The sequence below is a fragment of the Taudactylus pleione genome, unplaced genomic scaffold (assembly GCF_031769625.1).
Source record: "Taudactylus pleione unplaced genomic scaffold, aTauple2 ptg000019l, whole genome shotgun sequence".
Classification (NCBI taxonomy): domain Eukaryota; kingdom Metazoa; phylum Chordata; class Amphibia; order Anura; family Myobatrachidae; genus Taudactylus; species Taudactylus pleione.
Window position 1 is genome coordinate 40,634,879 of NW_028284421.1, and position 144,179 is coordinate 40,779,057.

General features: G+C 43.7%; 2 protein-coding genes across 3 annotated transcripts; one reads left to right on the top strand and one right to left on the bottom strand.

Moving 5' to 3' along the window:
* Positions 1–36,087: 36,087 nt before the first annotated feature.
* On the bottom strand, positions 36,088–48,748 carry GTF3C6 (general transcription factor IIIC subunit 6). 2 transcript variants are annotated; one of them, XM_088444490.1, is made up of 7 exons: positions 48,614–48,748; positions 48,379–48,479; positions 45,031–45,111; positions 43,503–43,566; positions 42,547–42,591; positions 38,665–38,772; positions 36,088–36,953 (listed from the first exon to the last, which is right to left on the bottom strand). In XM_088444490.1, the coding sequence occupies exons 2-7, from the start codon at positions 48,466–48,468 to the stop codon at positions 36,367–36,369; spliced, it is 975 nt and encodes a 324-aa protein (XP_088300616.1). In that variant the 5' UTR covers positions 48,469–48,479; positions 48,614–48,748; the 3' UTR covers positions 36,088–36,366. The 2 variants fall into 2 exon arrangements, with proteins under 2 accessions (XP_088300616.1, XP_088300621.1); XM_088444495.1 differs by having other exon boundaries at positions 38,665–38,769; positions 48,379–48,748.
* Positions 48,604–114,716, top strand: FSCN3 (fascin actin-bundling protein 3). The gene is made up of 8 exons (XM_088444817.1): positions 48,604–48,907; positions 58,889–59,148; positions 75,050–75,743; positions 78,600–78,733; positions 81,826–81,985; positions 83,593–83,760; positions 99,459–99,676; positions 114,606–114,716. The coding sequence occupies exons 2-7, from the start codon at positions 59,005–59,007 to the stop codon at positions 99,662–99,664; spliced, it is 1,506 nt and encodes a 501-aa protein (XP_088300943.1). The 5' UTR covers positions 48,604–48,907; positions 58,889–59,004; the 3' UTR covers positions 99,665–99,676; positions 114,606–114,716.
* The last annotated feature ends 29,463 nt before the right edge of the window (positions 114,717–144,179 follow it).

Sequence of the window (144,179 nt, forward strand, 5' to 3'; positions counted from 1 at the left end):
ATCCAAGAAAGGTCTGGAAGCATTGCCGTTTACCGGAGAAGTTCTCTTCGGTCCGGATCTGGATAAGATTGTGGCCACGCTGGCGGCAGCCAAATCTGCTTGTCTCCCGTCGGCCGCTGCTCCTTCTGGTTCTGGACCATCGTCCTTTCGGTCATCTAGGGCCCAGGGCAGGCCCAAACCACAGTCGTTTCCTCGACAGGCTGGCCCTAAGAAATCGGTCAAGCCCCGGAAACAGGCATGGAGTACCAGACGTCCGGCCCCCAAGCCAGATGACAAGCCTGCGGCCTGACGGTCTGGGTCTCCCCTTGGGGGATCCCAGGGTGGGAGGCCGCCTGCTGCAGTTCTCCCGGTGTTGGTCGTTCACTACGACAGACACTTGGGTTCTGGAGGTGGTCTCTCACGGGTACGCCCTCTCCTTCCGGCACAGACCCCCGGCTCGATTCTTCACCACGGGTCTACCATCAGACCGGAACAAGGCTACGGAGCTGCGGAAGGTATTGCACACTATGCTCCAGGCTGGAGTTATAGTGCCTGTTCCATTCTCCCAGAGGTGCCAGGGTTTCTATTCAAATCTATTTTTGGTACAGAAACCCAATGGGTCATATCGTCCGATTCTCAACCTCAAAGCACTCAACAAGTCTTTGCGGGTCCCGAAGTTTCGGATGGAGACCCTACAGTCCATCATTCTGGCGCTGGAACCTGGGGACTACATGGTGTCATTGGACATACAGGACGCTATGGCGGCTTCTCTGCGGCTGCAAGGAGTCCGCATGTTGCCGTACTTGGACGACCTGTTATTGGTGGCAGGATCTCCAGAGCTCCTGTTACACCACTTGGACCTGACCATTGCACTGCTGCAACGGCACGGCTGGCTAATCAACTGGCAGAAGTCCACTCTAATCCCGTCTCGGAGGATTCTGCATCTTGGAGCCTTATTGGACTCGGGACAGCAAAGGATCTTCGTGACGGAGGACAAGATCTCTGCTTTACAGTCAAGGGTGCGCAGTTGTCTGCACAGCCGCCGGGTGTCCTTACACTCGGCGATGAGGTTACTGGGCTCCATGGTGTCTGTGTTCGACATGGTGGAATACGCCCAGTTTCACTCCAGACCTCTGCAGCACCTGATCCTGTCCAAGTGGAACGGGCTGCCTCAGTCTCTGAAGTTCCAGACGATTGTGCTCACCCCGGAGGTTCGCCTGTCCCTTGCGTGGTGGTTAAAGACGACCCACCTCAACAAGGGACGTCCGTTCTGGGTTCCAAATTGGGTCCTGTTGACAACGGACGCCAGTCTTCGGGGCTGGGGAGCAGTTTCGGGTCCACACTTGTTCCAGGGCAGGTGGACACCGACAGAAGCGGAGCTTCCAATAAATATCTTGGAACTCCGTGCGGTCTTCAATGCTCTCCTGCAGGCACAGCGGTTTCTCCAGGGTCACCCGGTGCAGGTCCAGTCGGACAATGCTACCACCGTGGCCTACATAAACAGGCAAGGAGGAACTCGCAGTCGGGCGGCTCTCGTAGAGGTCTCTCGGATCCTGGTTTGGGCGGAGCGCAATCTTCCGGCCATATCAGCAGTCTTCATCCCGGGAGTGCTAAATTGGGAGGCGGACTTTCTAAGTCGCCAGGACGTTCATCCAGGGGAATGGTCCCTGCACCCGGACGTTTTTCAACTACTGGTGGACAGGTGGGGTCTTCCAGAAATCGACCTCATGGCGTCCCGGCACAACAACAAGTTGCCGGTGTACGGGTCTCACACAAGAGACGAAGGGGCGTCTCTGGTGGATGCTCTGTCCGTCCGGTGGACGTTCAGGTTCGCATACCTGTTCCCTCCGGTCTCCCTTCTTCCACGGGTAATCCGGAAATTCAAACAGGAAGGAGGGACGCTCCTGTTGATAGCTCCCGCGTGGCCCAGACGGCACTGGTTCTCAGACCTTCAGGGTCTGTCCGTGGACAGTCCTCTGCGGTTGCCGCTACGACCGGACCTTCTGTCTCAGGGTCCTTGTCTTCACCCGGACCTGACTCGGCTGTCTTTGGCGGCGTGGCTGTTGAGATGGCCATGCTGAGGTCCTGGGGGTTTTCCAGCTCTGTGGTGCGTACCATGTTACGAGCTCGGAAACCGTCTTCCGCGAGGATATACCATCGCGTGTGGCATACGTTCTTCCAGTGGTGTCGACCGAGAGGTTATGCACCGCGGGAGTTTCGTCTGTCTCGGATTCTCGCCTTCCTGCAAGCGGGACTAGATCATGGGCTTCGCCTTGCTTCTTTGAAGGTACAGGTTTCGGCCCTATCTGTCTGGTTTCACCGTAGGATTGCTACAATCCCGGATGTGCGCACCTTTATGCAAGGTGTTCTCCGTATTCAGCCGCCCTTTGTTCCACCTGTTGCGCCTTGGGATTTGGCTGTGGTCCTGAGGGCTCTCCAAGGACCGCCGTTTGAACCACTGGGCTCAGTGGATATTAAATGGCTAACAGCTAAGACTGTTTTCCTTCTGGCCGTTGCTTCAGCCAAACGTGTTTCTGAGTTAGGGGCTCTTTCTTGTAGACCCCCTTTCTTGGTTTTTCATGGGAACAGGGCAGTGCTCCGCACTCGGCCCGAGTTTCTTCCCAAAGTTGTTTCCCAGTTTCATGTTAACGAGGAAATAGTTGTTCCGGCCTTTAACTCACCGGGTCTTTCCGTGGGTGAGGCCTCTTTGGATGTTGTGCGGGCCTTAAGGACTTATGTTGACCGCACTTCTTTGTTTAGGAAGTCGGACACTTTGTTGTCCTCTATGGCTTCTGTAAAAAGGGTTGGCCTGCTTCAAAGCAAACTTTGGCAGCCTGGATCCGTATGGCTATTTCTGAAGCTTATCTTCATGAAGGCCTACCGGTCCCTCCTTCTCTGAAGGCTCATTCCACTAGGTCTGTGGGTCCTTCGTGGGCAGCTCGACGTGGTGCCTCGGCAGTTCAGATCTGCAAGGCTGCTACGTGGTCTTCTGTCCATACCTGAGGTATTACAGGTTTGACACCTTCGCCTCTCAGGATGCTTCCTTCGGGCGGCGGATTCTCCTTTCTGCACAGGAGCGTCCCCACCCTTAAAGGATACTGCTTTGGGACATCCCCAAGGTATCCTGTGGATACCCTATGGACCCTGAAGTAGAAAATATGAGATATGGTAAGAACTTACCCTTGTTATCTCTATTTCTACGAAGTCCATAGGGTTCCACAGGACTCCCGCCCTGTCGCACCTGTGCTGCAGATGGGCTTTGCTCTGGTCACCGGTTTTCCGTCTCCCTCTGGTGAGAATGTGATTCTTGTATGTGTCCAGATCTTTGTTCTCTCTCTTCCTTCTCCTCCTCCGGCCTATGGCTTGGTAACTAACTGAGGTGCCTTGGCCCGGGGGCGGGGTATAGGAGGGGGACCTAGTGCATCCTGGGAGGCTGAAAGCTTAACTCTTTGGTGCCCTGCGACTGACGTCACACCTATACCCCAAGGTATCCTGTGGAACCCTATGGACTTCGTAGAAATAGAGATAACAAGGGTAAGTTCTTACCATATCTCATATTTTCTTCTGTGTTTGTGAATTGTGTGCACTGTACGTGCATCCTCAAAGCAGCAGCGCCAAGCGTGTGTCTGTCTGTTAAAGGGTGGTGTAACACCCAAAGTGCGCTCCAACAAAAATAAAATAATCTTCTTTTTTTCTGTGTTTGTGTGTGAAATGTATGCGCAGTAGCCGCACCTGCATCCTCAAAGCAGCAGCGACAAGCGTGCGTCTGTCTGTTAAAGGGTGGTGTAACCCCCAAAGTGCACTCCAACAAAAATGAAACGTTTTCTTCTGTGTTTGTGAATTGTGTGCACTGTACGTGCATCAACAAAGGAGCAGCGCCAAGCGTGTGCCTGTGTTCCATAAGTCTGTTAAAGGGTGGTATAAAACCCAAAGTGCGCTCCACAAAAAATAAAAAATTCTTCTTTTTTTCTTCTGTCTTTGTGAATTGTGTGGGCTGTAGCCGCACCTGCATCCTCAAAGCAGCAGCGACAAGCGCGCGTCTGTCTGTTAAAGGGTGGTGTAACCCCAAAAGTGCACTCCACAAAAGATAAACGATTCTTTTTTTTCTGTGTTTGTGTGCGAAATGTATGCGCAGTAGCCGCACGTGCATCAACACAGCAGCAGCGCCAAGCGTGCGCCTGTGTCATAAGTCAAGGGTCGGTTTGGACATCTGGTCCGAACTGAAGGACGTGCCAACAATTTCTGACATGTCTACTGTCACTGCATATGATACTGTCATCACTGACAGAATGGTGGAGGATTACATTGGTGACAGCATCCAAGTAGGGATGTCAGACAGTCCATACCTGTACTGGCAAGAAAAAGAGGTAATTTGGATGCCCATGTACAAACTGGCTCTATTTTACCTGAGTTGCCCCCCCTCCAGTGTGTACTCCGAAAGAGTGTTTAGTGCAGCCGGGAACCTTGTCAGCGAAAGGTGTAGGAGGTTGTTTCCACAAAATGTGGAGAAGATGATGTTCATAAAAATGAATTATCAACTCTTTCAGGGAGACCAGCCTCCAGGACTTACAGAGGGACCTGTGGTGGTGGATTCCAGTGGGGACGAATTAATACTCTGTGAGGATGAGGATGTACACAACACTGAAGAGGGTGAAGAATCGGTGGATGAGGAGGATGAGGAGGACATCTTGCCTCCGTAGAGCCAGTTTGTGCAGGAACAGATTAATTGCCAGCTTGTTTTGTGGGGGCCCAAACGAAAAAATCATTCCAGCCACAGTAGTGTGGCAGACCCTGGCGCTGAAATGATTGGTTTGCTAAAGTGTGCATGTCCTGTTTATACAAAATAAGGGTGGGTGGGAGGGCCCAAGGACAATTCGTTCTTGCACCTCTTTTTTTTCTTTGCATTATGTACTCTTTGGGGCCTAGTTTTTCAAACTGCCATGCTGTCTGCCTCTGCAGTGTCACTCCTAGATGGGCCACGTGTTTGTGCCACCCACTCGTATCGCTTAGCATAGTCATCCAGCTACCTCGGTGCAACCTTTTGGACATAAAAACACTATTGTGAGGTGTTCAGAATAGACTGGAAATGAGTGGAAATGAAGGTTATTGAGGTTAATAATAGCATAGGAGCAGAAAAACCCACAAATTCTGTGATTTTAGCTGTTTGTATGCTTTTTTTTCAAAAATATACAGATCCAAAACGCAAAACCCAGAACCCAAAACACGGAAGGGTGGTTTTGGCAAAACCAATCCAGATCCAAAACACGAAGAAAGATCCAGATCCAAAACCAAAACACGAAAAGTGGCAGGTGCACACCCCTAGTTTTAGTGCATTTTATGTGGATCTGTTTTTTTCAACATTTTTATATTGTTCTGGCTTTTTCTTTCCCTTTAATAGTTACCTCCACGGTGATTGTGTGCATACGCTTTTACATGCTCCTACAAACATCATTCTAGGGGCGTGGCCTAGCTGACCATGCCCCTTTTTTAACGTGTGCATGATGGTACCTAACACTTGGCTGCTTATGCTCTGTTGCTTATCTGGGTGTTATGGTCACTAATGTAGCAATATATTTAATCCATGTCCTGGTCCTGTATTGTATTGTTCTGTAAGTCGCTTGTCTACAACTTGTTTATGTGCTTTGTAAGGCGCTGCGGAACATTTGTGGCGCCATATACATAAATGATAATAATAATAATAATAATAATCTCGGCTCTTTGACATACCTACAAGCTATTTTTTGGGCTCTTTGTCTCTGACTGGTTTACCTCCCCTGCTGTAGTGAGTGATTGTAATCTAATATCTGTTAGTTATTGGAATGTGGCTCTGCCAGATTCACATTGTTTAATGCCTGCAATACCATGTCTCACCAATGTGTTATTTTACAGTATTGCTTTACAGCCACTGAAAAATGTGTGGCTTTATGTTTGTTCTCAATTCAGTAAAGGTGTTAGCTAGGGATGGCCATCAGTATGGTTACCATCGATGGCAAAATATAAAGTGGCCTTTGATGGCAACCAACTATACAATGGATGACCATCGATGGCTTCACCAACCGATTGTCATACCTGTCCTATGACTGATTGGCCCGAGGCTTGGGGCGTGGCTTCACAGGTGTCAGGGGCGGAGCTATGCTTCGTTGCCTGGCACCTTGAAAAAAACAAAACTATTCGGTTATGTTCTTCCATCGATGGAGGGAAACCATATGGTTCTCCCCCATCGATGGAAAAACATTCAACATCGGCCATAAACCATCGATGGTTATGAATCGTCGATGGCCATCCCTAGTGTTAGCATGCTGACTGCAGCTCCTGATCTCCTTGTATGTCTGTATGAATGAGCACATACACAGACACTGGAATTGGTGATGAGTGGCTTATGAACCCAGGTCACATCTTCCAGACCAAAAGGGAAGTGCAGTGGCAGCATTTGTAAGGATAGATTGACCCCTAGCAGGCAGCAGTATGTTCCCCCTCGGCTATGTGTCTCTTTCTTTGCCCAACAACTCCTCCTCTCTGATGTTTGGAGGGTTCATTATCCGTTGGATCGTGAATTTACTTGGCTATGTGCTGCACATGGTACCGTGTCATGTATATTGACTATTTACTGTTATCCGCTCAATTGCTCCCACATGTCTCTAATTCTGCTATAGAACCTATTTGGCGTTTCCCCACCCATCTAGCTATCTCATTAAAATTTTGGAGCATTGTGGAGTCTGCCTGGCAGACTTATTTTCATGATAATTCTGAACATGTGCAGCAGAATCCTTTATTGTTTTGGCAGGCTTACAAAATGGTAATACGTAGTGTGAGTATCTCCTATGTCACATAACACACTAAAAATGTCTCTGCCTCCAATGTGTCTGCACAGCAAGCATTCACTGCCGCTTACCAGATGTATAAAGTTACTCCCATGAGCTCCTGTAAGAAACAGTACCTCCTTAAAAAACTGGAACTTGATACAGTCCTGTATCATATTGGTGAATTCTTACCAATGTCATTACCGATTACATGTCCATGGCAATAAAGCTGGTGATTGCTTACTAGTTTGCTTAGAGGTGCTTGTTCTCCCATGATTATTCAGTCTCTCAAGACAGAGGATGAGAGCTGAGCACACTGAAAAACAAATTACAGATATATATTTAGGGAATTTTATGAATGTGTATATGCCACTGAATCCATATATCCTGTCAAGAACTTGATTTTTGGAAAGATGTATCCCATCCACAAATATCCCCTCCTCAACCTGTGACCTTAATTGCCACCAATGAGCGGTTGCCATCATTGACTTCAATGGTGGGAACCGCTAGGTTACTAAAGTGCATTCCCACCATTGAAGTCAATGGTGGGAACCGCTCATTGGCTGAGAGAGGCAGAGGCTCGCCTCACTCAGGCAATGAACGTTCAACCAATGCATTTCTTTGGGAATTGCTGCGGTTGTCGCATCATTTGCGGAGTACTGTCCTTAGAGGACAGTACTATGTCCAGAGGTCTCCGATTTTTGTTTTTCTATTTTAAGAAGACAGTGGATGCCTACATGGAACGAAGAGGATCGGTACCAAGGGGTAGGTGAGTAGGGTTTTTTTTTTACAGGCCCCAATCAGTATTCTACTGTACAAGGGGACAAACCAGCGTTAGGGACAAGGTAAGTATGTATTGTGAGTGCAGGTGAGTATGAGTGAGTGCATGTGTAATAAAATAATAAAACCTTTGGTGTCTGTGTCCTGTGGTTTTTTAAATATTTATTTTGCAAGTGAACTAGAGGTACCACCGGGCCCTTAATGCCCCACATGCTGGTACTTATGATCCTCCAAGTACCAGTATGCAGAGGAGGCTTGCTGGGACTTCTAGTTCTCTTGTAAAGGGCAATATTATTTCTTCTATGTTTCACACAGTCAACCCAGCACCCACCGCCCAGGGGTATCGTGATATCCCTGAGCTATCAGCCCAGGCCTGGGTTGCCCTGGAGAGGGAAATCCCTTTATTGGGAGGGTTCCCACCTCACCAGGAATCTCCAGACTGGACTGACTAGTGTGGGGTGATAATGCTTTGACCTGGGGACCCAGTGGAGCACGTCCCACAGCTGTAGCATTACATCCCTGCTCTAAAGAGTCTGGTGCTGGTTGTGGTTAAAAATGGGGGACCCCTTCTTCTTTTTCCCCCTGTATTTTCACAACCAGGACTGGCTCACTGAGCCTGGTGCTGGTTGATGAAAATATGGGGGACACCTACTTCTTTTTCCCCCTGTATTTTCATAACCAGGACTGGCTCAGAAAAGCCCGGTGTTGGTTGTGCTTTTAGGAGGAGACCCCACATCATTACACAAGTCACATTACAAGGTGCGAGTTTAACTTTAGTTTAATTCGCATGCCAGTCAAACTCGGAGCCTCAAACTCGCACCCTACAAGATTTGTGAGTTTAGGAATAAACTCGCACCTACAAAATGTGCTAGAAGGTGTGAGTTTGAACACGCAAAACAACTCGCACCCTATTACATTTGGCCCCGTATGTGAACCAGTCCTGGATAGCTTTGGCCCTGGACTATTGATGTTCAGTGAAATTTATTATCAAGGTTATATAGGATCATCCTCTATTATTAGTACAATGTGATGTGAGGAAATTCAGGAATAAGTCTATATAAAAGGCGAATCCATACAGATTGAATATTTTTACAACTCTCCGACCCAATAGTTGTCCAATAGATTCTGTAATTATTTACTACTAGTGATATCATTAGTACTGGCTCCATTGCTTAGGTTACCTCTAAGGCATATACTGTATGTGGGACATACTTATGATGAGACATATACCGGAAAATAAATTCATAGAAAGCAGATTTATTAATGATCAAAATGACAATACAATCTGCATTTGGTAGTTGTATAAAGATATAGGGGGAAATATATTAATGTGTGGTTTCGTCTACCAAGCTGCTGGATTTATTATGCAACGGCTAGCAGTGTCTGAGTGTAAATCACCAGAGATGTGCTGCAATTTTGTGTTCTTTTACCATTATCATGTGGTGACCGATATTTAATCGAATGGAAAATAATAAAAGGACACAAAAATAAACCCAGTACAGTAAGCTTAAGAATAGTGATTTAAACTGTTTGTCTGTGTAATAACCTAGTTATTTAATTTTGCTTTGTTTATCTGGCTGAAAGTGAATATAGAAATTGGCTAAATATGTTTTGCCATGTTTTATTCTGCTTTCTGTGTAATAATCAATAAAAACATAGGAATGCTGAACATCAAGGTATAGCCTAAGTATAAAGAGGGTTCCTGTTCACATTTGTTTCCATAAATCTAAGTAAAACATAGGGAAAATATATGTAAGTAATTCTGTATAGATCCTTCCTTATTGCACATTTATGTTTTAAAACAGTTGCAAGAATATTGTTTACTGTGCCTGCAAAACAACCTATTCAGAGACAGAACAGTGGCAGCTAGCGTCAGTGTTATGGTATAAAACTTCTTAAATGGTATTATTGGCTGTTGTACAGTAATATCCCTGAGATATGGAAGCACTCGGCATGGGGAGCCATACAAAACAAAGTGGCCATGTGTAGACATCACATTAGGCATAGTATAAAAAACACATTTATGGTAGAGATCAGTGCAGACTCCCGTGTTTTGGTTTTGGCTCTAAAGCATCGTCATGTTTTGGTTTTGGTTTAGCAAAACCCCCTTCAAATATTTTGGTTTTGGATTTCTTTAAAAATTTATAAGTTATTTGAGCCTGTGTTTGTTCCTGTAGTACACAGGTTCTCAAACTCGGTCCTCAGGACCCCAAACAGTGCATGTTTTGCAGGTCTCCTCACATAATTACTAGTGAAATAGTTAGCTGCACCTGTAGATCTTTTAAAATGTGTCAGTGAGTAATGCACCTGTGCACCTACTGGGTGACCTGCAAAAAGTGAACTGTGTGGGGTCCTGAGGACCGAGTTTGAGAACCACTGCTATAGTATGATTACCATCAGTAACATTAATTTCCAGTCATTTGCAGTCACCACACAGCTCACAATATTGTTTTCACCAATACTGGCCAAAGGCTGCAGCGAGCTGGCTGACTAAACTAAGCAACAGAGCAGTGGTACAAACACATAACAGTTTAATAGAATATAGCACATCTATGAAACATAGTGACACTGCAGTAGCAGACAGGATGGTAATTTCATAAACTATATGACCCTATACAATGTTTTAATTAAATCAAGAACTAATAGCCTAAAAGTAGAAGCCTAGTAGAAAAGTGTTGACCTCTTCCATCTGTGAGGATGATTATCATCTTCATCATCACCCTTATCACGGTCATTAATATCACTATCACACAATATTAGCTTATCCCCACAGGACTCCACTGTTACTGTCTCTATTTGTTGTAATTGGCGGCAAAGGTTGTCCTAATAGAATTTGTAGTTAATTTTGACGAACATCAGTTTTTCGACATTTTTGGAAGTAGCCTCCTACGCTGATCTCCTCACAAGGTTCCTGGTTGTGCTAAACACTATTTCTGAGTACACACTGGAGGGTGGGCAGCTTAAGTACACCATATCTAGTTTGTACAAGAGGGTTCAAATTGCCTATTTTTCCAACTAGTATTTAAAGGGACTGTCTGACATGTTAATTTGTACATTACCATTAAAGTAATCCTTCACCATTCTATTGATGCTTATTGTATCATATTGAGTCATGGTAGAGGTGTCTATATATGTGGGCAAATCTTTTAAATCTGACCAGATGTCATAATGTTTCACTTTGGTGAGTTGACTTATCATCATTACCAATGGGTCTCTTGGAAAAGGTCAATTTTTTTCCTGGCAGAAGCATTTCTAAGAGAAACTGAAAACAGGAGACATTGGCCCTCATTCAGAGCCGCTCGCTATTTGCGGTCGTTCGTTCTAAAACAAGGGGTGGCTATTCAAATGAACCGTTCTCTAATTGCGGTCTGTTCACGCCTCTAAGTCTGAACGAGTGAGCAAAACTTGCGGTTGTAATTTTGAAAAATACGCCCCCTTGCCGCTTGCACCATACGTCATGTCCGCTATTTATTAGATTAATCGAGTACATTGAACAGCGTATGAACTGCTCGCTATTCTTGTGGCTGGTTTTTTCAACCGCTATTTTGCGAGCAGTTCTGAGTAAAAAAAAACAAGTGACGTGGTCAATGACGCTGCTGTATTAATTATGCACTCCCTTAAAATGCCTGTTTTGACCTTTAAGCACACCTGCGTTCGAATTCCACACCCCCGTTTTCAAGCACCTTCCCCTGTTACCACCCACATACGCCTCCTTCTGTCACTCAAAATAGCAGGCATTCGCTATATAGCGAACAAACGATTTTCGGCCGCACTGACTGGTTCGCGCATGCGTATTAAAATCCGTACGCATGCGCAGATGTGCGAACATCGGTCAGAACGAACGAGCGGCCGCTTACGAGCGGCTCTGAATCAGGGCCCTTGTGTCATGTGCCACTTGAACTGACAACTTGCTTTGAATAACTTAATATCTGTGTCAGTTGGAAAGAAAGACATTACATAGCACTTAAACCTAGGATGAAGTATAGTTTCCAAAATGTAGTGATCCAATTCCAAGTTGTTGCAAACTATTTGGTCCTGGCAAAGCAAAAAAAGAACTTAGCTCAATCGCTTAGTTTCATCTCCTCCTTCAACTTCTCTAGCTGCTTTTCCAGTAGTTTAATTAAGGGTATTACCTGATTCAGACTGGTAGTTTCTGAACTCAGGCCCTGATTCAGAGCCGGACGCTATTTGTGTCATTCCTAAAAAGGGGCCGGCTATTTAAATTGAGCGCTCGCTCATTGCGGTTTGTTGACGCCTCCATGTCTGAGCGAGCGAACGAAAAACGTGCTCGCTATTTGTAAAGATGCCCCTTTGCCATTCGCATCACACGTCATCTCCGGTATTTATTTGATTAATTGGGTACATTGAAAGGCATCTGAACTGCTCGCAGTGCTTGTGGTAGGTTTATCCTACCGCAATCACTGCGAGCAGTTCAGGCTAAAAGACAACCAAGTGACATGGTCGATGATGCTCCTTTACTAATTATGCACTCCCATTAAATGCCCTTTTTACCGTTAGGCATGCCTGCGTTCGGATCTCCACTCCCCCGTTTTCAAGCACCTTCCACTGTTACCACCCACAAACGGTACATTCTGTCAATCAAATTAGCAGCCCCTCGCTGTTTGCGAGCGCTCGATTTCTGACCGCAATGACTGGTTTGCACATGCGCATTACAACCCATACACATGTGCAGTTGTGCGAACATCGCTCATAGCGAACGAGCGGCCGCTTACGAGCGGCTCTGAATCAGGCCCTCACTTCACAGGTTACAATTTCAAATGGTTTCTGTAGCTTACAACATAAGACTGAGAATATTTTCCAGTGTGCTGTAGTAAGGTGTTACTATCTCATTGCTTGATCTGTACGTACTGATGGCTTGTTGCTGTTCCTCCAGTCACTGAAGCATACAAAGGGTGGAATTCCACCTGATTACTGCCTCTTGCTTCATTTGGTGGCAAAGCAAATGGAACTGTTCTTGCAGATGCTGCAATCTTCTACAAGTGGTTGCTAAATGCCAAAAATGCTCTGAAATTCATGGGCCACAGCCAGCATGTCTGCATGGACCTGTCATTTTTTAAGACATTCCAAACCATTAACATTATTCTGTGCACAAAACATGGTATTTGTTGAGATTCACCCAGTTGTAATGCTCGTGCAATGTTACTTGCGTTATCGGAAATTACAAATCCTGAGAAACGTCTTAGCATAGTAAGCCATTTTGCTATCACATCTTGAGTTTTTCCTACAGATTGACACCGGTATGCTTCTTAGTGAAGCCAGTGATACAGAGAGTAGGCTGCATGTGAATGAGATTACATTGTGTATTAGATACTGATGTTGCTGCTGAAGGCGATACACCCACCCAGTGGGCTGCCACAGTCATGCAACCTTTATTTTGACCAGTACCTCTTGTCCAAATATCTGTAGTTAAGTGGATAGTAAGTACAATGGTATTTTCAAAGGCAAAGAATACCTTTTTGTCTAGTGTTCTGGAAGTGCTGTTCTGGTAAAATATAATTGAGATGAAATTTGTTAGCGAAGACACATGACCGGCTATAATCGGCTATAACCAGATACATTGAGGACGACTATTGAACCAGATATCACACTCGGCTAACAAAGCTGTTATGGCTTCAGTGTTCTGCTGTGTAACAGGTTCCTCTTGAAAATTATTGTTTCACAGACAAATGTTGTGTGAAACTACTAGTCTGCTACTTGGTCTCCTTCTGTGATGAAGATTCACCCTCCTGCAGCAACATCCCTAGTGCACAAGGATTCTTCTTAGGAATCATGGATTGCCTTTGCAAATTGGATGCAGAACTTAGTGTTCATTCTAACATCCTGCACCTGTCACAACCCATACAGTTCCTCTTTCCTGCTTGGAGTGTCACTCTCTGCTGGTGCTTCTAGGACACTGTGGTCTGTATCTCAGAAGTTTGTTGCATCAGCTGAGTGTGCTATAAGCACCAGAGGAGAGTGTGACACCCCAGGCAGGAAAGAAGAACTGCACAGGCTGTGACAGGTGCAGGGTGCTAGAATGAAATCTAGGACTACCTCCAATCATGAGGAGGTTGATGAAGGTGTTGGCGATGAAGATTGCATATGCTGGTAACTAGCCATGCTGATGCTGGACTGGTTGTTATTATTTACATGATTTTCCAGATTTTGATAAATAGTTTGAATTAACTCACTGCAAATGACGTAACAGGGAGGAAGTACCAAAATGGTTAACATCCCTACCTCTACTTAGTTTGTCACTACAAATGGTATAGATGCCTTGACAAATGCTGTCAGGATTTGGATAAAAATGATTCCACACGGAAGAGGTGTATTTTTTAGTCTTATGCCCAGGCATGACAATATCCTTCTTATTATCACTCCTGAATTTTATCAACATGTTCTTGTAGAACACATTTATTATCAACATCCTCATTAACAGTGCTATTTTTGTAGAAAAATAGGTTCAGGAACCCTTTGGGGGGCAGAGGTGGGCAGAGCTACAGTGGGGTTGGGGCATCAATTGGTGCGTAACCAATTTTAACAAAAAAAATTTCAAAGTTTGGGCTGTGGTAGTGGGTGTTATTATAACATGTCAATCTATCATATAAGTATATATAACTACAAATACAGAAATACAGGAATGAAAACTGCTGTAAATTCACACACACACCCACAGAAAACCAGAATCCATGCTAAATATATAGGGAAAGTCACATTAAACCACAACAATACATATAGAAGAAAAACGAGAAAAGTCAGATCCACAAAAATAACTTTGAAAAAGCCAGATTCACATAAAATACATTGAAAAAGCCAGATCCACATACTGTAAAATACATTTAAAAAAAAAAAGATCGACATGAAAACATTGAAAAAGCCAGATCCATCTAAAATACATTGATAATGCCAGATCCACATAAAATACTTTGAAAAAGCCAGTTCCACGTAAAATAGGTTTTATGGTGATATAAGTACCCCTATAACACTTGTACAATTTATATGGGCAAGCCTTCACTGGCAAAAATTGGCAAATTTTACTGCCGTCAGGGTTTTCACCAGCGATAGCAGCATTAGAGGGAAAAAAATTAAATCAGAAGATTGTGCTTACCTGGCATGCTCAGGTCAGGTTTCTCCGCGTCGCTTTTGATCGTCAACCAGCAGGACTCCATCGCTTTCAGCTGAAGAGGAGGATGGTAAGTGATGAGGAAGGGAGAAGTGAAAAATGAAAGTGGGTGACAGGAAGAGGTAAAATGGTTTGTGAAGGGCACAGGGGGAAAGTAGGTGGTGGGGATACAAGGGAAAGGTGGGTGGTTGGGCACAGGAAAGGTGGGTGTGGGGGAAATATATGGGAGACCAGTGATGTCTAGTGGATATGGGAGTGCTGCAACTGGAGGGTCACAGGACAGGGAAGACTGGACCTGGGAGATTCAGGGCAGGGACGGCTGGACCAAGTGGGTATGCAGGACAGGGTGGGCTAGACTTACAGAAAGTGCAGGATAGGGTGGTCTGGATGTACTGGGGCAAAGGGATGCCTAGACATGGTGGGGGTGGCACAGGTCAGGGAATGCTGAATCTTAATGGGGGCACAGTGCAAGCAAGGCTGGATGTGACGGGGCACAGGGCAGGGAATGTGGGACTAGGGAACATGGCAGGGAATGCTGGACTGGAGGAGACACAGGGCAGGGAATGCTGCTCTAGGGAAGCACATGGCAGGGGTAGCTGGACTTGGGGAGGGCACAGGGGAGGGAAAGCTAGATTGGGGCACAGGGCAGGAAAGGTTGGACGTGTGGGCACAGGACAGGGCATGCTGCACTAGGGGGGCACATGGTAGGAAATGCTGGACCTGGGGGAAAACAGGGCAGGGAATGCTGCACTAGGGGGGCACAGGGCAGGGAAGGTTAGATTGGGGGCACAGGGAAGGGAAGGTTGGACCTGGGGGCACAGAACAGGGCATGCTGCACTAGGGGGGCACATGGCAAGGAATGCTGGACTGGAGGGGGCACAGGACAGGGAGGCTGGGACTAGGGGACTACATTAATCCTTCCTGTGCTTTGGGTAATCCCCTCCCTAACCTTGGGACACAAAGTTGTATAAAGATAGAAGGGGAAATTTATTACTGTGTGGTTTTGTCCTCCAAACTGCCAGGATTTATTATGCATTGGCTAGGAGTGTCCGAATATAAATCACCAGGGATGTGCAGCAATTGTTAAACCCTTAATTCGCTTTAAGTAAAACCTCCATAAGTAAAGTTAAATTTACCCCGTCCCTCCAGTTCATTTGGACTCTAAACCAAAAGCTTCACAGCCCAATGCTATGAAGCCTCCTTGCTAACCCTAGACTTTTGACACAAGGGAAACTTGGTAAATAATATTTCAGGAGAATTTGGGAAATTCAGTACTGGTTTATTTACTACCAGCACTCACTATGATAAGGATCATTTCTCTTTGCATTTTATATCCCTTAAAAAAAAATCTTGCTGTTGAAAGAAAGGAATCATTACACTCTGCAATAACACTAGTTGGGTGAGGCTTGGAAAGCACCAGGGATGGATTGGCTGCCACATGATATACAAAAAACAATTCAGAGGAAATACTGCCTAGGCTTCTTAAGGTGTATAAAGGGCGTTTCAGATGGGTCAGCATAATGTACAGATCCATACTTCTTTGAGTTGTTCCAATTTCTTTGTTAACATTTGACATAGAAATAATATCTAAATCGCTTGCACCAAGACTGACATCTGTGATTATTTCTATAAATCAGAGATCAATCCAGCTTTATGTTACCCATGGCCACCAATATTAGGAGGCTGATTCTAGAAAATCCTTGTAGGACCATTCTATTTTGGCTAAAACCTAAGCATTTAATTGTGTGGAATTACCCTATTTGTGTAAAATCCTAGACGAATGTAGACAATACATACATTATTTTCTACTCAAGGGAGAATCAGGGCAAATGGCCTGGAAGTTTAAAGGGGGACTTGTCATTGCTCCCCCTGGCACCAATATGGTCTGTCACTGTCATGAAAGTCTCTGGTGCCCTTTATTCTGATAGTTATAGAGTTTTAGTTTTAATTTGGGCCATTATTTAGAAAATGTTATCTTTATGTAGATCATGTTTCATTATTGTTACGAGTATACTGTGGTTAGCCTGTAGGCGGGTGGCTCTTTTGTTGGAATGGACAAGGCAGTCAACATACATCAGCTCCTAGTGACTTTTGCCTTCAACACAGTAAAGGATTATGTTATGCTCAATCTGTCCTCTCTTTTGTCTAAATTGAATGTACAATATTGGTGTAAGATTCACTGGGGGCGATTCAAATGTTTTTTAGGTCGTGATAATTAATGAGCACCCAGTTTGCTATTCAATTGTTCTGGGCGCTCATTAATTATCACCCTCTTCGCCGCCTATGAGATGAGGTTTAGCCGTGTAAAACGGCTAAGCTCATCTAAAATTCTGGTTAGGGTGCGCTAACTGTGATTAGCACGCCCTAACCAGGGGGTTTCTCACACATTTCTGCTTGCACCCTCCTGAGTGCTGCAGAAATGCCGGCGCCGGCGGCTATTGCACCCTGACAGAGCAACAATTGAATTGCTCTGTTGGGCGTCTTAAAAAAAAAAGCCGCCGGAAAAACATTTGAATCGCCCCCAGTGGGGGGAATTCAATTGTTTTATCACTGTGTTTTTACCCGTGATAAACATGTGTTTAGGTGTGATAAAATTTAGTCGCTATTCAATTGAACATTTTTTGGTCGTGAAAATTGTGATTTATCATGCCTAAATTTCAGCCTGTCTGTAACATGGCCAGGGCTATTCAATTGTTGGAAATTAGGCATGATAAAAAATATTGGAACTATTAATCAAGGCGCTTATTTATTGTAACATGTAAGATGTGAGATGACAGAAAAATAAATTCAACAATCAAAGCTCCATTATTCACAGGTAAATTGTTTTATTTACTCGCAATTATTAAATATAACATAGAAATCTCTCATGCTATATAGACATGAATAATCAATACACAGTAAGTACCAGAATTAATATTAAAAATAAAAAAATAGATGTTAAAAAAATGTATATACAGTATATGGTATGTATATAAGTCCATACAAGAATAAATATTGAATAGCTGCATGTATATTGTAATGATGATAATTATAGAAGAATGTCTTTGTGTGCACACATCATTTATATTGCATGAATAATGTTATAGTACAAATACTTAATCCAGTTAAAAGTTCCACATTTGATATCCAATTGGGCTGTTTAGTAAGTGAACAAGCTGAGATGTGGCTAAGGAAATTTCCAAAGTACCTGCTGTATTGTAGTGTAGCGAGTGTCTCAAAGCACTAGTAAGAGCTGAGAGTGGATCTGGCTCTCATATCTCCAGAGGCAGCTGTGGGAGCCGGGTCAACGCTGCATCAGCAAGTCCTGCATCTCCCATGCTTACCAGCTGGGCATGCCGTGTTGTTCGGACCGGAGCTTACATGGAGATCCAGTAAGCTGATAGAGGTGCTCGCTTCTAATTGCACCGCTTGGTATAGGGTAGTCCGGTATCAAAGCTTGTCACATCCAAAAGTGCTGACAACCAGGGGTTAACTGACGCGTTTTGCCCCTATAAAGTGGGGGCTTTATCAAAGAGTAGCTATTGTCCAGACTGGTTGATCTTATATAGCACCACCTATTACTCCATTGGAGCGTCTGATGTTAATTATTAGTGGTCTTAGGTGTAACTCACCTGAGATTATGCAAATTGGTTTCATTACGCATTCAGGTGTCTAAAAACACATTATTTATAAAAAATAAAAGCATGCATCTTGTGCTGATTACCACTTGCTTATCGAAATTTTTGCATATATAATGAAGATTATACAATTACACACACACATATATATATATATATATATATATATAAAAAGTTTTTCTTCATATATAAAGAGAAATATAGTAAAAACTGAGAATTTGATTGCTTAATCTATTATTTCAAATTTCCAATATATTGACAGAAAATAAAATAAAACAGAGAAAATACATATATACATAATCCTTCCTTATTTGGCGTCTACCCGGGAAATTGAACTACTAACTCTCCAAACATAGACCACTAGCCCTTACCTCTACACTAAAGTTTCCATACAGATTTCCTCATAATAATAAGTCATCCATAATATACTTCACATAGGTTAGTATAAATGATTTAGATAATGCTAGATAAAAAATATTGGTCAACCTATTTTTCACTTTATCACCTGTTATTTCTCACCACCCCTAAGGGGTGTGAGTTTTTAATAAAAAGTATTTAAATATTTAAATTTTATTTCTATTTAACTGGTATGTAATTGTCAAGGGTTATTATCAATTATTCATCAAATATTTCAATAAAATATTTTTTTTTGCCTTTTTCATCCCCTTTTTTTGCAGGGGATGAAAGGTTTCTTACAAGAAGCTGCAGCTGTGAGGAGGGTTGCGGACAGACCCCAACAGCTTGGGGACACAATTTTATTTTATTTTTTTTTTGGGGGGGGGGGCGGGGGGTTGTTTGCAGATAATATTCAGACAAAGGGGATTCCTGTGGCTTAAAATACCGCCGCTGGTTACCAAAGGTAAGTATCGGGGTTCAGGGGAAGGTTAGGGGTTACACACACACACATATATATATATATATATACACACATACACATATATATATATATATACATACATATACTGCTGACAGACCTATGTGCATTAACCCTGGAAGGACAGGTCAGGATGCCCCCTCCCAGCGCACAGGTGCACCATGCATTCTATAGGGGGCCCATGTCCACCCAACACTGCTGCAGCATACACAAGCCTGCCTCCCCTCCTACCCGTGCCAAAGCCTGGAACACTCGTCTCCTCTCCTGAGCAATAGTAGGAACTTGCAGTAAAGTGGGGTCCCTTGATGGGGACTTAAATGCATTGATCAATTCATGAACCAAAACCCCCCTGTTTATTATTATTGTTAGTTAATATGGTGAGTGCAGAGCCCCTGTGATTTCTATTTAAACAATGTGGTCACATACCATGTTGCACCCCAAATCTAGGAATGGTGAATGCAGTGGATTAGTGCTTTATAAAGTTTTAAAGTTTATATATAATCTCCACATACACACACTTGTTGAGGTTCTTCTGCCCCATTCACAGACAGCTGAACATTCTACATGTGAGGTTGCTAAGTAGTTCTCTTGGGAATTGCGCAGCTGTTGGAAATAAGCCGCAGGGCAATTCATTAGTGGAGGACAGGAAAGTGCAGAGGCACTGATTAGAAATAGGAAGGATATTAATCAATTTTCCATTCCACAGTTCATTTATGTATAATAAAAAAGACATACCTTTAACTAAGGCCAACCCCCACACAATGCAATTATTACAAAGTTTAAAGGGAAACGGAATGGGAGAACATGAGTAAAAATAATAATTTTGATTGCCTGACCACTTCAGATATTTCTAGGCATTGTTTTGTGTGTGATTATGGAGGAAAATCTGCACTTGATGCTTCACACATTGAGGGATATATGGAGTTACCATACTTGCTGATATTTTACTAAAACCCTTTGGCAGATGGATGCTGCAAATCAAGACAACGTTGCCCTGCTGCTCAATGGCATGATTTGCAACATTTAACAATGGGAGGTGGGATCACAGTGGTGCTATTCATTTCAAGTCATCAAGCCATACACAACTACTCTCCCGAAACAGTCGGGAGCCTCCCGAAAAACGGGTGGCACTCCTGACCACCCGGAAGACTAGGCAAGTCTCCTGGTTCCAGCCGCAGCCGGCCCACACCCCCCGTTGCCACCCGCACTCCCCACATGATAGCCCACTTACTGTGCAAAAGTGGGCAGTCCGGGGGGGGTGAGCGATGACGTGATTTGCGCTGAATCGCGTCATCATAGTGCCGTCCCCGCTTTACAGTGCCTGTATTATCGGCTCTGTGCAGTGGGGGGTGGGCCACAATGACTAGATTGAGCCACCATGCCCCCACTCCGCCCACCTGCTGTGAGGAGAGAGCCGACCTGGTTGCAACCTAAAGCCTAAAAGTTGGTAAGTATGCATCAAGCCGCGGATCGCCCACATCCCCAGTGGGGTAGGTGAATCCAGGAGGCTGGACTATATTCCTGGAAATCAGGGACAGATAAACCAAATCTGTGAGTTTCTCAGACATTCTTGGAGAGTAGGGCAACTATGGGCATGTGGGAAATTGAAACAGTTTTTCACTAACTTCCAGATCCTGGAGTAATAATAATAATAATAATAATAATAGCAATATCAGCAATTACATTGCCTGCATCACACAGCAAATTAAGATGACATGACATGTATTAACTAAAAGTTCTTTATATATTTAGAATATTTTATATTATGATGAGACTGTATGGCAAATACTAATCCGAAAGTTTTTTCACATAGCAATATGATATGTCAAGATTATTATATTGCTATGTAAACCCTATTACATAGACTACACCAGTGATTCCCAAATACGGTCCTCAAGGCACCCTAACAGTCCTGGTTTTAAGGATATCAATGACTGAGCTCACAATGGTGTCCCTCCACTGGGTGGCACCCGGTGTGGCCAGTAAAAAGGGTGTGTGGCCTCATGGGTAGGGGTGTGGCCCCATGGGAAGGAGGTGTGGCCACACGGCCCAAACCTCTGTTTTAGTCACTCTGGGGGTGACGGAGATGCGGACTGCCCCCAGGGACCAGTGTATTTGCAGTGTCGGCTCCCTCGCTGTGTCAGGAGCCAAGTGCTGCATGTAGTTCTACAGTGCAGCACCCGGCTCCTGTCACTGAGGAGTCGGCACACCCTCAGCTGCCCCCTTGTGATGCCACTGTGAGCACAGATGGTTATATCAAAATGAATGAGGCACTAATTAAGTCACTTGTGCTCAAGCATGGATATCCTTAAATCATGGACTGTTAGGAAGCCTTGAGGACCTGTTTTGGAACCTCTGGACTGCACCCATAATAGTAGTATGGGTCAGAAAAAGGAAGAGGGGAATTAGTACATAGAATATAGACAACTGTAATTAAACCATTGTTCTATAAAATTCTAAGTTTTTACATGTATAAATTATAAATGGAGGAAGAAGTTGTTTGACCTCAAAGGACATTATGACTTGAAAACAAGTAAGTCACTAATTTAAGTAAGTCAATAATTTATAGAAGCCCAGAGGACCTTTGGTTGATGTGAAAGCCATTCAGCCTTTTGTGCAATTTCTCTCACTGAAAGCTAAAATGAGCCATTTGTATGACCTCAAAACATCAGTATTTTTTGAAAAGTGAAGTTTAATTAGGGAGACTATTATCCTTTATTTATAAAGCACTAACATATTACACAGCACTGATTTGTGTAGCTAACTACAAAAGTAACCTAGTTATTGCCCTGTACACAGCTTGGTGCTGGAAAGTATATACACATCCTTCGGATCTTCTGTTTGCTACATTAGACTAAATATATGTGTCGTCAGTAAGGCAGGGCAGGATAGTGAATCTCTTTTCTGAATTGATTCTAGCATATACTATGTTACCGCTCTAAGTCATATTTTGGTCCTTGTCATGTTGATCTATTTACATTCACTGGATAATTTATAAGCAGTGGCCTTAGCATGCTTTATTATACTTAGGGCCTTATTCAGGTTGGATCGTCAATGTTTGTGCTCTGCGCATGCATCGCAGTGCGCGAACCAGCCACTGCAAATGGGTAGCAATCGCAGCGAGCACGCAGTCCCATCTCATAGTGATTGACAGGAAGTGACCGTTTGGGGGTGGAAAGGGGGGTGGTCGGCAGAACGCATGCGTGCCTGCGTGTTTGAACGCTGTTACAGGGGCGTGCAAAATTAAGCCCCTGCGATAGCATATGCTGGCAGAGGTCTAGATGGCGACAGGAAGTTTAGCAGTTTGTGAGGTAGGGTCAGGTCAACCACAACTGTGCGAATGGTTCCGATGTTACAGATATTTTGCTGACTTGCGGATGCAGGTCATGGAAAGTGGGCAGCTTTATACAGAGATGGGTGTCTTGGTACAGTGCTGCGGTTGCCGTGCAATTGCTTTCATTAGAATATTTTCACAGCTAGCAGGTGCGTGCGAACGCAGATGTGCGATCCGTGCTGAATCAGTCCCTTAATTCATTGTAAATGTACTTTTTCTGTAATACATATTTATGTTTTGATATTTACTTGTATTATCCTATGACATAATTTAAATAATATATTGGACATTTCTCATGGAGGAGTTGGGGAATCACTTCTGTATAAACGTTTCCCTTAAGGCTTTAATTCATGGCACACAACCATTTCTACGAAGTCCTCCATCATACTTTTCTAAGAATTCTATAAAGAGACACCATGCAATTTATTAAAAAACTAAAAATATCTTATTACAATATTAAGGACGGAAGGAATGCTATTAAGTAACTTAAATCTGGCAATAATCTGGTTATACGTGCTGTTGACAAAGAATGTGGTAAAAAGGCATTGGGACTACATTCAAGTAATACAAAGAGAATTGAATGACAGCAATCGTTATATATGAAACAGAAATATGACCTTACTTTTACATACAAAAAATAAATTGAATCTATAATCCAGTTAGGGGCCCATAATCGGTATATCAGTTCAGAAACAGGAGACCTTTTGACGCAGCCATTTCCAAAAATTACAATTATATACATACTCCCCAATGTGCATAAAAGCCTCATTGATCCCCCTGGCAGACCAATCATCTCATCTAGGGGCTCTCTATATCAACCATTGTCTCAATTGGTTGACTTCTACCTCCAGCCACTTGTTCAGATGACTTGACAGCTATATTTCTGACACAACTGACTTTCTCTTGCGCATTTCGAAAATCCCAGCAGATACCTTAATGGTAGCTCTGGATGTGTCTAGTCCTGTGGTTCTCAAACTCGGTCCTCAGGATCCCACACAGTTCACGTTTTCCAGGTCACCCCCAGCAGGTGCACAGGTGTCTTCATTACTCACTGACACATTTTAAAAGACCCACAGGTGCAGTAATTATTTTACTTGTGATTCTGTGAGTAGACCTGGAAAATATGCACTGTTTGTGGTCCTGAGGACCGAGTTTGAGAACCACTGGTCTAATCGATACACTAACATACCTCATGACTTTGGTATGTCAGCTTGTCATAAAGCCATTATCTCCAATGATTTTCATTAATGTGATATTACACAATAACTGCTTCTATTTGAGAACTGCTTATATCTCCAGAAGTAAGGGACTGCAATGGGTTTGAACATGGTACCCTCATATGCATTTATGTTTGATTGTTTTCTTCTTGCTGTAATACTATATCTCTGTGCTATGCATTTGATGTTTGTAAAGTGACTGAGTCCTGCTGGAGAAAAGCGCTATATAAATAACATTTATATTATTATTATGCCAACCTCTTTATGGCCGATTACAAAACAAAATATATGTTTGACTGTCAGAACTACTCATCCAATATAAGTCTATATGTACACTATATAGATGATATTTTTTCTTTTGTGGCACGGATGTGAGAAGATACTCTTGGAATTTATTGATCACTTGAATCAACTACCCAGCTCCATTCACTTCAGTTTGTCCTAAACACTACCATTAATTTTTTGAATGTTACTATAAGCATCAAGGATACTTTATTATCCACTAAAATATACACCAAACCACCGGACAAGAATATGTTGCTAAACTCCAACTGATATCCCCACAGAATCCTCTGCCTCCAAACTCCTTCATTTGGCCTCTCCCAATGGACCTCCTCACCCTCCCATGTGAGTGGGTATTCGCTTGATGTGATCTTCACTCACCGTTGTGATATTTCTGATTACTCCAATTCCCCATTCACCTTTTCTCTTTTAAACTATCCATCTCTTCTTCCCCTCCTCTACCTCCTAAAGCCACCATCACTAAGCGTAACATTAAGGCTATCCACACCATTTCCTTTTCTTCTCTCACTTCTTTCACCTATCCTCTCTCTCCTGCCCTGAACAGGCTGCTTCCCTATACACTGCCTCCCTTACTTCTGCTCTTGACTTTGTTGCTCTGGCGATCACTACTCACCCTCGCAGATCCACACCTCAACCCAGGCATTCCAAATGCACCAAATACCTGCAAAAGTGTTCATGAACCGCCGAGCGACAGTGGAGAAGATCACGCTCTAAGGCAGATTTTCTCCATTTCAAATTTATGCTCTCATCCTACAGTGCTGCCCTTTCCCTCTCTAAACAGTCATATTTCAAGAACCTCATCTCCTCACAGTCCTCAAATCCCCAGTGTCTCTTCACCACCTTCAACTTCCCCTCCTCGCTCTCTGCCCTTGACTTTGCTACCTACTTTACATCCAAAATTGATTCCATACGTCAGGACATCATATCAAACCAGTGCCCCACCTCTCCACCTCCTCTTTTCCCGGGTCACCATTCCCCATCAAATTCACTGACTCTAACATCCTTCTGTCCTCAGTTACACCCCAAACTGTATTTAATTTAAATTCAAGGAATGTCGGTGGCATGATGGTATGTTGTCAAAACTTCAAAATAAAAATTCAAAATACTTCAGACAATCTGGAGAGAGAGAAACGGAGACCACAAACTCTTGCATCCTTAACAATGTCTTAACATCAACTGGGGTCATAACACTGTTCATAAAGAAGTCTTTAGGTCCAGGACCCAAACAAACCTATCTCGAGAAAGGTGTAGCTTACACATTGAAACAGAAGGTGGGCCATGCTGAAAATGTATGAATTGTTCTGTCCTGACCAGCTTGATTAGTATGATTGAAAGAAGATGGAATTAAGGCTTTCTTTATTGTTTAATCAAATCATACTATTTTTGCATGAAGAGGTGAGCAGATTTGTTTGGGTCCTGGACCTAAAGACGTCTTCTATATACAGTATGAACATATGCGCTCCACTCAGTCCTCTGCATTCAGGTATTAATTAGATGAATAAAGTATGTATATTGCACACCAAGGGTGGGATGTAATAGAGATCGAGTCTGCCAGCGGTGCGGTATGCAAACTAATCTTGATCGTTTTTTTAAAGTTGCAGTCATTTACAAGGCAAAGCCAGTTCGGATCTCAATCTCTATTACATCCCGCCCCAAGTTTTGTTTTAACTTTCAGGTGTCTGATCAAATTTGAGAATATAGGAATTTTTCTTTAGTAGTAAAATAATCACCAATATCCTGTGGGCTCTGTTACTCCCCTAGCCTGTGACATTGAGTAAACATCTTCTCAATCTGCAGCGGGTGAAGAAGATATGGACATCTGCAGAGAAGTGAACATGAAAATATGACATATACATAAGATGTATATTAAAAACAAAGGCAGCGCTTTAAGTCTGCTACCAAGACAAGGATATAATACACTAAAGGCATCGACAGCCGCCCCGCCTTGTAGCGAGCCCCGCAACGACTGAATGTCAGTCGCTCGGCGGGGCTCATGCATGCCGGATGCGGTGCGTGCGCAGCAGGGAACCATTGAGCCGCTTGTGAGCGGCTCTGAATTAGGCCCTAAGTCTCTGGAAGAGCATTATGTGTAGACAAGCAAAAATCACTAAATATGAAATTACATATTGACATGTATATAATAAACTTTATATGATTGTTCTACTATGAAAAACCTTCTACTGGAGAACAATGAATTAAGTAAATAAACTGTAGGTTAGATTTCTAACATCAAGATCACAGTGCATATTAGAGGAAACAGTGTAAACCAAGTGTTTCATTTAATCCCCGTGGGGCCAAAGTCCCTAGTCTGTGTATCCATATGGATTCAAGCTGGAGCTAAATTTTACCTCGGTTGCCTCCCCATGGGAGTGGTGGAACATAGTCAATGACATGATATTTGATCGATGTAACATTATGAATGGCTTGCATGAAGTGGCGTGCCACTGGTTGTTCACTTGTGCCCTTCGTGATGGCAGTTCTTATGGCCGATCTATGGAGCGTCATGCGCTCCTTAAACTGGTGCTCCATTTTGCCAATGTTATGTTGGGCACAGGGACATGTTATCATATAGATAACAAACTTGCTGGAACAAGTAAGGTAGTGCTGTATCTTAATTTTTTCACCTGTGAGTGGATGACAGAAATGAGTCCCTTGTTGCTAATATCGGCAAGTTAGGCAATTAGGGCACTTATAACATCCTGGTTTTGGTTTATCTAAAAAGGAAATGTTCTCCTGTTTGCCTCTATTAGAGATATCGGTTCTTACTACAACGTCTCTAATATTTTTGCCCCTACGATAGCATGGCACCAATTTTGTGTGTTGTAGTGATGGCAACTCCGGGTCAGTGGTGATCATTGTCCACAATTTTTTGGCACTACGGGTAATATGCGTGCTTTTGCTTTGCGTCCTTGCGGGAATTCATAGAGATCCCAGAAAATTATCTATTATGTATGTTGGATGTATGTCATTTATATACGTGTATACCCCACCAAATGGGTCTTTTGGCCACTAAGATCTTATTCACCAACAATCCATGATATACTGGCCCTGATTTATATACAGTATGTATTAGTCCGCAATTACTTTTATTTCAACGGTGGGCATTATTTACAGGTATCTGGCTGTGCGATGGGGTAAAATGTGGCCCTACCGTACGCCAATATGTTCATGGTTGAACAAGATGTCTTTTTTACAGATAGGAATATTTCTAATAATATATTGGCATTTTTTCAGGTACATAGATGACCTGTTGATCTTGTGGACAGGCACAGAGGACAAATTTAATGGCGTGATCAGGACGCACAACAATACCAACAGCCCGGTTAAATTCACCTACCAGGTACATAAAGAAAAGGTGAATTTTTTGGATGTCACCATCACCAACAGTGGTAACAAATTCGTCACTGTACTCCAAGCCGACCGATCGTAACAATCTACTCCTTGCTAGCAGTGCACACCCTGAGTCACTCAAAGCAGGTTTGCCATATTCACAATTTCTATGCATCCTGCGCATTACCTGTAATATTAAGGAAGCAGTTAACCAAATAGACAATATGATTAAAAAGTTTGAAGAACGTGGGTACACCAATACGATGCTTTTAAAACTGAAACAAAAAGCCCTATCTATCCCTACAGAGGAATTACATAGATTCAAGTCTAAAAAGTCTATAGGCATAACACTAACATGGCTTAATATATATGACCATATGAGCATGCTGTTACAATTCTCTTGCAGAGGAGAGATCGCTGGACTGCTGACCAGGGCTAGGTATGATGGAGGAGTGGCAGTCCTTTCACAACTAGGGCTAGCTGGAGTGTGACTGCGGTAAATGACACAATAATATGGATAATGTTACACTAGCAGCAACAAATAATGGTCTGGGTACGTCTTGGGACTAAGGGCAGGAATGACCAGGAATGTAGTGAATAGCAGGATACAAGGCAAGACTAGACTGAACAAGACAAGAAAAGACTATGACTAAACTGACAGACAAAACAGACAACAACTCGACACAACAATATAAACAGGGTACTAGATGTGGCCTAGAGGCCGTGGTGTTGTTTAGACAGCTGGAACGTGTCTTGGAGAGTCGGGTGATACTGAGTAAGCAGCCTGCAGACTGAGGTGCAGCTAAGATAGTCGAGGTGCGGCTTTGAGAGCCGGGTAGTTCTTGGCAAAGAAGCAGCCTGCAAGCTGAGGTGCGGCTTTGAGAGCCAGGTATTTCTTGGCAAAGAAACAGCCCGCGGGCTGAAGTGTGGCTGAGACAGCCGAGGTGCGGTTTTGAGAGCTGGGAAGTTCTTGGCAAAGAATTAGCCTGTGGGCTGAGCTGTGGCTGAGACAGCCGAGGTGCGGCTTTGAGAGCTGGGTGGTACTTGGCTAGGGGCGGCAGCAGCTGAGTAAAGTTGTAACAGTCTCTGGTGTTGGTGCGCAGGATAGCGGCCTGTGTCGCCAAGTTGAAACAAGCAGCTGACGCTGTAGAGCGGCCTATGCTGCCAGGTTGACACAAGCAGCTGAGATGGTCTTGGCAGGGTCCAAACAACAGACAGATGGATTCAGATACTGCTGTAACACATACTGGAGGCAGCAAAGTGGAGACACTGCAGGTAACAAGCTGAATGCAGACAGACAGGACTGTGGTATAATACTGCAGGGCTGATTGGTGACAGGATCCAGATACAATAACAGAAGAACTCAGTAGACCGGCAAGCACTTAAGAACTGAACACAGCAAACATACACTGCTAATGACACAGTTTAACAGACATGGAGTGAAGGGCTGGTTGAAATTTAACAGAAGCAGGGTCCAATCAGAACCAATACCTGGAGAGAGCAATTCATAATCAAAGACATGTGTGCACCTGCTCTGCACACAGACAGCTAGGTAATTAGTGAGCACATGATACAAAACACACAGACAGACATGAATGACAGGCTATTATATAAACACAGACAAGACAGGATTTCTAGCTACCTGCAAAAAGCCAGAATGAGGACAGCACATGATGCAGTATCCCAGTAACAACTATGAATGGGCACTGCCACCAAGATGATCTGCGAACCGCAGATCCTAACACACGCATATTAACCGTAGTGCCAAAAAATTGTGGCCAACGATAACCACTGACCTGGAGTTGCCATCACTACAACACACAAAATTCGTGCCATGCTATCGTAGGGGCAAAAATATTAGAAACTTTGTAGTAAGAACATTTCCTTTTTAGGTAAACCAAAACCAGGATGTTATAAGTGCCCTAATTGCCTAACTTGCCGATATTAGCAACAAGGGACTCATTTCTGTCATCCACTCACAGGTGAACAAATTAAGATACAGCACTACCTTACTTGTTCCAGCAAGTTTGTTATCTATATAACATGTTCCTGTGCTAGACATTACATTGGCAAAATGTAGCGCCAGTTTAAGGAGCGTATGACGCTCCATAGATCAGCCATAAGAACTTCCATCATGAAGGGCACAAGTGAACAACCAGTGGCACGCCACTTCATGCAAGCCATACATAATGTTACATCGATCAAATATCATGTCATTGACTATGTTCCACCACTCCCATGGGGAGGCAACCGAGGTAAAAAATTGCTCCAGTTTGAATCCATATGGATACACAGACTAGGGACCTTGGCCCCACGGGGATTAAATGAAACACTGGGTTTACACTGTTTCCTCTAATATGCACTGTGATCTTGTCTTAACCATGTTAGAAATCTAACCTAGTTTATTTACTTAATTCATTGTTCTCCAATAGAAGGTTTTTCATAGTAGGACAATCATATAAAGTTTATTATATAAATGTCAATATGTTATTTCATATTTAGCGATTTTGCTTGTCTACACATAATGCTCTTTCAGAGACTGATGGCCGTATTCAATTTGGCTCCGAAAAGTCGGATTCGGTGATAAATTATCGCCGAGGACATCATTTTCGCATGTTTCATTTATCCGCGTATTCAGTTACAAAGATTTTTCGCCGGTGCAAAAAGTCTTTGAAAAAAAACGGGGATAAGTTTTCACCATGTTTTATATAGCAAAAAAAAGTGCAGAATTGGGATTTAGGGGTGCAGGCTTAAAAAAATAGCCTGCACCCCTGGGAATAGCCCCTAAAAATGAACTGTCAAAAAAAGTTTAAAAAAATGTGGACACCCCAAAAAAATAATTTTAATTTTGGGGTTTAAAAAAAAAAAATGGGGAACAAGTTATTAAATAACAAAATTAATTCAGGTGGGGTTCCCAAGTATGCGGCAGGTGTTTAAAAGAATGTGGGTGGTAGCGGCAGGTGCATTTTTGAAGAATTTTCAAATTGCACTTTAGGGACTTAAAAATATGCTTGCACCCATTTTCATGTACCTAAAATTTGATGGGCATAGTTAATTTTTGCCCCAAAAAAACCGAAGTGCTATTCTTTATCGCTTCTTCAAAGTCGGGAAAAAACACCTGCCGCCGCTATTTAAAAAACCTAATTACCTTCTGCAGGGAAAAACGGGGGTACCCACATTGATCCCCCATGTCAGGATATGATTAGGGTGGTCCTAGGATGCATTCCCGAAAATTCCCTATTTTTCCCCGATACTTAACTTTCCGCCGGGTCCCATTTTCGCCGCTTTCTAATTGAATGCGGGGATAAAGCAGGCACGCGCCCGATACTTTATCCCCGGAAAACCTCCGATGTGGAGCGAAAAGTCCAGCACAGACTTTTTGCTTCAAATTGAATATGGCCCTTAGTATAGTATTGTCTCGGTAGCAGACTTAAAACGCTGCCTTTATTTTAATATACATCTTATGTATATGTCATGTTTTTATGTTCACATTTGGGTGTTTATACTGGTTACCCAGCAACAGGAGGCGCTGACCACTGACGTCACCCCCCCCCCCCCCCCCGCGCGACCACCGCTCCCAGGTCCGGCGGCGGTGACGAGTAGGCGGTCAGACGTCTTGAGGCTTATAAAGGTAAATGTGTTTGATATTTTGTATATGGATATATTGCGCCTGACGAAGGCACTGAAATAAATAGCTCTGAAACGTTGCAAATGAAGCAAACAATGACACTTTAATTGTAATTTTTGTTGGAGGTTGAGTGCCACTATACCCTACTACTATACTACACTACTACTGACGAAGTCCTGACTGACGAAACTTGTTTGGGGCAGCACCAGCTGGACACTTGCTGTATTCATCACGCTATCACCAAGACAGGAGCTTTGGTTTATGGTGTGTCTGGATGTCCATGAGAGAGTCGGCTATAAGCAGATGATTCTTCGTCTGAGTACTTGATACTGACACACAACAGTTCCAGCAGTGACGAGATTCGGTGGTTATTCGGTGATGTTACATGCAGTTGTTTTAACTGAGATGTACGTGATTTTATGCATTTATTTATATAAAGATTTGATTCTACAATGTGCGCTCCTTTCATCTTTTTCCTAGAATAATTGGTTCCGGTTTTGGTAAAGCCGCAATTTGAGATAGCAGCGCTTCTTTGGATCCATTCACATTGGACTTTTAATAAAACACAAGTGGACTGATTCAGACCAGCTCGATAGCAAGCGGCCGCTCGTTGCAGACGATGTTCGCTAAAGTGCGCATGCGTGTAGTTCGCAGTGCGCGTGCGCAAACTAGTACGAGCGATCGGAATGTGCTCACTCGCCCTGCCAAGACAGCCCAGTGGAATGAGTGACAGGGGAGGCCATTTGTGGGTGGTAACAGGGGCAGGCCAGTAGTAACGGGGGAGTGGAGTTGAAGACGCAGGCGTGCCAGAGTGTTTCAACGCCGTTTCAGAGGCGTGCATAATTAACTGGCAGCGTCGTAGTACACATCACCTGGTTGATTTTTACACTGAACTGCTCGCAGCGCTTGCGGTAGGATACAGTCAACCGCAAGCGCTGTGGTCTGATCCGATGGTTCCCGATGTACTGATGGTTGTGTATACTTCCTGGAGATGACGTACACTAGTGGGCGGATAAAGACAGGCTGGTGGGCGTCTACATACACCAAGTGATCGCTCGCCAAGACATAGTGGGCGTGCTTATGCCTTGCCGAGCGAGCGCTTGCCTTGACATCACGTAGCTGAATTTCCATACGCTGGGAGCGAGCAGCCACATCTTGCGAGTGGGTCTGAATCAGGTTATTAATGCACAGCAAACAACTTATCATATATATATATATATATATATATATATACACACACATTAAAAGAAAGTGGTAACGGCGCTTAGTCTCAGTTCAATCAAATCAATGTCTAAATGATCATCAGTTGATGCACTCCCCAAATCTCAAGGGTGGCAGTTCCTTCTCCCAAAGACTGTTGTTCAGACAGCGTATTATCCTATAAGACAAAAAGGTGGAGAGAGAGCGCCTCCTAGTGCAGTATTTTATATTCGTGGTAACCTCCACCAAGTGTGAACACCTCTATATGAATGGGGGTGTACCTTAATAAGTGGAATACACCACTTTTGTATCAGCATAAATGACCTTATGAATCCTTGGACCCAAATCCTGTGAACAACCCGGTATCAATTCTGACCTGCGGACAGAGAAAACAGAATTGATACCGGGTTGATCACAGGATTTGGGTCCAAGAATTCATAACGTCATTTATGCTGATACAAAAGTGGTATATTCCACTGATTAAGGTACATTAAGGATGCGGACGGCAGCATCTTCTCCTCCAATCGGTGTCTGAGACCTCCGCATCCTGGTCACGTGGTGTCGCCGGGGTCTCTCTCTCTCTCTACTCAGCGAACTTCAGCTCCTGTTCCCTGTGTCACCCGGCATGCATACGACGGGCAGAACTGGCTTACATAAGACTCTGTGGCCCGGGCCTCCATGCTGAAGTGTGTGGCTAGGTGATGCCGGTTCCCCCTTCTCCCGGGACCGATCCTCTTCTGCAAGAAGCACCTGGAATGTGAGTAGCTGCTGTCCGGTGCTTCTGGGCTCTGAGACTTCCCTCAGCTGCTGTGTGGTGGGAGCTTTCTTTGCGGCGCCACTGTGTTTGTTGGGACCCATCTGTTTGGTGACAGGGTGCTGTCAGTGTTCACTGGGTAACCTCTGTGTAGTACCAGTGTGTGGTGGGGCCCTTCTATGTGGTGCCAGGGTGCTGCAAGTGTTTGCTGGGACCCTTATGTGCAATGCCAGTGTTTGCTGAAACCAGTTTGTGCAGTGCCAGGGTGCTGCCAGTGTGTGTTGGGAACCTTCTGTCCACTGCTTGTAAAAGCCCCTAGCCCCCTCCTTGCCCCCCTGTACTGCGCCAGAAGCTGTCTACCCTTGACCCCTAGCACTGCCTGCCCTTACTCCAATCTACAACCACCTCTACCCCATTTTTCCCTGTCTTTACCCCAGGCTCTACCCCAACTGCTGCTTGCCCTTAACCCCCTCTACCCCAACTGCTACCTCCCCCAGTAATGTCCCAACTGATGCCTGCCCTCACCCCCTGTAATTTGTAATGGGACCCAGAAACAGTGGAGTAGGACCCCAATTTGTCAAAGTGAGGGGTACCTGTTCAGCACGACACTGCACACATTATATATACAGATGTGTCCACATACAACTATCCTCCATGTGCTACAAATCTCGCCACACAGTGTGCGAGTGCCGTGTGACTAGGTAGCGCTGAGCGTCTTTTTGTGCAACTTTTTACCTTCAAATGCGTCTTATTTGCATAAGAATAGAACACCCAAGCAGCTTCTGCTGATTAAAATGATATGCAGCATGCTTATGTTCTGTGTGCAACTGCGGGTGTATCTGCATGCGAAACGCTACATTACAGTGTCACAGCTGCTGACACTGTAATGTAGCAATTTGCATATGCATACAGGCCCCACCTCGCAACTTAAAGGATCTGCTCCTAACATCTTTAAGCAATTCAAATGCAGTGAATAAACTGCTAGAAGTTAAAAATAGAAGTTTGGAGATGTATACGGCAGAATCTCAATTCTGTTGGCGCAATAGTGACATGATTGGAGACATCATGCATGTTTTTTGGAGTTGCCCTTATACACAACCGCTTTGGGTGGAGGTATTTCACCTGATAAACTCTTAGTTCTGATTCTCAATCTAACTCCCTCCCCAAAATTGGCACTCCTGCATTTATACCCAGAACAGGTGCCTAAAAGTGCCCAAGCATGGAAAAACCTGTTGCTAAAATACAATTAAATTTTGAAATGGAGACTATGGGTATGCCCAGGAATATTTTTCTGGAAAAATAAGTTCAGGAACTGTGGGTGACGCTATAGAAAACACACATATATGTATATATACGCATGTATTTAGAAAATAAGGCACTCAAAAGGGACTTTAAAATGAAACTTATGGAAAATACATTTTTGCCTAGGACATTACTTCATAATTAATGAGAGGTTCAGGAACTGAGGGCCTGATTCAGACACGGTCACAAGTGCATTGTGCTCGCAAGCGGGTCGATGATGTCCCAGTGCGCACGCGCGGCGTGCGCGAGCCCCGGAGCGAGCGCAAAAAGCGCTCGCTCCAGGACTCACTACAAAAGTGGCGGCTGTCGATGTTGATCGACAGCTCGCCCCGTTTTGTAGCCGTGGCCGGGGAGTGGCTTCACAAACGGTGGCGTTCCCAAGCGAACGCCTGCCGTTTGTGGGCGGCCCCACTGACATCACCAGTGAAGTCAGTGAAAAAGCTTCCGGCTCTATTTGAGCCAGAAGCTCTCTGGGGCTTGCGGCCACAAGACCCTATCACAAGGGTCTTGTCGCAAGCCCGATGGCCGCAATGGTCTTGACCATCGCAACCATCATCATGGCCGCTCGCAATAGCTGTGGGTGGTCACCCACAGCTATGCGAGTAGCCAAGAGGCTGCAACTAAAAAAACATGCGCCCGCTTTTTGCGAGCGCCTCTGAATCAGGCCCTGAGTTCCTGCTGAAAAATAACACTGAATATACCCTGTTCCTCACCCATAATGAAATAGTTCCAGTGGCATGAATAGGTCACTGAAGGCCCTGCAGCCCCAGTCAAACATCCTCCTCCCTTAACAGCGTCCCCTGACTCACCCCAATTGTTTCCACCTTAATCTACTTTACAGGGTGGTTTGTACATTCTCTATAGAAGCTTGACCTGGTTATTGTGTGCTAGCTGAGATCTATGCAATTTATTGTACCATGTCTTCTCTTTATGTACCCCTTGCTCCTGTACCCATTTCCCCCTTTTTCTTTTCTGTATCCATGTTATAGGTTTCTAATAATTGAATAAAAATTGGTTAAAAAAAAAAAATACTTTTATGATAGACGAAACAATGCACATCGGGTGTTCTAAAAGTTTTGACCGGTGGTGTCTATGTGCACGTATAGCTCTATATGTAACTTTATCCCAAATTGAATGTTTCAGAGTTGTACACTATGCTGATGATTTAGCAGTTGAGAGATTATCGCCCATCTGCGCATGCTACTGAGTCGCACTGCGCACGCGCTAAGGTACATTACTATAGTCGCTTGCAGCAACTTTTCACAGTGTCATTGACTGTCAGGGTGCATTTGGGGGAGTTGTCAGCAAGGAAAGCAGATGTGTTGTGACAGTTTCGGGGGCGTTTCTTGCCCTTCATGCCTGTACGCAAGGAATATGGAACCTGTATCTCAATTCCAACTTCCATTCTGCTGGACTATAGACTCACTCAGGACTGCAACAAATCAAATGATCTGCGACCGATGTTGCATCTTTGTATGCTAATGCTTCAAAATTTTACACAGATGATTGGATTTCCAAGGCCTCAGGTGGGCGTCGCAATATATCTCTCGGCAGCTGCAACATTTGCATATTTTCGCATAGCAGCTGTGCACACAGACGCAGCAGCGGCAGCATTAGTGTACAACTCTGAATCAGACCATAAACCCTCTCTGTGAGAGGACTGCAGTTATTATGGCGATTGTGACCAGTCATACGTCATACTTAGTGTAGCATAATTAAATGTCATAAACAACAATAGAATGACCAAATTATTTTGAAACACGATAGAACATTTTAGCATCTTTACAGGATATTATTTTATAAAAGAAATTCTGAATGATAATACATAGGGAAATGTGATAATTAGTGTGATGTAAAGTTGTCTTTATTAGAATACAAAAATATAAATAATTTGCACAACTAGTATACGATCCATTTTAAGCATGCCTTCTTAGGGCTCCTGTAACACAATAGTCCCATGGCCAGTAAAATCTTATGTACAGAGACAGAAAGTTTTGCTGACATCAGAACGAAATATTTTGGGATTTGTTTAGAAAGTGGAAAATAGTAAAAACTTCCCATTGTGATTTACTATAATCTGATGCACAGGTTAAGGAGTCTGGTCCTGGCAAATGTTATCTTCTGGTTATGCTAACTGTGCGTCTTGCTCCACTAGAGATAAAGGCTTATCTGCGTCATTGTCTATTTTATCAAAATCAAAGTGCTGCTCCCCCTCAGATGCAGAACATCCTTTCCCTTTAGAATCAGAGCACCTCTTGCCCTCTGCGTCAGAAGGTCCTCTCTCAGAATCAGAGCACCTCTTCCCCTCTGAGTCAGAAGATCCTCTCTCAGAATTAGAGCGCCTCTTCCCCTCTAAGTCAGAAGGACCTCTCTCAGAATCAGAGCACCTCTTGCCCTCTGTGTCAGAAGGTCCTCTCTCAGAATCAGAGCACCTCTTGCCCTCTGTGTCAGAAGGTCCTCTCTCAGAATCAGAGCACCTCTTGCCCTCTGTGTCAGAAGGTCCTCTCTCAGAATCAGAGCACCTCTTCCCCTCAGAATCAAAGCTCTGGTCTACCTCTCCAGTCTCCTCCGTTGATCCATCCAACTGTCCTTGGCCTTCTTCTTCACTTTGAGATTCATCTGGTTCTTCAATCTCCTGTGCAAAGCTGCATATCATTTGAGGCCAGCTAGGAGAACTGTCATCTTTAACATGGAACCATTCTATCTTTCCTCCTGCAAGCGATATGGATCATTGTTAAATCTATTCCACAAATGTACAATTAAATGTACTACAAAACATGCTATATGTTTACATGAAGCACAAGTGGATGGAAGAATTGGCACAGTGGAATATATAAGGAAATGAGAGTAGTTTGTGCTTCCAATGAAGCAATGGGGAGGTGCATCAGCATCAGTAGAGTAATCTGACAACATTCAATAAAGGCAGCTAATATATTCCTATCTTGCTATGCCGACACAGCTTATACTGAATAAAGGCACATACAGAATCAGTGTATAATTTAAAAAACAATTTCAATATAAATTTACAGTGTTTAATGTTATCAATACGTGTATGTTGTGAGTTTACTTAATCTATATAATAAGCGAGAAAGTGTGTCTGTCTGGCCAGAGTTTTTGGACCTAGCTCCAACAAATTTGGCATGGTGCTGTAGTTGGACCAGGATTAGGTTTTTGCTTATGACTGAATTTCGACAGACATGGACAGACAGCATCAGCTTAATTTGAATCTAGCGCAGGTCGTGAGCCAATCCCGGGTTGGCAGCCAACCAGGAGTCGCCACTGCTGATTAGCTGCCGGTCCCCCAGCTCAGATTGCCTCGCGACCGGCGACGCTGTCTCCCCATGACTGCCTGCCAGTGCGCCAGCTGAAATCAACATCGCTAACACCCGGCCCCCCTTGATGGCCCTGACTGGACGACCCATCTTGTGTGCGTAACTGGGTGCAGAGGGACCGTTGGGCCACAGAGGAGGCTCGGGAACCATAGTAGCCGCTCCCCTTGCACCCACGGTAGTTACATTACTGTTTGCATGCATTTTAGCAAACAGTGGGGTCCTTATCTGAATCAATGGAATGCGGTTATATCCCTTTCTGTCCGGGAACGGGACTCCATTCCTGTGCTTGCGTGGGTTTCCTCCGGGTGCTCCGGTTTCCTCCCACATTCCAAAAATATACTGGTAAGTTAATTGGTTCCCTACAAAAAATTAACCCTAGTGTGTATGTGTGTGCGCATGTGATAGGGAATATAGATTGTAAGCTCTTCTGGGGCAGGGACTGATGTGAATGGCCAAATATTCTTTGTAAAAGTGTTGCGGAATATGTGTGCGCTATATAAAAAATCAATTCCTGGCATTCCCCCTGATGGTAGACCTACAACACATGGTCTTTAATATTGGTCTACAGAGTGATTCAGCTGGAGATGCCAGAATCTCTGTCGGCTGACGGAGATTTCCTGGCCTCTTTTACTCATCTGCGGCAGCTGGCTTGTGTGACCCTATGGTCACTCGGCCGGCCAAAGGGATCGCAGCTGATCCCATGCTGCATCCTTGGATGCAGCTCGGACCAGTACTGCATGCACGAGGCGTGACGTCTCCTGTTGTATTTCCATATTACAGTTATCACAGCTGCAATAGCATATCCGTCCGCAGCTACATCACACCATCTGCTCTGCAGTGATTTCTGAAACTCAAAGCTATACTGATATATTTTCTGTAAGTCAGTCTGCTCCTGATGTACCCCATTCCAAACTGTATGAGAATACCCCTGCCTGCACTGTCATTTACTCCTAATTTGTATAGTTATCCAAGTTATAGGCGAGGACAATGTAAAAAACAATGAAAGCTGCAGGTGTTCTTCAGGGTCCAGTCTTCAACCTGGGCAACACCCAGCTAATATGAAATATTTCTTAATTTAAACATATACTGACCACCTTCATCCCCTTCTTTCTTTTCTGTCAAAAATGTTCTGGTCATATTCAATTTCTTTACAGTATGGCATTTGTACTTCAGCTGTGGTTTTGGATTGTCACCATCTGCTGAATAGAAAATAAAAATGCAGTAAAAAAAAAATTATATACCAGTAAATCCATTTTAGTTGACAAATTTTTAATACTTTTACTTTGTGTTCACTCTTGGTGCAGGGTGCTGATCAGCGAGGTGGGCATTTTTTGATTTTGAGGGAAAAATTTTAGATCTGATGAATTGCTACAGCTACAGGAGCTGTAGTGGTGCATCACATCTACAGTTTTGCCCTTCAAAATAAAAATATGCCCTCCTCGCTGATCAGCACCCTGCACCAAGAGTGAACACTACTTTTACTTATAACCACAGTATTTGTTTGTACTAGTAACACTGTTGGTACATGTTCATATGTTCAGAACAAAGAGGTCATACAATTGGTTTAAGGGAGGGCACATGCTTAAGTTACTGCGCGTTGCACCTAAGTTTCAAAACTGGCATCTTTGGATGCAAAAGTATTAAAGGGCATACTGTATTTACCAAAACATATATCATCAGAAAACACCCACTAATAAGAAGTACCACCAGGATGCATGTACGGTGACCCCAGCAAATATCAGAGATACCTGCTGCAATCCCCTGTATTGGAACGAGAAGCAGCCGCCATAGGGCTGCTAACATGCAGAATTTACCATTCAGCATTGCAGAGCTTGGCCCCAGTAGCTAATGCTATCTTCAGATGGCGCTAGCCATTGTAGCCTATGGGCTATACATCGCAAAATGAATGCTTGCACATGCGTGGTATGATGACTACATAGGTGCAGGAGCATAGCTGGGTCCTGAACTCTTATACCCACAATATAATAACAAACATTTTTTTTTTCGGGATATTATTATTAGGTGCATTTCTGACAAATCATGGACAGAATATCTATTTGCAAAAGGTCTACGCATATCAGACACTTGTAATAATCACTAGTGTATATTGGTGACAAATAATTTCTTATAATAAAATAATGTTATTTCTTTTTATAAGTATCTACCCATATTACAAAATAATCATGTTTGGAGTATTATCAGGTATGTCCTGTGATAAACAGACTCAATCGGTCTACAGCAGGGATAGCCAACCCTGGTCCTCGAGAGCTACCAACAGTGCATATTTTCCATGACTCCTCACAGAATCACAAGTGAAATAATTAGCTCCACCTGTGGATCTCTTCAAATGTGTCAGTGAGTAATGAATACACCTGTGCACTTGCTAGGTGGTCTGGAAAACGAGAACTGTTCGTAACTCTCGAGGACCGAGGTTGGCTACCCCTGGTCTACAGCACACAACAATTTACTTCAAAACATATAATGTGTGTACAAGTTTTATAATTAAGTACCTTTCTTTTACATATGTTAAAGAAATACACTGTTGCATACAACCCTTTAGCAGGCTAGAAACCACCTCATAAACTGCAGTACTTTACACAGATAAATCATAGATGCAACCTTAAATTGGCACTAAGCAGGTGCACAGAACCTTTATTTTTAATAATACCCTGTTTGTCTGTACACTCCCTCTGTACCAATATTTTTATTTTGCTGGTTTGTTTCTTTATATTTGTAATATACTGCTTAATAAAGGCTAATGCTGGGTATACAGTGCCCAACATATCGGGCGTTCATATCGGGACGATATAACGTGTGCGCGTCGGGCAGTGTGTATCAGCGATATGTCTGTAAACGACGTCATTCACAGATATATCACGTTGTCTGTGCTGCACAACCGATGCCCAATATATCTGCAGACATATCGGGTCATTGTGCTGTGTATACGGGCGGTAGGCCGACCGCCTGTACACTTGCACTTGCTGCACGGGTCAGCGGTGATTAACAGCTCAACAAAGCGGGCGTATGTAAATGCCCGCCCAGTTCTGACGTCAGTCACAATGAATCGGGCAGTCTGTATGCAGAACATATGTTCTCCACAGTCTGCAGATATATCGGTGTAGTGTGTACCCACCTTAAGTTTAATCCTTTGTGTATTACTATGAGATAATCTTTTTTTTTCGTAACTATGACTGTACCCAGATTTCTGGGCTAGTCTGGCGCTACCTGAATCACCCAAATATGTTTTTTTTACCTTTTATAGCAACTGCAGAAGCATCACGACCTGATCAAATGGAGGCCCAAAAGGAACTAAACTGGGTATAAGAGAGGCACCTGCCGCACAGACCCCGCACTGAACAAGGCTTTTACCTAGATTAATATTTGTTAATTGTCCAATGTTTCATGCTTAATCTAATATCTACTCTCATACACCGGTTTGCTGTAACATAGTTGGTTAACTATACGGAGTGCTCCTGCTGAACTCTGGGCCTGATTCAGACCCACTCGCAACCGGGTCGATGGTGGCCCAGAGCGCATGCGCACGACGGAGCCAGCTGCGTCATGCGCATGCGCGGGACCTGGATAGCGACGGGCAAACTGTCGCTCCGGGTCTCGTACCAAAGGGAAGTGCTGTCGATGTTGAGTGACAGCACGCCCCCTTTGGTGGGCGGGCTGGGGGAGTAGCTGCCAAAACGGAGGCGTTCCCATGTGAACGCCTCCGTTTGGGGGCGGCCCCACTGACATCACGAGTGATGTCAGTGGGAGAGATTTCAGCTCTGTTAGAGCCGAAATCTCTCTGGGGCTTGCGGCAACGAGACCCTACCACAAGGGTCTCGTCGCAAGCCCAATGGTCGTGATGGTCTTGACCATCGCAACCATCTTCCTGGCCGCTCGCTATAGCTGTGGGTCGTCACCCACAGCTATGCGAGCGGCCAGGAGGCCGCTCTAAAAAACAAGAAGGCCGGCCCTGATTCAGAGCGAGCGCTCTGTCAGAGCGTCCGGCTCTGAATCAGGGTCTCTGTACAATATGTATAAAGGGGTTTGGTATGAGATCCCGGCTGTCGGGATGCCGCTAGTCAGAATACCGACAGCGGCATCCCGACAGTCAGAATCCTGATACCCATAAAGAAATAAGGTAAGACTAACCCCTACCCCTGCCTCCCCGGTGCCTAACCTCCTCCTCTCTGCACCCTAAACCTAACACTCCCTCCCCGGTGCCTAAACCTAACCTCCCCCCTAGTGCCTAAACCTAACCTCCTCCTCCTCCTCTCTGCACCCTAAATCTAACACTCCCTCCCCGGTGCCTAAACCTAACCTCCCCCTAGTGCCTAAACCTAACCACCCCCTCCCGACACCCTAACCCTAACGTTCCCCCTAGTGCCTAAACCTAAGCTCCCCCTCCCTGCACCCTAAACCTAACACTCCCTCCCCGATGCCTAAACCTAACCTCCTTCCTAGTGCCTAAACCTAACCTCCCCCTCCTGACACCCTAAACCTAACCTCCCACCCTAGTGCCTAAGCCTAGCCTCCCCCTCCTGACACCCTAAACCTAACCCTCCCCCTAACCCTGCACCCTAACCCTCCCTCTAACGCCCGATACTTACCTTCAGGATGCAAGCGGTCAGGATTCTGGTGCTGGGATCCCGACGCTGTTGGTATTTTGGCCATCTGCATCCTGCACGGCAGGATGCTGACTACATCCCCTATAAAAGGTACATCTACAGAAAATGAAGTCCATATACAGTTGCAGTGCACTGTAGATGCTTTTTGTGATGATCAAATTGATACTAGACGTATGTGCAGTGTTGACCAGCATTCTTTATTCCATTCTCATGTATGATCTAGACTTGCACCTCCATAAAGCAAATGGCTGTCTAGAACATTAATAAAAAAGTTGAGCAGGGATTTGCTTGCAAAAAAAAATTAATAAAACACAGCTAACGTAACTTATGGCTAAAATTACAGGTAATTACCTAGGTCTGGTGTTTCTTCAAAGATCACACAGGTACCCAGCACATCTAGAAATACAGCAAACAGATGTTGTTTTTTAGTCACCGGGATTTCTAAATACAGATTTATGGCATGATTAGGCTATGTGATAGTGCTGAAAGAGAAGGGCTGTTATGTCCCGGTCATTGACTGCGGATACCACAAATGCTTTGTGTGTCCCAGAATGCCTACAAAGGCCCTTCTGGAGCACCAAATACAAAAGGGCACAAAGGGGAACGGAAGATCACCTCCAAGCACTATGCTACCAATCCCACTCTCCTGCACGTTAAAGAAGACTGATGTGTTATTATGAGCTGCACCGGGTGCAGAGCTCTGCTCTACTTACATTAACTATTTCCTGCCCAGGGGGAGCTGATCAGTCTCCTCTGAGCAGGAGTTCACATGCTCTGCTACACTCTGCAAATATGTGAAGGGAAAAGGGGGGTTATAATGTTACAAGCCTGGGGCGTAATGATATAGTGAGAGTCATTGGCTAGGGGTGTCTACAGGGGTAGCTATATGGTAACTGGAGTTGGGGGGGGATAATGCCAACAGGAGTGATATCAAAATACTACAGGTATAAGGGGATAATGATGCAGGAGAATCAATGGCTACAGAGAAGGAGGGAAAATGCTACAGGGGTGGGGTGATAATATTACAGCGGGATATAACTCACCATATACACACAGACCTGGCACACTTAGCTTGACTAGATTATAGCCGGCACACTGATATACAAAAGTTTGCCATCACTGGCTTAGAGAATGGAAAGGACTAAAACGTAAACCAGGGCCTGATTTGACATGATCCATCATATCACAGAGAGCTGTATACATAGTGATCAGCAGCTATGGTGAGGAACAGAACAGATGACTGGTTGGTAATAGGCTCCTGTACAGTGAGAAATGATAGACATGGATGTAACTAATCATTTTATTACCTTCATATTCTCCTGCAAACACGTATTTATCAACTTGTAAGAAAGGCTTTTCTGTGTTTATCCCCTGCATGGAAGAGAAAACTGGGTTAATGCTTTATATTTTACCTGTTTATTTTGCAACTGTACATTGGTAACTTAGGATTCGTCTGATGGCAAAACTAGTACTAAGACACAGAATATTGGAATTTACTTGAAACTGTATAGCAAATGTGTCAAAAGTAATTTATTTAAAATAGTATACATCCTCTAACACACAATCACCATTATCCAATACAGTGCTGATCACCACACATACAAACTCCATATTACAGGCAGCATCCCAGACGATGCCGTTTTCATATACATCAGATACGGCCCAAACCTGCTACAGCATCACAACTTCTAATGCTATTCAGAAATACTGATGCTGGCACGAGGAGTCCCTTCCTACAACAGTAGACACAGGGCCTGATTCATTAAGGACTGCAACTGCAACAGCGCCCACAGTTAGCAGATTGTTGCGTACTGCGCATGCACCACAGTGCGCATGCAAAGGCACCACTGCGATCGTACTGCAATCAAGCAGATCACACTGAGCAATTGACAGACAGTGAGCGTTTTGGGGTGGTCGGGAGAAACGCAGGTGTGCCAGTCCGTTTGAACGCCGTTGCATGGTCATGCATAAATTAGCCATTGCGATTGCATGCACAGCTTGAGTACTTACAGCGTGCAACGAGGTTAGCAATTTCTAAGAAAGGTCAGAGCTGCTGTAATTCTGCGTGAGGGGCCGATGGTACTCAAGGTTTGCAGGGTATTACCAATGTGAGATAGCGGTAGTGGGAGGCAGTGGGCGTCTCAATGCTGGCAGCGCAACGACATTGAGATAGAAATCATTAGCATATTTTCGTAGCAGACCTGCATGCAATTTCAGAGCTGCGATCGCAATAACGATCCAGGCCCACTGTCTTTATGTATATCAGGCATAAATTGTATAATAGTTATATTAAAATGTGCCTTTCTCCAGGATTAATAATGATAATTAAACATCAGGGTGCACACAAATAATTCTAATCATTACCACTATTTTATTTGCCATAACATGATAGTGACTTCATCATTTACAATTTTACATGCATAATGGATATATATGCCAGATTAATGGAATAATATATTTGATAGATGTGTAAGATAGATCAAAAGCTCTCTCATCTGCTCGTAAGCCTCCATAGGCTTAAAGCAGTCTACACCATCTGAAGATGGTGTAAACTACTGGTGCCAAACTAAAATAAACTTTGCTTTTTGGAGTTTGGTACATAGGGCAGAGATCGTAGCCCCCATTGATAATAATGGGGACTGCGGTTTGCAGTACTAATTAACAATTCATAAAGGAACAATTGATAAACTTATGCAGAAACGCTTGATACATAATTAATACAGTATGACAAGACAATATAACAGTGCAGTTTCATTGTTTTTAAGCAATGTAAATGTAAAGTTAACATGGTAAAACAAAAATTAACATACAAAATTTACAATAATTGCAGCTTACCAAAATCTTGCATTTATTATCACATTTTTCCAGCATGTCCGAATCAATGATACCGGTTAGCTCTACTAACACAAGTTGTTCCTGAAAGAAAGAATAACTTGTTTTTTTGTAAAAGCAGTGTAATGTGCTGTCAGTTGTACTTTACATCTATATAGGTGCGACTCCACCATTTCTCTACTAGACATCAGATACTGTAGAGTGGCTACAAAGGGAAAACAGATCTACTCATTGTGTAATCTAGCCCAGAGTATAGAACAACGGGCAGAACTACTTGTATATAATGGTAGCAAATGGAGACAACAGTAGATATTAAAGATTATACCAGGTTTTTAAGTGAAAATAATTTTGAAAAGGGTAACTAACATTAACCCCTTTGCTGCAGAAGATGAGTAGTATTCATCCTACTGATATACAGCTGGACAGCGGAGGATGAGCCCCACTCGTCATCTGCAGCGAGGGGCTATTAAAAAACGTTTTTACCTTTGCCTCAGATTGTAAAGTGACGTCGGCACGCACAGGCCCACCATAGGAATTATTGCCTGGTGATCAGTGTGATCACAGACAAAAGACCCATGCACTATGGAAAAAACATGTCCAAGGATGGGGAAGGTCTCCCCCCAAACCAGCATTCAGAAAATCAGAGGCACCCATTTTAGAAAAAGGGGGGGGGGGGGAATCTTTCAAATAATGGGTTCCCTTAGTACTTTTTGGGGGCGATTAAATTTTTTTTTTTTTATTGGGCCCCATCTTTCATCTAAAGAGAAGATTGGGGGGCAATATTCAATTGTTTTTGGGCGCCCATGCATTTCACACATGTCGCTCCTAATTAAAATAGTTTAGCCACATTTTCTCTACATTTCTGCTTGACATCTCAGGAGGCTGTGAGAGAAATGGTGGCGCCGATTAATTGAATTCCCCCCATTGTCTGGGGATGCTCGTCAGGTTCCCCATGTTCCGAGATAGGAGGTCAGGATCCTGCACTGAAAGACGTTCAGTGAACGCCGTTCAGTTAGGGCACCGCACCCGGCGACCTGAAGGACTGAATGCTAGACGTTCAGTCTTTCAGGTCGCCAAATGGATAGGCACCTTTAGGCTACAATATAGCCACATCATTTCTGTTACCCATAGTAGCGGATTTCAGCAGGACATTGCATTTACCAGTGTTTCCAAACTCTATGGACATTTATCAATTCCTTATAGTATTTATATCCGATACACTGTTGCTATTTCAGACGTTGCGAATAGTGCATTTCTGTTGCAATTGTTACCTACACCTATGTACAGTGCATCTGGAAAGTATTCACAGTGCTTCACTTTTTCCACATATTGTTAGGTTACAGCCTTATTCCACAATGGAATAAATTCATTTTTGTCCTCAAAATTCTGCACACAATACCCCAAATGACAACATGTAAAGTTTTTTGAGATTTTTGCATATTGAATTAAAATAAAAAACTAAGAAATCACATGTACATAAGTATTCACAGCCTTTGCCATGAAGCTCAAATTTGAGCTCAGGTGCATCCTGTTTCCACTGATCATCCTTGAGATGTTTCTACAGCTTAATTGGAGTCTACCTGTGGTAAATTTAGTTGTTTGGACATGATTTTGAAAGGCATACACCTGTCTATATAAAGTCCCACACTTGACAGTGCATGTCAGAGCACAAACCAAGGATGAAGTCCAAGTCTCAAATCCTGCCTGGGAGGTCTGTAAACCTCCGAGACAGGATTGTCTTGAGGCACAAATCTGGGGAAGGGTACAGAAAAATATTTGCTGCTTTGAAGGTCCCAATGAGCACAGTGGCCTCCATCATCCATAAATGGAAGAAGTTCGGAACCACCAGGACTTCTAAACTGAGTGATCGTGGGAGAAGGGCCCTAGACAGGGAGGTGACCAAGAATCTGATGGTCACTCGGTCACAGCTATAGCATTCCTCTGTGGAGAGAGAAGAACCTTCCAGAAGGACAAACATCTCTGCAGCAATCCACCAATCAGGCCTGTATGGTAGAGTGGCCAGACGGAAGCCACTCCTTAGTAAAAAGCACATGGCAGCCCGCCTGGAATTTGCCAAAATGCACCTGAAGGACTCTCAGACCATGAGAAACAAAATTCTCTGGTCTGATGAGATGAAAAATTTAACTCTTTGGCGTCAATGCCAGGCGTTATGTTTGGAGGAAACCAGGCACCGCTCATCACCAGGCCAATACCATCCCTACAGTGAAACATGGTGGTGGCAGCATCATGCTGTGGGGATGTTTTTCAGCGGCAGGAACTGGGAGACTAGTCAGGAAAAAATGGAAAGATGAATGCAGCAATGTACAGAGACATCCTGGATGAAATCCTGCTCCATAGCGCTCTTGACCTCAGACTGGGGCGACGGTTCATCTTTCAGCAGGACAATGACCCTAAGCACACAGCCAAGATATCCAAGGAGTGGCTTCAGGACAACTCTGTGAATGTCCTTAAGTGGTCCACCCAGAGCCCAGACTTGAATACAATTGAACATCTGTGGAGAGATCTGAAAATGGCTGTGTACTGACGCTTCCCATCCAACCTGATGGAGCTTGAGAGGTGCTGCAAAAAGGAATGGGCGAAACTGCCCAAAGATAGCCAAGCTTGTGGCATCATATTCAAAAAGACTTGAGGCTGTAATTGCTGCCAAAGGTGCATCAACAAAATATTGAGCAAAGGCTGTGAATACTTATGTACATGTGATTTCTTAGTTGTTTTTTTTTTTTATTAAATTTGCAAAAATCGTAAAAAATTTTTTATACATTGTCATTATGGGGTATTGTGCGTAGAATTTTGAGGACAAAAATTGATTTATTCCATTTTGTAATAAGGCTGTAACATAACAAAATGTGGAAAAAGTGACGCACTGTGATTACTTTCTGGATGCACTGTATATGCTTCATTTTGCACAATAAGACATAAGAGATATACTACTATTTTTGTGATACATTTGCATACATATTTCCAATGTACTAGAGTACTATATAGTTTGTGTGTGAATAATATATTTTTTATTGAATGGTGTTTGTGCCCACAGCACTTTTCCACCATTTTATTGCATGAGTGAGGCATAACAGTAATAAGGAGCAATAACCTAATATGAAAATGAATGGGTAGAAACTAAAGTAGTACATTTGTAAGTACATGACAACTGTTCATTAAAGTTTTGGAGCCAGGCCTAGGAGGGAACGCTCTCACTATCATACTGTACGATAAGAAATAGGCTGTTCAGCCACGAAGCAGAGCTACACAACACAGAACTAGGTGTACAAATACACTTTACTCTAGACGTTGGAAATGGCAATTTAAGTGATTTTATAATTGATTTTTTACCTCCTCTTCCTCATCATTTCCAGGCAAATCCTCAGCTTCTTGACTGATGTGTTGCAGATGAGAGGATGTGAGGCTGTTGCTGGACGTCATACTGTACCCGGCTGCAAGGGTAATTAGCTAAATGAGCTGCAGTTGCTAGTTCCAGGACACAAGGTGGCAGCAGCTACACAAGGACTTGGCTACACTGATGTTTGTTTGATGGATGAAAATGAACTAAGGTTCAGCCTGAACTTACTGTTCTCTCCTTGTCAATTTTGACGGGCGCTCCCCCTAGCACCGTGACAGGGCCGAGAGTCGCGCTGCAGTGACGTCAGCGAAGCGCGTCCTACTCCGGAGCATCACTGCCGGGCGCGTCAGGCTGGAGGGCGGATGTACCTGTATTAGTGGAAGGGCGCGCGGTTAGCAGGTACATACAGCCTCCACCCGCCGCCGGCGCTGAGTGAGGAGAGGTGGCTGCCTGTATGCGCTCCCTGCGTTTCAGTGGTCGAGTGTATGTTCCTGTTCCTTCTTTGTAGTAGCCAGTATGAGGGTCTGTATCTGGGCTGGCTCTGTATTGTTTGTAAATCTGTTAAGCTAGTTATTGGGGCAGTATCTGGGCTGCTCTTAGAAATTTATTTGGGTCCGCTATACTTTCCTGGAACGGTAATGTCTAAATCCCCTTCCCAGAGAGGAGCCCGATGTCGTAAGCCAGTGCCCAGCGTCATACCCTACCATCCACGTGGGCATAGAGGGGGAATATAACCTTGTGGTGAGCCACCGAGCCCGAAGCGTGGCGAGCGGACAACTTTCTTATTTAGGTGGGGACAACTTGCTTCTTTAGGTGGCCCTAATGGGCATGGAACTGCACTTCCGCCCTCACTCATGTCACTTCCAGGTCCCTAGCATGAAGGGGAAATAAGCTCTATCGGCCTGGAATGGCCGGGGGCTACCAAAAATTGTGTGGCGCTACCAGCCACCCAGAAGAGTGGGTAAGTCTCCCAGAGCCGGACGCTGCCACACCGGCCCATATTCACCCACTTACTGAGCAAAAGTGGGTGGTCTTGGGGTGGATGACGCAATTCACGCTTAATCACATAAATGTAGCCCTGCCACTGCTTTACAGTACCTGTGATCTATGCACTGTATAGCAGGGGGCAGGACCATGATGTTGCAATCGTGCCGCCCTTAACTGTCTACCTATGGTGCTGCTATGCAAACTGTCGTGCTGACTTGGCTGCCACCAGCCAGCAAGTTGGCAAGTTTTATCCAACAAACAAGTGTGCAGTATCTGCGACGTTCTTAAAAATGTGTTCAAAAAGCACTATCAAAATAATCTTTCAGGTCTGCAAGAGGGCATTATCTGGGCAACTCTTTAAAAGTATATATATAATCTTCTGGGCCACTCTTTAAAATTGTGTTTATGTCCATCCAGCAAGTAGGCATCATACTCTTCCAGCAATTGGGCATCATTAGGGACACTCCTTAAAATTCTATCTATCATCTTCTGTGCCACTTTAAAATTATATTGGTGTTCCTCTAGCAAGTGGGCAGTATCTGGCACACACTTAAAAATGATGTGTTCTGCCAGTTGTTACCCATAATCAGTAAAGGTGCATACACACGTAATGATTTTTTGAACGATTTAACTATAACGATGTCATTATCATTCAATCGTTAAAAGAATTGTTCAGTTTCTGAGTTATAACGATGAACGATTTTTGTTCATGCGCCTTCCCGTTTGTAGTTCATTCTGACTGACCAACTGAACAATTTTCATTAAGGGAACTTACAAAAATTGTTTGTAGTTCAAAAAATCGTTCATTACGCTTTAAAAAATCTGACAGATAATCTGACAGAAAATCATTGGTAACAAAATCATTGTGTGTGTATGGAGCTTTAGAATTTAAATTAGAAAGCAACAAAGAAAAATGAAACTGAATACAACAGAGACGGAGATTTCTAACGGACATTGCAGGCAATGCTTGTCCCTCTTCTGAATTAAAGTCTGTTTTCCATGAAAAAATGTTTCTCTAAACATTGCATATCAGGAGTGACTGGTTTATAACATTTCAGTGGTTTTTGGTAAAAAAGAATTAAAAGATGTGTTCCATGTGTATAAAATATGGAAAGAGACCAGCCACAAACAAGGAACTGACTTGTTTGACTATTCTGTGCAAAATACTTAGAAAAGAAAACTTGCTTGACCATGAGCAAAGTAAGTTACACACTGATTTGTGTTCAAATATACTTCAAATATGTGTTCTTGAAACTGGGTTAGGAGAAATTGAGCAATGTTTTGGCTAACTTGCAGAGAGATGCTTAGTTGGGAAAATCAAACTACAGCATACTACTTTGTACAAAAAATTACTTAAGCACTGCAACGCTATGAGTGGTTGAATATACTTAGGCCCTGATTCAGAGCCGGACGCTCTGACAGAGTTCTCGCCTTGAATCAGGGCCGTCCTTCTTAATTTTTAGAGCGGCCTCCTGGCTGCTCGTATAGCTGTGACCACCCACAGCTATAGCGAGCGGCCTCCTGGCCGACCATCAGGCTTGCGACGAGACCCTTGTGGTAGGGTCTCGTTGCCACAAGCCCTGGAGTGCTTTTGGCTCTATCAGAGCCGAAGGCACTCCCACTGACATCACTTGTGATGTCAGTGGGGCCAGCCCCAGACGGTAGACGTTCTCCGTCTGGGCAGCCATGCCCCCGGTACGCCCACTAAAGGGGGCGTGCTGTCACTCACCATCGACAACATGCCCCCTTTGGTACGAGGCCCGGAGCGACGGCTTGCCCGTCGCTATCCGGGTCTCGCGCATGCGCACGACAGAGCCGGCTCCATTGTGCGCATGCGCACTGGGCCAACATCGACCCGCTTGCGAGCGGGTCTGAATCAGGCCCTTAAAGCGGAATGGGATCGAAATACCAATGGCTGTTTAGCCGCCGGTTCAAATCCCGACTACGGCAGCCCGAGAGGAGGACATCCCGACGCCAGCTGGTAAGTACCCTAACCCTCCCTTGGTGCCTAACCTTAAAACTCCCGAGGGGGGTGCCTAAACCTAACTTCCCCCTTCCCGCACCCTAAACCTAACCCTCCGGAGGGGGGTGCCTAACCCTAACCTACCCCTAGTGGTGCTTAACCCCCCGCAGTCTAACCTTCCCCAGTGGGTGCCTAACCCCCCCATACCCGGGCTAATTAGTATACTTACCCTGCTCTTGACGATCGGGATGGCGGGGGTCGGGCTTCCGGTGTTGGGATTTTGCCACCTATCTAAAGTCCCATGTCGGGATTTAGACCGGCGGCATCGCGTCCGCGTGTCAATTAACTACATCCCCTTAAAGCGACTTGATATAGGAAAGAGTTTATATTGCACTTAGGAAATAATAATGCACGAATACATAGATATACTTCTTAACCACATAGAAGCAAGATTTCCAGATATGCCAATCATATCCTGTTTTTCAAGAGTTTTCAATACAGAGAGCCATGATCAACTGAGGCTTGTGGCATTCTTATTGAGCATTATTCTAGAAATGGAAGTCCTGCAATTCTAAACTATGAATATTGTAAACCAGAATCTTAATTGTTTGGGTTAGAGTCCTACAAAAATGTAGTTTCAAAACAAATAATGCATACTTTTGCAGCAACAACTTATGGTGCATAAACATGGTCAGATTTTTCTTCAGATCTGAACGATAATGATTTAAAAAATAGTTCAATCGTTCAAATCTGAAGGAAAATTTGACATGCCTGGATGATGAACGATGCCCGTTCCCAATGGTCAGATAACGATATCTGATGTGTTTGCAGTCAGATTTGGACGATTCCATTCATTTTAATGCAGTCAAAAATCGTTCATCTGACAAATCTGACCATGTGTATGCACCATTAGTTCAACAAATCTTTTCCAAATGTAGCAAAACTGCTATTGGACTGACTATACTTGTAAGCACAGCTGAATGTGAAAGAGGATTTTCTACCCTATAATAAATTAAAACCTGTTAAAAGATCTGCATGAAGCAGAGCACACTAAATAATCTGATGCTGATTTCACTAGAGCAGAGGTTCTTAAACTCGGTCCTCAGGACCCCCAACAGTGCATGTGTTCTAGGTCTCCTCACAGAATCACAAGTGAAATAATTAGCTCCACCTGTGGATCTTTTAAAATGTGTCAGTAATAAATGCACCTGCTGGGTGACCTGGAAAAAGTGAATCGTGTGTGGTCCAGAAGACCAATTTTGAGCACTACTGCACTAGAGGGACGAGATTCTCTATAGACTCTGATTATGAAAAAGCTGCATATAATTGGGTCTATGGATCAACCATCAAGGCTGTCTGTGGATGGACAATAGTTTTACCATTGCTGGCCGAAGTACAGATGGTTTCCCGCCATCAGTGGTAGCCGTGGGCCCGACTGCTCTTTTTCATGCTTGCACTGCAGCGCAGAGCTACTAGGCTGTCAGCCAGTAGCCCTTTGCCGCAGCTCAGTCCGGCAGCTTACAAGCCAATTCAATTGCAGAACACATCAGTGATTGACCTGAAGTGTGCTGAGATGCGGACTGGCAATGGCCTGCCTCGCTGACTTGACACTGAGTACTGGCTGAGCTAAGCTGCTAGTCACCAGTCCAGCCCTGGCTCACTCATAGGAGCAGAGTGAGTATGCCGGGATTGGCCAGGCCCACTGTCCCTCCCTCGTTCTAGCTGCAGTGCACTGCTCAGCTGTCAGCATCTCCACCCACACTCTTATCTTCTCCATAGATGGGCAGTCTGGGCCTGATTCAGTAAGGATTGCAAATGCGATTGCCATAGCGATTACGAACGCAGTTCAACTGCGATAGTATGCTAATCCATTGCAATCGCTATGCCGCCGCTGCACAACATAAGGACACCCACTTTACCTTACACACTTCCGTAATGTTTAGCAAGACTGTGAAAACATCGGTACAAACGAGTACCATCACAGCCTCTTGCACAAGCTCTGACCTTACTGAGAAATTGTTAACTTAATCTCACGCTATGAGTTCTCAAGCTGCTTAAGGTATTGCAGTGGATAATTTATGCACGCCCATGCAACGGCGTTCAAACGCACTGGCACGTCTGTGTTTTCCCGACCACCTCTCCGTCACCTCCCACAAACGGTACTTCCTGTCAATCACTGTGATGGGTCTGCGTAGTCAGTCCTAATCGCAGTGGCCGATTAGCGTATGCGCACTGTGATGCATGCGCAGCATGCAACAATCGGTCTATTGTGTGCATATTAGCAGTTGTGATCCAAGCTAAATCAGGCCCTCTGTCGCTGAGCAGCCAGCGCCTCTCATGTCCAGAGGAATCTTTGATTCAGTTTCTGATGTCAGTGCGGATTAAGTGCCTGATTCAGACTCGCTCACAAGCGGGTCTATGTTGGGGCATTGCGCACGCACGGCGTGTAATAAATGGAGAATAGATGAGCTTCCTAAAGAAGAAGTAACGGGTCTGTGAAAGCCTAAATTCTTGCTGGTTGGTAGGTGTCCAAATATTTATTTTCCGCAAGAATATACAAATAAATTGTTTAAAAATCATACAATGTGATTTCCGGAAGTTTTTGTTCTGATTCTGTCTCTTACAGTTGAAGTGTACCTATGATGGAAATTACAGACCTCTCTCATCTTTTAAAGTGCAACAACTTGCACAATCGGTGGCTGTCCAAATACTTTTTTGCCCCACTGTATATGTGTGATTTTTTTTTATTTTTATACAAAATACAATGTCCGATCACTGTGACCAGGATATGACATGGGGGACGGACAGGGGCGGAGACGGGGACAGAATACTAGCTCCCGCGCAGGGGAACAAGTTCTACTGTAGGGAAGCAGCAGCCGCAATGGGGTGGGAGTGGCCAGGAACAGAGCGCGGCTGCTGCTTCTCTACAGTACTTATATGAAGTCAGAAAAGCAGCAGCCGCGCTATGTCCCCGCCTCTCCTACCCCTTTCATCCCGGAGCGGCTCCTGCGCTATGGCCCTGGCTGCTCCCACCCTATCCTTCTCGGCGCGGCAATACAAGTATTATAGAGTACAGTTCTTGTATGTCACGCCGGGAAGGGGTGGGAGTGGGGGTCCCGCTGGGTGCCTGGTCACTGTGGCCAGCAGTGATCGGGATACACTGGCTGGGGAATCTGAGGAAGCAGAGGGACCAGCAGGTCCCTCTGGCATAGGCGGCTGTGGGAAAATTAGCTTCCCGCAGCCGCCTAGTGAGCACTTCTGACTGGTCGTATCAGATACGACCATGTCAGGGAAAGCCCAGCCTGGTGTGGTGGTATCTGATATGAAAGTGGTTAATGGATTGAGATATCTGACTAAAGAGGCAACTGCAATAAACTTGATTCACTGCTTTGTAATGTCCAGACATTAGCCTAGTGGCGTGGAACACTACCTTGCTAGTTATCCTGAGACATTAACACATCACTTAGCATACACAAAGGACCCAATTTACACCATGAAGACAGGCTCCACTGCATTACACCTACTGCCTGTATGACTGACATCTAATATAATCGATGCATGGACTTGTGATATCTTGGTTCTCCAATCATGGTGAACACGGGAGCACAAATTCATCTGACCAGGTAATGTTTTCCCTAGCTTCATATTTTGCATTGTTTAGGCCACTGTAGCTGACAATAATAGAGCTGGGTTTCATTGTCGAATTACATACCCTATCAACTAAGTATGAGGGCTTCCATGTCATACCTTTGAAACTGTTAGTGGATTTGCTATGCCATCTCTACAGTACATCTTATCCCTCCATTTGGCATTTTGGCCAACACTATTTCCAAATGCAGCACCAGAGTTAACTTAACATTTTTTAATATCCATATGTGACTCTGTCTTATGTGAAAAACCCAACTTATATTATGCTGGTGTACTTAGCGTCAACTACAATGCTGCTTTCAGAGTAACAAAAAACTTTTAGTTCCAGATAATATGTGGGTACCTGCCTATCTACTTTCAACATCATTGTCTGAACATATAGGAACACAAGTCAGTTTTGTGGACCAAAGTTACGATTTTTCACATTGTGCATGCTCCGTAGCCAAGCATAAGTAACTTCATTTCACATTGTGCATGCTCCGTAGCCATGCATACGTGACTTCATTTCACATTGTGCATGCTCCGTAGCCAAGCATACGTGACTTCATTTCACATTGTGCATGCTCCGTAGCCAAGCATACGTGACTTCATTTCACATTGTGCATGCTCCGTAGCCAAGCATACGTGACTTCATTTCACATTGTGCATGCTCCGTAGCCAAGCATACGTGACTTCATTTCACATTGTGCATGCTCCATAGCCAAGCATACGTGACTTCATTTCACATTGTGCATGCTCCGTAGCCAAGCATACGTGACTTCATTTCACATTGTGCATGCTCCGTAGCCAAGCATACGTGGCTTCATTTCGGGTTGTGCACCTCCGCCGAATCTTCACTTGAAGCCAAGGTGGTGTAACAGAGTATTTGCACTAAGGATAAGTGTTCTGTAGGTGGGTTGTTGGCATGTATGCAGGTTATTCCCAGGAAATCGTGTGCAGATCTGATTTTGGACAGAGCGCTTGCACCAAGGATAGGGTTGGTGCAAATGCTCACAAGTGGATGAATGGGAGCAGAGGGGCCGCATAGATGCATGCAACTCTGAATAAAGGCAAAGATATGTATTTATTTATGAGCATGTAATGTTGACTCCTGTGGCTGACTTACGGGTAACTCTTAATTAGGCTCATAATATTGACACTGGTTGGGCTGTCAATTACATGAGAAACTAAGGTGTACTTACATTTACTGCTCAAATTTAACTTCACAGCACACTGCTAGAATGATGCAGAATATTGCCACTTTAAGACATTGCAATTAAACTGAAATGTTAGGTATACAAATTTATGCTTACGTAATGAAACTAGTTATTTAATTTTGAATGGTATGGAGAAGAATGTACTGTATGAGTAAAAGTCTAAAATTACTTGCTCGAGCATGTCATTACTGATAATATATGAATCATAAAACTGAAATTGTCAATCTCCTTTATTATACTTCAATAGAGACTTATTTACATTGAGGGTATGGCCACACTACATCTTGTACTTCTGAGCGCTAAGCTACCCCATCACTCTTCATTTCCCCTGCATTGGTATCCATACCTGTGTCACGTAAGGGCGACCAGGGGGTACATTTACTAAGAATCGAGTCTGATCGAGTTTTTTTTTTTCCAACTCGATTAGCTTCGCCAAAACTCACAAATTTATTAAGAAGTGAGTTTAGCTGAGAGTGAGTTGGCCAATGGTGAAGCAGATCAAGATATCTGCCCCGATAGCAAGTTTTGAAGGAGATTACTCACCCGAGATTGCAGTGTCTTCTCTCTGCCTAACTCTCCTGAACAAGCAGCCTGCACATATCGGTGAGATATGTAAAGACTGCTTGTGTTTTACCAGTAATAAAAAGGGTTAAATGTTTAAAAAAAATGACATAGGGTCCCCCCCCCAAAAGCATAACCAGCCCTGGGCTGCTCCGCCAGTCCTGGTTCCTCAAATTAGGGGGGAAAAAGTGTAGAGTTCCCCTGTAATTTAGGAACCAGCAGGGCAAGTCCTGGTTTTAAATAGGGGGGAAAAAATGCATAGGAGTCCCCCTATATTTAAAACCAGCACCGGACCCATACTGACCGGGGTGTAATGCCACAGCCAGGGGACCCTAGCACTGGGTCTCCCCAGCCAAAGCATTCACACTCCAAGCGGGGGATCTCAGGGGAGGTGGGGACCGCCCCAAGAAGGGGTCCCCCCTCCCAACACCCCAGGCTTAGTCTGAAGCCCGGGGCTCTTCCCCGCACCCCTCGAGCCGTGGGTACGGGGCTAATAATGGTGTAAAAATATAAAAACTATTGTATTTTACAGTCGAAATACAGATGCCAGCATGCCTGCCCTTTGGCACTTGTGGAACTATAAGTGCCAACAGCTGGCCGGCACCAAATGGGTGCCAGCCAATGAGCGGCCACTACATGTAAAGCTGCTGCTGATTGGCTAGTGGTCCATGGGAAATACAGATGATAGTGATTATCTGTAATTTTGCATAGTGTAAGTATATGTGACAACATATCCGCCATGGATTAGTGTACTCGTTTTGTTATTTTGCCCTCACATCCCCTGAGATCTCCGGCTTGGGCTGACCAGCTTGGGGTGTGAATGCTTTGCCTGGGGAGACCGGTGATAGGGTGCCCTGGCTGTGGCATTACACCACACTCAAGTTTGGCCGATGGTGAAGTGAAGAGAGTTTGCTAATGCTGCCCATCCACTTAACGATGCGGGGGACGACGGCACGATTACAATGCCGTCGTCTCCCGCAGGGTGAACTGCATACACTGAACGTTCAGACGTTCAGTGTATGCAGATCAATCAACCCTGAAAATGGCAACCTGACGGCGGTCGTCAGGTTGACCGTCATGTTCAGGCGATGATTTATGTTAAAAACGACCGATTTGCGGGCGATTACCAAGCGATGGACCGTTATCGCTCCATCGCTAGGTTTGATCGCCTAGTGGATGGGCAGCTTAACTCTCCAGAATTTTCCTGTAGCAAAGGAGATTTCGGTACTTCCTCATCTTTGCGGCCCCCTGCTGGAGCCGTCAGTGAAGATACGGAAGTAGCGTAAAGATGAGGAAATACCATTCGGCCCCTTGCGGGCTCGCCACGCTGCGGGCACGGTGGCTCGCTTCGCTCGCCACATGAATATATTCCCCCTCCATGACCACTTGGATGGTAGGGAATGACGCAGCGTGGCGAGCGAAGCGAGCTTGCAAGGGGCCGAATGGTATTTCCTCATGTTTACGCTACTTATGTATCTTCACTGAATAGTGAAGATACGTAAGTAGCGTAACCACCGGCTCTAGCAGGGGGGCCGCAAAGATGAGGAAGTACCGAGATTTCTCTCCCGAGTTTGACATTAGTAAATTGCGAGCTGAAAAAAAATGCCCAAACTCTCCAGAGATTGCTAACTCGACCAAACTCGCATCTTAGTAAATTTACCCCCAGGTCACCATTGCTCTGCTCCAAAAAAAATTCCATCGGCATACACAATGGGGAATGACATGCCTCAAATCCTCATCTATTACAGAGATTCTGATTAGGCAGTAACATATCCATTGTGCACTGTTATCTGTAGTTCCACAACCTAAACTAATAGTAGATAAACACACAGGGCCTTCACCAAAGATGGCTGTAAGTGTAAATTGCGGATAGACAAAACAAAATGCGGTTTTGCAATCTATAAAGAGTTGGCTGCAAATGTGAGATGTGACCACAATATTGGTAAAATGTAAAAAAAATCCACTCCAAAATATGGTCAATTTTGCCATTGTAATTTCTGTGCACATGATTATGTCTAGTACTATATATGCATTACAATTATTTACTGTGGCATCAACATGCTATAAATGTGATGAGTTCCCTTTAACTATATGCTAAGTTTGTTAAGCAGTGTTTTCTTACATTCCTATATCCATGATGTCACAAAGGGCTTGGACTGTATTCAGTTGGTTGGAATTCTCAGTGGAAACAAAAGCCACGTGGTTAATTCAGCAAGTTGTCAAAGAGCATTTGTGATTAAGTCGTCATCACCAACACCAGTCGTATGTTTGGTCAAAGAAAGATAACCACTGGACACCATAATGCCAACTGGAGACTCCATGAAAGTTGGCCTAATCAGGCCAGTAGCTATCTCACAGCTGAATGTCACAATATCATCGCCCGTGGCTCAGAGTTGGGAATGAGTCAGGCAAGTATTTAAAGTGTGTGGTTTTCGTAGGTGATGCTGGTGGATTTTTAAAAACAAAGTACAAATGTGCAATAAACCATAGCAACCGGATTACTGTCTAACGTGATTAAAATTGATCAAGTACAACTGCTGATTGGTTGCTTTGCTTTACTGCTCATGTGCATTTTGTTACAGAATTGATCCCCGTGGTAGTCATTCATATGAAATTTGGTATATTTACCTACTGCCATTTTCATCTTGGGAATGACACTCCAGGTTGCGCCAGCAGATGTCCACAGCTTCTACTTCTCCCTTTTACTGTAGGCAGGATTTGCTTTTGAATATCTTCCGTTTCTCGTATACGGTCCAGTAAACCCTGGAAAAAAAATATTGTGTTTAAAGAGTTCTGCAATGTAGTAGTCTTTACCCTGATTTGGTAGAAAGGTCTTGACTATATTATCAGCATATACAAAAAAGAGCATTGTCCAGGATCAGGATATCCGTACATTAGTTAAAAGTGCAAGTGGAGATCAATTGACTGCAAATTTTAACCTGTAGTATGAGCAGACAGTTTAATAAAAACTGGTCTGCTGAGACCTACTCTGAGCAGTATTTTATAGTAGATTACAGTACATAAATAAACCATTCATCTTAGTTGTTTGCGACTTCATTGATGCAAAGACCACAGACAGTTGATTTCTAAGAGAATGACCATACTGAGCACTGAAGAAACTGATATGATCAGATAAATTATATTTCACAACAAATGGACAAGTGCTTGCATGGAACCAAACTAAATAACTGTTCAACCTTGATTTCAACATTGAATGATTTTGGAAGACATACTCCTGTGGGGTACATGTTTCTGGCATAGTTTGAGTTTGGTCATTCTCTTTGAAATCAAGGTCAATGCCACTGGTACTGAGTAATCCTCTTTGCTCCATGTTGCAGGATTTAATTTCTGATGTGGCTTCCAGAATGATACTTTCACCATCCACAGACCACTCATGGTCAATCAGTGGTTAGATGAGCTTGACACTGATGTATGTCTTGGCCTTTTAAGTCACCAAACATTAACTTGATCAAGTGTTTATGGGATATTCTGGAATAACACCTTATATTGACTTCTCCACCAACATCCACTAGGCACTAGAGTGATTCTCTTGTGGGAAAATAGTTTTAAATCACTCCTGCACAATTCTAACATTTGTAGTCTGAATGCAACAATACATACAGGCCATACTAGCTGCACATTTTTGTCCAATGTCTTATAAATTGACTTAATGTGTTTTAATTTTCACTACTTGTACCTATTCAGTTATTGTGCAGAAACACTCCACGTGCATAGGGGTACACTAACATTCACCCACTGTCTGACTTTTCTACAGAGTGTTTACTGTTGCTTAGAAAACAGGACATAGGAATAATGCTGCTTTCATTATGTTCATGTTTTCAGCCATTATTCTTGGGATATCCTTACAGGAAAACTGGAGAGCGAAACCTGAGAGGATATCAAAAAGGAAGAACCCTTTTTATTAGATATTTGGTCCTGGAATTAATATTTTTTCTAATTGATAAGTGATCATTCCTGTGCAGGATAACGTTGTTACCTTATGTTTTAAGCCAGTAAGCAATTATTTTTGTAAGTCTTTATATTAAAGTTAGTTATAACTGCTCAACCATATCAACCATATCAATAGTTGAATTTAGTAGTAGTAGTATTATAACTGGGAAATGCTTGAAGACTTATATTTTTTTGTGTTTTGCTTAAAAATATAGGTGTATACTATATAAATATAATACAAATATTTATATACTTTTATTATGAAAACCTTTGATGGTCCTATTACATTATACTCTACATTTACATTAGCTCTATTTCAGCCATGACAAAGAATCTCAAGCAGGGCTTTAGCACATTACCTCAAACTCTGAAATGCGGACTATACAACAAAAAAGGAAAAAGAATAGTTCTCTATTGTAGTTCACTATTGAGACCATTTGCAATTTTCTTTAGGCCTTGAAAAAGCAGCCCCAGGTGAAATGCACATCAGCATTTGTGCAGCCGTTGATGTTAGCATATGACTTTCATTCTATTCCACTACTAGAAGCTGATAATTACCATAGCTCACAAGCAGCACTACAGGGGCTATTTTTCTAGAATTTTTAGTTTTAAGAAAATTAATTAGAAATAGCAGTTTTTGCATAAGTTTATCAATTGTTGCTAAGTGCTAACAGCCTAATGCAGGAGACATAACAAAAATCTCCTGCAGAAGGCTAATTATTGCTGCAGACGTAGTCCGTATTATTACCAGTGGGGACTATGGTCTCCCCTCTATTTACCAAACTCCGAAAGCGTATCTTTTTGTAGTTTGGCTCATTTGGTTTCCTCCATTCTCAGCTGGCGTAAACCGCATTATGCCTTGGAGATCGCTCTACTGCAGCCTCTGTCCAGCTTCGGAAAATTACACTTTGCGCATACACAGTGTCAGATTCTCAGGAGGAGAAGTCATCTAGCCAGTTGGCAACTTGACGAAACGCGTTGAGAAGATCCTGGTGCTGGTGGTCTATATCCTATTGTCGATGACTACAACCAGATAAGCTTGATACTCTGTTCTTAGATGTACATTTTAGATATTTTTTATTAAATGTTTTTTTTACTATACAACTCATTGGTACCTATGTTGATTTATTTCTAACATACAATCCATGTGAGTGACATTGTGGACGTCAGGACAAAGCTGTGAAAGTCCTTGGGTACGAGCACATGCACTTTATTATTTATGGTTGTGGTTTTACCTGTGGGTACCTATATTGAAAATTTGCACGGGCATGATGCACTTTATATATCTTTTGCTGTTGGTATACTCTAGTGCACTTTATTGGCATTTTGCACTATTGCACTTTTTTTATTTTTGGGTGCAATTGTATTATTCAATAATTATTTTCACCCTTAGTAGGTGGTCTTTGCTATGAAACATATGTTTTTGTAATAAGTATTGTATTATTAATACACATTTTTTTCACATATGTTTTGGTTATTTAAAAACAACCTTGGAGCTTGAAATAGGAAAACTCGCTCTGGACTAAGGCATAAGTACTTTGAGAATTACTCACTAGTTGGCGCCGATGTCTCACCATTTGTGAATATTTATTTGCTGGACTTTTTGGGTAACTGTCCTCCTTTGGAGACTCAAAAGCAGCCACTCGCAAGGAAGAGGAGTGTATCTTTTTTCCCCAGCATGGGAATAAAAGAAAAACAATATTAAGTATTTTTTTTCATTGGATAGTCTCCGAATTAGCGCCACTTTACCATACTTGTTTACATATATATTATGTTATTGCTACAACCTGCTTATTTAGGAATGTGGTAATGATTAGATATATATGGTTTTGAGCATTGTGACTCAAAAAAAAGTCCTTTTTTTTAATTGTCACACTATTAGAGTTTCTTTCACCACTCTCACTCATTCTCCTTTCAGGATCTTCATATCTATGACATATAGCCATATTATTAGCACTTATTCCAATAGTCCTCTAGAGCGCAGATCTACTACTGACATATTACTAGGTTAGAACTTAAGACTACTCTCACACCAAGACCTGCAGCCAGAGGGTTCACGACTATCAGTGAGCGCACAGCCTTCACTTACCTTTTCATTTAATTAGAATTACAGAGGTTCATATCAAATTAGACATAAGATTTTCACAGCAAAAATTACCATGCCCACCACAACCATATTTAATTAACGAGGGTATGTGCACTCCTGTTTCCTGAACTATCCATTTATAGACAATAACTGTATACCGCAAAAAACCCTATGTGTAAGTTATCTTTTTATCAGCCTGCTCAACATATGGATTAGACGCATCATCAGAGGAATAAGATGATGTGCAGGGTTCCTCTCCCGGGTCTAGCACGGGGGAAGAGGACCATCCATCCACAGTGGATGTAACTTCTTTGGTGAGGGCAGTTAAATCAGTCCTAGATATTCAGGATGATGAACCAGCTCATAGTAAGATGGCGCCAATGTTTATTCACCACCGGAGGGTGACCAAAAAAGTTTCCTGTATCTGAACAGCTCACTGAGCTTATAGATGATGCATGGAGTAACCCGGATAAATGATTTTATGTGAATAAAAGAATAACATCCTTTCCCAGCTTCTGTATGTACTAAGCGGGAGGTACCTCCTACTGTGGATGCTCATGTAACGCATTTAATCAGAAATGCTACATTTACTATTCCGTCAGCATCTTCTCTGAAGGATTCCACAGATAAGAAAATTGAAGGATGTCTTAAGGCAATATTTTCATCATCTGGAGCTGTTACTCGTTCAGCTATGGCTGGAGCCTTGGTAGCCAAAGCTGTTGAAGAATGGATGGCGCATTGGAAGACTCTCTACCACATGCTACCAGAGAACAGAGGATGTATATCTCCCACATACAGGAAGCGGCTTCCTATCTGGGAGGAGCTGGAATTTTAGCTTCTAAAGCATCAGTAGCTTCAGTAGTGGCATGTAGTGCCCTATGGTTAAGATCCTGGAAAGCTGATACAGGATCAAAGAGGGCACTGGATCTCTTCCCTTTCTATAGAAAGGTACTTTTTGGAGCAGAGTTGGATAAAATAATATCTACTCTGGTGGCTTTAAAATCAGCAGGTCTGCCAGCTATGGTGACTATAAAGTCTAGGTAGGTTTCTTTTCGTTCCTTCCGTCCTCAGGGACGAGCAAGGGAACAGTCTTCCTCTAGGTCGACTAGTTTTCGCATGGCGACAAACTAAGAGGTCTGGCCCGGCAAAACGTCCTAAACCGGACGACAAACCTTCAGCCTGATGGGGCGGGCCTCCTCCCAGGATGGGAGGCCGACTTCTTCAATTTATCCAGCAAACAACAGATGCCTGGGTCCGAGAAGTGTTCTCTCAGGGGTATATATATATATAGGTGTTACCAGCGCTTGAGTTGAGTAGATGACACAATATATAAATTATATATATATATATGGACAATATATATGGAGAGCGGATGTCAAATTTAACAACACATTTTATTGCATAGGTAAACATTACTATTCATAGGAGCATTTTAAAACAATATATAGGTATATAAAAATTAAAAAATAAATTAATTCGAATGGATAGTTCAGTTGGTTCTGCTGCTAACGGAGCCCCTGCTGGGGTATAGTAACTGTGTCAAATATTGTCCTGGTAGCACTCCAAGAAGGGATATTAAAGGTAAGTACAGCAGAAATAGTTGCTGGATAGGTTGAGTAAATGCAGTCCAATTAGCAGATCACTGCCACAGCAGATGAAAGGTTTGGATCCACTTGTAGCTGTATCCTTAGGCCAATGTTGTCCAAATTATAATCCAGGAAGATAAAGATATTAGGTCACAAAGATCATATAAGTCCATCCAATGCAGGGAATATTCCAATCAAATAGTGCAGCATATGTAGAGTAGCTTAACGTGTTTCGCTGGATATTAAGACTCCAGCTTCATCAGAAGGGTATGCCCTCACTTTGCACAGATCCTCCATCAGATGCGGTCAAGGCCTTTCACTCCTTGCTGCAGGCAGGGGTAATATTCCCGTTCCTGTATCGCAATAGGGAAGGGGTTATTCCAATCTATTTCTGGTTCAGATACCAAATGCGGCCTATCGCCCTATACTAAATCTAAAAACCCTCAACAGATTTATTCATATACCCAAGTTTTGTATGGAAACTCTCCAGTCAATTATTTTGGCAATGGAGCCAGGGGATTAAATGGTTTCCCTGGATATACAGGATGCTTATCTGCATGGTCCTATTATACCACACCACCAACAATTTTTGTGATTTGCTGTCCTGCAGGCTCTACCCTTTCGCCTATTTATGGCACCCCGGAATATTTATCAATATAATGGCAGTCATGACGACCTACCTCAGGCGTCAGGGTGTCAGAATTCTGCCATATCTGGATGACCTTCTGAGATTGGTACAAACTCCGGTTGTTTTACAGCCATCTTCAACTGACCATAGCCTGCCTACAAAAGCACGGCTGTATCATCAATTGGAAGAAATCATCACTTTCTCCAACACAGCAGATGGTACATCTGGGAGCGTTGCTGGATTATATGGACAATATTGTGGCCCTGTCATTACGAATACGCAAGCTGGTACGCAAGCGGAAGGTAACCATTCTGTTAGCAATGCAGGTCCTAGGATCAATGGAATCCACCTTCAACATGGTTGGGGATGCTCAGTTCCATTTCAGGCATCTGCAAAGTTGATTCTCTCCAAATGGAACGGACAGTATCATCTAATAAAGTCTCAGAGGATCATTCTCACTCCAGAGGTTTGTCACTCCTGTGGTGGCTGAGAAAGGATCATCTGAACAAAGGGCGCCCATTGTGGTTTCCAAATTGGGTGCTTCTCACTAGAGACACCAGTCTTCACGGATGGGGAGCAGTGACAGGTCACACCTTTCAGGGAATATGGACAAATCGGGAAAGTCATCCACCAATAAACATTCTGGAACTGTGAGCAGTGTACAAGGCACTTATCATAGCACTGGACCTGCTCCACGGCAGGCCCGTCCAGATTCAGTCCGACAATGCGACTACAGTTGTCTACCTCAATCATCAGGGAGGCACAAGAAGTTACGCAGCCATGAAAGAAGTGACAAAGGTTCTGATTTGAGCAGAGTGTCATTTTCCGGCAATCTCGGCAATATTTATTCTGGGAGTACTCAATTTTGAAGTAGACTTCCTAATTTGCTAGGACATACATGCCGGAGAGTGGTCTCTCCATCCGGGAATGTTTCGGCTCCTGGTAAACAAATGGGGTTTACCAGAGAAAGATCTCACATCACAACCACAAGGTCCCCAGGTACGGGTCCAGGTCCAGAGACCCATCAGCAGCCTTTGTGGATGCACTGGCAGTAAGATAGGACTTCAAGCTGGCGTATCTCTTTCCTCCAATTTCTCTTCTCAATAGAGTTCTCAGGAAATTCAAGCAGGAAGTCGGAACAGTAATACTGGTGGCTCCGGCTTGGCCCAGACACCTGGCTTTGACGGCGTGGCTCTTGAATCTTCCATCCTATGTGCAAAAGGTTTTTCCAGTTCTGTAATTCAGACAATGCTTAGGGCACAGAGCTCCTCTGGGAGGCTCAGGCGCGCCCGGCATCACCTGCCTAGACGACGTGGCATGACATCACAGGTCATGCACGCCACGTTGCCTCCAGCAAGCCCTCGCGCCTGCGCTAGTGAACGAGCCAGCGATTCGTGCCCGCGCCAGTGACAGCCATCGCTTCTGCCTGCCCCGCGTCAGTGACTGAGCCGGCGCTTTCTTCCCGCCCCGCGATAGTGACAGAGCCAGCGCTTCCAGCCCGCCCTGTGCCAGTGACCAAGCCAGCGCTTCCAGCCCGGGGGCAGGGTAAGCCAATCTGCTTTTTTTTTCAGTTGGGGAGCAATGTGTTTTTTTTTTTCTCTGTGGGGGCCAATGTGATTGTTTTATTTCTGCGGGGGACCAATGTAATTGCTTTATTTCTGCAGGGGTCAATGTGATTGCTTTATTTCTGCAGGGGGCCAATGTGATTGCTTTATTTCTGTGGGGGCCAATGTGATTGATTTCTTTTTGTGGGGACCAATGAGAGTGCTTTATTTCTGTGGGGGCCCAAAAATCTGATTGGCAACCGCAGGAATAAAACACACTACATTGGCAACCGCAGGAATAAAACAATGTAGTTTGTTTTATTCCTGTGGGGGCCAATGTAGTGTGTTTTTTCATAGGTCGCACACGCCAAATCGCGAGATGGTGTGCCTTGGCAATTTTAAAATCTTGTTTAGTGTGCCTTCATTTTAAAAAGGTTAAAAATCACTGCTCTAGACTCTGTAGAATTGAAGTGGTTGACAGTGAAGACACTTTTTTCTCTTCTGCTCACAGAGTCTCGGCTTTGGCAGTGCTTTCTTGTCGTTCTCCATTTTTGATTTTTCACCAGGGTAAAGCTGTTCTTCGTACAAAGGAAGGTTACCTTCCTAAGGTATTGCCCAGTTTTCATGTAAATGAAGAAATTGTAGTTTCAGCTTTTCAGGCCCCAGACCTTTCTGTAGGTGAAGCTCCCTGGATGTAGTTCATGCACTCCGTATCTATGTGGAGCGCACAAACTCTGTTAGAAAATCCGATAATCTTTTTGTATTATATGGTTTTCACAAACAAGGATGGTCAGCTAATAAGCAGACTCTGGCGAGGTGTCTACGCATGACTATCTCTCAGGTGTACACACAGGCTGATCTCCCTGTCCCAAGCACGGTGACAGCACATTTTACTCGGTCTGTAGGGCCATCATGGGCATTTAGTCGTGCTGCCTCTGCTGAACAATTGTGCAAGACAGCAACTTGGTCTTCTGTCCACACTTTTCTTAGGTTTTATGCCTTTTGATGCTCTCAGGATGCTTCCTTTGGGCGACAAGTTCTCCTTTCTGCTCAGCAGCGTCCCCCACCCAAAGGGAACTGCTTTAGGACATCCCCATGGTATCCCTGTGGATGCCTATGGACCCTGAAGTAGAAAATTTAAGTTATGGTAGACTTACCTAGATAACTCCTTTTCATTGAGGTCCATAGGGCACCCACCCTGACGTACCTGGCTGCATGGGTAATTTTTCTTTCAGTCACAGATTTCCTCATTTTGTGTAAGAGTGTTTCTGATGTACGATTGCTCTTCCTTCTCCTCTTTCCTTCTCCTGCCTTGAGGCTTGTTAACTAAACTGAAGGCCTATGGCTAGGAGTGGGGTATATATGGTGGAGGACCTACGGCATCCTCGGAGCTGAAGCTTTCACTGTTTGCTGCCTGGATCTCCGCAACCATATTCCCCCATGGTATCCCTGTGAACCCTATGGACCTCAAAGAAAAGGAGTTATCTAGGTAAGTCTACCATAACTCTAATTATCATCTGCAAACAGTGCAACTTTCAGGGGAATATTGCCAACTGAGATTATCTCCACCAGCGGGGAGCTACGAAGTGCTATGGCTAGAGGTTCTATTGCTACTGCCTCTTTTTATTTCAAAAGATAAGAAGAGAAGAGATGTTTCCAGATAACAAGGTTGAATGCCTTTTCTGGGTCAAAAGACACTATCATACAAGGGGTGGAGACATTATTAGTGCGGGGGTGTTGTATAGCAGTCAAGACCCTCCTAACATTGACCACAGTGTCTCTTCCTAGAATAAATCCGGTTTGATCGGTGTGTATAATCTGTGGTAGAATATGTTTTAATCGATCTGCATACATTTTTGTTAAAATTTTATAGTCTAAGTTTAGTAACGAGATAGGCCTGTAAGAGCCCGGAAGAGAAAGATCTTTACCCGGTTTAGGAAGGACTTTTATGATCACAGAAGTAAAGTAAAGCAGTATTTTTTTTTAGAAGAAATAATATGGTTATAGAAGGAGACTAGAGATTCTCCCATTCGGGGAAGTAGTATCTTGTAAAAATCACTATTTAGCCCATTCGGGCCAGGGGCTTTGGGGGGTTTCAACTGCTTCACAACCCTGTTGACCTCTTCAAGGGAAATAGGTTTAGTGAGAGTACTAGCTAGATCTTCAGTTATCTGTGGTATAGGGAGTTCATCCCACTTAGCATGAAAAGCATCTGGTTCGACATCTGTATTAAAGGTACTTGAGAATTGGGAATAAAAAGAAGTGGACGGAGTAGTATATGTAGATGTGGGACTTGAATGGTTAGAATCAGTGGAATATAAATTTGCATAGAAATCTTCCATTACATCGGTGATCTGGCTGCTGGAGGTGGTTAGGGAGCCATTACTATTTCGTAACGGGTGTACCACCATCAGAGTTCTGATGCCTTGCAATAGGTTAGATAATAATTTTCCAGTTTTATTTCCAAACTTGTAGAATTTGTAATTGACTGAAAAGAGATAACGATCTTTAATTCGAAGAAACTCATCAAAGTGTATTTTTGCAGTATGATAAGCCAATTTCTAAGTGGAGTTTGGATCTGATTTAAGTTTGTGAATAGATGTGAGGGAAACCTCCAGTGAATATTAGGGCCCCTGACAATAGTTGTCAGAAGCACCACCCATACCAGGACATGATTGGAAAGGGCTATAGGTTCAATATTTGTATCCGATACTCTCTGAAAGAAATGGTTTGTCAGTGGAGTTAATTGCTCTCCATACATCTATAAGCTGCAATCTGGAGGCAAGCGTGGGTACTCCTAGTTTGGGAAGATTAAGTTTAGAAGTTATAGTTTGAGAGCGATCAAGAGATAAATTTAAAATAAGATTCAAATCACCACACAATAACACTGAAGCCAAGGGAAACACCAGTAATTTAGTTAGCAAATTACGAAAAAGTGATTTATTTTATACATTAGGAGCGTAAACATTGCATATAACAAATTTAGTATTGTTAATAATAACCTCAATGATGAATGACATATCGGCCTTCAGGTTCCACGTCTACTGAGATAAGAGACAATGGAAGAGAACGTTTAGCTAATATAGCAACACCTCTTGATTTTGAGTTGAAAGGTGCTACTGCAATCAGGGACCAATTCAGCATCTGTAGCTTGGTAGTTTCTAATGCTGTCAGTTGTGTCTGCAGTAGGCATATTAGATCAACATTTAGCTTAGCCAGATACATTCAAATTTGACGTCTTTTAACCACTTGCCTGGTCGCAATTTTCCCACCACACCAGGCAGTTCTTTATCTGATCTGGTCGAAAATTTTGACCAGTCAGATAAACAGTGTGGGCAGCTGCAGGAAGATAATCTTCCCGCAGCTGCGGCTCTCAGAGGGACCTTCCGGTCCCTCTGCTTGCCTGCACAAACCTCCAGGGTCTGCTGTGCTTCTGATCACTGCTGATTGGTTAGCAAAGCAGGACCCCCCACCTAGCGGCTGCAGAGATTAGCAGCCGCTGGAAAAAATAAATTAACCTCACCCCCTTTGTGTACCTGGTGCCTGAAACCGGTGTCAAAATGAAAGTCACAATGTTTCCGATGTTCCGATGGTGGTGTTTCGATGTTTGAAAAATCTATTTTTTTGACAAATATTAAAAAAAAATATATATATTTTTTTTTTCATGAAATCATTTTGGATAAGTTGAAATAGATGTTCCTCACCTAATTCAATCATAAAAAACCCAACAATTTCTGAGTGGTTTTTAGAAAAAAAAATTTGTCAGTTAAGTGGTTATGGATGAATCAATGCCACCTACATTCCATGTACCAAGTTTTAGTGCCGTTATGTTATTGCATAATCAGGTTGCAATAGAACTATTCAAATCTTAAATATAGTGACAAGATGAAGGAAACATGAGGATAGTAAGACAGACTGGAGTACAGAAGAAAATCATAAAATATAACCCAATCAAGAATATAGCTGACATCAGTCTGAAACATGTCAATTAAAGACCTCAGGAACATAAGCGCATGAACAGTAAAATACAGTAACAATCAAAAGGTAGAGCATAGCTCTAAACTGCGTATCCATTTAAAGTAACTAGGGCATAAGCATCATTAACCTAGGAGAGACATCTCCTAATATATAGCATTCATGTCAATATAAAGCGTTAAACATTTTGTATAGGGTTACATTAGAGGAAAAATAGTACATATAAACATATGCCATACAGTGAAAAGAATAAATGAAATCACATTTTTATCCAGTGAAAGAAGAAAATACATATTCCTGTCAAGATTATGGAATCTAGGATTTTACAGGATGAAAGTCACTTCAAGCCATATAAGAATACAGAAGAATATAAATAAATAACCTAAAGTTATTCTGAATTAGCCAGAGCATCTGAAATATCCAGAGCATTTGCTTCTTTTTCTTCATAAATGAAGGCTGCTGCGTCATCTGGATTACTAAAATCTTTAAAAGATGAACTGTTAAATAGACTGAGCCTGAAGTGCAATTATGTGGTTATCTTCAATTAGTTGGGCACAGAGAGGTGAGAATGCTTTACGCCCCAGGATAGTTCCCCTGAGTAATCCTGAAAAATTTGGAGTTTTCTCCCTTCCCATAGGATAGATTATTTTCATGTGGAGGCTGCCCAAAACGCTTGCTTATACAGGTAGTTACTGCAGCGAAAAAAAAAGAGTGTCTCTTGGACGTGAATTAGGAATAGTAGGGTGTTGACCCACTCTGTGGACTCTCAATCACTAAATCACTGCATACTGATTCAATGCCGAATAGAGCTGGAAGGGTGTTGCGCACAAAATGGGTTAATGCTGGACCCTTGATGGTTTCTGGGAGACCAACTAATCTAATGTTATTCCTGCGTGACCGGTTCTCCAAGTCATCTATTTTGTTCCATAAGTGTCTTTTTCAAGCTTGTGAACTGTGTGCTTTAAATGTGAGACATCTCGGAAAACTTCACCCAGTCTGTGTTCTGATTCTGTGACTCTATGGGTTATCTGTTGTAGCTGTGAGGTGATGTCAGAGACAGCCTGTGATAAGAGGGGACCCATGGTTGATTTTATAGCGTCCACCACATCATTATGTTATAGCTACCTCAGGGGAGCATTGTGTCAGTGGCAAGGCTGAAGAATCTTGTGCAGCTGTTGACTTCTTTGCTGCAGGAGTCACTGCTGCCATCTCAGCTTCCGGCGCCATGTTGGGATCCGCTTGGCGCTTCTCCTGTCTCAGCTGCTGCAGCTTCAGTGTGGCGGTGTAGGATAAATATTTCCTTATGGGGTAGGCGATGTGTTGCCCTAGGCAGGAGGCTGAAGTGTAGCCTTGAAATAGGTTTTATCTGCAGGGGAGCGTTGGACCTGTGAACTCCATCAAAATGGAACCAGAAGTCTTCTCATTTATTTTTAATATATTTTTATTTTATATTTCTGAAATGAAGATTGCCATAACATGAATTTAATACAGAACATTAAAGATTTATTAAATTTTATGAGAGATATAAATATAAAAAAAATGTGAATGGTCTCAAATCAGTGGCTCATTTTATCTAGGGGCTGCAGGATTGCAGCCCTCCAGTAAATTCTGCCATGCCAGTGACAGCCTGGCAGTGGCTTCCCATTGAAAGCGCTCCCTGCTAATCACATGATGGACAGGCAGTCCCAGGGGGAGATGTTTTCTCACCCTGGGAGTGTCAGTACGGACTGCAGTTAGCAGAAAGAGCGCTTCCAGTGGGAAGCTACAGCGCTGCTATAATGGCAGCCGATGCAGTCCCTAGAAGCCTGCTTGTTGATTTGTGCACATAGGTGGGATTGCGATCCCGCGCATGCGCACATTTCAAACAGTTAGAACCCCATGTAAGTGAGGTGGGAGTCGTAGCTGGTAATGGACTGCAATAGAGAATTTTTTTTTTGGTATAAAGCTTTAGCACATTTATGTAGGGTATTATGTTTATCCAATAACTTTCTCATAGTTATCTCTCTCCTTCCATTCCTCTACCTCCTAAGGCCACCATCACTAAGCGTAACATTGAGGCTATTGACACCATTTCTTTTTCTTCCCAGGTTGACTCACTTCTCTCTCTTATCCTGTCTCTCTCCTGCCCCGAACAAGCCATTTCTCTATACAATACCTCCCTTACTTCTGCTCTGGACTCTGTTGCTCCGGCGATCACTATTAACCCTCGCAGATTTACACCTCAACCCTGGCATTCCAAATGCACCAGATACCTGCAAAAGTGTTCACGAACTGCCGAGCGACAGTGGAGAAGATCACTCTCTAAGGCCATTTCAAATTTATGCTCTCATCATACAGTGCTGCCCTTTCTCTCTCTAAACAATCATATTTCAAGAAACCTCATCTCCTCTCAGTCCTCTAATCCCCAACGTCTCTTTACCACCTTCAACTCCCTCCTCCGCCCTCCCCCTCCTCGCCTCCCATCCTCGCTCTCTGCCCTTGACTTCGCTACCTACTTTACATCTAAAATTGACTCCATACGTCAGGACATCATATCCCACCAGTCCCCCTGCTATCCACCTCCTTATTTCCAGATCACCCCTCTCCTTCCATTTTACCAACTCTAACTTTCTTCTCCCCTGTATCTGGAGAGGACGTCATGTCCCTCATCCGGTCCTCGCCCCCTTCCACCTCCCCCCTTGACCCTATCCCTTCACGTCTCCTCCGCTACCTCTCTCTTTCTGCCTGCTCCCATCTTGTCCACCTCCTTAATCTCTCCCTATCATCAGGCACTGTCCCGTCTGCATTCAAAAATGCCCTTATCTCCCCCATTCTAAAAAACCTACCCTTGATTCTAACACTCTTTCCAACTACCGTCCCATCTCTCTCCTCCCTTTTGTTTCCAAGCTCCTTGAGCATGCTGTTTACAACCTCCTTACCACCTTTCTTTCCTCCCACTCCATCCTTGACCCTTTTCAGTCTGGCTTCCGTTCACTCCACTCCACTGAAACTTCCCTCACAAAGTCAGCAATGACCTCCTTGCTACTAAATCCAAGGGCCACTACTCTCTACTCATTCTCCTTGACCTCTCTGCTGCTTTCGACACCGTGGACCACCCTCTCCTTCTGCAAATCCTTCACTCCCTTGGTCTACGTGACACTGCCCTCTCCTGGCTATCCTCCTACCTCTTTGAACAATCCTTCTCTGTCTCCTCTCATGACTCCTCTTCTCCCCCACAGCCTCTTGCAGTAGGTGTTCCCCAAGGTTCTGTTCTTGAACTTCTACCTTTCTCACTCTATACATCCTCACTAGGTGAACTCATCAGCTCTTTTGACCTCCAATATCATCTCTATGCTGATGATACTCAGATCTACCTTTCCTCCCCTGATCTCTCTCTCTCTCCTCACTCATGTCTCCAACTGTCTCTCTGCCATCTCTTCCTGGATGTCCCAGCGATTTCTTAAACTTAATATGTCTAAGACTGAGCTAATCATCTTCCCACCCCCCTACATAACCACACTTCCCACCATTTCTTTATCAATTGATGGCACAACTATCTCCTCTAGCACCAAAGTGCGTTGTCTTGGAGTAATCCTGGACTCCTCCATCTCCTTCAAACCACATATCCAGAATCTCTCACAGTCCTGTAATTTTCATCTTAAAAATATTTCTAAGATTTGACCCTTTCTCACCCAGGATGCCACTGAAACCCTCATACACTCATTGGTCATCTCCAGATTGGACTACTGTAACCTCCTCCTATCTGGCCTCCCCGACTCCCTTCTCTCCCCTCTCCAGTCTGTCCTCAATGCTGCTGCTCGGCTCATCTTCCTCTCAAAACGCTCTGCATCTGCCTCCCCTCTCTTACAAGCTCTCCACTGGCTCCCCTTCCCTTTTAGAACCCAATTTAAGGTTCTCACACTCACTTGCAAAGCCCTCAGCCATTCCTCTCCCATTTACATCTCTGATCTCATTTCCCTTCACTCTCCTGTCCGCCCTCTTCTTTCAACAAATTCACGCCGCCTCTCATGCCAATTGATTATTTCCTCCCACTCCCGCCTCCAAGATTTTGCCCGTGCTGCTCCCCACCTTTGGAACTTTCTCCCGCTTCCCATCAGACCCTCCACCTCTCTTCAATCCTTCAAACGTCCCTCTCCTTTAGAATGTAAGCTACTATGAGCAGGGCCATCTGCCCTCTTGTGCTTCTCCTTACTCTACCTTCATCTACTTCTTACTCTCTACCAAGGCACCTAACACTTGGTTGCTCTGCATTGTTGCTTATCTGGGTGTTATGGTCGTGAATGTAGCAATGTATATTATCCATGTCCTGTATTGTATTGTACTGTACTATAAGTCACTGTAAATCAACCTATTTGTTTATGTACTTTGTAAGGTGCTGCGGAACACTAGTGGCGCCATATAAATAAACAATGATAATAATAATAATAGTTTTGTATATGTCAGATTGCTTCTTTAATCACATCTACTGCAGTAGTATAGTCTACACTGCAGACTTGTTTTAATAATGAACCTTTTTTATTGTGTATTTACATATTATAGATTTGGGAAGTAACACAGAGAGGTAGCAAGGAAGGAAAGCCTGTGGTGGACTTGAAGACACAAGATGGGTTGAACCTTGTTTTAATAAAAGAACTGAGATGTTTCACAGAAAGCCAAAGTTGTCAACAAGGACTTTTCCAATTAATAAATAATGATAATGGGACCTGGACTTTGAAATCATTATTTTCTCTTAATTACTTGGAGTCTGACGGAGAAAAAGTCTTCTGCACTAGGAGAACTCTATCCAGAAGTAGTCAGTGGGTTCCTCATTTAGCCATTCATGCACACATAGTCCTGCACCATCTAAAGAGTGATTGTTATGCTCGAGTTGATATAGAAGAAGGCAGAATCTATGTAGACCTCACAACTCCCTACTGTGAAAGCTGTGGTTTTGTTTTAAGATTCAGATCGGGAAAGTACCATCTGGAAACATTTTCTCATAATTTTTTATCTTCAGATAGCACTCTGGAACATGGACTTTCTGCAAACACAGCGTTTCTCATGCACCTGATGCCAGGATGCATCGCCAGTTTTAGAAATTTGAAAGGACATTTTATTTATCCCCAAGGTGTTAAAAACATGCTTCTGGTAGGACAGAACTCTTCTTCTAAGCAAGAGGTGTTCATTATTAAGCGGTGCCCTCTATGGGTTAGTTTGCATGCCAGGAATTACGGATACCTGACTATCTACCATGGTAAGTGAATTTTTATATTTTGTAGGGTATAGATTTGTTAACAAAATTATTTTCAAATACATATCTTTTGCCCTATAGCAAAGTAAAGCTTTATTTAAAGTACATTTAGTTGTAACTATTTGACAGCTATTAAACTGGATAACATAGCAATTCCCTCTCCATGGTAATATTGATTTAGGCGTTATGGTAATATCTAAGTTTTAAGGACTGAACTCCTTGATATTGACTTCTGTAAGGTGATTAGTTGGATATTTTCTGCCAATATCATACGTGCAGGATTTTTATCTTTCCCCTACAGGAGAGTTCCTGGAGGGGAGATGCAGGTGGCTACTGTATAGATCAGGGCAGGGAATTGTAACATCATTCAGAGGGGGCAATACATTTCTCTAGGAAATATGCATGATGCCAGAGTCTCCTGTTGACATAGTAAGCACTTAGCAAGTTGTGAGGGGATAAGCCAGGCTTATCTTACGAGCAGGGCCCTCTACCCTCTTGTGCTTTTCCTTACTTTACTTTCATCTACTTCTTACTCCCCACTAGGGCACCTAACACTTGGTTGCTTATCTGGGTGTTATAGTCGCTAATGTAGCAATGTATATTATCCTTGTCCTCGTCCTGTATTGTACTGTTAGTCGCTGGTCCCCTATTTGTTTATGAAGTTTGTAAGGCGCTGCAGAACACTTGTGGCGCCCTTTAAATAAATGATAATAATAATAATACACACTGTGCAGATCTCTATGCAGATCAGATAAGAGCCATTGTCTGATGAGTGTGCACCCCATACACTCTGAGGTATTTTTAGCTCAGTGTATACATTCTTCAATGGGATCGGTAGGTTGAACACTAAAGTGGTGTATTTATAATGGGTGTAAGGTGTGCGGTGCACAATGGCCCCTGGGTCCAGGAGGGGCCCACACCGCACACCCTTTCACCCATACTTTTTCACACTTACCTCTCCGAAGTCCCACGTTGGCTGGAGCAGCACTACACAAAACACCAGGAGAATGGCCGCCACGGCCATTTTCCCGGTGTTTTGCGCATGCGCAGTAGGGAAGTCGCCGGGAAAGTGGCTGCCGCACCATTTTCCCAGTTACCTGCACAGACTGGTGCCCGAAGTCTACTGCTGCTGTCAGTGCAATGGCAGACGCCGGGGAAAGAGGAGGGGCCCCGGACAGGGAATATACATGGTCCCCCTCCTCTCTTACTACGCCCCTGAGCAGCTCATGATTTTTTAAGCTGTTTATCGGCTAATGCTCCTGCATACACACCCATGCAACTATTGGGCTGATCAGTTGATATCAGGTGATCGGCCCGATAATTGTATACAGTAGGTTTCTACCCAGCTTTAAGGTGGGTATACACTATGTAATGTATTGTGCTTAAATATAATAAAGTATACTGTTCTTACACTGGCAATGTAGGAAACAGCAAAACAGTCTAAGGGGCATATTTATGAAGCTGTTTTTTTTATAAATTTGAATATATCATGAATTTTATGTATTCCAGTTATGTAACAACAGCCATATGCAGGAAACTTCATGGAAATCTCCTGCAAAAGGCTAACAACTGCTCTAGACCGCAGTCTCCATAAATATCAGTGGGGATATGGTCCCTTTTGGTTTATGCCATCCTCGGATGGTGTAAACTGCTTTATGTCTATGGAGGCATTTTCGCAGCAGAGATTTCTTATGATTCCTCTCAGTTGCAATCAAATAAGCATTTAAACATCCATTGATTGATAGAACACATGTAATTAGCACAATATTTGTGTTAGTTAATTCTCCATACATATTGCACTATTGATTAATCGACCACTGATACTCTCTCACTCTCTCTCTCTCTCTCTCTCTCTCTCTCTCTCTCTCTCTCTCTCTCATTGACACCTCTCAAGGGGTGGGATATATGAGGGTGGTTCATTAGTCATACTGTTCCCAAATCAGTTGTAAGATGGCGGGGCTGGCGAAAACATTGTCAAACATTGAGGTGCGTAGTGTGATCTGATTTCTGCGTCTAAAAGGCACATCAGCGGCTGAAATCTATCGCCAACTTGTTGAGGTGTACGGTGATATCGTCATGTCACAGAAACAGATTTGGTGCACTGCCTTTAATAACAGCAGGACAGACATTCCAAATCCGTCCGGCCAAGCACGTCCACCACAGACAATTTGTGCCAGATTGATGATCTGATTAAGGGGCACAAACACATTCGAGTTAGTGATATTACTGACAAACTGAACATTTCAGTGGTCACTGTGCACAACATCATTCATGAGTAACTGGAGTACAGGAAAAAGTGTTCATGCTGGCTACCGAAAATTCAATAGGATGGGATAGTCTCTCGTGCACTTGATGCGGTACCATGAGCAGGGAGTGCAGTTACTGCAGCATATTGTTACAGGCAATGAAACGTGGATGCAGCATGTGACACCGGAGAGTGACATGGAAACACGCATCGAAGGCCATGTTTCGTGACCACAAGGGCGTGCTTCTTGTTGATTTCCATACCATCATGTTCTGGCTTCAGGCCTTGATGCTGATTTCTTCTATGCTGGGATAGATGCATTGGTGTACTGTTGGAACAAATGCTTAGACAAGTATGTGGAAAAATAATCTGTACCAAGGCCATACTATTGATTATATGTATATGTAACGTACATGAGAGGTCTTGTTACTTATTTATTGAACCACTCTTGTATTAGGCAGCAAGTGAGCAGTCACCTACCTAAACAATGCTGCAGACCCAGCACATCCCTTCATAGCAACGGTGTTCCCTAATGGCAGTGGCCTCTTTCAGCAGGAGAATGTTCCCTGCCACAGCGCAAACATTGTTTACGAATGGTTTGAGAAACATGACAGTGTTCAAGGCCTCCAACTTCTCCAGATCTCAATCCATTCGAGCATCTGTGGAATGTGCTGGAAAAACAAGTCCGAACCATGGAGGCCACACCTCGCAACTTATAGGACCTAAAGGATCTGCTGCTATCGTCTTGGTGCCAGATGGCTGATAGTTGTGTGTGTACTATAGTCTAAAAATCCTTTGGTAGAAGTGGTTCTGGGAGAGAGAGCAAGAAAAAAATGGACTAAGTGAAAATACACTGGTAGTGGGAAACTGTAGAATTATACTTCTGGGTTTATCATAAATATCATTGTATCAAGACTGGAGCACTTCTTTAAAAAATACCTAGTCAACAGCAGCCTTGTGGTTGGAATCAGGCCATTGATGAGTACCATTACTGCTAACAAAAAAAAAAAAAAAGAAGATATGATTATAGTAAGTTAGGGCACACAAACTTAACTTCTATTGCTGTGTAATTGAAAGTCTCTTAACATATTCCATTGCTGTGTGGTATGGAAATTCTAAATGCTTTGACCATAGGTCCTTAGATAGGGTGGTTAAAACAGCTGTGAAAATTATTGATCAGTCTCTGCCAAAGCTGGAGGATGTTTTTGATAAAAGCAGTTTAATTAAAGCAAATAAGTGTATTGCTAATCTATACCACCCATGCCAGTCTCTCTTCTCTTTGTTGCCATCAAAGAAACAGCACAGGTGTCTTAGGTGCTGTACTAGTAGACTGATAAACAGTTTTTTTCCGTCTGTGATTGTTAGCTTAAATCGTTAGCTTGTGGTATTTTATTGGGTTGTGAGTTTTTGCATTGTAGTTTTGCTGATACATTTTTGTAATGTGGAAGTGATAAAAATAAAGAACTTGAGCAAACACTTGAGACTGATGAATGCCAATTCCCGATGATTCATGCGGATATAAAGGTCATAAATGGATGAAAATTCAAACAATGTTCCTATGACACCAGTTTTAAAAAATGTAGGCTTTTGGTTATGGTAAAATGGTGTGGAGCATGTGTTTGTGGTATCCGTTGAATCCCATAATATGAGTAGAACAAAATTTGAATGCCACAGGACATCTGACCATTGTGTCCGATAAGATATGGATGAACATCTGAAAATGAGCTGTGTAGGAAGATAATGTTTCATGCCACAAAGCTAGACACATGGTCTATTTCAGTCTATTTCTAATTGGTCTTATAGTTAACGGTCTACTACAGCATTAGCAAGTTGTATTAAAACATTCATTTATCTTTTCTCTCTAAAGTCTAAGTTACAATATGACTTTATACATAGTAACAATATAGAACGTGATGAGTTATGAATTAATAAATATATGGCCTGATTCTGCATCGGACACAGCGGTATCCATGTCTGCATCTTTTGCCAGTCACACATGAGCAACTTGGGCAACGTTGTGCAAATGCCGCTACAAGCACTTCCCTGGTGTACAGCTTTGTGTCTGAATGTGCAAGGACTGATACCACTTGGTGTATCTTTAGGTCCCACCTTCCAAACTCGCACCAAACCCATACCAGGTGCAGATTCTCCATCAGTGTATGGCCTCCAATGTGAAGTGTCTAAGTTTGCAACCGCTTCAGTGACCAGGAACATGCGGTGAAGTCAGTGGCTGAAGGGGCACTGGCTAGTATCAGAGCGATGTCGTGCTGGGAACACATTGTGTAGTGTGTACCCAGCTTTACACAGAAGGTGCCAGTCCCTGCATAGTGACGGGGTGCCAGCTACTGGTGTCTGCAGGGAAACCCCCTATCCTGTTATCCAGTGATTTACAAGCCCCCAGACAGTGTCCTGTTGTCCACAGCGGACCCTCCTTACCTTTTTATCCTTTGTGTATTTTCTCTGTTTACATAATCTAATTCCTGCCCTCCTCAGTGCTGCTGTGCTCCGATCCCTGATTACTTCCTGGACTGGTCACCTGATCATCAGAGGTGTCCATCAGAGCTCAAGGCACAGGCACGCGCCTTCACAGTGAGGCATGCCTCCATTAGCTCTTTTTCTCTGTGTTTTATTGGCTGCTTCGTGGCCCAGCCCCCAGCTCCAGGCAGTATCTGAGCTATCAGAGGTGAGGCTGAGCACAAAATGCCTAATCTCTCCTCTCTCCCTGTATTTCCAGGGAGTGCTGCAATTTTGGTGGGTTTTGCCTATAGAAACGATCAGAATAATACAAAAAATATATTAATAAATATCTTCTTTGTATTATTTTAATAAGTTTTATAGTCAGAACTCTGCAGTCTGACAGGAAAATGGGATTGAAATGCCGGGTGTTTAGCCGCCGGTTCAAATCCCGACAGCGGATGCCCAACAGGATCAAGATCCCGACTGGGGCAAGTAAGTACCCTAACCCTCCCCTGTCTCCCCCCTAACCCTCCTTTAGTGGTGCCCAACCCTAACCTTCCCCCCTAGTTCCTATCCCTAACCTACCCCAGGGGTGCCTAACCCCCCATTACCGCTTCCTAAACCTAACCCTCCCTGGGGGTGCCTAACCCTAATCTCCCCCTCAAACCTAACCCTAACCCTGCTAGACTCCCTAATCCTAACCCTCCCCCCCGCAGCTAACGCTATGGGCGCCCCGGCCCTACCTTCGTTTGGGATGGTGTCCTCTGCGTTCCGGCATTGGGACTATGATAGGTGCCGGTATTTGGATGCCTATCATAAATCCCTAGCCGGCATTCCGATGTTGGGATTGTGACCGGCATGACTACATCCCCTGACAGGGAGTATGACAGGGGAGGCTCTGCCTTCCCTGCCTACCTTGACTGCACGTCCCTGTCAGTGACATGCCCACAAGACGGACCATCTCTGTGCGTCTGCATATCCATCCCCCTCTCACCTTCCACTCACTACCCAGGAACACCCAATACATCATCAAGTCATTTCTGAGACCGTGCATGTTGATAGCAACTATGAGTCTGTGCGCACAGACTCTGGATGCATGCACAGTGCCACTTAGACATGCACTGTAGAAAGAAATTGCTCAACTGCGTCGGAATCAGGCCCATAATCTTTTTACTTAAAAGATCAGAATATAAATTTATATATATAAGATACTGTATATGTGATTTTATTGTAGTTATAAACTCAGTGTATGAAACATAATAAAGTCTTGTGTTACAAATATATAGATATAGTTGTTCTTTAATCATAAATTACTGTGAATTATTATTATTATTTTACTTTCTCCTGTCACACTGATTCAGCTTGTTTATATGACCAATACAGAGAAGGAAAGACATCATTCGTGTTAATGGCCAAAAATCTGAGAAAGAAACATCTTTCAAAGTCTGGTGGCGTTATGGAAGAATTTATCTTCGTGCATGTAATAATGCATATCTGAGTGTTTGCCAGACTGACTATATTGTGGCAAAGACAATAATGCCAGGTAAGAATGATCATCTTCATATACAATCGTTGCTGTGAAACGCTCCTCAGCTGTAAGCTAAGTACTACAATTTTTATAGTCATACTTACACAGACTCCCTACACACACAGCTAAGTGCATTACTATACCTATTAATGATTTTCTTCTGTCTGCTCCATCATGTTCTGCTCATGTTCTCTACAGGACTATTATGCATTTGTTGTTCATTTTGTATACTAAACACACAGTAGTGCATTTAATTCTCCTTATGGCAAATAGATAAATTGGCAAAACTTTCAACATAAAAGAAGGGAGTCATTACACTACAGCATAAAAACACAGTATAACAATATGGTAACTTAACATTAAGCTCTCCACACAGAGGTCAATCTTGCCAGGGAATTGTAACCTAGGATATTTGTACTGTAATGTCTGTACACAGGCTGGGAGTGGATGTTTATATATGCCTGAAAATTAATAGATTGATTATAATGGATCCATGGTGATTATTTGTGCGGCCTCACATTTTGGACTGGAATGGGCATTAGTAGGTTTTTTCCCTCAAGTTGAGATTAGTGGATCACTAGGAGAAGCAATAAATTTCAATTGGATATGAGTACAGTGGTCAAAAATGCCATATTACAGCAATGGATCCATCCTGATCCTGTGGGTTTTCCATTATACAGGAAGAAGTTGCTTTTAATATCTCCTATGGACTGGGTGGAAATCATGTTTGCTGAATAAAGCAGGGTGGAGATGTTCTTTGGGGTGTGGTATATTTTTTGGGAAATTCATTCATAATGTTGACATGAGAATGTCGGTCTGGTCAAAATGTAGACAGTCAGCATTTCGACATGCTTACAATGTTGACATTAACCAGGTTGACATTCATCATGTCGACACTGATGAAATGTCAACATGCTAACATGCTTAGAATGTCTACAAAACATCCCTGGTGGTCTAGCAGTGACTTACCTGGTCGTACAGTGGGTTTGGCAGCTCTAGCGATGTCTTCCGGGTCTGGTGGTCATCTGATGAAGACGTCCAAAATCCTTGCGGAGGTAAGTGTTCCTAAACCCTAACCCTCCGCCTAACCCTAACCTTTTCTCCATCAGCGTTTCAACATTTCACATGGTGACATTTCAGAGGTCGACATTGTGAACATTTTGAGGATGTCGACATGGTGCCTGTGGAGACATGGAACCATGTCGGCATTGTGAATGTCGACATGGTCATTGTCGACTATGTAACCCATGCATGTATTTCAAGCCAATCATTTCTGTAACATATTAAAACTAAAATACTTGATAGTGTTAACTCTAGCTCCGGCGGCAGGCAGGACTTGTCCAGGAATGATGATGTTCGTCCATGCAAGATGACGTTTTGCCTCTTTCTGAGTTCCGTTTTTTTGGAGGGAAAAATCCGAACTCAGCGTGCAAACTCGAACCTATCCGAGCCTGCACATCCCTAATTTTATTATTATTATATTTTCCTCATATGGCACCACAAGGATTCCGTAGTGTTGCACATAGGGGGATGCAGATGAAGAAATCACGGCATTATATTCTGCAAGACAATTTTTTCAGGAATAATTAATAAACTATCTACCTCTCTTGTCTTCTAATAAGGTAAGGAAGAGGAGTTTTTTCTACGACTGTCTAATCGTTGCTTCCTAGTACTTCGGGGGCGTTATGGATACATTGGACGCTCAAGTAATAAAGACATTCTGCAGTGCAACAGCCCAGTACCTGAATGCATTGAAATAGTACCCTGCATGACTATCTATCACTTTATAGGTAAGTAGATGATATACTCACTTAGGGCTCTATTTACTACAATCCGCATTTCAAATGCAGATTTTAGTGTCATATTTTTGCCTAAATTCACATGGCTAATTTAGGCAATATCACAGGGATTTATCAAAAGTTGCGATAGAGCTCTGTCCCTGTGAATCCCTTCCGCAGGCTTATCACTGTATTTTTTGCAAAAAATATAGTGAGAAGGTGCCCGTGCATATGCCAACCATACACCCCCCTGGCAACACCCCCTTCCCCCCGCACTTTCAATTACCTCTGGTAATCACTGCTCGGTGATGTCCTCTGGGGCCCCGGTCAGCTGTTCTATGGGGTCACAGTGCAGGAGCTGGGAAACCAGCTGACCGGAGCCCCAGAGGACATCAGCGAGCATCGATCACCCTGGATGCAGTGATAAGCTTGTGGTCTATTTAGACCACAAAGCTGATCACTGGGGCCCGGCTCTGGTCTGCCTGTCAGAGCAGTGCAGGAGTCGGGGAACCAGGGAAACCCTGGATAACGCCATATCTAGGTGGTGTTAGTATCACAGGGCTTCCCCCGGTATTTTTCACAATTTATTTTTAGTAACTTTGGCCAGATCACATTTCCCATTACAATTATGGGAAATGTGATCTGCTTACTAAAAAATATGTGATAATTAGGGTTTGGAGTAGAATTTTATGAATTCTACTCCAATTGTCCTTTAGTAAATTTATGTTAAACTAAAATAATGTGAAAAGGGTATGAAAACACCCTTTTTCACTTTATTTTAGTAAAAATAATGTTAATAAATAGAGCCCTTAGGAACCTCTTAAAATGGAGATTCATTTATTTACAGTTATATGATAAAAGTACCCTCACTTCTCATATCTGTCCTTTTACAAAGTGGAATATGATTAAGGGGTAAATTTACTAAGCTCGAATGAATTCGAATGCGTCTAAATCACACGTTAAATGCATATCTGCAATTTACTAAACTCTAAAATCAGCCGGATTTGTCCCATTCTAAAGGATAAAAATCGGTCGAGAACACCTGAAACTCTGACGGTAACATGTTTTCGGACAAATAGATCATCGATCCAACTCTGCAGCCTTTTGCCATAGACATCAATAGGACCTGGAAATGTAGAAAGGGGCCCTAGACTGCACACCCTGGATATATATATATATATATATATATATATATATATATATATATATATATATAATAGGAGGTGCTACCTGTGGAGACCAATGTTGCAAACACAAGAAGAAAAGTTACAAGTGCACAACTCCAACATTACTAATTATATATAATACAATACATTTTGCTATACAGTTTTGCAATAAATAGAGGTTTTGGCATAATCATGGCCATGGTTATGGACCTACCCACCGCGCCCAGGTAACCTCTGAGGGTAGGTCTCTAACATACCGGGGTTGAAATCCAGAGCACAGGACACCCCCCAAACAGGCCCAGGACCCAGGACCTGGAAATTTACTAAGAATTCGAATGTGTCATCGCGGCCGAAATATAGTGCAAATCGGCCACAAAAGATGCTAAAACAAACGCAAATAGAAATCTCAGATAGAACACCTTTTTCAATTCAAGTTTGACATCTAAACCTACTCAACCATCTCTGACACCTCAAATCTGTGGCCACCAAATGGGGTTTAAGCATATGCATACACTTCTCTCCTGTTACAAAGCGTAACAAAGCATGGCATAGTTTTCTGTGCTGGATGTAGATCTTGTGGAGGCTATGATATACCTGAGGCTCTGCCACCAGGTGGGAAGAAACCAGGGTCATGAAACTGAGCATTATCAGCAGGTTGTGCAGGTACCGCAGAGGCTGCACAAGCCACGTTTATTTAGGGGGCGATTAAAACTAAACGCATTGCTCGATGGTCGAAGTCATACATGCCATGGCGTGACTCTGTTGCACTTTTCGTGTGACTTTTTTCCTTCAAATGCATCTTTTTCGCACTTTGATGCGAATAGGTAGCATAAGCAGCTTCAGATGTTTAAAATGATATGTAGGGTGCCTATGTTTTGTGTTGCTCACATAATACAGGCATGCTGCATATAATTTTAAATAGCAGAAACTGCTTGTGCTGCATATTAGCATCACAGTGTGAAAAAGACGCATTTGAAGCAAAAAAAAAGTCACAGTGAAAAGACGCTCAGTGCAACCGAAACACACAGAGGGCTGAGCGCTCGCAAGCGGGTCGATGTTGCCCTAGTGCGCATGTGCACGACGGAGGCTGCTCCGTCGTGTGCATGCGCGAGACCCGAATAACGACGGCCAAGCCGTCGTTATGGGTCTCGCACCAAAGGGGGCGTGCTGTCGATGGTGATTGACAGCACGCCCCCTTTGGTGGGCATGCCAGGGGCCTGGCTGCCCAGACGGAGGCGTTCCTATGAAGGAGGGACGGCCCTGATTCAGAGCGAGCGCTCTGTCAGAGCGTCCGGCTCTGAATCAGGGCCAGAGCTCCTGCCTTATGAATAGCCAGGGCCAGATTAACAATGGGGCGGGTGGAGCTGCAGCTCCAGGTCGCCTATCAAAATAGGCCCAGAGCAACTGCTGTGCTGCACTGGAAACAGGAAAAAATGTTTCTCCTGTTACAGTTTGGCAGCTGCCAGAAGCCCCACCCACTCAAACCGCAACCCCTAACCCCTTCCTCCACCCGAGGTTGAATGTAACGGGCATTGTGGGCATAACAAATTTGCTAATGGCGGCGCAGTGGAAGGCTGCACAAAGCACTCCCTGCGCCGCATAGTTTCTCTGCGCCTCCCCTGCACCGTGATGTTATGCCGTGTGGCATGATGCAAGTGCCGCCCTACTGCCGTCAGGGGCTGGCTGGCAACTTTTAGCCTGGGGGGCAAAGGCATGCAGGTGGCCCTGGCAGAGGAGTAGCATGTAGCCAGGGTGCCCGAAGAACGTGCGTGCTACGGTGCCCCCCCCCCCCAAGTGTTCCAGGGAGGAGGCGGGTCCATATGGGATTAATGTAAAGTAAAAATAAAGATTAGGGACAGCCCCGACGTGGTGCCCATATGCAGTGCCCCCCTGTGCCCCAGGAGAGGACCCCCTTATGCAGGCCTCCAGTAGTGCCCCCAGTAGTGATCCCTCCTATGCAGTGCCTCTTATACAGTGCCCCCAGTAGTGGTCCACCCTGTGCAGTGCCCCTTGTACCCCCAGGAGTAAGCCCCTTATATAGTACCCCCAGTAGTGGTACCCCCTATTCAGTGCTCCTTATATAGTGCCCCCAGTAGCAGTCCACACCCCATGTAGTGCCCCCAATAGTGGTAACCCTTATGCAGTGCCCCTTAAATAGTGGCCCCAGTTGTAGTCTCCCCCCTGTGCAGTACCCCCAGTATTGCCCTTTTTATAGAGCCCCCAGCAGTGGTCCCTCGATGCAGTGCCCCCAGTGGTAGTCCCCTCCCCCCTATGTAGTGCCCCTAGTAGTAGTCCCCTCCCCCTATGCAGTGCCCCTAGTAGTTGTCCCCTCCCCTTGTAGTGCCCATAGTAGTAGTAGTCCCCCCCCTTGTAGTGCCCCAGTAGTAGTCCTCCCTTGTAGAAGTAGTCCCCCCCCTTGTAGTGCCCCCAGTAGTAGTCCCCCCCATTTAAGTGCCCCCAGTTATAATCCCCAGTAGTGGTCCCCCCTTGTAGTGCCCCCAGTAGTGATCTCCCCCTTGTAGTACCCCCAGTAGTGGTCTCCCACTTGTAGTGCCCCCAGTAGTAGTCCCTCCCTCTTGTAGTGCCCCCAGTAGTGGTTCCCCCTTTGTAGTGCCCCCAGTAGTCCCCCCCTTGTAGTGCCCCCAGTAGTAGTAGTCCCCCCCATGTATTGCCCCCAGTAGTAGTAGTCCCCCCCTTGCAGTGCCTCCAGTAGTGGTTGCCCCCTTGTGGTGCCCCCAGTAGTGGTCTCCCCCTTGTAATGCCAGCCCCCCCCCCAGTAGACACACGTAGTAACAAAAAAAAGCCACTTACCTTAATCCCCGCTCCCGCCTTCGCCATCCGCTCCTCCATCTGTCCTTCCCGGGCCGGGCTGCTCTGCATTATAGGAGATACGTCATATGACGTTATGACGCCTCTCCCATTGCCCACTGCGGGAGCCGGAAGATGGAGCGGCTCCTGAAGTGGGCGCAGCAGCAGCTAATGAGAGTCTGACAGACTCTCATTGGCTGCTGATCAAAACAAACACACAGCTGCCGGTGCCGGCGGCTGTGTGTTTGTCACTTGTGTAGCGCTGACCGAACTCCGTCCGGTCAGCGCTATACAAGCGGTGCAGTCTGTGTCACAGTGACACAGACTGCCCGCGGCCCGCATGACGCTGCGGCCCGGGGGGCATATGGCACCCTGCCCCCCGGCCCAACCCGCCACTGACTGCTGTAAAGAATGGCTGCGGCATACAAGCTTAGCACCCTGAAGGCAGCCAGGTGCTCGGATTTATGACTAAGGTAGCCAGCTACTGAAGGGCTGTTTATGATGATTGGGGACTGCCTGCTGGCGGCTGCTGCTGCTGGTCGTGGATGGGGTGTCCATGTCCTGCAGGACTCCTGGAGGAAGGTATGCTCATTCTGCTCATTGTCCCACTGACTCTGACTGAAAATTTTGCTAATTATAGTTTCTTGTTGTGATATATTATATATATATATATATATATATATATATATGTCCATCCCAATCCCCCTCCCTCCACTGTTGCGGCTCTGTTTCACCCTCCCCAACGGTTCTATCCAATACCCAATTTCCCCATTCTGCATACACACTAGGGGTGTGCATCGGCCACTTTTCGTGTTTTGGTTTTGGATCTGGATCTTTCTTCGTGTTTTGGATCTGGATTGGTTTTGCCAAAACCACCCTTCCGTGTTTTGGGTTCTGGGTTTTGTGTTTTGGATCTGTATTTTTCTTAAAAAAAAGCATAAAAACAGCTAAAATCACAGAATATGTGGGTGTTTCTGCTCCTATGCTATTATTAACCTCAATAACCTTAATTTCCACTCATTTCCAGTCTATTCTGAACACCTCACACCTCACAATAGTGTTTTTATGTTTAAAAGGTTGCACCGAGGTAGCTGGATGACTATGCTAAGAGATACGAGTGGGCGGCACAAACACGTGGCCCATCTAGGAGTGACACTGCAGTGGCAGACAGGATGGCAGTTTGAAAAACTAGGCCCCAAACAGTACATAATGCAAAGAAAAAAAAGAGGTGCAAGATGGAATTGTCCTTGGGCCCTCCCATCCACCCTTATGTTGTATAAACAGGACATGCACACTTTAACAAACCAATCATTTCAGAGCCAGGGTCTGCCGCACGACTGTGGCTGAAATGATTGGTTCATTTGGGTCCCCACAAAACAAGCTGGCAATTAATCTGTCCCTGCACAAACTGGCTCTACGGAGGCAAGATGTCGTCCTCATCCACCGATTCCTTACCCTCTTCAGTGTTGTGTACGTCCTCATCCTCACAGAGTATTTACTCCTCCCCGCTGGAATCCACCACCACAGGTCCCTTTGTACGTTCTGGAGGCTGGTCTCCCTGGAAGAGTTGATAATTAATTTTTATGAACATCATCTTCTCCACATTTTGTGGAAGCTACCTCCTACGCCTTTCGCTGACAAGGTTCCCGGCTGCACTAAACACTCTTTCGTAGTACACACTGGAGGGGGGGCAACTCAGGTAAAATAGCGCCAGTTTGTACAGGGGCCTCCAAATTGCCTCTTTTTCTTGCCAGTACAGGTACGGACTGTCTGACATGCCTACTTGGATGCTGTCACCGATGTAATCCTCCACCATTCTGTCAATGGTGACAGTATCATATGCAGTGACAGTAGACATGTCAGAAATCGTTGCCTGGTCCTTCAGTCCGGACCAGATGTCCAAACTTAGTCCTGCCTGCCCTGCATCACCGCCAGCGGGTTGCTTAGGATACCTAAGTTTTTTCCTGGCAGCCCCAGTTGCGGGAGAAAATGAAGAAGGAGCTGTTGACATGTCACGTTCCGCTTCAGCTGACAGTGTTTTCACCAGCAGGTCTTTGCACCTCTGCAGGCTTATGTCGGCCGGAAAGAGAGACACCACATAGGCTTTAAACCTAGGATCGAGCACGGTGGCCAAAATGTAGTGGTCTGATTTCAACAGATTGACCACCCTGGAATCCTGGCAAAGCGAATGAAGGGCTTCATCCAAAAGTCCCACATGCCGAGCGGAATCTCTCCGTCTTAGCTCCTCCTTCACTTTTTCCAGCTGCTTCTGCAAAAGCCTGATGAGGGGAATGACCTGACTCAAGCTGGCAGTGTCTGAACTGACTTCACGTGTGGCAAGTTCGAAGGGCTGGAGAACCTTGCACAACACGGAAATCATTCTCCACTGCGCTTGAGTCAGGTGCATACCCCCTCCTTTGCCTATGTCATAGGTGGATGTATAGGCTTGAATGGCTTTTTGCTGCTCCTCCATCCTCTGAAGCATATAGAGGGTTGAGTTCCACCTCGTCACAACCTCTTGCTTCAGGTGATGGCGGGGCAGGTTCAAGAGTGTTAGCTGGCGCTCCAGTCTTCGGCACGCAGTCGCTGAATTGCGATAGTGGCCAGAAATTTTTCGGGCCACCCAAAGCGTCTCCTGTGGTTTGCAGGCGCTTGGATACAACAGGAAAAAGGGATTTAGGTGTCCCTGGACTGCTTACGGTCTTATCCAAAGTTTCTGAACTTGACAGTAACTTTTTATGAACGCGTTGCAGGTGACGTATAAGGGAGGATGTTCCTAGGTGGTTAACGTCCCTACCCCTACTTATTTCACCTTTACATATGGTACATATGGCAAGACAGTTGTTGTCCGGATTTGGATAGAAATATTGCCAGACCAAAGAGGTGGAATGTTTGGTCTTTTGCCCAGGCATGACCGTGATGGGCTTTTTCATCCCACGGACAACAACTGTCTCCCCCGGAGCCTGATTTAAACAAACCACATCACCATCAGAATCCTCCTCGCCAACTTCCTCCTCAGCGCCAGCTACACCAGTATCCTCATCCTGTTGTACTTCAACAGTGACATCTTCAATTTGCATATCAGCAAGTGGACTGTGGGTGCTCCTTTCAGCACTTGCAGGGGGCGTGCAAATGGTGGAAAGAGCCAACTCTTCCCGTCCAGTGCTGGGAAGGTCAGGCATCGCAACCGCCACCACACTTGGACTCTCCTTGGGGATTTGTGATATCTTCTTAGAACGCACAGTTCTTCGCTGTGCTTTTGCCAACTTAACTCGTTTGATTTTTTTAGCGGGATGAGGGCTTCCATCGTCATGTGAAGCTGAACCACTAGTCATGAACATAGGGATAGACCTTAGCCGTTCCTTGCCACTCTGTGTCGTAAATGGCATATTGGCAAGTTTACGTTTCTCCTCAGATGATTTAAATGTTTTTTTTAAGGTCATTTTCCTGAACTTTGTCATTTGGGATTGTATGTGCCCTCTACTATGACATTGGGCATCGGCCTTGGCAGACGACGTTGATGGCATGTTATCGTCTATGTCATGACTAGTGGCAGCAGCTTCAGCACTAGGAGGAAGTGGTTCTTGATCTTTCCCTATTTTATTTTTATCGGAGAAAGTTTGGTCCTTCATTTATGTTATATTGATATATACGTGCGGCTAAGGCGCACACAAACACAGAAAATATTTTTTTATTTTTGTTGGAGACTAGTGCACTTTGTGGGTTACACCACCCTTTAAGAAATGAGCCAGCCGGCCCTTTACTTATGGGACACAGGCGCACGCTTGGCGCTGCTCCTTTGTTGATGCACGTGCAGCCACAGTGCACACAATTCAAAAACACAGAAAATATTTTTTTATTTTGCTTGGAGTGCCCTTTGGGGGTTACAGCACCCTTTAATGGACAAGCCAGCCGGCCCTTTACTTATGGGACACAGGCGCACGCTTGGCGCTGCTCCTTTGTTGATGCACGTGCAGCCACAGTGCACACAATTCACAAACACAGAAAATATTTTTTTTATTTTGTTTGGAGTGCACTTTGGTGGTTACAGCACCCTTTAACGGTCAAGCCAGCCGGCCCTTTACCTATGACACAGGCGCACGCTTGGCGTTACTTTGTTGATGCTCGTGCGGCTACTGCGCACACAATTCACAAACACAAAAAAATATATTTTTTTATTTTTTTTGGAGTGCACTTTGGGGGTTACAGCACCCTTTAACGGTCAAGCCAGCCGGCCCTTTACCTATGACACAGGCGCACGCTTGGCGCTACTTTGTTGATGCACGTGCGGCTACTGCGCACACAGGGCCTGATTCAGAGCCGGACGCTCTGACCAGAGCGCTCGCTCTGAATCAGTGCCCTCCTACATGAAAATGGAGCGGCCTTATGGACGCTCGCATAGCTGTGGGTTACCACCCACAGCTTATGTGAGCGTCCATGGTGATGGTTACGATGGTCAAGACCATCGCGACCATCGGGCTTGCGACGGAGATCCTGCAGTAGGATCTCGCTGCTGCAAGCCCTGGAGTGATTTTGGCTCTATCAGAGCCAAAATCACTCCCACTGACATCACTAGTGATGTCAGTGGGGCCGGCATCAGACGGTAGGCGTTCCCATGGGAACGCCTCCATCTGGCAGCCACGCCCACCAAAGGGGGCGTGCTGTCAATCAACATTGACAGCATGCCCCTTTTGGTGCGAGACCCAGAGCGACGGAGAGCCCGTCGCTATCCGGGTCTCGCGCATGCGCACGACGGAGCTCTCTCCGTCATGCGCATGCGCAGTGGGGCAACATCGACCCGCTTGTGAGCGTCCTGCGCTGGCGAGCGGGTCTGAATGACCCCCGCAATTCACAAACACAAAAATATATATATTTTTATTTTTTTTGGAGTGCACTTTGGGGGTTACAGCACCCTTTAACGGTCAAGCCAGCCGGCCCTTTACTTATGACACAGGCGCACACTTGGCAGTACTTTGTTGATGCACATGCGGCTACTGCGCACACAATTCACAAACACAGAAAAAATATTTATTTTTTTTGCACTTGGGGGAGCACCCCTGATGGACAGAGCACCCCCTGGACAACACTACAGCACCCCTTTAGGACTGGGACACTGCACAGGACTTTGGAGTGGACACAGCCCCTATGGACAACTGACTGCACAACACAGTCCAGCCAGCCCCTATGGACTTTGGAGGAGTGGACACAGCCCCTATGGACAACAGCAGCACAGCGCAGCACAGCCAGCCCCTATGGACTTTGGAGGAGTGGACACAGCCCCTATGGACAACAGCAGCACAGCACAACACAGTCCAGCCAGCCCCTATGGACTTTGGAGGAGTGGACACAGCCCCTATGGACAACAGCAGCACAGCACAACACTACACTACACTGCACTACACTACACTATAAAGCCCAGCCAGCCCTAACTCCCACCCTCCCTCTTCACTGTCCACAGCCGAGTGAAAAAATGGCGCCAACGCGGGTACCTTATATAGAATCCAAAACCCGCGAGACCCGGAAGGCGGGATGATGACGTTTTGCCTCGATTTCAGAACCGAGTCAGGCGGGAAAAGTCGAGCCTGACTCGGATCGGCTTCAGATCGGGGGGGCTCGGATTTCAGAAATCCAAACCCGCTCACCCCTAATACACACACACCTATATATGTTAAATGGCAATAACGCAGTAACTTACCTTCATGCTGGGTCTTGGCTTTGTCGCTTAATCTTCAGCTGGACCACTAAGGAGGTGGAGGAGGAGTGTGGGGCTGGGGGGGTCAGGAGAGTCACGAGTGGGGGGGCTGGAAGTGCCGCAAGTGGAGGTGCTGCGAGGGAGGGCGGAGGTGCCGCAAGGGGGAAGGGGGGTGTCGGGGGGGGGGGGGTCTCTAGTGGGAAGGAACAGGAAGGAAGCAGGAGGGACCCAGGAGGAGAAGGGTAGGGGGGGGAAGGTTGTCTGTGGGTGGGGCTTTGGCAGGACTGCTATAGCAGTTCTCCTCAACGGCGGGTCCTCTTTGGGTCCTCCTGCAGCGGGGCTTCCCACACGCTGTCTACACCATCGGGGTCCTCCGCGCCGGGGGTCTTTTCAGTGGGTCCATCCTCATGATGAGCATATCTGTCAGCGGGGGTTCCCCCTAGGGTACAGGAGTCACCCTCCTTCACCTGTAGGTAGCATGGGTCTTCCCTCTCTGTCCCGGCAACCGCAGTGACAGCTATTCACAGCACTGCTCACGGGGTCTCCTCCCATTGTCAGCACCAGGATCGGCTGCCGGAATTCCACAAACAGCAGGGGGCAGCGGCTCATCAACAAGACTGGGGTAGCAGCAGGGCCCCACGTTTATTCTGTTCCTGATTGTCGGGCCCCCTCTGATCCATGGTGCCCGGTATGGGTGTTTCATTAGTCCCCCGCCTGTTGCCGGGCCTGGTAGCACACCTCATATTTCAACAGCTGCATGAACCCATTTTGGCCAAGCTTATATTTTCAGAGAGATAGCATTACATTTTCCACTAGAATACTCTGGTTTACATAAATACTCAATGATTGCGAGGAACCCAGGTCCTGTATCTGCAAACAAATAATTTGCCTTCCACCACTTAATGGTTGGTATGGAGTGTTTTTAGTGACATGCTGTGTTTCGGTTAGCAAAATTTGACAGTGAGCATAACTACATAACTAAACATTGTTTTGTCTCCAAATGACGTTGTACCACAGATTTCTAATTTCACTCACAGGTAATTTTAGAAATATAGGACATTATTACAAAGCTATGTTTGGAGAGAATGTGCGTTCTCTTAGCTCCTTCTGCTTTATAAATATCACTTTTATTAGTTTTAAATCTATTTTTGTCGCCAAGAGTACTTGTTAATTTGACAAAAATCGGGAGGCAAATAACGGGTTGTTTTTTCAATCCCGGAAAATATGGGATTGAAAACCGCTCAATCCCAGGCTACCCGGGATTGAGTTAGTCAATGGGCCGAGCTGGTGCGGCTGAAGGGGCGGGACGGTGTGGGCTGGGCAGCGTGACCTCTGACATCCCATCACGCTGTGCACAGCCGGTAGGTGGGGGTAGCCAGGCAGCATCTGAGCGAGTGCTGCTGGTGCTCAGCGCTGCCCAGCATTAAGAAAAAACTAAAAAGCACATGCAATCACTAGTCCCGCCAATTTAGGCCAAAATCCCGGGATCCCGCAAATCCCGGAATTGGCCTCCCTAGACAAATAAAAATGTTTTAAATGTTTTGTGATTCAGGAACTAATGGAACTGTCTTTATTACATGTGACACATTTATGTGTTTAAATGTCTTAATTATGTGGACATTTATTTTACTTCAAATATACATAATGTGCATTATAACAATATCTAGTGTTTGGATGTGGGCATAATGTGAGGTACACGTATGCCAGAATCGGTATGATTTGCCTGTCCGGCAGTTGGAATCCCGACAGCGGCTGCCCGACATGGTTGAAAATCCCGATCATCCCTAAGGTAAGTATTGACTAACCTAATTCTCTCCCCTAACCCTCACTTAGGGGTGCCTAACCCTAACCTTCCCCCAGTGCCTAACCCTAATCCCCCCTCTAAGTGCTTAAACCTAACACCCCCTTCCCGCCACCTAAACCTAAGTCCCTCCCGGGGGTGCCTAACCCTAACCCCCCCTTCCCCTAGCCTAAACCTAACCCCCCGGGTGGGGACTAACCCTTATTCCCCCCCGGGAGCCCTAATCCTAACCTTCCCCCACCTGCGGCTATCCGCGCTCGGCGTCCCTTCGATCTGGATGCCGGGCGCCGGTCTCCCGGCATCGGTAAAATGACAGGCATCTAGATTTAGACACCTGTCATTTAACCCTCGCCAGGATTAAACAGTCGGGAAGCCGGCTGTCAGGATTAGGTCAGCCGGCTTCACGTCTGCATACCCATATGCCCAGTCTGCATTTATCACGAAGTGCTCCGATCCATCATTCAGAGGAGGCAAACCTTTATAATTCCCGCAGGCACCACTATCTTGGTGTGCAAGTCCATACGCTTTCCATATAAATAGACGTATTTACTCAAAACTGCGTGTATGTGGTCACAATGTCAAATGCATTATGGGCCTGATTCAGCAGAAGACTGTATTGCAAAGCCGCACACAAGTAGCTTTGCAATTCTGTCCTTGTTAAAATGCAAATGTAGCAGGAGGTAGCTGGGGTCGGCGCCATCGGTCCATGTTGGATGGCGCCGGCCTGCTGAGTAGGCCTCAGCTTACGCAGGCTGGCCTTGCCACCATCGGAAAATGGGGGCTGTTCCTGGGAACGCAGGCCAACCCGCACCGCCCCATAAGCGCCTCTGCCTGTCAATCAGGAGGTGGCAAACGGGGGCCTGTGTGCAATAATGTGCAGAACGGGTTCTCGATATTCTGGAATATGTTATCTGCAGTGTACGCAATCAGGCCCAGTGTGTATTAATATTTTAGTAAGATGATCTCTATGTTGTTCTACAGTATATTGGGTATTGTATCTCTAGTGGTCAATTCTGAAGCTGCACAACATCCTATTTTTTTTTTTAAATTGAGTATTTTTTTTTTTTATTGGAGTTTTCACAAAACCAACACTCAATACAAACAGTAACAATAATAATTGCATATTTCAGTAAAAAACATATACATCATCGTATCAAATAAGCGTATATTTACACCGTAATATGGTACAGAAATATTTAGTATTGTAAATAACCCTAACATGTCTTCAAATTTTAAACATCATCTCGACTTTATAAAAATGTTGCTTATATTACAAACATATCCAAATGGTACCACTCAGTCCTAAACACAAAATATTCTAATACAATATCACAATTAGGACATCTATTCCACCATATTATTTAATACACACACCCATATCCTACGGTAAACAAAACCTACTTTTATTATAGAAAAAACAGTATCTTATATATTGTGTGTGTGTATATATATATATATATATATATATATATATATAAAAAATAATAATAAGATAAAAGAGAGAAGAGGAGCTTCTCCCAAGCCTGCAGTAAATCATACAATCATTTAAACAACAATTGGCCATTACACTTCAGGGAGAGCATAACTGGACCTGTACCAACTACCCCAAATACGGTCATATTTAAATTCAGCCTTTTGAGTTAAATACAGATATTTCTCTTGTCTGGCAGTGGTGCGAACCAGCGCAGGCAAGCACGGAAGTCCGGACCCTGAGAGGCCAACCAATTGTGAGCTATACTGACTTTAGCTAAAGTACACAAGTTGATAACCAACTGCCTTTCATATTTATCAAGAGTGGTATCGACCAGAACACCCAAACAGCATACCAGCGGGGTGAGGAGAGGGGCTTGAATCCCAATATTGGAAAGAACCTGTATAACCCTGCGCCAAAATGTCTGAACTGTGGGGCACTCCCAGAGTAAGTGCCAGAATGTACCAACAGCCATCCGGCATCTTGGACAAACATTAGAGGCAAGGCCCCCAAATTTCACCAGCCTAGTTGGAGTTAGATAGACTCTATGCAAGATATATAGCTGGATTTGCTGGAATCTCACGGAGGCAGTGGAGATTCGGGGAATACTCAAAGCCAAATCCCAGTCTTTGTCATCTATTAAGCCCACATCTGCCTCCCATTTTCCTTTAAGATCAAGTAGCCTGGATTCATGTAAGCTGCACAACATTCTACACATCTGGTACCATGACCCATGGAATCGTGGAGCAGGGAAGAGGGAGTGTTGTAGATACTATTGCTGCGCTACTAGCATTCTATAAAAGATAAATAAAATGTCACAGCCACAATTAATCACTCATCATTGTATTCCAAGAACTGCAGCATAAAAGTTTGTAAGTAGTTAAAGTACACAAGACATCTACAAAAAGATCATATACCTCTTTATAACCACCATGTCAGCCGATTTCCTCCATGCATTCATCCTGCACATTATTCTGCACTTTTATGAAAACAAATTTTATTCTGTATTTGTACGCATACACTATACAGTCAGGTCCATAAATATTGGGACATTGACAGAATTTTCATATTTAGGCCTCTATTCACCACCACAATGGCTTTGAAATAAAACAAACAAGATGTGATTTAACTGCAGACTTTCAGATTTAATTTGAGGGTAATTACATCCAAATCGGGTGAACGGTGTAGGAATTACAACGGTTTCTATATGTGCCTCCCACTTTTTAAGGGGCCAAAAGTAATGGGACAAACTAAACAATCCTAAATCTAACTTTCACTTTTTAATACTTTGTTGCAAATCCTTTGCAGGCAATTACAGCCTGAAGTCTGGAACGCATAGACATCACCAGACGCTGGGTTTCATCCCTGGTGATGCTCTGCCAGGCCTCTACTGCAAATGTCTTCAGTTTCTGCTTGTTCTTGGGGCATTTTCCCTTCAGTTTTGTCTTCATCAAGTGAAATGCATGCTCAATCAGATTCAGGTCAGGGGATTGGCTTGGCCATTGCATAACATTCCACTTTTTAGCCTTAAAAAACTCTTTGGTTGCTTTTGCAGTATGCTTCAGGTCATTGTCCATCTGCACTGTGAAGCGCCGTCCAATGAGTTCTGAAGCATTTGACTGAATATGAGCATATAATATTGCCCGAAACACTTCAGAATTCATTCTGCTGCTTTTGTCAGCAGTCACATCATCAATAAATACAAGGGAACCAGTTCCATTGGCAGCCATACATGCCCACGCCATGACACTACCACCACCATGCTTCACTGATGAGGTGGTATGTTTTGGATCATGAGCAGTTCCTTTCCTTCTCTTCTCTTCCCGTCACTGTGGTACAAGTTGATCTTTGTCTCATCTGTCCATAGGATGTTGTTCCAGAACTGTAATGGCTTTTTTAGATGTTGTTTGGCAAACTCTAATCTGGTCTTCCTGTTTTTGTGGCTCACCAATGGTTTGCATCTTGTGGTGAACCCTCTATATTCACTCTTGTGAAGTCTTCTCTTGATTGTTGACTTTGACACATATACATCTACCTCCTGGAGAGTGTTCTTGATTTGGCCAACTGTTGGGAGGGGTTTTTCTTCACCAGAGAAATAATTATTTTGTCATCCACCACAGTTGTTTTCTGCGGTTTTCCGGGTCTTTTGGTGTTGCTGAGCTCTCCGGTGCGTTCTTTCTTTTTAAGAATGTTCCAAACAGTTGATTTGGCCACACCTAATGTTTTTGCTATCTCTCTGATGGGTTTGTTTTGATTTTTCAGCCTAATGATGGCTTGCTTCACTGATAGTGACAGCTCTTTGGATCTCATATTGAGAGTTGACAGCAACTGATTCCAAATGCAAATGTCACACCTAGAATCAACTCCAGACCTTTTACCTGCTTAATTGATAATGAAATAACGAGGGAATAGCCTACACCTGTCCATGAAATAGCTTTTGAGTTGATAGTCCCATTACTTTTGGCCCCTTAAAAAGTGGGAGGCACATATTGAAACTGTTGTAATTCCTACACCGTTCACCCGATTTGGATGTAATTACCCTCAAATTAAATCTGAAAGTCTGCAGTTAAAGCACATCTTGTTTGTTTCATTTCAAAACCATTGTGGTGGTGAATAGAGGCCAAAATCTGAAAATTCTGTCAATGTCCCAATATTTATGGACCTGACTGTATATCTTCCCGTGTGTTTTCATCTCTCATTAATATATTTTTACATTTTGCAGCATTGTTTGTTGTACACCTCCAAAATATATATATATCTTTTTTTTTCCAGGTGATAACAGAAAGTTCTGGAATATAACGCCACACAGAACATTTCGCACAAATGGAAGGTTCCGATCAAACTTTTGCATTGATATAAGGGGAAGAAATATTCTAACTGTTATTGCTCCCAATGGCCTGTTCTTACGAGGTGATAAGAGTGGGGCACTTATAGCAGATAGCTCTAAGATCAACAGCGAATGCTTATGGGAATTCTAACTGGTTTTGAAGGTACGTAAACACTAATAATTGGGGAAAATTCTCCCTAAAAAGGAACAATATGGAACTTGTCAGTTTCAAGTCAGTGTGTATGTATGTGTGTGTATGAATATTGTGACACTGCCACCTCCAAAATGACGCTCACAATGTATTTCTGTTGAAACATCCTAATGATTTATTGTCAAGATGTAAAACAATCTGTACACAGACACCAAATTTCCCTTGGCAATCCATAGCTTTAAGCAAACAGAGATTATCGCTCTGTTAGCTCCCCCAATTTGTTCAGCATTGATCGCCCCACCCACTGGAGCATAGTCTCTTTATAAACCCTAAACTGCACCCCAGCTCTATTCTAATTAACTGGTGTAAATCAATACTGACTAGTGCAGGTATTTTGTTTTATCTCTAACTGCAGCACCACACTTACGTCTGACAGCCTTTCCTAAACACCTATGGTAAGTACCTTACTCTTCCCCATATCCCCCCCAAACAAAAACGTCACAAAATCAGGTAGCAAGGACTCCACAGGGAGTGCAAATTTCTTTAACAGTGTGCATAGAATTTTATGTAACAGACTAAAGGGTATATTTACTAAAGTGCAGGTTTTTAGGTTCTAATTATTATCTTCTAGAAGTTGCCGCCGATCTAAATGCCAACAGTTCAAACTTGACATGGGACTTAAGACGGGAGTCGAAATACTGACACCTATCTTAATCCCGACACCGGAATCCTGACACACGCTATCCCGTACGAGGTAAGTCCGGGGCATCTTAGGAGTTAGCTGCTGGGGGAGGGTTAGGTTTAGGCACCCCCAGGGGGGGACTTAGGGTCAGGCACCCCTGGTGAGGGTTAGGATTAGGCTAGGGAAAGGGAGAGGGTTAGGGGCCACTAGGGGGAGATTAGGGTTATGCATCCCCCCGGGAGGGTTAGGTTTAGGGTGCACATTTTGGCCCCTGTATTTTTAGAACTAGGACAGGCTGTACAGAGCCAGGTGCTGGTTATGCTTATGTGGAGGGGGTGCACATCTTTTTTTTTTTTAATTTTTAAAAGTTATGTACACACAGAAACATGCACGTATCTCATGTTTCTGTTTTACTCTGACCTGCTTAGGATAAACTCGCTATCCCGAAGCTGGTCTATTGTTTTTGCGATTTCTCAGGCAGTAATATGTGCAAGGAAAATTTGTTACTACATAGGTAAGGGAGGGGATTGTCAAATGTGTTATTACGGGGTGAAAGGAGGGGAATGTGTTACTAAAGGAGTGAGTGGGGTAATGTGTTACTACAGAGGTAAGGGAGGGGAATCTGTTACTACAGGGGTGAGTGGGGTTATATGTTACTAGAGAGATGAGGAAGGGTAATCTGTTACTCCAGAGGTGATGGAGGGGAATAAGTGTACACACTAAACGATGTGCTCATGATGCGATACCGTGAGCGATTTACCGTGAACTCTCCCTGGCACTCCAGGACACGATATGCTGCTACTAAGTGTCCAATCTAACAACGATCTATTGTGCATCCTTAACAATTTCCAGTGCGTCGTGTACGAGATTGGCAGATCTTGCCTGCTGTCGGCAAGATCTGAAGATGCGATGTATATGACCCACGGGTACGCACATCGGCATCGTGAGTGGACACTCACGATTTGGACATATTGTACACAATTTGTTGTTCCGATGCATCAAACTCGGTCGAATCGTGCAAAATATCCTCTAGTGTATACGCACCTTAACTACAGGTGTAAATGAGGGTTCTGTGTTACTACAGGTGTGAGTGAGGGATTGTATTTCTACACAGTTCAGGGAGAGGAATGCCGAATGTGTTACAACACAGACGAGGGAGGGAAATGTGTTACTACATTGGTGAGCGAGGATAATGTGTTACTAAAGAGGTGAGGGAGTGGAATGTGTTAGTACACAGGTGAGGGAGGGTAATGTCTTACTATAGCAGTGATGCAATACTATTGAGGTGAAGGATTAATGTGTTACTGAGTGGTCAGATGGAAATGGAAAAAGTAAATATCTAAGGTCTACCCGGGTACATCAGCTAGTTTTTTATATTTTACGTTATAGATTTCTAAGATATTTTTATGATGCAGATGTGCCTTCTCACATCCTTTCAGATCACATTACAAATGTGCAGGCGCATCGTGCCATGCGATTACCTGCAGCAGTGTATGCTATTGTACGCTATGGCGTGTACTGTAATCGCACCATGCAAGGCTATGGAGTCGTGGGTGCGAACGCAGTGCACGTATCCGCTCTTTGGGGCGAGGCGCACCATGCGTGGCGATTTGCCGCGTACGCAGCAAAGATGCAGGAGGACATATCTGTAGAATACACTAGGAAATGTAAATGTGGCTTGTCCCCATGTGTTGTCTCACTATGCGTTTGGCTGATACTTTCTGACTAGCTCCCATGATTCGCACTTGCACATCACATGATGCATTGCACGCAGGGCCGGACTGCCCATCAACCACTTCTGGCAAATGCCAGATGGGCCGGTCTGGCGTCAAACCCTGGCTTTCGGCGTGCACAGACAGACTGCCAGGGCTGCTCGGCAGCCCAAGTCTGTCGGTAATTGCACGGCACATTGACTTCCAGTGGTGTGCATTCTACTACGGGCAGGTGAATACTAGGTTGTGATTTCTGATGTTCATTTATTTACATGGATGTACATTTATTTACATGGATACTCTTGATAGTGTTAAGTACTCCATGTGGGGCTTTTCATGTTAACCAATTTAACCTAATTAAATGTAAGGAGGGTACTGTGGGTATTTAAGATTTTATGGTGATATTTTGCAATGTGCCTTGACAAATGTCCTGTAGGGACCAAAATATTGGTGTCTTTTTACTTGCTGCTATGCTACAATAACAACAAATTCATATGGTACTATTGGTGAGCAGAGCCGTAACTAGACATTTTGGTGCCCTGTGCCAGAAAGCACATTGGTGCCCCCCCTCATATTTTAAATAGCGTCAGTCCAAAAAAAGGGGTGTGGTCTCACAGGGAAAGGGAGTGGCCACACAATAGTACCCCCAATTTGCACATTACACTGTACTGTAGTGCCCCTTATTCACAATACACCACACAGTAGTGTCCCTTTTCATGTTACACCACACAGTAGTACCCATTAAACACCTTACGCCACACACTAGAGAACCTTATTGACATTACACAACAGTAGTACCCCTTATACATATTATGCCACACAATAATGCCCTTTACACATTAATTCACACAGTAATATCCCTTACACATTATGCCGCACAGTTACAGGGGTGTGTGTTTACAAGTTGCAAGGGTGGAAGTTACAAGGTGCAGTGTGTCACTTGTATGGGGAGCAGTTACAGGGTGCAGAGGTGGCAGATGGAGGGGGTGCAGTCACAATGTGTAATAAGGACAGTTACACTGTGCAGGGGTGCAATGTCCAGGAGTGACAGTTACTGGGTCCAGGAGTTTTAATTACAGAGCGCAGAGGTGGAAGGTGCATATTGAATGGGTGGAAGGAACGGAGACGGTATCTGTCTGTAACCTCTTAGTCTTATTCCTAGACCTCAGAAAATCGCCACCTCCCAGTCCTGCACCACACCCTTCCCCAACCGTATTGGAGCTTAATTAATCTGGTGAGAGCTGCAATTCCATATTGTGTGAAATACATTTATTATTGTTGTTCTATTAATCTATGTATATAATTCTTATTGAATACTTATTAAATATATTTTACAGAAAGCTAAGCATATAAATATACATAATCAGCACAACCCAGCCCTGGCTGACTGAGCCTATTCCCAGCTGTGACTGTCTTTCACAGTCAGTGACTCACTCACTAGGAGTGGCAATAGGGGGGACAAGCTGCTGGCTACTACTCTTGGATACCGACGCCCCACCGCCCACCTCTGTCTGTAACACACTGGACCTCACCTGGCAGGACAGGTTCTGTCATCCAGTGTCCACACACACACAGCGCCCCGCCGCTCCCTGCCAGCCTGACCCTGACCTGCCCACAGCAGCAGGCAGCTCCTTAGTGACTTCACCAAAGGATCTATTGGAGACTTGGGCGGTGAGTCGTCATGACGTTATGACGTCTCTCCCGTCCTACAATAGGTTCAATGCTGTAGGCTGCTGGGACTCAGGAGGCGGAGTCACACTGTGTCACAAGTAGGGCAGGGGGAGGCTGCCCGGCTGTCCGACTCTGTAAACAGTGCTGGGTGGCCGTGCATCACACTTTAACTGCAGCTGCCCAGCACCAGCAGAGAGAAAATGAGGTGGACGGCCGGCGTTCCGCCCTCAGCTCTGTGTGGTGGCACCAACCGCACCATCCTAGCTACGGCCCTGTTGGTGAGTGCACCTGTATATGTATTTTCACTGAAATTGATGTTTCCAAGCCATTATATTGTGTGACACCCCAGGATAGTACTGTGAGTACAAACACCACTTGGAGACTTGGATACACATAGGGTAAAAAGGCTTTGAGATCCACTATAAGGATACACAATCGAAATCTGAACCATATAATAAGGGTGGAAAAATCTTTTACCTTGAGAGAGGAACATCTGCAACTAGCTGTGATGTAATTTGTATTGTGTAAAGTTTGATTCATACAAATAAATAATAAAAATATAGAGTTATGGTCGATAACTAATTTTCTTCAAGGTCCATAGGGTCCACAGGGATACCAAAAGGATATTATGGTTGGAAGACCAGGCACCAAACAGTTAAAGCTTTGGCTCATAGAATGCCCTCGGTCGTACTCCATATATACCCCGCTCCTAGCCATGGGACCTCAGTTTAGTTAACAAGCCTAAAGGCAGGAGAAGGAAGAACAATCGTACTCCAGAAACACTCTTACACAAGATGAGGGAATCTGTGACCGAAAGAAAATCACCCAATGAAGCCAGGTGCATCAGGGTGGGTGCCCTATGGACCCTATGGACCTTGAAGAAAAGGAGTTATCTAGGTAAGTCTACCATAACTCTATATTTCTTCTTTGGGGTCCATAGAGATCCACAGGTATACCATGGGGATGTCCTAAAGCAGTTCCCCTGGGGTGGGGGACGCTCCTGAGCAGAAAGGAGAACTTGTCGCCCAAAGGAGCATCCTGGGTGCAAAAGTATCAAAGGCATAAAACCTAAGAAAAGTGGGGACAGAAGACCATGTGGCAACCTTGCACAATTGTTCAGCAGAGGCACCACAACTGAATGCCCACGATGGCCCTACAGACCGAGTAGCATGTGCTGTCACCATGCTTGGGACAGGAAGATCAGCCTGTGTGTACACATGATAGATAGTCATGCGTAGCTATCTCACCAGTGTCTGTTTATTAGCTGGCCATCCTCGTTTGTGAAAACCATATAATACAAAAAGAACATCTGATTTTCGAACAGAATTTGTACGCTCCACATAAATACGGAGAGCTCGAACTACATCCAGAGAGGCTTCACCTACAGAAAAGCTGGAACAACAATTTCTTCATTCACATGAAAACGAGGCACTACCTTAGGAAGGTAACCCTCCTTTGTACGAAGAACAGCTCTATCCTGGTGAAAAATCAAAAATGGGGAGCGGAAAGAGAGCACTGCCAAATGAGAGACTCTGCGAGCAGAAGAGATAGCAAGAAAAAAAAGTGTCTTTGCAGTCAACCACTTCAATTCTACAGAGTCTAAAGGTTCAAATGGGCAAACTTGTAGCCCCTTAAGAACCAAAGACAAAGCCCAGGGTGCTACCGGTGGAACAAAGGGAGACTGAACTTGTAGAACTCCTTGGAAAAAAATTCAAACATCTGGTAATGAAGCAATCTTCTTCTGCAACCAGACTGACCGTGCAGAGAACTGCACTTTCAAAGTGGTGAGACGGAGACCACTGTCGAACCCTGCCTGCAGAAAAGCCAGTATCCTGGAAATCCTGAACACCTTAGGATCATATTCCTTATGGGAACGCCATTGACCAAAAGAATGTCAAACTCTGTAATAGATGCGGGCAGAAGCAGGCTTCCGTGCCCTAAGCATTGTCTGAATTACAGAACTAGAAAATCCTTTCGCTTATAAGATGGAAAATTCAAGAGCCACGTCTGCTTGAATTTTCTGAGAACTCTTGGAAGCAGGGAAATCGGAGGAAAAAGATACACCAACCTGAAGTCCCATCTTATTGCCAGTGCATCCATGAATGCTGCTGAAGGGTCTCTGGACCTGGCCCCATACCTGGGGACCTTGTGGTTGTGGTGTGACGCCATGAGATCTACCTCTGGTAGACCCCATTTGTTCACCAGGAGCAGAAACACTCCTGAATGTAGAGACCACTTGGCGTGTATGTCCTGGTGACTTAGGAAGTCTGCTTCCCAATTGAGTACTCCTGGAATGAATATTGCCGAGATGGCCGAAAGATGACATTCTGCTCACATGAGAACCTTTGTCACTTCCTTCATGGCCGCATAACTTCTTGTGCCTCCCTGATGATTGAGGTAGGCTACTGTAGTCACTTTGCCGGACTGGATCTGGACAGGCCTGCCCTGGAGCAGGCACTTTGCCTTGACAAGTGCTTTGTATACTGCTCGCAGTTCCAGAATGTTTATTGGCAGATTACTTTTTTGATTTGTCCATCTCCCCTGGAAGGTATGATGACTTGTCACTGCCCCCCATCCGCGAAGAGTAGCGTCTGTGGTGAGAAGCATCCAATTTGGAATCCAGAACGGGTGCCCCTTGTTTAGATGCTCCTCCTGTAACCACAACAGGAGGGAGTGATGAAATTCTGGAGTGAGAAAGATCATCTGGGACCTTATTAATTGATGCTGTCTGTTCCACCTGGAGAGGCCTGGAATGGAACTGAGCATACCCCACCATGTCGAAGGTGGATACCATTGATCCCAGCACCTGCATTGCAGACAGAATGGATACTCTTCACTTTTGTAGTAGCTTGTGTATCTGCATTGATCATGCCACAATCTTGTCCTCTGGCAGAAACACCCTTTGTGCCTGAAAATCTAAAAACGCTCCCAGATGTACCATCTGCTGTGTTGGAGAAAGTGATGATTTCTTCCAATTGATGATCCAGCTGTGCCTTTGTAGGCAGGCTATGGTCAGTTGAAGATGGTGTTGCAAAACCACTGGAGTATTTGCCAATATCAGAAGGTCATCCAGATATGGCAGTATTCTGACTCCCTTACACCTGAGATAAGCCGTCATGACTGCCATTATTTTGGTAAATACCCATAGGGCCGTAGCTAGGCCAAAGGGTAAAGCCTGAAATTGGTAATGTTGTGAAGGACAGCAAACCGTAAAAATTGCTGGTGGGATGGGATAATTGGAAAATGCAGATATGCATCCTGAATATCCAGGGAAACCATGTAATCTCCCGGCTCCATAGCCAAAATAATTGACCGGAGGTTTTTATGCAGAATTTGGGAGCATGGATAAACCTGTTAAGGGTTTTTAGATTCAGTATTGGGCGAAATGTCCCATTCGGTTTATGGACCAGAAATAAATTTGAGTAATAACCCCTTCCTTGTTGGGACACAGGGACTGGGACTACTACCCCTGTCTGTAGCAGGGAGTGAATGGCTTCACTTAAAATCCAAGGCCTTGTCTACATCCGATGGAGGCCTTGTGGAAAAAAACTTCTAGTGGGGATGTCTCCTGAAAGTGAGGGCATACCCCTGTGAGACCACTTCTTGGACCTAAGCATCTGTAGTTGTTTGATGCCAATAATCCGCAAACTGAAGAAGTTGGCCCCCCACCTGGGATCCCCCGGGAGGAGGCCCACTCCATAGGACCGAGGGCTTGTTGTCCGGTTTAGAAACTGAACGTCTTGCCTGGCCAGACCTCTTAGTTTGTCGCTTTGACTTATGAAAAATTGTCGGCCTAGGGGAAGCCTGTCCTTTAATTCGTCCCTGAGGATGGAAGGACTGAAAAGAAACTTGCCTAGATTTAATATTCATAGATGACAGACCTGGTGAATTTGAAGCCACCAGAGTAGTAATTATGTTATCCGACTCTGCTCCAAAGAGAACCTTTCCATGGAAAGGTAAGACTTCCAGCGCCCTCTTTGATCCTGTATCAGATTTCCAGGATCTTAACCAAAGGGCCCTGCGTGCCACTATGGATGCTGCTGATGCCCTAGAAGCTAAAATTCCAGCATCTGCTGCAGCTCCTCCCAGGTAGGAAGCCATTTCCTGTAAGTGGGAGATCTTCCTCATCTGTTCTCTGGTAGCATTTGGTAAAGAATTTTCCAATGCCCCAATCCATTTTTCAACAGCTTTGGCTACCCAGGCTCCAGCTACAGGTGGAAGGGTAACAGCTCCAGATGATAAAAAAATATTGACTTAAGATATGCTTCAATCTTTTTATCTGTGGAATCCCTCAGAGAAGACGCTGATGGAATAGACAATGTAGCATTTCTGATTAAATGCGTTACATGAGCATCCACAGTAGGAGGTACTTCCCACTTAGTACATACAGAAAGTAGGAATAAATACAATGATTTGATTCTCTTATTTTACATAAAATTGTTTATCAGTGTTACCCCATGCCTCCTCAATAAGCTCAGTGAGCTATTCAGACAGAGGAAACTCCGTTTTGACCACCTTCCGGTGGTGTTTAAACATTGGAGCCTTCTTAAGGTGCATATCCACTAGGCGAGAGAGGAACGACAGTACGATTACAACATTATAACTCTTCCCCTGTAGTGCCTACACTGAACGATATGTCTTTCAGTGTAGGCACCCTCCATCCCCGAATATGCACAATCTGTCATTATCGGCAGATTAACCGGCATGTTCAGGCGATAATTGATGTCAAAAACGACCAGCGGGAGCGTGCATCGCTGGTCGTTTTTTGACATTTTAATACCCAATTTGTGAATGATTAATGAGCGATTTAATGATGTCGTTATCATTCAATCGCTTATTTTAATCGCCTAGTGGATATGCACCTTTACTATGAGCTGGTTCATCATCCTGAATATCTAGGACTGATTTAACCGCCCTCACCAAAGAATTAACATCCACAGTAGACAGATGATCCTCCTCCCCAGAAGTAGATCCTGGAGAGGAATCCTCTATATCATCAGATTCATTTGATGATGCGTCTGAATCCATATGTTGGGCAGACTGATATAAAGACAATTTGCATTTAGGCGCTTTTGTAACTACCATTGTTATCAACAATGGAAGGTGCCATACTCATACTAGAATGGCCATCAACATCCTTAATTGAGGAATCCATATGAGGTGTAAACAAAGCTTGCCGACACCTCATCCAAGGAGGCATCGTTGGGATAGCCAAATGATCCACAACCTGCATCATAACCTGGGACTAAGAGGCAATCCAAGATGGCTTTTGTCCAGTGACAGGAAAACCACACTGGTGAGGTGACTCTTTATAACAGACAACACACAAACCATCCTTAATGTCCTGTAAGGACACACAAGCCATACATGATTTACATGAAACCAGCACAAGTGGCTCCCCCTCCAGTTTCCCTTTTATTTTTTTACATGTCAAAGTAAAGGTGATAATTGTAAAGTTATGTGACAGCCTTCACAAAATCTCAATGAATGTGAAGTACTCAGAAAGAAATAATAGTGATAGTTAGAACTGACAGAAATAAAAGACCGTGTCAATCAGCAGCTAGCAAATAGTCACATGCAAGGCATTTGTAATATAATTACAATTGGCTCTAAATCAGCTACAGCAATGCAAAGGAATGGTAGGACATAGATCACCGTATACCTTAACCCAAGGGAAAGGTATACAAGTAGACTGACCCAGATCCTCCTGACACCAACAGCTACAGGGCGCACTGAACGTGGACCGTGAGCGTCTCATACATGTGGAGGGTAGGCAGAGCAACCCAGACGCGGGAAACCCTTTGTAGGGACTGGGTCAGGGGAAGAGCTGCCAGGGGGAGCGCCTACCTCCCCTAAGTTGCATTAACCAGCTAGGTACGCTGGCCTCGTGGCAGCAGATATGCGCCTGCTGCCGATCCCCGGTGTCAGGCGGTAAGGCCCCGGCTGGTGTGAGGACGCGGACAATCCCTGATCCTGACAGCAGCGGCTTCTGGAAGTAAGGGCTGCAGCGTGTGATTCCCCTTAAGTGAGGAATCACCTTACCTGACATCTCCGAGCATCCAGTGCAGTCCAGGTCACAGCATTGCTGCTAGCTAAGCTCAGCCGCGACCCGCCAAAATCACCAGCACAATTACTGATGTTGCTGCCCGGCGGAGGTAGATGAAGCCGCAGTACGTGCATCTTAATACAGACGCTTGGTACTGCCAACTCAAAAAACTTGAAATAAAATAAAACATAAATAAAAGCTTAGGACTATCTGAGCAGTCCCCTGTTACAAAAGTGTGACTGAATCCTGCTGCACCAAACGAAAAACTGAAGCCCTATGGCTGGGGGCGCGGTATATATGGGGGAGGATCCTGGGCATTCCAAGAGCCAAAGCTTTAACTTTTTGGTGCCTGGTCTTCCAACCATAATATCCCTGTGGATCCCTATGGACCCCGAAGAAGAAAAAGATATTTAAAATTGTAGTATTGGGTCTATAGCCCTATGCACTGGCATAACTACTGTAGGTGCAGGGTATGTGGCTGCTATGGGGCCCATCCCTACACCTACAGTGCCAGGCCAGCTGTGTTTGCATCCTCCTTCAGAACTGTGCTGCGCTGTGCAGGGTAGACACCTTTGCCCTTCCGGTTGGCTCCGTCTCTCCTCACTGACTGATACTGGAAGAAGGCATGACCGTGATCGAGGGATGTCCCAGCAGGCTCAGCATGCCTCCTCCTAGCATCAGTCAGTGAGGAGAGATAGAACCGACCGGGAGAAAAGGTATGCCTGCCCTGCACAGCACACTGCTGAAGGAGGAAGCGACCACGGAGCAGAGGTACGTTGGTGAGTGGGAAGGGGGAGGTGCTGAGGGGGACTGGGAGACCTAGGTGGGCCAGTGAAAATTTTGCTATGGGGCCCCCCAAGGTCTAGTTACACTCCTGGCCCTATGGTATTATCTATTGTACTGTACTTCGGGTATAGCACCATTTGTATTCTTGTTTGTTGGGGCAGGTTTGTAACTTGTAGATACTAGATGCCTCCTAGAACAATTTAAACCTTGTTAGTCACCAGAAAATTTTCAGTTAATCAACTAGAAAACAGAGACCAGTTTTAGTTTATTGAATATGTGCCCTCTAGTGATTTATATATATATATATATATATATATATATATATAATATATATATATATATATACACACACGAATATATATACAGTACACGAGGATGGTTCAATAAGTAAGGTAACAAGACATCTCGTGTGTAATGTTGTTATTTCCGGCCAGGCTAGAGCAGGTAGACCACTGCTTCCCCTCACGGCCATGAGACTGCACCTCATATGAGTGATATTGGCTGAACGTCAGTTGTAAGATGGCGGGGCTGGTGGAAACATGGTCAAACATTGAGGTGTGATCAGATTTCTACGTCTAAAGGGTCTCATCAGCAGCTGAAATTAATAACTGTATGGTGATGACATGGAAAACAGGTTTGTCAATTATCAGCGGGCACAGTGGAAATAAAATTACACTGAGGAAATTCCGCTTCCAAAGGGTGATCTATTTGTCTGGGCCAAATGCAATCAGAAGCACTTGTTTACTTATTCAATATATATGATTTATAATTATTTCATTATTTATTTATCATTTATTTTTTATTTTTCAAATTGGTTGTCTGATGAAGATTTGTTTGTATGTGTACAATTTTGATAGTATGTGGTTTTAATTCAAGAATAAATGTGTAATTTATAAACCAGACTTCACTTATTAATCAGGCACTCAGGATAGCGCAATTTAGTTTAAGGTTATATATGGCATATGGTTGGAGGATGTAGATTCCTCTTCTTTAATTGCTGCAATCGGAGTGTGAACCTGAATCAATAATGTGTGGAGGACACCGCTGATCAGCGCCATCAGATTTTATTTATTTTGCTTCATTAAAAATAACACCTGTGTGGCAGGCGATTCACAACTGATGGTGAAGTTCAGCAAGCCGTAATATCCTGGCTTCAGGAGCTTGACACTGATTTCTTCTATGCTGGGATAGATGCCTTGGTGTACCATTGGAACAAATGCTTAGACAAGTATGAGGACTATGTGGAAAAATAATCTGTAACAAGGCCATACTGTTGATTATTCTTATATGTACGAGTTGAATAAATAGAGTTCTTGTTACGTAGTTTATTGAACTACCCTTGTGTGTATATACAGTGTGTGTGTATGTATGTAAGTATATATATATATATATATATATATATATATGTATGTGTGCCAGAAGCAGCACTTAGGAAGTTGTTGATGGGAGGTATATATGTTCCAGGTTCTTAACTTCTGTGTGGTAATTATTCTGGTAATGAGCAGCATTGATTGTCAGGCCACCTGTGTGAGTGATAAAAGGTGTGTCAGTTTCTCTGGGCAGGCTCTCACTACCTGGGGAGCAGGCTGACAGACCTGTTGAGAGACTGCTATGGCTTTGTGAAAGTGCTGTATTTAAATGCTATTTTGTGCGAGTTGGACCTCCCGCTCTTACAGAGAAGGGGATGCCTGTTTAGGTATAGCAGGACATGCTAGGATTTATATTTATGATTTTGCTTATTTTGCTACACAAATAATACTATCTGTGGTACTTTTACCAAGGCCCTGGACTAGTGTGATACTGATTGGCTGCAACATGCACAGTGGGTCCCAATGAAAAATACCTTGGTTATTATAATTATAGTTTATTTATATAGCACCACCAGTTATGCAGCGTTGTACAGAGAGTTTTTCTCATTTACATCGGTCCCCGCAGCATTGGAGCTTACAGAATATATTCCATAAAACACATATAAACGCACAGTTTAGCCAGCAGCCAAAAAAACCTACCACCCGGAGGATGTGGCACTCTTGTGTCTTTGTTGTACATTGGGCACAGTGTGTAAGTAAATGAGCTTCTTACCATAACCAAAGTAGACCTGGAAATATACTACGGGCCTATTTAGCATTTGTGCTCTATTGTGCATGGGAAAGATGTGTATATATTACGTGTAAATGTTGAGTCTGATGCATACAGCTCAAAACCAGTAGTATTTGCACAAGACATAAGTCAGGTGTACTGACGTCTCATAGTAGCATTTACTAGTAACACTGTGAAGCCAGAGATATGGCTTCATAGTGTTAGTATCAAATGCTAAGTTTCCATTACCCTGTTTGTGCTCAATGTAATTGTTAGTGGAGATGATTCAGCAGTGGGCGGAATTCCACAGCATGCACACAAGCGGCTTTGCAATTCCGTCCTGCTAGAATTCAAATGTTGCATGATACATCTGAAATGAAGAGATGCCTCCTGTCAGCATCTGCGGTCCCAGAGCTGCGAGAGCCACCAACCATGTGATTGGCTCTAGCTCTGGGAGTCTGAGAGCGGAAGTAAATGCATGTTTAATTAGTGTGTATTCCAAGGTGGCTTACCAGCGGCATGCCAGCATGATGAGTCTCACATAATGTATTGCCTCCACATGTTATAATTGGACATTATTACTGGGTATTCACTTGCTGACTTCTCCATGTGCATGGTTTCTGTGGCACTGTTAACCTTGACAAAGGTCCACAATGAGATCGAAACGTCACACTACTCTTTAATAAAAAACTATTTTTTCTTTATGGATGAAAACTTTTTAACTGTATAAAGCATCATTTACCAGCAGCAAGGGTTGGGTGATCCCCTTTCTATAGTCCGTCCAGGTGGAATGAGCCTGGCAGCTGCCGGAAGATTAGCAGATGTGACTGTATCAGGGAAAGCCCAGCCTGGCGTGGTCACATCTCATGCCAGACAAGTTGTTAATAATATTGGGCAAAGCAAACAAACATTTAGCATGGTACAAACAGGGCCGGATTATAGGGGAGAAAGCAGGGGCGGTCGTCCCGGGGCCCCCACACAGCAGCAGCACCAGAGCAGTCACCATGTTATTAAGCCTCACCCTCCTGAAAATGCTGCGATTTGTGGGTCAACCGTTTGGTCGCAGAGCCAATATGATGCGATTCCATTAAAATCGTGTTATTTGGCCCCGCCCTTTTCCGATTGACCTGCAAATCGCGGCATTTTGCAGCGAGTGTGGCAGAGCTTAATAACACAGTGCCTTCCTGCCAGAGCAGCATCCAGATCCCGTCCCAATCCTATCCACAACAAGGTAAGTGTGTGTGTGTAATGTGTGTGTGTGACGTGTGTGTATGTATATATGTATGTTTGTATGCATATATAATTATGTGTGTGTGTGTGTGACACATGCTTGTGTGGTGTATATGTGTGTTTTTGTGTGTGACTATATGTATGTATCTGTGTATATAAATATATACATCTGTGGTGTGTTTCTATGTGTATATAATATATATATAAGGAACACTCCACCCACCCTATAAAACTCCTGCGTTTGCCCCTGCCAACTGTATCAGTGCTCCGGGATGGCTGCAGCATGGAGATGGAGATCTCGGCCACTCAATGCTCCCCTGTATCCCGGCGTGTTGGGGCAGTGTCTGTGCACCTGCCCAAGCACACCCACTCTCTGTCCTGCCTGACTGCCCATGCAGCTTTTCTGCGCAAATATATATACTTTTAATATAATTATATTGATAGAGGCCCCCACAAGGGGCCCGGCACTGCACTGCATGACTATGGTCGGATAAGTATAAACTATATGGGTGCAGGGTTTGTGATGTGGGCTCCCTTGGACCCAGGAGCCTGTGTGCACACCCTGCACCCATTATAGATATGCCCCAGGTTAGTGGATCTTTTCTACTTTACTCCCAAATCAGAGGCATATTTAACTTTAGATACATTTAAAACAAGTTTGATGTTACTTTGTATTAAAGTGTTCTATCTAATATTTTTAAAATAATCAAAAATTCTATTTTATTTTTTTTTTAGATATCTTTGCTATGCCGAATCAGAAAACTCTCAGCAATGTGCAAGTGTAATCCAGATATCATATATTACATGAAAACCAATGTTTTTAATGTTTTTATAAGCTATTACATATACAGCAAATATTAAATGTCATCATAGATGTGTGTCTTCTTTGTTTGAAAACAGTGTGTTTGAAAGGCAGATAATTACAAACTAGTTGGCTACAGGATGCTAGCGCTTAGGATTTTGACGGTCAGAATCCTGACGCCGGCATCCCGACTTTTCTTTTCTAAGGGAGTGTGGCCACGCCCCCTGTCACCTGGGCCCTGCGCGGCTGTCGGTGGCCCTGCCTGCCGGTAAGTATCCTACACCTAAACCTAACCCTCCTTCCCCGCGGCCTAAACCTAACCTTCCCCCCGCAGTCTAACCCTCCCCCCTGCAGCCTAAACCTAACTTAATCCTAATCCTAGCCCTCCCCCTAACCCCAATATTTACCATCAATCTGGATGCTGGCACCGGGATTCTGACTAGTGTCTGGATTCCGGTGCCGGCACTCTGAGCACTGGCATCCCGACCGCTGGGATGTCAACTACAGCCCTTACAAACAATAGAATAATTTATTATAAAGCTTATTTATAAAATGCCACATTATGCATTATCATCAAACAGTTCGATAATCACTAGTCCACTGTCAGTTTTCTATTCTATGTTCAGTACATCTATGTGTTTATATATAGATAATGATATATCTATATCGGGTCCGTAACTAGGGGTGTGCAACCGGTGTCACCACACAGAGGGCCTGATTCAGAGCCGCTCGTAAGCGGCCGCTCGTTCGTAGTCAGTCGATGTTGTCCAACCACGCATGCATCGGTGTAACAGTGCGCATGTGCGTACATTTGATTGCGGTCATTTTTCAGTCGATCGTAGACACAGCGAACAGGAAGTGACATGTCAAATGTGATTGACAGAACTGTCCGTTTTGGGGTGGTGACGGGGTGGAGATGGAAAAACGCAGGCGTGTCGAGGCGTTTTTTGGGCGTACATAAATTATCTTATGCGAGCGCCAAATTTGAACGGACCAAGTGATACGTCACTGTCTCATACAATTTCCATTAAGACTGCTCGCTCAGCTTGTGGTCTGGTATAATCTACCGCAATGACGATGGTCTCTTCGTACTTCCCTGGGCTCATCGATGGTGTAGCGATTTATCAATTGAGGCCCCAAATACAATCATCTTTTAATTGCAAAACTGCTTGTAAGGTGTTTAGGAAATAGACCTTTTTTAGTAGCTAAAAACCAAACGCAGGTGAACTACTCAGCTGCTAATCTCTGGGTCATACAATCAATTAGCTAACAAATGGTTTTTTATTTTTGGGGGCTTTTAAAATATTTGTAAGTGTTTCTTTTTTAGGGAAACAATATTGTACGCATGTTTTTTTTTTCATCATTTTTTTGGGGACAAGAAACCAATCGTCCTTTTGTTTTTTGATAAGTGTTAATTAAAACTCATAAATTGTTTTTAACCCTTGTTTTTTTTAAAAAAAATTAATGTTTCTATTTTCTTTGTATTGTTTCTAAGTTTGTTTGAGGGATTACCTTCTAACCAGTTTTGGAATAAATCAACAATAGAATTTTGCCGATTTTGATCATAATTTTTTTAAATGATTGTGTCCATTTTTGGTTTTTGGTTTTAAATTTTTTTCCATAAACATATTTATTTTAAGGTAAAAAATTTTCAAAATGATTTGGGCCACACACACACAAAATAAGTGGCATTTGAACTAAAAAAATAAAAAAAAATAATAACAATTCCCAAGAAAGGAGAGGGAGGTTGTTGTCATGAAGGAATATGGGGGCAAACACAGAGATGGATTGTGGGGTAATTAGCCAGTGCTGTCATCGCCTTTTAGGCCGTTTGGCCGGGGGTTGGAGGGAGCCGGAACGGGGCCGGGAGCTCCTTCGGCTGGCCTGGCCAGAGGCAGATGTTGTGGCCTCTGGACTAGGCATAGGGCTAGGCACATTTGGAGGGATGGCTGTTGTTGTGCCAGAGGTGGAGGGTCCTGATGTTCCGGCAGGAAGGGTGGCCGGCTCCAACATGTGCTGGCGAACGAGCTGCTCCAGGACATTTGCAATTCTCACGTTGGCCCCAGTATTTTCCGCCAGGGCATTTGCAATTCTCACGTTGGCCGCAGTATTTTCCTCCAGGGCGTCCGCCACCCGTAGCAGATTGGCGTCCATCCTCAGCAGAATCTCGGTATGCTGATCCGTTTTAACATTGAGATCAGTGAGGAGGGCCACTGCCTGCGAGGGGGAATGCCCTGGACTGTCTTCCACAGGGTCCCCAGCCGGATCTACTGCTTCCTCCCCTGCAGAGCCAGTAGAAATTCTGCGACCAAAGCTCACCTCTGGAGCAGACTCATCCGCCTGTGTCTCTGTGAGAAAAAAGAGAAAAGAGTAAAATTATAATCTAGATATTTTACAAAACACATTTCTGAGTTGTTAAAATTACAATATTTACCTGGGGCAACATGAGGAGCCGCAAAGTCTGGCATGTCGGTATCCATGTTCGACACGCCCAACACCTCCTCATCCTGCACACACCCCTGGGCCAGCTCCTCCAAATTCGTGAGCTCAAGTGACACAGGGGTGGGACCCCCACCTGTCCCCCCTGCATGCCTAGCCCTATCAGCCAGTTTTTGTTTAAGCCGATATTTGAAGTCGCTCCATCTGTTGGTTAAAAAGTTGGCATTATTACTGCAGTATTTGGACCTGTAAACACTTTTTAGTCAAATGTAGTTTTTACGTACCGGCGTTTGACCTCCCGGGTTGAACGTTCAAACTCACCCACCCCATTGACACCACTGGCTATGTCGTCCCACAGTTTCCATCTCTGGGTTGAAGCCATATTCCTTGGTGCCTGTGCCAGGTTGTCATTGCACATTTGCACCAAAACCTCCATCTCCTTCCTTGTGAATTGTGGCTGCCTTTTTTTTTTTCGGCCCTAGTTTGCCTACTAGGCCCAGCAGCCTCTTCCATGGCATCCCCCACACCTTTTTTTTAAATGTTTTACAAATATTTAAAGTAAAAAGTTTCAAAATGTAATGTTAAACATAAGCATTTTCCCCTTAAAAAACAAATACTTACATTTCGCCTCTTGGCTAGTACTTTGCTGCTCTGTACTCATGGTCTTTTCTCAATGCAGCAGACCGATTTGGGCCTTCAGTGACATTTTTATACATGCATCAGCATTATTCGGCCGCATCATTCATTGTGCGCTCCTATTGTCCGTCCTTAATTTGAGCGGGAAAATAAAGCCTATTTATGGCTTGGTGTGGCTCCATTCGAGGTGGCATTTTTGGATTGTTGGAGGAATTTCGGTGTAGTGGTTTGTAGTTTGGTTATTGGAGCGTGAAGGAGTTGTTTGTATTTTTTTGAAGGAGCGTTTTTGTATTACTTTTTTTGTTTAAGTTAACAGTTTTGCATTTTTTTATTTGCTATTTTTATTTATATTTTTGAGTAAGTATTTCAATAAATCACATAAACATTTATTAATAAATTTTGGAAAAATTTTTATATTGTTTTTATTTTTTTTACAGTTATTTTGGCTGGAACCCAAGTGACCTTTTATAACTTTTTGATATTTGTCTGTTTTTGGTAAGTGTTTTTGGTTTTATTAATTCACAAATTAGATGTGTTGGTCTTAGCATATGTTTCGCTAAGTAATGTGTGCTTGTTCTGTGTAAAATCATGTCTTAACTCTAAATGTAGCGTACTATTTTGCGAACTAATGTGTGCTTGGTTCTGTGTAAAATCATGTCTTAACTCTAAATGTAGCGTACTATTTTGCGAACTAATGTGTGCTCCCTTCTCTAAATTTTAGAAAACTATATTTGGTTTAATTCCTAGTTTATAAAATTAATCTTAAAAATATTTTCTACTTTTGAAATGTAGGTGGATTTTCATATGACACGGCCCAGGCCTGTAAGAATCTTTGGTTTTCTTTGAAAAGATAAGTATATTTTTCTTAACACATTTGTCTAAAACAATAACTACCTGGCTTAACATTTCAGGTTGATGTTGGTCGTATTATATTAGCCATGGTTCCAGAACCCAACCAACCTCAACTTCGTCCCAGGCGTAGGCCTCGTAGGCGTGCAAGGCCCCAGATATATAGAACACGTGTCACCCTTTTTGGAATGCCAGATGATGAGGTGTTAAGGCGTTACCGTCTGCCGCCAAAAATCATCATAGACACTCTCTCATTAATAGAGAGTGATCTTGAACGGCAAATTGACAGTCCTACAGCAATACCACCACTTACGCAATTAATGTCGGTGTTACATTTTTGTGCCTCAGGATCCTTTCAAACCACCGTGGGAATAGTGGCAGGAATCTCCCAATCCTCCTTTTCAAGGATCCTGAGGGCAGTGATGGATGCACTCTTTAAACACCTCCATCATTTTATTAAAATGCCATTGGATATGGGTTCCCTTAATGTGGTGAAGGATACATTTTACCAAATTGCTGGCTTCCCACACATCATAGGGGTTGTGGATGGCACTCACATACCACTTCAGCCTCCAGCAAGGCTGGAGGCAATTTTTAGGAACCGCAAGCACTTTCATTCGATGAATGTAATGGTGGTATGTGATGCCTCCCTCCAGATCCTCTCCCTGAATGCCAAATTCCCAGGCAGTGCACATGATTCCTTCGTCATCCGGCAATCAGGGATTTGGCACAAATTAAACAAACTACAAGCTGGTGATGTGTGGCTTCTGGGTAAGTTGACACCTTCTGTTGAATCCAATGCAAAGCTTGGTACACAATGGTCCTGATGTTGTTTTTTATATTTTCACAGGAGACAGTGGTTACCCTTGCATGCCCTGGCTGCTCACTCCTTATTTGGTTCCCACACCAGGGCCACAAAGTCAGTATAATTCCGCACTTACAGCCACCAGGCAGGTGGTGGAGCACTGTATCGGCCTTTTAAAAGGCCGATTCAGATGCCTCCACCGCTCTGGTGGCAACCTCATGTATTTGCCGGCTATGGTTTCGAAAATTGTGGCCCTGTGTGGGATATTTCACAACATCGCCATAAGGAGTGGAGTCCCAATGCAGCCAGAGGATGCCTTGCCTGAGGACGGCCCCCCCGAGGTTGGTCGGAGGTCAGTATGTGTGGGGGGCCATACGCGATCAAATTGTTGCAAGATTTTTTAGGTAATTATTTCCACAAATTAATTTAATTGACACATGTAGACATGTATTATTTTAATGTACACTTTTAACTTTTTTTTTTTGTTTGTTTTTGTTTTATTCCCTAAAATGACCATAAAAATCCATGCATACTACCTGATCAACACAAATGACTTTATGTGGACACATTGGATATAACTTCGGGAACAATGATTTATTCTCCTCATTTGTGGATTCATGTTGGCATTCTACTTCTTCAAACAGTTCCTGATTTTTTTTTATTTTTGGGGATTTTGGTGTTGTTTGGACTTTTGTGTGTGTTTTCAATGTGTGAATTTATTTTGTCAATTCACTTGGTGTTTATTATTTGTGTGCAATAAATGTTTTTTTTACGTTAACCAACCATTTACTTCGTAAATTACAAACAAGTGTAACCTGCTCAAAAAATGCATACATGCTAAATGCCTAATACTGTAATTTCTTAATGTCTAAACTTTTATACACTGCTTTGTTGCTAAAAACAAACACCAAAGGTATTATGGTGAATCAGTATGTTTTCAATTCTAGGCATAAGCGGGTAGCTCTAATTTTTACATTACCACAAAAAATAAATATTCAATTTTTGTCGTTAATTCTACAAACCTATTGGTATTGTTATGTGTTTAATTTGCAAGCTTACATACTTACTTGACCTTTCTACAAACAAATTTGCATTACTTCAAAACACGGACAAATAGAAGACTTATGTAAGGTTCAACAATCTAAGATTTACAGAAAAGGAATGAGACTTAAATAATTCAAACAAAACTTTATTTTTGTATAAAAATTTTTTGGTTAGGCCAAAAACTTAGTGGCGCAGGAGCGCACAAAGGTGGTCCAATGCCACCAGCATGGCAATGACATGGCCCCGAAGACCAATCAATCCGGCAGCAATTGCCTTGTGACGCCTCTGGGCCTCTGTGGGGAAAAAAAATGTGCGGATTACTAAAATAACACCTTCATTTACATTTTAAAAACACACAAAAAATTCTGGCTATACTAAAAACAAACATCAGTTACAAAAACATGTCCAAAAAAAAAAGGAATGCGAAACGAAAAGATTTAAAAGAAATAAGGGCCCAAAAAGAAGAAATAAAAAAAAAACCATATGTATTTAACCTAAGCAAAACTACAACATTTGTTGGTACCGTAAACAAGAAAGACACAAGTGTGAGTGTTTGGACATGTGTCATATGTGTAAGGGGAAAACATCCTTGACATTGTTTCACAAAGATATATATATAAAAAACATTTAAACTACTTTACTATTTTGAACTGCACAGGACTCCATCATCCACATTGATAATAAGGGACCCAGCGGCGACGGTCTTCTGGCGTCTGGATTTGAACCACTGGCCATAGGGCCGGCAGTCATTCAAACTGATTCCCAACACGGGCAGCAGGCTCTCTTGTGTGCTATATGGTGGCTTTCTCATATCATTGTTCTGGGCAGCATATATGACCATTTATATGTTTTTCCCGTGAATGGGTGGGTAGGGGCCCCAGTGCATTGCTTTGCCCAGGGCCCACACTGCTGTTAAGACAGCCCTGGTTAACTGAGCCAGCCAATGCAAGTAATGCATATTACAACTGCATAATATAACAATTTACTGTATAAAGTTCAATATTGAAAATTTTTCACTTGAATACAAGGAGATTTATACCATCCATACGGACACAGACAATCATGCTGCTGTATTTCTCTTATTCATGCATGAGTAGGATTTTTATACCCATATGGTCCATGCACTGCAAAAAGTTATTCAATTAATATTAGGCCAGAAGTTATTTAGTGTGACTATAGGACTGTATATGTAGTATAATATGTTTTTAAATTGTGTACATTTATTACTTTTGTGCATTTACTAATAAATGTGTCACTTTTATATGAGATTACGTGTCATGCTGATTGCATAGCCAATTAAATACTAGAATATTATTTTGGAGAAATTGCACAGTTACATAGTCTTCTTTTATTGGCAGTCGTAATCCATCACCCAGGTACCACCATAATGGCCATTGTTAACAGATTTTCCTATTCTACTATATTATGAAAGTACGCCATGTTTTGCAGGACTACCATGATTGTAGGGTTTGCAGTGGCTAGTGTGTCCAGAGACGGGCAGGGGTTTATACCCACCACTTTCACAGTAGTTCTAAAATCTGCATCCACTAATATATCGGCACATCTGTTATCACGTCCTGACCTTGCCAGTGTATAAAGGTGGAATACATATGCTGCATATATACTTGGTGGCAGTAGATGACTGTCATTTATTCTGCCCAGGCTCATAATATACTGTATTATTGCTATGTGTTTAGCATTCATATAAAATACTTATGATACACCAATATAAAGAATGTAGTGTAACAAATATAGGGGGAGATTTATCAAACCTTTTAAAGAGGAGTGGTGGAGAAGTGGCCCATAGCAACCAATCAGCTACTAGCTATCATTATCATTTAATAGATTGTACTTGATAAATGATAGCCGGAAGCTGAATTGTTGCAATGGGCAATCTCTCCACTTGTCCACTTTTTAGAAAGATTGATACATCTCCCTTACTGTCAATGAATAACAGAAACAATTTGAACTAGAAAATAACACTATACCTTTGTTGGAATAACTAAATTTAGATATGTTAAGGTTTCAATAAATAGGCAAAAACTGCAGATCTACACTTATTTGTACCAATATGTATGATGACAGGAGCAATACAGGGTGCACACATGTCTTGGCATAATGGATGGGCACATACTGTTATGGGATCATTACTATGAGTCGTTCCACTCCTTCCTGCGTCCAAATCTCTATCAGCTCTACTCCAGGCTTATGTATAACCAGGATGCAGTCACTGCATCGACATGTTCACAGTGTCGACATCTGCAATGTTGACATTCTCAAAATGACGACATTAAGGTAAGACTGCAGGATTGGGAGGGTTAGGGTCAGGCACTAGGGAGAGGTTAGGGTTAGGCTGCTAAGTGGTTGGTTAGGATTAGGCACTGTCAGATGAGTCAGCTGGGGGGATGCGGTCAGAATCCCGATGACTGAGATTCCGGCATTCAGAATGCCGATGCCAGAATCCTGACACTTATCAGAATATCGCTGCCGGCATCCCCACCGCGGGGATAACGAAGGTAAGTACTGGGGTTAGGTGGAGGGTCAGGGGTTAGGCACTGGGGGGAGGTTTAGGTTTAGGCTGCTGGCGGCTGGTTAGGTTTAGGCACTAAGGGGATGAGGTTAGGTTTAGGCTGCGGGGAAGGAGGGGTAAGGTTAGTCTTACTTACCTTTAGGAGTCGGGATTGTAACCTGGCCGGGAAGCCACAGACGGGATTCTGACCGCTGGGATCCCGAGCGCCGGCATCCCATACCCATCCTCTCCGCCGGAACTGACAGTCATATGATCACCGGGATCTGGAAGATGCCACTGCAGTTGTCAGGAGCAGGTAAGTCACCAGGGGCAATATGTTGACATTTTATCATGCCAACATTTCATCAGTGTCAATATGATCAGTGGTGACATGCTAAGCAGGTCGACATTCTGACCATGTCAACATTCTCTTGTTGACATATACCACCCCCTATATATCCATACAAGAGAGAAATAAAGATCTCTAAAACATGAGAATGGTTTCCATGCAGATGTAAAGTCACATATCAGCCATCAAGTGGGACAGATGGAACCCGGGTGATCCCTGCAGTGGGCTGGAATGGACACCTGGGCAGATTAGGAAACTTCCCCGCCATTAAACCGAAGCGTTTTGATGCCTCCATGCATATTTGTAAAAAGACAAAGATTCATTGAGGCATTGAAAGTCTTTCACAATAAAGTGTTTTACGTTTTTGACATTCTGCACTGTGAGATCTCTATTTCTCTCTTGCCTGAGGGAATCACTAACTGCATGAGTTCTCAGACGGGCGAATAAAGATACTTTTATATGCTGTTTCCAAGCTGTTTGATGCAAGCATTTCTGTAAGCATCCAAGATGTTAATTTACTTCACACATACTGGTTGTTCTGGTTTATTGAGGGAGCACCGCTTTCTGGAATTTGGAGAACTTTAAGAAAACAGCCTTTTTTCACTTATATACCCTCTGACGAAGTAGATTACGAAACGCATTTGGCCGTGGCTTGACTGACGCTCTCTGATGCTTGGTCCTCCTATCTGTCGGCTTGTGATTCCAGCTCCCGTCGTGCCGTGCCTGTCTGTGTTGGTCGGTAGTACGGTATTAAGGTCCCGGCGGATATGGTTGCAGAGTGTTGGAGTGTTGCCTATGTGCAGGGCCGATGAGAGCAGCGGCTGGGCCCAGGTGACGGGCTGTGGCCAAATAGCGGGAGGCGTGGCCACGTCCCCTTCGAAAAAAAAAACATTATTTCAGCGCGTGCTGGGGAGGGGGGGCGCTGTGTGCCCCTCAGTCCAGTGCACAGCCAATGGGGGCACGATCAGCGTGATTGCTCCCCCCATAGGTATAGGAGACTGCTCCAGCTGTTGCTTTAGCAGCCACGAGCAGTCTCCCAGTGCAGCCCAGCACACAGCAGTGTGTGCTGGGCTGCTGTGACTTAAGAGGGAGAGGAGCGGTCCTGGGCCCGGGCCCCCCCTCTCAGCGCCCCTGCCTATGTGATGCAGTATTATAACATGTGGTATTCAGTCCGCAGTGCTTTTAATATGATACAAGCAATATATATGAGTACTTGGATGTTTATAACCCTTGTTTTTTTAAGCTATTAAAATGATTCATGCACGATAGAGCGCCCCCACTTGTGAAATATAGGACACAATACATTAAAATTAAATTGTATCACAGCAGATGCCGAGACATTTTCAACTTCATATCTTTCTACTGATGAATCTAATCTAACTGTCACAGTGACTTCAGATGATGTAGTTAATGTTGGTGACTGGTTCTATGTTGAATATGATGAAAAGAGTTACCAGGTGAGATCAAGGACAACAGAGATGGTAAATAATTAGTGAGCACAATGGAGCAAGCTGGCAGCAACTGGAAATGGCCATCACCACCAGATGAAATATTTTATACATCTTCACAGTTAATCAGGAAGATCAATCATAAGTTTAGGGTCTTTTAAGTGTATATTATAACAATCATATTGTAAAAATAATTAGGAGAGCTGGTTTAAATTAATATATAAGTCCCCTCAGTTCCTATGTCCATTCTGTTGTAACATGAGTTACTCATATAAACAATAAAATGTAACTACTAAGGGGGGTAAAAAATGTTTTGCTTCTAAGCATTCATTAACTACCTACCCCATATATTATTGTCATATTTTCAAAATGTTGCATTTCAGCTTCATTTTTGTGTGTGGTGCATTTAAACTTCTGAAAATTAACATGAAATGTAATGTGAGTCACATGGAATTACATACAGTATATATAATATATATACACGTTGTGGAGGATATCATCATCATCATATATACATTATTGGACGGACTGGGATCCACCTATATACAAATTGATGTTTTTTTTGTACTGCAGGATAGTATTTTTCAAAGATTGGAAGACCAATTCCGCTGTCAGAGGATGGTTTGGTCAAAGTGCCATTACTCGGGCCAAACAGGGATGATCCACAGGCAACACAGAGGAAATAGAGTTGTGACAGATTCCATAAGTGCAGAGTGTGCAGAACATAAAGGTTTATTAAAGTCTTCTCAGCATCCATACTAGAACCTTAGAGAAAAATTCCAAGTGGTTACTGTGGGACAGTAAATCAACAGTCTGTCTTGTGTTTTCCAATGCTTGTCTAGTAGGAATAAATACCACTTGGTTTCGGTAAGTCATGTAGGTGTTAAATCTATTGGCTAGACCTCAGCAAATAACTTCTATTCATGGTCAGCAGAGAAATCGTCCTATAACTGCCACAAACAGTAGAGTCTTTATGTGGTTTTGGGATAATAATAATGTTGGTCCTGGTGGGATCCACATGAAACATTTTCCCTGTGTCAAGAGCAGAAAGGGAAGGGAATGTATTCTAGTATTACACAGAGAAGCCATCAGGACCCATGGTACGCAATAACTTCTAGGATTTTAGAGCTTCAGTTACCTCCTCAGTAAAATGCAATGTTGGGAGGTTGCATGTAGGCCTGTATCAGCAGAGAGGGTGTAAGACGATGTGCACATGAGGTGGGGGGGTGGTTGTAAAGACACTTAAAAAATGGCATAAAAGTATGAATTTCTCTTCCTGTGTCACACTTAATATTGTCACATCTGTCTCTAATCTCCATAATAGCCCGGGACAATGCAATGCAATTTTTTTTTTCACTGCAAAAACATCATATGCAAATGAAGTGAAGTTACAAAACAGTCAAAAACCAGGGCTAAACATATATTAAAAAGAATTGACTTCAAATTTAATCAAAAATCACAGATGGAAAAAAAATCCTTTTCTTAACCATTTAACTGACAAATTTTTCTTCCAAGAACCGCTCCGAAATTGTCGATTTTTTTTAAATTTTTATTAGTAAATTATGGAAATAATCGCTTACGCATTTCATCTGTTATCTAGAATTCTTCAAGTCTTGAAGAAGTCTAGATAACAGACAAAACGCGTTGGGTTTATACCACTTTGCCTGCCTGGAACGTCTAAAACAAAAACTGAGAAACTTATTTTTTGCTGCTTGAATTTTACTTGTCGGCCTGTCCATTTATTTTTATTTACATGTTTTATATTTACATTTATTTAATGTATATATGCATTTTACTGTGCAAACCATTATTGCACAGTCACTTTCTGACTTACAAAATAAATTATTTTATTATTATTTTTATATTGTGATCGGGACACAGCAGCAGCTGCGGCTACCAGGAGCCGCAGCTGCTGCTTCAATAGAGGTCACAGCCGTGCTGGAAGGGGGGTACCGCTGGGTCCCGATCACTGTGGCTAGCACTGATCGGGACACAACGGAGGGGGAGCCGCTGGTGCAGGGGGATCGGAAGGTCCCTCTTATATAGGCGGCTGTGGGAAGATTAGCTTCCTGCAGCCGCTTAATGGGCTTTTCTGACTGGTCGCATCAGATTCAACCATGTCAGGGAAAGCCCAGCCTGGTGTGGTCACATCTGATGGGAACATGCCAGGCAAGTGTTTAAACTTACTTGTGCGTGTTTTAATACTCCTCAGTCACCTATTTAACGGTAAAAGCTAAAAAAAACTATTGACAACTAGCCCAACTGGCCCCAGCTCAAATCAACAAACCCTTAGTCCTGTGACACCTGCATTCTATCTGGGTGTTATTTCCATACCACACTAAAGTAGAATATTTAAGGGTACTCTTAGTAACACATCTAAGAAAGTTGGTACATATATTTCTGGATAAACAACCAGCAAGCAGATTTCAGGGTGTCCTGAGGACGCCTGGTCCGCTGCACAGATTACAGTGTGCCTGTTTGGAGTGCCCATAGGACGCACCAGACGGCACTGCAGAAGTGATTCTGACTGCAGAGTGCCATTCCAGGCACCCTGCTAGCCAGAAGCAAGGGCCATGGGGCTGCGACAGTGCTTCCCAAAGAGCTTTTGCACTCTGTACGGCGGCACCGGTGGCACATCCCTAATTACGGCCCTGGGCATTGCTGCACCTTTCCCATCACAGAAGATATGTGAGATCATTTGAGATATTAACATCCAGAAACTTAAAATCACTCACCCTCTCCACTTCTACATCATTTATGAAAAGTGTGTGTAGGTCTGTTTTTCTTCACCTCCTAAAAACTGTTTTCTTATTGTTAAGGTGCAGATGATTTGCCTCCCCCCATTTTACAAGATGATCAACCTACTTAACTTTATCTCCATCAGAAATTAAGCCCACCATAGTAGTGTCATGTGCAAATTTTGTAATCCTCATGTTCGGCTCTGAAGATGAAACACAATTGTAAGTACTGTATATAGGGTTTTAATGACAGGCTTTACACACTGCTGTAGGATGCCCATACTCAGAGCTATTTTTTCAGGCAGAACGTACCAGAACTTCGTTCATGAAGCTCTAATGAAAACTGACATAATCAGGAATGGCATTCCGGAACTGCCTGTCAGCAGGGAGCATTGGGTGTCAGTGGAGTGAATTTGGGGCTAGAACACAAGCTGCTTGCAGCTCACAGACCGGCAGCCATGGAAACACAGCGGCTGTATTTTGAACTTGGCGCCAGCCATGAGTCAATCACAGCTTGCCAACTAGCAGCCAATCAAGAGTGGTCACAATGGCCCCACTGATTGACTGCCGGTCCACGACCTGCGATTGGCTCATGACCAGTGCCAAATTCAATTCGGTGGCTGGTGCAATAAAGTTTGTTGTTATTTTTTTAAACGTGGCCTCATGACGACGGGCAGCATCGGAGAGACAGAGGACTCGAGGAGTAATGGTGCAAAGAGGAGAAGAGGATGACCCAGAGTAAGGTAGGTCACTGTGGGCTGGAGCCGGAGGGATGCAGTGGCTGGCTGGAGACACTGTGGGCAGGGCCGGTTCTAGACATTATGGAGCTCAGGACAAAATTTCCCAGTTGCAACTCCACCCAAAAAAAACTTTTTGTAGATGGTGTTCCTCTGCGCGCCCTTCCGGAAAGGGGGCGTGTCCTTGCGGGACACACCCAATTCATCACACTGTGGGGCATGCCCAGCACTTACGGACGTGCTGGGCTTCCCCCAAGCTCTCCCCTCATAGCAAATAATTGCCATGCGCAGTAAAGCACCTTACACAGTATGTCTTACACAGTAATGGCCTGTATAACACATTATGCCACATGCAGTAATGGCCTGTATAATACATTATGCCACACGCAGTAATGACCTGTATAACACATGACACACGCAATAATGCCGTGTATAATACATTGTGCCACACACAGTAATTACCTTTATAATACAGTATCCCCAATTCAAGTTACACCACACAGTAGCCCCTTATTCATGCTGACACACAGTGGTGCCCCTTTTACCCAAATTAGTGTCCCTACACAAGACCCACAGTAGTAGTGCCCCTTATACAATGCCCACAGCAGTGGTGCCCCTTAGACAATGGCCCCAGTAGTGGTGCCCCCCATTAGTAGTGCCCACATTGGTAATGTCCCCAATAGTAGTGCCCCAATTGGTAATGACCCCATTAATGCCCCCTATAGTAATCCCCCCAGTAGTAATGCCATGTATAGTAGTGATGTCCCCAATAGTAGTGCCCTCATTGGTAATGCACCCAATAGTAGTGTCCCCAGTGATAGTGCCCCCTATAATAATGCCCCCATTAGTAGTGCCCCCATTAGTAATGCTCCCCAGTAGTAATGCAGCCCATTAGTAGTGCCCCTATAGTAGTGCCCCCATTAGTAGTACCCCAGTAGTCATGCCCCCCAGTAGTAATGCCCCCTATAGTCTTGCACCTATAGTAGTGCCCCCAGTGCTGGTGCTTCTGAAAAAACAAACAAACAATACTTACCTTAAGCCCCGCTCCTGCTGCCGTCCGGTCCGACCATGGCTCCACGGATCTATGGGATTTTATTAAAGTCAACCCCACCAATAAAAGATCTTTCTGAACTTTGTTGAGTTCTGCAACAAAAAAGTTAGAAAAAGCTGTCTCCTATTGGAGGCAGAAACAATAGTCAGTGTGATGTTTTGATGAACCACTTTACAGAATAAAATAATATGTCTCCTCAACATCGAGTTTGGATACTAAAAGTTGGGAAGGGAGGTATTGTGAATCATAATGGCCATACCATTTTTTTAGACTTCTATGGATTACTGTTTGTGGAATATGCCTCTCAGAAGATTAAGAGGGATGGCTGCCACTCTTGAAATTAGTCTCCTGTATAAAAACAGAATCACCGCTAAGTTTCTTAATTGTGACAGATAGTTTAGGACCTTAACATTAATAGAAATGAACTAAATAGACACCCTGACTACTGATAGGCAGGAAACTAAAAGAATACAAGGAAGGAATATGAGATCTATCGCCTGCTGGAGAAACAAGGAAAAGTAGGAGGGGGTCAGTCAGTACCAAAGCATGATGAGTGACCTAGGTGAGCCCACAGGAGGAAGGGTGCTAACTGGTTAACTACAAGCACAGGGCAGCAGGGATCAAACCAAATAAACAACAATAAGGATAACCAGATCTCTACACTATGTACACCATTTTGTGGGGGATCATGGATTGAGACCAACAGAGTACCCACTTGCCCAGGTTATAAGGTAACAAAATGCCTATATAGCTAAATAACAAAACATATGCAAGAAACCAAATAAGGACTTGCGTAGGTGAATATTGCTGGGCACCTCAGTAAACCAAACAGAACTCTCTACACTATGTACACCATTTTGTGGGGGATCATGGATTGAGACCAACAGAGTACCCACTTGCCCAGGTTATAAGGTAACAAAATGCCTATATAGCTAAATAACAAAACATATGCAAGAAACCAAATAAGGACTTGCGTAGGTGAATATTGCTGGGCACCTCAGTAAACCAAACAGAACTGGGCCAAATTACACCAACAAAGTACAAAATTAACTGATAACAACTATAAAATGAAAGCGCAAGAAAACAGCAAACCAGCTAGCAAGACTGAACCACACAGTCAATAAAAGTAAAACAATAAACCATAACCATACACACCTGAATGATACTGCGACCCAGCGATGAAATGTCACTATATATCGCATAACTGTACACACTACACGATCTGCAGTATGACAAGAGTTATATGGTTACATGCTTCATGTAACAATACTGCATCATCCGAGCAATTGTCCCATTTGATGAATAGCACATCAGATGGGATGCTGCAACCACCAAATACATCAAACATCCGAAAGGAGCTCGTTCCTGTGATATGCCGGATAGCTGCCAGGGATGCAACGTATGTGCAGTCCCGCTGACTGCACATATATGGCTTCCATTGCCAGGGAGGGTTCCGGAAGAACCCTCCGCCGGCTATTTATGCAGTGTGTAGCCCATAGGCTACAGCGGCTAACGCCATCTTTAGAAGGTGTTAGCTGCGGAGGCCAATATCGGGAATGTATCGCATTCCGGATATTGGTAAATTTGGCAGCATTGCATCCCCCCATAGAAACCTATGGGAGATGTGTGCAGTCCCTCCTTAATTCATCCGGGGCATACTAAATATTTGCGGTTAACCCCCCCCCCCGAATACGTGTGTTTTCGGGGACATAGCCACAAATATAGAATGATAAATGGGCCCCTTTATTTGTAAGGACTGGAAACTGGTTTACAAAGATGCTAAATTAGTCGTTGGTTAAGTTATAATCAAGTTTATTTTTTAACTTACAAAAATGTATTATTATTTACATATTTGTATTACAAATGAAGATATCACATATATATGAATAAAGTAGAACAGAGATACAGAACATGGACATCAGATATAAGTTGATTTGATAACCCCAAAGCTAATGCTTAACCCTAGAAAACCAAATGAGCAATATGGTTGTGCAGAATATTTGTTTTCATAACTTTTCAGAATTTCATGTTTCAGGTCACAAAAGTTACAAAGTAGTTTCCCAGCATTTCATTGGGTAAATAAAGACAAATCTTTTAACAAACCTTGGTTCATTCTGCAGAAGTTTAGGACCTTGGGAATCTGAAACTTTAGTAAAAGTGTGGTCCAATCTGGTGCGATCTTCTTTACTCTTAGTAGTGGTACACTGGACGCAACCCTTCAAATGTCCATGGTGACCCACAGCTGTGATGATTTCTTTGAAATCCATAATTATCCATACTGACCAATGGTACTGGAGGATACCTGTTTGGTGTACTGACACCACAGTGAAGAGGAAGGGACAGTGGCTGTATCGCCATGGAGACAGGAAGTGATGTGCCATCTAAACTGGGAATGTCAGCATTTAATGGAAAATCAGCAGGAAACATAGTATTGCTTGTAAAAGACGATGGTGGGGAAACAGTGGGAAGTCCTGCAATAAAGCATAGATATAGGTTATTCATAGGACATGTGTAATATTGGGTGTGCTTGTTGCCAGGATGCCAACATTAGTAAAGGAGAATTGAATTGCTTCAACTGACACAACCTGCATAACTTTGCAATATACCATGACTCTACTAGTCATTTGGAAATGATTGGACATACCACAGCAGCTTCAAAAACAGTTTAATGCTGACACCATGAATGAAGGGGAGATTTATCAAACCTAAAGAGGACTAGTGGAGGTGATGTACATAGCAACTAATCAGATTATAGCTATCATTTATCTAGTACATTCTATAAAATGAGAGATAGAAGCTGATTGGTTGCGTAACACATCAACTTGTCCTCTTAAAAAGCTGGATACATCTCCTCCTAAGTAAGTCCTGGCGAGCAATCAAAATTTTCCAGGCTCTTAGGCATGAAGAACACTTGTTTGCACTCTATCTAACCCCTTCTTTGCACACATAACGGTAATAAAGAGAAGGTATAAGAATAAAACTTTGGGGCAGATTAAATGAACTGCGAGTTCCAGCTGGAGTTTTTTGCGATGTGCGCCTCTACAGTTTCAGGAATTATAGCAACAAAAACATTGCTTATTTGTTATCGCACCTCTGTGAAGCATGAGCAAAAATAAACAATGTTTCTTACCTACTGTATCCTGCAAATTCTCATTGCATGAGTCCTTGCGCTTAATTGAATTTTCATGCCAAAAATCAATTATATTAACGAACTTTTCTTTCAAATATGTATATATTACAATAATATGATCCACACTAGTGTGATGTGTAACAGCACCTCAGTTAAAAGAGTTTAATTGTAAAAGAGTAAATGAGCGCTCATGTGATCTATTTAATATTAGAAGTACATAATGTACTCTTTTACCTTCCCGATATGTGGAAAAAGCATTGGGGAAGTTGTTGATGGGAGGTCTATATGTCCCAGGTTCTTAACTTCTGTGTGGTAATTATTAAAGTAATGAGCAGCCTTGATTGTCAGACCACCTGTGAGAGGCTGATAAAAGGTGTGTCAGTTTCTCTGGTCAGTTGTTCATTACCTAGGGAGCCGGCTGACAGACCTGTTGAGTGACACTGATATGGCTTTATGTAAGTTCTTCATTTAAATGCTGTTTTGTGGGAGTTGGAAATTAGGTCCTCCCTCTAATACCACTTTTACTTTAAAGGCCCGGGTCTAACCCGGTAATTGGAACTTATTTCCAAACTGGGGCAGGACCAGGACATACCTTCTTCAGACTGTGGTGCCATGGGTGCAGTGGAACTAGTTTGCTGGCGCAAGGAGATGACATAATCTCCAAGCGCCGCAAATTCCGGAAGTCTCCATGCTGTAAACGGGACCCAGTTCGCATGACTCAGGTTACCCGTTTACACTGCAGGGTTACCAGGTCATTCCCGTGTTAAACCCTGCAAACTACCCGGGTCAGTTGACCCTGGATCCAACCTTTGCCTCTTACACCTAACAGCAACCCGGGATAACCCGGGTTTTAGTTGTGGTTTAAAAGAGGTATTAGAAAGGAAGACATCTATAGTTAGTGCCAGACTTGCTAGCATTTATTTTTATGTTTTGTTTGTTTTGTGCTGCAAAATAAAACTAGCTGTGGCTACTTGTACCAAGGCACAGGACTGCTGCAAGAGAAGTCCTACCATTTCCCACAGGAGATGGCAACCTTTGATCTGAGCTTGCAACAGATAATTGTGCTTCTATCTCTGCAGTAGGGGAGATCCGAAAATACAGGTCTAATGCAGCCCATACATCAGCAATTAATCAACACAATTCTTCACTTTTGTGCCGATAATTGTGTAAAAACAAAATCAGTAAAATCCAACATGTTGGAAATCATCAATTCGCTGATTCCAACTAAAAACTGGTCTGAATCGATCAGACAAGGATTTCTAACACATTGGATTATGCCGTTCAACAGAGAATCGTAATCGGGGAATCAGATTGGGAATCGGGTTTGTTGAGGTATGGGCATTCAATAAGAGCCCCTAAAGGCATTCAATAAGAGCCCCTTCTTCAGAGAGCACCCAAAGGTGCTTGGCAGAGGTCCAATTTGTATGAACAGTAAGTGTCAGGATTCTGCTAAGCTAGTGAATAATGGGGGCCCCACGGGATAGACTGCCAACAAAATTCTATTATTGGTAAGGAAAGGTACTGTATATAGTAAAATTGTTTTTTAAACTATCAAATCATACATATTATTTTGTATAAAATAAATATGTAATTTATTAAACAACCTGCATTCAGAGGCTGTAAAAGGATCATAGATATTACCGGACAGCATAAGTTAGGGTCTAATTGGGATGAATACCCTACTACCATGCTCCAAGCACTTTGTGTTGCCTAGCAAGGCCAACTTCAACCTGTCCTACTGCAACTTGGAATGCCCAGTCTCCAATGACTCCCGTGTTGGTTATGTTATGCATTTCCCCCATTGTGTATCACATATATATAATTTCTTCCCCCACCATGTTGTGCATTAGTAGGATAGAAATGACAGTACATGGAACTAATGATCCTGTGGGTTTCTTGTGTTTCATGTGTAGCTTCTGTATTCTGTATCTAGGGTGCTTTTGTTGTTTTGTACTTCTCCATTACAAATTGCATTTCTATATACTGCTCACCCGATCATTGTAACTTATGCAGTGCATTCAACATGGCTGCTTGTCCTGATACATATGGGGTAGGATGGACCATCCAGGTGCTAATGATTCTGTGGGTATCAGTCATTTAGTATCTAATTTTCTGTATGTTATTATCCCCCACTATGTATCACATCTCCAGGTATTGCTTTTCCAGCCCACTGTAGGCTATGAAGTTCTCCCAAATAGGCTACCTGGACTGATACTTTTGTGAGTAGGATGAACAAGTCATCAAACTGATCATTTTGTGGTTATCATGTTGTTCGTATATCAACCAAACAAATAACCTAATCAGCCAGATACTTATCCTGTATATTTTCACCACGGCACAACTCTTACTTGTTGAAGCCTCTTCTCCCGAGAATAGCTGGGAAGTGCTGGGATTAAATTTATAAGATGAGGTTCTATCTAATCCATAGGGTGCAGCATCCACAACTGGTTGTCCCTGTGTAATAGCAGAAATATAGCATGATTAATTAAATATCTGCAACAATTTTCTGTGATGTTAAATGAAAATATCCCCTGGAAAACTATTCACTATTAAATTCTAAAGAAATTGTAATATTGTTTGGAGTAGTTAGTGAAATACTTTACCACTGCTAATAATAATGGTGGAATGAATATTGTTTCTCTATAGTCGTATGATAGATGTATATTTAAAAAAACTTTTTATTTTGAAATTACATGTAGAAACATTATTAATAAATGATATACAAAATTGTTCACTAAAGAAAAAAAAATCAATCTTTACTAATAAAATATATCACGCAGAAACATCAATGTCAGTTCATAATTTTCACATATATTTTAAACTTATATAAGTGGGTAAGGTTATTCCTTTAGCCAATTATTATTTTAATGGCACTACCTAAATAAAGCAGCATGGATGAATGGTCAGATTACCTGTGGTGAAAGACGTTTGGTCAGCATAGAAGAATGAAATGGGGTAAGTCCGAAATGTGGAACTAGAAATTCATGCCTTGAACCTGTAAAGAGACAACTAGTAACTGCTATAACAAACATTACATTTTATCCTGTATAATAAATAATAGGTTGAGTCTCCCATATCCAAATATTCCAAAATACGGAATTATTTTAGCATGACTGAGATAGTGAAACCATTGATTTCTGATGGTTTAATGTACACAAACTTTGTTTAAGGCACAAAATGATGACAAATATTATATAAAATTAACTTTAGGCTGTGTTTATAAGGTGTATATGAAACATAAATAATTTCACTTATGTACATGCACAAAATTATTAAAAATATTGGATATAATTTCCTGCAGGCTGTGTGTATAAGGTGTATATGAAAGATAAACTCATTATGTGTTTAGACTTGGGTCCTATTTCCAAATTATTTCATTATGGTATACAAATATTCCAAAATACGGAATATTCCAATATCCAAAATACCCCTGGTCCCAAGCATTTTGGATATGGGAGACTCAACTGTACATTAGCTCCTGTATTAAACAATTCATATCTCTCTGTATATACACAGGATGGGGCGTATAGAAGCCTATGGGAGTCTTTTCATAAAAAGTCTTTCTAGAGGAATCTGAAGGAGTTGGCCAATCCAGGATGACACAATCTATATGGCGGTCATGTCATACAAGTTGGATGACATGATTTACATTGAAGGTAATTGATGATCAGTCAGGAAATGGGCGGAACAAGGTACCAGCCAACTCTGTCAAGAGGCCAAATTCAGAACTCTCCCAGACTTTGTGGGAAAGTGGGTAAGTATGATTAACAGCCAGGCGATGGACGCAGACAGCACTGTTGCATGGGATGCAGCAGTGTCAATGAAAGCCCAGTTGGTTGCTGTTGCATGTAACCATGCCAGTTAACTGGTTAATGGAGCTCTGAAGTAGGGATGTCCATCGTCCATCGATGATTCCATATTGATGGCGGAGCACCAGATGGTTTCCCGCCATCGATGGTAGCTGTATGCCCGATGGTTGTTGAATGTCCCACCTCGATGGATACCATACCAATGGCCATCCCTAATCTGAGGCTACCTATATGGTTGCATTTTTTATATATTTCTCTCCTTTCCTCTGTTGATTAAGTTCCTATTAGTATATATCAATATTCATTGCTTGGTATATTGCTGTGATGCTATACATTCTTTAGTTTGCAGGCATTGATGTCAGTTTGTTTTTGGCAATATCTATGGTGATGGGTCACTGGGTGATGACATTGGTCATGTACGGGAGATTCCGGATGTTAGTACCAGTGTATACATGTGGTGTAACAGGATATAAGGTGAGCCTCTTTTGAATGCCTTCCTTGTATCCCTGTGGACAATGTAATTAATATTTTGAGTCAGATTGTTTTCCTGTCTCTGAGTGTATTTATTGACCTGGAGTGTCTACCTGATATTAATGGTGATTACTTCTAGATTCACCTAAGGAGATAGTAACTGTGTTTCTTGCAAGTGAGTGCTGTCCCTTTTGCATTAAATGTATATATATACTGTAGATATCTGTAATATAGGCAGCCTATTGTCAGTCTAGCAGTTGTGCACTAGAGATGAGGGGAGGCCTGCACCTCCATCCCCACAGAGTTCTTAGTGGCTTCTAGACTGATGTACCGTCCCACTTCCGTCACTCATATTCAGTCACTGTCAACTGGTAAAACAGAATGGAGATGTGCAACATCGCCAGGAACTTCTTCTCCCCTGCAGCTATAACTGAAGGTCCTCCAGCGCCGTGTTGAGCACAATAGCTAGCGACCCAGCGAATGATGGGTATGTATGTATATATATATATATATATAATATACTGTACATATAAATGATAAAGTCCAGGTAACCCCACAAGGATGAAATGCGTTGAGGCATCTCTCCTATTTGGGATCTTCCATCTACAGTATTTGGCTGTGTTTCCTGCTCTGTTTGCACTAATTTATTTTGCGGCTTTTTAATGTTTGATTAATATTTGTTGTTCGTTTGGTGTAATAAATATGTTTTAAAAAGTATTGCACTATAAGTCTCACTTATTTAATACACAAGGAGGTGCTTTTTTGCCTTTATTTGTTGAATATACAGTATATCATATACATACATATATATATATATATATATATTGTGACACAGTCGGGATAGGGGTCCCTCTCCTGGGTAGATGGACTCCCTCTTTACACACAAAGCAGCCAGTGAAACAGGACACAATTCTGAGGTTCTTGTGTAAGCTGGTCGGAGCCAGTCTTTATTGTACTGGACACATAAAACAAAACACAAACAAAATCCTAGCCCGTCTGGGCCTAACTAGGCAGCAGGTTCCCTCACTAACAGAAGACTAAATAAGTTCACGTCCCTGGTACTTACAGGTCATATCACACAAGGTCTCAGAGCAAACTAGCCTGCGGGCCTGCCCTCCCAGGTATGAGACACTCAGCTATAACAAAACCCAGCTTATCTGAGCCACTTTCATGTGCAAACCCTAACAAGCCTGCTACCAGGCTGAAAGACCCAACACCTGGAGTGGCCTTTGGATGGAGCCCTCCCTCTCCTCACAGCCACACCCCCAGGACCCATTCCGGCTTTTCACTGAAGCCGACATTTCTAGTCTGTTTTTCCAAACAGACTTCTCCTGGGGATTTTAAAACACATAGGACAGGAATCTGGGACAGACATAGAAGCCATTCAAAACTGTTCCAGTGCTTCTATCACAATATATATATATATATACACATTTATTATATCTGATGATGTGATATATCATGTCTGAGTATTATCTTTTAATTTACATGTAACATCTTGTATATTATTTTAACAATTGTTTGAAGAATACACAGTGTACAAGCTTATATCTTATGTGCAATCTTTCTAGATATGAATATAATTGTCCTTTGCAGAATTTGTATAGTTATTTTTTCCTGGGTGCAATGGATTAGCAATGGTCTAGTAATAATATATTTATTATTATATTAGTTATTAATATGGTTAGATATGAAATGGTCAAAATAGCATATTTGCTTCAGCAATAGCACAAACCCTCAATGGTATGAGAAAGCATAGAGAAATGTTGCTGTCCTTTAGTGGACAACACAAGAGTCGATGCTGCAGTAAGTGTAGACAGTAGGGCCACTTATGAATTACGCCATCCATTGTTATTTTATTTTATATTATTTGTGGCTCTTAAATGCACTGGTATTGTTCACAGGTTATACTGTACTGTATCTTGATTATGCCAGATATAGATCAAAGTATATGTTTAGAAGAATAATGTATACCTGTACTGTATGTTTTACTGAACGGTTCTAGTAAAATAAAGCATATTACATAGGCAGATCCCGCACCTGAATATTGTGCATCCCTTTTCATTTTCTCTTCACGCCGCCATTTTGCTCTTCTGTTAGAAAACCAGATCTAAGAGAAGGAAAACAGAAAACTGTTTTATTGTCTGTGCCCATGTGCCATGCAGCTATGTGGGTTTTATTTTAATAATAAGAATTCCCTTGCCCATTGATCTTATAGCATCACAGTTATTGCACTGAAGGCATCTGACAGTGAATAAGTGATACTTTACAGGTGTGGCTTTCATCTGATCCCACATGTTTCTGTAACAATTTCTCTGCTTTTTATGATTGGTTTATAGCCAGCGGTGTTATTATTTGTCTAATGTCAACAGCACAGTATCCCGGCCCGTGTTCTGTATGTTGGGACAATGTAATATTCACAATTCTTGTCTATAAGGTGAAGTTGTTAAAATTTTTACCTTTTGTACATTTTCATTTTCATAACAGCCTCTTCAGCAGTTACATCACACCCACTATTTAGTTTACCGCACCCACGGTTTTGCATTACTGCACTATACTACTGTACTATACCATATTACTGCTCTATACCATATTACTGCACTATACCATATTACTGCACTATACTATATTACTGCACTATACTATGGAGAGCCTCTGTTTTTCTGCCCGGGCACTTTTGTTTAGTTGTATACTAAATGATAGTGTAGAAGAATCGGGACACAATCGTCCATTTATAAGATGATTACAGTCAAGTGCCTGAGGTTTTTTAATGTATAAAATATGTTTCAAAAGTATATACCATGAATACGTGATAAAAATAATTGAGTGGTCTGTGCAAAGAAAGCCCCCTGACTGTATGGTTGTTCTTTTGTGTTGCTAAAAATCTCTATAGAGCTAAATAAATCAATTATAAGTCAGAGAGTCGTGGACAATACCCATCCCACAGAACAAAAACTTGTGATTGGCTGCTTCTTAAGGGGACTGGGATATCCCCGAAATTGATCATTTTGTGTCATTTGTTCATAGTGTATAGTTGAGTCTTTTTATAGGAATTATTTTCTGAGGGATCTCATTTGGACTATGATGGATCAAACAAATATTGTTTTGGGGTGTCCTTTATTAAATTAATCTTTATTTGAAAATGGTGTCTGCATCTCTGTTTTGATATAATGGCTAATTGCCCTATGCATCCATGTACATTACACTGGGACCAATGAGATACCAAAGGTACCATGAAGCCCACACATGTTACTTACTCCAGCGGCCACTGCTGCTGGTATGGTCTGCTGTTTCCACCCTCCCCCCCCCCTCCATTGAGGAACACTTACCAGCCTAGGTTATCTAGCTTTGTGGCTGGTTGAGGATAGTGAAAAGGGTACTTTTCACATTCTTTATTTATTGACATATTGCACTATGGTTGAGAACTGTTTTGTCTCCTAATAGTTAGGGATGAGCGGGTTCGGTTCCCTGAGAACCGAACCCACCCGAACTTCGGGGATCCGGGGCGATCCGAGCCCAAGCTCGGATCTCCCTGTCTGCCCCGGATCCCTCTCCCGAGGCAAAACCTCGAGATCTGCTGTCGGATCTCGAGGTTTTGCCTCGAGCGGCCATTTTAAAAAAAATGCCTTTGCCTTTAATGGGCAAAGTGCTGATTGGCTGACAGAGCCGTCTGTCACGGCTCTCAGCCAATCAGCATTATGGTGCTCATTTGCATGTAGCACGGACTCGTGAGATCCGTGCTACATGCATCTGTGTGACTGACAGTGACACAGAGCACAGATGGGTCAGTGAGACCCGTCTGTGCTGCTGTGTATTTCAATGACACAGATGCATGCACGGACCAGGAGATCCGTGCTACTTGCATCTGTGTCATTGACACAGAGCACTGACGGGTCCGTGAGACCCATCTGTGCTGCTGTGGTAAAAAAAAAAAAAAAAAACCTGTGTAAAAAAAGAAAAAAATGGCGTGCCCCCCCCCCCCAAAAAAAAAAGAGCAACCAGCCCCGGGCATTAGTGACCCAGTGCTGGGTGTGCTTAAATACAGGGGACAAACGACGTAGGGGTCCCCTGTACTTAAGCACAACCAGCACCGGGCTAGTCAGAACCAGCGCTGGTTGCCAAAATACGGGGGACAAACGACGTAGGGGTCCCCCGTATTCTGTGCAACCAGCTCTGGGCTCTGATCCAGTCCTGGTTCTGGAAATACAGGGGAAAAAAATTAGTAGGGTTCCCCTGTATGTTCCAGAACCAGCACTGGACTTTTTCTAGCGGGGGGCTGATGCCACAGCCAGGGGAGCCCTTTCACTGGGCCCCCCAGCCGCAGCATCAGCCCTGACCGCTAGTCAGCCCAGGCCGGGGATCCCTGGAGAGCTGGGGACCCCCCCAATAAAGGGGTCACCCTCTCCAGGGCACCCCAGGCCCAGGCTGATAGCCCTGGGCTATCCCCGCCACCCCTGGTGGCGGGTTGATTGTGTGGTGTGGTGTAAATAAAGAATATCAAACATTGTCTTTACAAGTAGAACTGCAAGTCCCAGCTAGCCTGTCCCGCATGCTGGTACTTGGAGAACCACAAGTAGCAGCATGCAGGGCATTAAGGGCCCACTAGTACCTGTAGTTCACCTGTTAAAAAAATGTTTAAAAAAACACAGGACACACACACCGTGACAGTATAAGTTTATTAAACATACATACACACACACACACACACATGTACACATACCTATGTAACATCGTCCACTTGTCCGGTAAAGTATCCATAGGGGACCTGTGAAAAAAAACATACTCACCATCTCCTATGCGAGGTTCTGTCCTCTTCGTTCCAAAGTAGGCATACCCGGACTTGGCAAAAAAACAAAACGAAAACGCGATCCATGAACTTAGTACCGTTCTATAGAACGGTACTTCCCGAATGAGAGCTTAGCGGCGGGGTATCACCATGGAAACCCCGCTGCTAAGCGTTCATTGGCTGAGAGAGGTCATCTCCCGTCTCTCAGCCAATGAACGGCTCCCTCCATTGTAGTCAATGGTGGGAGCCGCAAGGTTATTAAAGTTTACCCTGCGGTTCCCACCATTGACTACAATGGAGGGAGCCGTTCATTGGCTGAGATACGGGAGATGACCTCTCTCAGCCAATGAACGCTTAGCAGCTGGGTTTCCATGGTGATACCCCGCCGCTAAGCTCTCATTCGGGAAGTACCGTTCTATAGAACGGTACTAAGTTCGTGGATCGCGTTTTCGTTTTGTTTTTTTGCCAAGTCCGGGGGTGCCTACTTTGGAACGAAGAGGACAGAACCTCGCATAGGAGATGGTGAGTATGTTTTTTTTCACAGGTCCCCTATGGATACTTTACCGGACAAGTGGACGATGTTACATAGGTGAGTATGTGTACATGTGTGTGTGTGTATGTATGTTTAATAAACTTATACTGTCACGGTGTGTGTGTCCTGTGTTTTTTTAAACATTTTTTTAACAGGTGAACTACAGGTACTAGTGGGCCCTTAATGCCCTGCATGCTGCTACTTGTGGTTCTCCAAGTACCAGCATGCGGGACAGACTAGCTGGGACTTGCAGTTCTACTTGTAAAGACAATGTTTGATATTCTTTATTTACACCACACCACACAATCAACCCGTCACCCACCGCCACCAGGGGTGGCGGGGATAGCCCCGGGCTATCAGCCTGGGCCTGGGGTGCCCTGGAGAGGGTGACCCCTTTATTGGGGGGGTCCCCAGCTCTCCAGGGATCCCCGGCCTGGGCTGACTAGCGGTCAGGGCTGATGCTGCGGCTGGGGGGCCCGGTGAAAGGGCTCCCCTGGCTGTGGCATCAGCCCTCCGCTAGAAAAAGTCCAGTGCTGGTTCTGGAACATACAGGGAAACCCTACTAATTTGTTTCCCCTGTATTTCCAGAACCAGGACCGGATCAAAGCCCAGAGCTGGTTGCGCAGAATACGGGGGACCCCTACGTCGTTTGTCCCCCGTATTTTGGCAACCAGCGCTGGTTCTGACTAGCCCGGTGCTGGTTGTGCTTAAGTACAGGGGACCCCTACGTCGTTTGTCCCCTGTATTTAAGCACACCCAGCACTGGGTTACTAATGCCCGGGGCTGGTTGCTCTTTTTTGGGGGGGTGCACGCAATTTTTTTCTTTTTTTACACAGGTTTTTTTTTTTTTTTTACCACAGCAGCACAGACGGGTCTCACGGACCTGTCATTGCTCTGTGCCAATCACACAGATGCATGTAGCACGGATCTCCCGGGTTCGTGCTACATGCAAATGGGCACCATAACGCTGATTGGCTTCCTGTCTGCCACTGCAGTGCCACTCCTAGATGGGCCACGTGTTTGTGCCGCCCACTTGTGTCACTTAGCATAGTCATCCAGCTACCTCGGTGCAACCTTTTGGCCTAAAAACAATATTGTGAGGTGTTCAGAATAGAGTGGAAATGAGTGGAAATTAATGTTATTGGGGTTATTAATAGCGTAGGAACAAAAAAAGGCCCATTTTATGTGATTTTAGCGTTTTTTTTTATTTTTTAAGAAAAAATCCAGATCCAAAACACAAAACCCAGAACCCAAAACACGGAAGGGTGGTTTTGGCAAAACCAATTCAGATCCAAAACACGAAGAAAGATCCAGATCCAAAACCAAAACACAAAACACGAAAAGTGGCCGGTGCACACCCCTACTAATAGTATAGGCCCAAACCTCTCCTACTCGGGGACGAATGTTTGTGCACTTCAGGGAATGCCCCTAGAAATGTATCTTCTTTAGCCCATTATTTCATTACAATAATTAACTCTTAAGGTGCATATCCACTAGACGATAAATTGGACGATTTGAATGATAACAATATCGTTATTGTTCATCGTCCGCAATATCGTCCAGTGGGTATTCAGTTAACGACCAGCGAAGCGCGCTCCCGCTGGTCATTGACGACACCTTTCATCTCTCGTACTTGCAGGGCAACTTGGCTATATCGTCAGGTTCTGCAAGTACGGGATTGAGGGAGGATGACATCACTGAACGATATTGTGAACGACATCGCTCAGTGTGGATGATCAATGTCGTTAACGACATTGAGCCCAACACTGCAGGGCAAACACTAGATGTTATCGCTCATGGAGCATATCGTATAGTGAATACCCGCCTTAAGGAGAAAATTGACTCAAAGGTGGTTTGTCAAAATCGCTGGTTATCTGGTGTTTATCTGCAGTTTTGAAACCTGAGTAATTGCAAAACCGCCAAAAAAAACATCATATATATGAAGGTTTAGAAACTGCATCAGACATATCATGGCCCTGTAATTTCATTAGTATAGATTAGAAACTACCAGATTTATGAAATCGTGGTTTTGAACACTGCCAGAAACCACCAGAATAATCTATGTATTGATGTATTGATGAAGGAGTAAATAACATTAATAGTTTTATGTGGTCAATATTGTTTTGTTCATTTAATTGGGTGCAAAAATAATGTTTAATTTAAATAATCACTTG

Bases quoted from the DNA above. Each gene is read 5' to 3' on its own strand.
- FSCN3 (XM_088444817.1), top strand. From the start codon at position 59,005: ATGTTTGGTCAAAGAAAGATAACCACTGGACACCATAATGCCAACTGG. The intron at 75,744-78,599 runs GTAAGTGAATTT...GAAACATGACAG, and splicing joins ATACCTGACTATCTACCATG to TGTTCAAGGCCTCCAACTTC. The intron at 83,761-99,458 runs GTAAGTAGATGA...TTTTTTTTCCAG, and splicing joins GACTATCTATCACTTTATAG to GTGATAACAGAAAGTTCTGG.
- GTF3C6 (XM_088444490.1), bottom strand. From the start codon at position 48,468: ATGACGTCCAGCAACAGCCTCACATCCTCTCATCTGCAACACATCAGT. The intron at 43,567-45,030 runs GTAAGCTGCAAT...TCTTCCATGCAG, and splicing joins ATAATAAATGCAAGATTTTG to GGGATAAACACAGAAAAGCC. The intron at 42,592-43,502 runs GTAATAAAATGA...CTGTATTTCTAG, and splicing joins GTTTGCAGGAGAATATGAAG to ATGTGCTGGGTACCTGTGTG.